At 44.0% G+C, this 121,896-nt stretch overlaps 1 protein-coding gene across 4 annotated transcripts; it reads left to right on the top strand.

Moving 5' to 3' along the window:
- The first annotated feature begins 263 nt into the window (after positions 1 to 263).
- PTPN11 (protein tyrosine phosphatase non-receptor type 11) lies at positions 264 to 65,477 on the top strand. 4 transcript variants are annotated; one of them, XM_045534789.1, is made up of 16 exons: positions 264 to 489; positions 18,430 to 18,552; positions 22,840 to 23,034; positions 24,767 to 24,959; positions 25,257 to 25,373; positions 25,985 to 26,098; positions 40,912 to 41,008; positions 43,529 to 43,608; positions 43,732 to 43,890; positions 47,965 to 48,096; positions 52,162 to 52,328; positions 53,281 to 53,348; positions 53,961 to 54,112; positions 58,568 to 58,680; positions 60,674 to 60,775; positions 61,476 to 65,477. In XM_045534789.1, exons 1-15 carry the CDS (start codon positions 476 to 478, stop codon positions 60,741 to 60,743), a joined length of 1,794 nt encoding a protein of 597 aa, XP_045390745.1. In that variant the 5' UTR covers positions 264 to 475; the 3' UTR covers positions 60,744 to 60,775; positions 61,476 to 65,477. The 4 variants fall into 4 exon arrangements, with proteins under 4 accessions (XP_045390745.1, XP_045390747.1, XP_045390748.1 ...); XM_045534791.1 differs by having other exon boundaries at positions 274 to 489; positions 22,843 to 23,034; XM_045534792.1 differs by having other exon boundaries at positions 274 to 489; positions 52,174 to 52,328.
- Positions 65,478 to 121,896: the final 56,419 nt, after the last annotated feature.

Here is a 121,896-nt window from a genome sequence, read left to right as displayed (position 1 = left end):
CGACTTGGCAGCCACACGGGGATGGAAACTGACACGGCGGGGGCGGACGCGACCGTTCCGAGCAGCGCGGACGACGCCGAGCGCGCAGCGCACACCCTGCGGTCGAGGTGTCGAGGAGGAAGCGACGCTGCTTTGGGGACTGCGCGGTGGCGCCTCGGTGGAGCCCCCGGCCTGCCATTACCAGCCGCCGTCCTCGGCTGACGGGAAGCAGGAAGTGGCGGCGGGCGTCGCGAGGGGTGATGTCACGGTGGCGACGGCGGCGGAGGGCGGGGGCGGAGGAGGAACGAGCCGGGCCGGGGGGCGGCTGCACAGTCTCCGGGATCCCCAGGCCTGGAGGGGGGTCTGCGCGCGGCCGGCTGGCTCTGCCCCGCGTCCGGTCCCGAGCGGGCCTCCCTCGGGCCAGCCCCATGTGACCGATCCCCGCGGAGCCTGAGCAAGGAGCGGGTCCGCCGCGGAGCCGGAGGGCGGGAGGAACATGACATCGCGGAGGTGAGGCGCCCCGAGGGGCCCGGCCCGGGCCTCGGCCCGGCCCCCGCCGCCTTCGGGCAGCCCCGTCCGGGAGGGGGCGCCCCGTCTGGGCCTCGCGCTGCCGCCCCGGATGGGGGGGGCAGGTTCCCTCCCGATCCCGTCGCCCTCCCGGGACCGGGGGCCGGGCCGGCCCCGCCGCGCCCCCACCCGCCGGGTCCCCATTCATTTCCTGCCTCCCCGAGTTCCGGCTCCCGCACCCCCGGGGATGCCCGTGAGGACGGGGGCAGGTAGAGCCGCCGGGGGGACCGCGGACGCCAGCGGCCGGCTCAGCGCCGCATTCCTGACCCATTGCCTCATGAGAATTGCCTCATGGTGATTCCGAAATAACCCGGCTGACTTGGGGAGGCTCCTTGGGACACGCGAGGGGAGTTGCGCGCGCCAGGCCCCCAGTGGTCTTGCCTGTCGGGGTCACTCTGCCACTTGTGCGCATTCGGGGACTTCACTCGGGACCTCTGACCCTTTTACATGCCCCCTTGCGTCTTCTTTTCCTCCCACCCCTCACGTACCAGAAATGGAAAAACTGACTGTATCTGCAGCCACTAGAAGTATTTCCTTCCTCTGCGATCTTCGCATTGGGAGATGGGAGGGAAGGGAGCTGCATCTACTTATTTAATCTTTCACCACAACCTTAAAAGTCAGGTAACTTTAATGGTACCCGTTTTACGGATGTGGAAACTGAGGCTCAGAAGTAACGTGCTAGTAAATGACAGGATTTGAAACTATGGGTCGGAAGGAGGATTAGTGAGTTAGATCCTTCGAAAGTTCAGGATAATACTCTACTGATAGCTAACATTTGCTTAGTTCTTACTCCAAGCCAAACGCGTTACTAATCCTCACCACAGCCCTATCAGGTCGCTACTATAATCCCCTTTCTAAAGATGAGTAAACTGAGTTTCAGAAGTTAAGCAGTTTGCCTAACGTCACAGCTAATAGGTGGTGGAGCCAGAATCCCTTCTATTAATCACCATTTTGCTATTATTATTTTATAACTATTGCTAATTATTTGTAAGCCCTCATTTTGTTGTTAAACAGCAGCTTGACCAATTGTTTCCAGAAAATGATATGCTATTTTGTATCCTTACTCTTCATATACCACTCACACATAAGACCCATTGTCTATTATTTTCCTTGAGTGTCTTAAACATTCGAAAAACGGTTCAAGCTGTTGGGGCTATTTGTATGAAAGACTCTTCAAACTACTAGGAGCGTCTCCTCAAAACACACCTGCGTGTTATTCATTCATGGATCTGGAACAAAAAATGGGAGAAAAAAGAAAACTGAAAACTCTTATGAAGTGAGAGACTTGGGCAGGTCTGTTGGCAAGTGTTTACAGATCTGGGTAATATGTAACTGCATTTCAGCAGAACACTGTATGGCCTCCAATGTTCTAATTCTTTAGGGAGCTTTTAAATAAAACAGTTGTCTATTCTTTAATCTGTCAAATAGTCATTGGGCCTTTTGTTCCTTGTGTCTGCTCTTCCAGACAATAAGGATCTGCTGCTTTAGGACACAAAAAGACAAGCAAGGGGCTGGGGGTTGGGGAGGGTCTGGGTTGCAATAGACCCTGCATTGTCCAGCTTGCTAGTTTAGAAGCAGAGGAGTGTGGGCATAGCCACAGCAGCAAGTGGTCAATATGACGGTTTGAAATGGAGTCATGCCCTCTCCCCTTCAGCACTGGTATTGTGTGCCACCTAAAAACTCAGGTTATGAACATAACACACGTAATTGGGAATTATTTCTCATTAGGTTGTAAGTCTGTTTTATTTTTAACCAGCTTTATTGAGGTATAAATGACATACAATAGATTGCATATATTTAAATGTACCATTTGATAAGTTTTGACATAAGTATATACTCAGGAAACCATCACCACAGTCAAGATAGTGAACATATCTCTTACTCCTCCTGTTTCCTTGAGTTCTTTATAAACCCTCCTTTGGTCTTAGGCAACCACTATTCTGCTTTCTGTCACTATGTGTTAGTTTGCATTTCCTAGACTTTTATATAAATGGAATTTTACAGTATATAGTTTTTTTGGGGGGGGGTCTGGCTTCTTATGTCGAGATTCATCCTTGTTTTAGTGTGTGTCAAATAGTTCATTATTTTTTGCTGCTTAGTAGTATGCGATTGTATGGATATACTGCAGTTTGCTTATCCATTCCCCTGTTGATGGACATTTAATTATTTCCAGAGTTTGGCTATCACGAATAAAGATGCTCTGAATGCTCGTGTACAGTGTTAGTGTGGACATATAGTTTCATTTCTTTTCAGTAAAGATCTGCAAGTGAAATGGCTGGATTATATATGAAGTATATATTTCACTTTTTCAGAAACTGTCAAACTGTTTTCCAAAGTAGTTATACCATTTACATTCCTACCAGCAGTAGATGAGAGTTTGAGTTCCTCCACATCCTTGCCAGCACTTGGTATGGTTAGTCTTTTTAATTTTAGTCATTGTAGTGGGTGTGTCATGGCATCACAGTGTGGTTTTAACTAACTTTCTTTGTCTTTCCTTCTTCCTTTCCTTTCCTTGCCTTGTCTTTCCTTGCCTTTTCTTTTCTTTCTTTTCTTCCTGTCTTTCCGATAGGGTCTTGCTTTGCTTTGTCACCCAGGCTGGAGTATAGTGGCCAGATCAAGGCTCACTGTAACCTCGAAGTCCTGGGCTCAAGTAATCCTCCTGAGTAGCTGGGACTATACGGGTGCACCACCACGACAGGCTAATTTTTAAGAATTTTTTGTAAAGACTGGGTCTCGCTATGTTGCCCAGGCTGGTCTTGAACTCCCGGCCTCAAGCGATCCTCCTGCCTTAGTCTTCCAAAGTGCTGGGATTACAGGCATGAGCCACTGCACCTGACCTGTATTTTTTCCTGGTGACTAATAATGTTAATCATCTTTTCTCTTTTTATTTAAATTTTAATCTTAATTTTTTCCTTCCCCACCCCCCTCCATCTTTTCGTTTTTCATTTGCCATCTATATGTCTTCTTTGGTGATGTGTCTGTTTGTTCAAATCTTTTGCCTATTTTTAAATTTAGTTTGTTTTCTTATTGAGATCTAAAAGTTCTTTGTATTATATTATCCGATTTGCAAATATTTTCTAGTCTGTGGCTTTTTTCATTTTTTTAAACAGTATTTTGTGAAGAGCAGAGGTTTTAAATTTTGATGAAGTCCAATTTATCAATTTTTTTTTTTTTTGGATCATGCTTTTGGTGTCATTTCTTACCCCAAGGCCTCAGATATTTCTCTTTTGTTTTCTACACTGTGGTCCCCAGTGCTGGGCCATGGACCAGTAAGGGTCAGTGGCCTGTTAGGAACCAGGGCACACAGCAGGAGGTGAGCAGCAGGCGGGAGCAAAGCTTCATCTGTATTTACAGCTGCTTCCCATCACTTGCATCACGGTATCAGTTCCGCCTCCTGTCAGATCAGCTGTAGCATTAGATTCTCATAAGAGCACGAACCCTACTGCAAACTGTGCATGTGAGGTATCTAGGTTCCTCACTCCTTATGAGAATCTAACGCCTGATGATCTGAGCTGGAGAGTGGCTGCAAATACAGATTATCATTAGCAGAGAGATATTTGACAGCACAATAAATGTAATATGCTTGAATCATCCTGAAACCATTGCCCCACCCCAGTCCATAGAAATTGTCTTCCATGAAACTGGTCCCTGGTGCCAAAAATGTTGGGGACTGCTGTTCTACAAGTTTAATAGTTTTAGGTTTATGATCCAGTTTGAATTAATTTTTGTATATGGTATAAGGTGTGGGTAAAGGTTCTCTTTCTTGTTTCAGCCCATTTGTTGAAAAGACTGTCTCCATTGAATCTGTGCCTTTGAAAATGAGTTGCCCTTTATGTGTGGATCTATTTCTGGACTCTGTTCTGTTCCATTGGTCTATTTGTCTATCCTGATGCCAATGGTCTAGATGATGATGATGATGATTTTTTGAGACAGGGTCTCGATCTGTCACCTGAGCTAGAGTACAGTGGCATCATCATAGCTTACTGCAACCTCAAACTCCTGGGCTCCAGCAATTCTCCCGCCTCAGCTTCGTGACTAGCTGGGACTATAGGTGCATACCACCACGCCCAACTAATTTTCTATTTTTTGTAGAGATGGGGTCTCGCTCTTGCTGAGGTTGGTCTTGAACTCCTGACCTCAAGTGATCCTCCTGCCTCAGCCTCCCAGAGTGCTAGGATTATAGGCATGAGCCACCCCGCCCAGCCCTGAATTTAGATTTTGAGGTGTCTTATCTGACCGACTCTGCCCTTGTGCAGCTGTCAAAACTGCCTGCATTTTCCAAGTCTTCCTTCAGCATGTGGTCCATCCTTTACATTTGCTTTTGTTCCTCTGAAAGATACACATGATAACTTGAGCTGAGGGGGGCAGAAAATTGAGCTTGTTCTCATACTGGAGGCTTTTGGTTTATCTATAGCCGGTCAAGTACATTTTGTCCCAGGCTCTCCCTGGTGGCCATGTTTGTTTATCTCCTGTGGGAGTAAATAAACTTGCCTTGCTGAAAAATAACAGTTCTGTGTCTTTCCAGTTGAAACTGGGATGTCTTTATTGACGTTAGGTCCTGATGCAAGGCCAAGTTTGTCTAGAGTTGCTCAAGTGCAGGGGCCGCTGCTAAGATTGCTGACCCTTCTTGTGCACGGTCAATGTGGAGACTGTTATGAGTGGCACATGACCCTGGAAAAGCAGAGCCAACTCATGTTTGTAATTGTTCCTAGCAGGCCGTGGTGTACTTTGTTAGGCAGCTCCAGAACAATAGGGACACTGAGCTTATTCCCCTTTCTTTTGGGAAACCCAGCCAGCACTTGCCATCCAATGCTGACGTTTTTAAGGAAAAGAAAGATGAATACTGATGTTGGCAGGTTCTGTGGGAATTGTGCACTGCAACCAAGGGTTTGAGGCCCCTGAGATGGATCCAAATGCCCTAAAATGCAGCCCAGTTCATTCCTATGAATTCTGGAGGGTTATGTGCATTTAGCAGAGATGTATATGCTGTGGTCCTTGGCAACGTTGAAATGTGAAAAATACTGTCCATGTTTGCAAGAAGCATTGAATTTAGAGAGGGAATATGTATATATGCTTGTATACTGATATACACACATATGCACTATGTGTTTCTATATACATAATGTATGTATCTGTGTATACATACATATATATGCACACATACAACAATGTCTATTTTAAAGATAATGTTTGGAACTGGGGACCATTATCATAAGTGAAGTATCTCAGGAATGGAAAAGCAAACACAATATGTTCTCCCTAATAAGTGGGAGCTCATAGATGGGTACACGCGGGCACAATGTGATATAAAGGACATGAGAAACCAAGAAGAGGGAAGGGTGGGCGGGTGGTGTGGGACAAAAACTTTACCTATTGTGTACAGTGAACACTGCTGGTGATGGGCACACCAAAAGCCCTGACTTAAGCATTACACAAGATATCCATGTAACAAAAACACGTGTACCCCCTTAATTAATATTTTGAAATAAAAAAATTAAAAAAATAGAGATAATGGACTGTAGATCCAAGTCTTTATCATCCCATTGGCTCACTCTAATGACACACCTATCCATTCATTGAAGAACTATTTACGGTGGGATGACTGTGTGCCAGGTACTGTGCTAGGCATCGCGTGTTGCAGGTTTGGCAAAGAGCACGTGGGAAAGTGCTGAGGTCGGGGAGTTCTCGGAGTGATTGAGTAGCAGGAGCTGTGACACTGGGGAGGTGAGAGGTGAGTAGCGATCAGACCACGTGGGGATTCGTATTTTTATTTTTTATTTTATTTTATTTTTTTTGAGACAGAGTCCACCCTCTCTTGCCTGGGCTAGAGTGCCGTGGCGTCAGGCTAGCTCCCAGCAACCTCAAACTCCTGGGCTTAAGCGATCCTCCTGCCTCAGCCTCCCGGGTAGCGGGGACTACAGGCATGCGCCACCATGCCTGGCTAATTTTTTCTATATATTTTTAGTTGTTTGGCTAATTTCTTTCTATTTTTAGTAGAGACGGGGTCTCGCTCTTGCTCAGGCTGGTCTCGAACTCCTGAGCTCAAGCAATCCTCCTGCCTCGGCCTCCCAGAGTGTTAGGATGACAGGCGTGAGCCACCGCGCCCCGCTGCACACAGGGATTCTTAATGTCATGAGTATCACGTGGACCACTGGGAGGAATGTGGACTGTATTTTAAGAGCAATGCAGAACCATAGAAGGATACGACCAGGGGAGTGGCATGAGCTGATCTATTTAAAAATATCCCTCTGGCTGCTGCGAAGGATGGATTGTAGGAGGTAAGAGTGGATTCTGGGAGATCAGACAAGTGACAAGAGAGGCTTTGAACTAGGTTAGAAGCAATTTGTGGAAAGTCTTTTTTGGAGGCAGTTTTCACTTACTGCCTTTTCGTCAGAGCAGAGATGCTGACCAATGAAACTCCACGAGAAGATGGTGATTTATAAAGACATAGCTTTCCACTACTGTTAAAAAGCTGCTCTAGCAACTTTTTTTTTTTACATTTACAAGGATGTTTATAGTAGTATTGTTGAGATGGCAAAATATTGGAAACAGCCCGAATGTCCATTGATAGGAGGACTAGTTAAATGAAATATGGCATAGCGTATATTAGAACACTTTGCAGGAATTTAATAACTTTCTCATAGCCTCTTAGAATGCTTGTCCCTATTGACTGCCTGTCTTCATGATTTAACTCTTTTCCTATAGAATATTAAAATTTAATTAGAAAAGAGAAATATTATTATAATCTGCAGAAAGTACCAAAATATAAACTTGCTCCCCAAGGACAAATATAATAATTTTTCTGGAGCAGCAGATAAGAAAGATATACCCAGTATCACTTTATATGTACACAAGAAACTGAAATTAGACTTTGGATCCCTGCTTTAAACTGCCTTCTTAGTATAGCAGCCTTGAGATTAAGTTCCTGAAATTATTGGCCTGTTTCTCCGTGTCACGGGGGGAGGGGGATGCATAGATAAAACAAAATATTCAGCATCATTGTATTTTCTTTTTGTTTCATCAGCATTTTTTTAAAAACTCAATTAATTGACATAAGTGAGTTCCTAGCCTCAGAGAGCAAAGCTTTTGCAGAATCTGCATTCACTAATGAGGGATTTAGATTTCGGGTGTGATTTCCTGTCAAATAGTTTGGGTTTATAAAATCTTGCAAGCAGGAATTAATTATGCCTTTCATCTTTTCAAACCTGCTCAACACAGGGTTCATGTGCAGTAGGTTCTGAAGCCTGTTTTAGACATTGATTTGAGGCTCTTTTGCACAAGTGCTTGTGTGTGTGTGTAAGTCTTTCTGTACTCACCTGGGCTCTATTACCACCGGAGATACCTAATAAGTACAGATAATGCCAGAAGATGGCAGGTTACAAGGGATTGTCAGGGGCTGGCAGGTTTTGCAGGTGTGAGAATAAGCCAGAGGAAGATATTCACTTCTTTCCTCTCCATGTGACTCTCTACCCCTTTTCCCTCAGTATCTTTTTAAAAAAAATTTTTTTTAAGACGGAGTCTTGCTGTGTCACCCCAGCTAGAGTGCAGTGACATCATCATAGCTCATAGCAACCTTAAACTCCTGGGCTCAAGCGATCCTCCTCTCTCAGCTTCCTGAGTAGCTGGGACTACAGGTGTGCGCCACCATGCCTGGCTAATTTTTACATTTTTATTTTTTATTTTTGTAGAGACAGAGTCTCATTATGTTGCCCAGGCTGGTCTCAGACTGCTGGGCTCAAGCGATCTTCCGGCCTCGGCCTCTCAAAGTGCTGGGATTACAGGCGTGAGCCACCGCACCTGGCCGGAACCACTGTATTAATTGTCTTGTTTGTAAACTCAAATGGGGTCATACTGATTTTCCTTTCCCCTCCTTTCGGGTAATGTAGATACATTCATATTACAGTTTTTTTTTTGGTTTGTAGACTCTCCCCTTATTGTGTCAAATTGACACTAGGTAGGAGATGGGGGAGGTTGAGATGTGTGGTGTCTTTTTTTTTTTTTTTCCTCAGTAACTAATATTACAAGTGCTTCTAACCCTTGAGGCCAGCCCCATGGATAACATTTTCCTTTAATTCCACTATTCCTCTTTAACTTCTCTTACTAAGATCTCAGGGGCTGAATCAACTCTCACTGTTCCTTACTAGTGATGAGTGTGTTGTACATCCCAAAATAGTCAGTGATTGAATACAAATATTAAACATATAATTGGGAAAAAAGTTTTAGTAATTACAAATGTTTTTTGAAAAAAAATAGCTAGGGAGGGAGCATTTAAAATATATCAAAGCTCAAGTAGATGGGTCACGGAATCGAAATTTCGATTTCTAACTGTATGCTGTTAGAAATAATGTAGAGACAGCTCCAGGGCTGGGAAGAAGTTAATGTATGAAAAGGCAGTGTGACTGAAATGACATACGTGTCAAAATGGCCTATGTGAAACTCACATAATTATGCTTGAGAAGGATCTATCTTGCATAATGTCTACCAGTAATAATAATGATAATAACAGTGAAAACTAATGTTTATTAAGACCTTACTTTGCCCAGCCTCTGTGCTAAATGCTGGTTACTAAGTTTCCCCTGAAAATATCATTGTAATCTGTTTGCTCTTAATAACAGGATAGCATAATTATAAGCTGTAAATGAAATAATACAGTTTCTTTAATAAAAGGGTAAAGAGATGACCACCTGCCTTATCTTCTGTTGCTGATTTGGTTGATGGATGTAGGTGGTGTTTACGTAGTTTCACCTTTGCCGTGGAAGCTACTTTTATAGTCTTCCGCATGCTCAGCATTAGCAGGATATTCTAAGTGTTATTTCTATAAAACATGCAAAGGTGAGAACACGTGGTTACAACAGGAGATCATCTGAATTCAGAGTCCCACTCTAGACATTTTAAAAATAGGCTGGGTGAGGTGGCTCTCACCTGTGATCATGTAATCAATCCGAGCACTCTGGGAGGCCAAGGCAGGAGAATCGCTTGAGATCAGGAGTTCGAGACCGGCTTGGGCAAGAGTGAGATCCTGTCTCTACTAAAAATAGAAAAAATTAGCCAGATCACAAGAATGGGAAAACACCACATAAACTCACCATCAAATTGCCATTAATTGATCAACACTTATGTACACATATAGTAACATTCATCGGGTATTGGGCAGGTGGGAGGAGAAGGAGGGGATGGGAATACTCACATCAAATGGGTGTGGTGCACACCGTCTGGGGCCTGGACACGTTTGAAGCCCTGACTCAGGCAGGGCACAGGCAATATATATAACCTAAACATTTGTACCCCTGTAATATGCTGAAGAAAAAATTAGCCGGGCATCCTGGCACACGCCTGTAGTCCCAGCTACTCAGGAGGCTGAGGCAGGAGGATCGCTTGAGCCCAGGAGTTTGAGGCTGCAGTGAGCGATGATGATGCCCCTTCATTCTACCCAGGGTGACAGAGTGAGACTGTTTCAAAAAAAAAAAAAAAGGAAATTGAAGCCCTCCTCCTTTCTTCTCCCTTAAAAAAAAAAAAACCTGTATTTGCTACCATGGTTACCAACCATGCACGCTTACAAGTGATGAGCACAGAATAGACTGGGTAAAGTGTTGTCAGGGTTCCAGCGTGGCAACGGAGGCGAAGAGAAATACCCAAAGAGTTCTTCTCCCCACTAGTGTTAACTTAGTTTAAAATATCAAAATTTGGTGTTTCCAAATGCATAGGGAGGCTTCGGGCAGCTTTTTGGCTTATGCATGGATGCCCTACACATTCAGTTTCCAAATGCCTATTAAAATTACTACTGTAGCATACAGATGGGGAAAAATATCCTCTTTAGCACCACAAATAGGGTAGGAAGACACTGTGCATTAAAAACAATACCCGTCTTTTTTTTTTTTTTGTCGAATAAGGAGCTAGTAGGGCCAGTTGGCAGAGGGCCTTTGCCAGCTGCCTTCTGCCTCTTCCTCTTGTGTACATGGAAGTAGGAGTCATCTTTGACAGCCTCTTGGTGACACCACCCAGGTCAGAGAGGTGAAACTGTGGGTATAGAAGAGAGCAGCGATGGGGCTCACCCCAAGGCTGTTCTTCCTTCTGACACCATAAATATTTATTTAGGAACTACTTTGTGTTAACCCTTTGCTAGGGGCTGGGAGTATGGTGATGAAGAAATGGACATGTTCCTACTTTTGAGGCTGAGGCAGGAGGATTGCTTGAGCCCAGGAATTTGAGGCTGCAGTGAGCTATGATTGGGCCACTGCATTCCAGCATAGGCGACAGAGTGAGACTCTGTTTCTAAAAAAAAAAAAAAAAGAAATAAGACATGTCCTTTGCCCTCATGGAACTGACAGTCTAGCCTTTAACCTGGCTGAATATGTATCACCCAGGGGAAGCATGGGGTGTATTGAGAAGGTAGGCTGGGGGACCTGACTGTGGGACCCCTCCAGAGGGAAAAGCACATGCAAAGGCCACATGTGGCACATTTGAGGAATTTGGAGAGGTCATCAGAAAACCAGAGGCAACTAGGGCTGTCCCTTGCAGGGCTCTGTTAAAATCTGTGACTTTATTGTGCTTTCTTCTGGCTGACAATTAAATTTCTAGTTCTACTGGTGAAACTCTGAGGGCTGATTCTGTGCTAAGCATTTTACATGTATTAATTAATTTCCATCACACAACAGTGTTATGAATTAAGTTAGTTTCTAAGCATGGCAAGAAACCCAGAAACCTTAATGGAAAAATCTGATAAATTTAACCACGCCAAGATGAACTTCTGTAGGAAAAAAAAAGAAACCGCAGACTACATAGGCAAAAAAAAAAAAGCTAAGACAGATATTTGCCACACATATAATAAAAGAAAATTTTCTGGCTATATCAAGAGCTCCTATAAATCAATAAGAAAAAAATCCAATAGGAAATAAGCAATGACAAACTGACAACTCATAGAAAAGGAAAAACAAGTGGTCTAAAAATATGAAGAAGTATTCAATCTCACAAAGAAATGCAAACTAAAATGGTACCATTTTCCGTTAATCAGGCAGGCAAAGATGAAAAAGTTTGGTAATATATGTAGTATTGACAAAACTGGGGGAGAACAGGGGATTTCACACTCAATCATGGCCGCTTAAACTGGTACCTTTTTTTGAGGGCAGTTGGTAATATTTGGTAATATTGGTCAAAATAAAAAAAATTATCTACAGTCACGAGCTGCATAATGATGGTTCAGGTGATGACGGACTATGTATACAATGGTGGTCCCATAAGAGTATAATGGAGCTGCACTATATAGGCATACCAGTTTTTATCTTTTTGTTTGTTTGTTTGTTTTGAGACAGGGTCTCAGTCTGTCATCCGGGCTAGAGTACAGTGGCGTCAGCCTAGCTCACAGCAACCTCAAACTCCTGGGCTCAAGCGAGCCTCCTGCCTCAGCCTCCCAAGTAGCTGGGACTATAGGCGTGAACCATTGCACCCAGCCTGTACTTTTAAAATAAATTAATTAAAGAGATTTTAGGAAATTTATGTTTGTATTCTCAAAGAGATCCAAAAACAAATTGACCCTAAAAAATTAGAGCAGCCTGAAATAGCAGGCTGAGATAAAGAAAGATTAAATAGGAATAGAAAACAGGATAACCAAATACTGTACAAGGATCTTGATGGAAACTGTTAATAGTACGCACGAGGCTGCCATCACAGTGATGAGTTCAGGCCAAACTCGAGAAATTCTTTTAGAACCTATTTTTAAGAAAGAAGAGATGCCTGTGGTGACAGTCAGGGAACAGATCGGCAGGTGGACTGTGGACACCCAGGCTGGATAACCTGTGTTTAAAATGAAGCAACTGGCCGGGCGCGGTGGCTCACGCCTGTAATCCTAGCACTCTGGGAGGCTGAGGTGGAAGGATCGCTTGAACCAATGAGTCGGAGACCAGCCTGAGCAAGAGTGAGACCTCATCTCTACCAACAGTAGAAAAATTAGCTGGGGGTGGTGGCGCATGCCAGTAGTCCCAGCTACTCAAGAGGCTGAGGCAGGAGAATTGGTTAAGCCCAGGAGTTTGAGGTTGCAGTGAGCTGTGATGACACCATTGTACTCTACACAGGGCAACAGAGCAAAACTCCGTTTCCAAAATAAAATCAGCAACTGCTGAGCCTGTAGTAGTTCATTTAATGAAGACTAATAGTGGAGTGGGAGGGGTAGGAAAGTGGGAGAGAGCAACAGAAAATTCTTCGCTTTCCATAGAGCGGAGACAAAAGTTATTTTACCTCCAATCACCTGATAATTGTAGGCTTAAGGATATTTTTGAAATACTACAATATAGCAATCAGTATAATTTAAAAATAATTAGAATCCTATTAGAATTAGAAACAGAGTGTCTACACTCAAAGCACTGAAGTAGCCAAATGGCAAAAGACAGAGAGAAAACAAAAATGTTGAAAGTTGAAAACAATCTGCAGATATGAGACCAAACATAAGATGTCAGTGATCATGGATCAAGTCTCCTGATGAATGTATGTGTCAGATGGAATTTTAAAAAAATTCAGCTGTGTTCTGCTTAGAAAAGACAAATTGGCACAGAATGACAAAGGATAAATCAAACAAACATGAGCACAAAGGATTCAGGTGGTACCAATAATATCAGGCTAAGTAGCATTCAAGATAAACAGTATTAAATACAGATTTATTTAATGCTAGAGCAATTTCATAGAGATGAAAGGTACAATCTCTCCACGGTAGATTATTGTCAAGAATCTTTAGGTATTGAATAAGGTAACAACAAGCAAATAAGCTACAATAGTTCTAAGGCTCTTTAGCATGCATTAACTCATTAATTCTTACTTCCTCTGAGGTAGGCACTATTTTTATCCATATTTTACATACAGAGAAACCAAGGCAGAGATTGATTAATTAACTTGTCTAACAAATGTGGCATTTTGGGCTTTGAAAAAATGGTTTGGCTCCGTAGGCTGCTTCAGTAACCATGAGATGCTTCAAATCAGGTTTTTAAAATGTGTTTTTCAGAACCATTTTCCTGATATATCTCCTCTTAGACAGGTTTTAGTCTTGCAGATTTAAAGACACGAATAAATGCTAGAAGAGCAAAATATGCATCCAGATTTAATAATATGACTGTTTTTCTGAGCCTTGGAATCTCATTGCTTTTATAAATGAAGGTTTTTTTTTTTTTTCAGGCTGAGAATAGCACTGAACTTGGGGAGGAACTGTGGACTGCAAATTGTCCGCCTCTGAATGAAGTTGAACTTGAGTTTCTTGGTTCCCAGAGAATGCTGGGTTTGTTGAAAGATCCTCATACTGGATATTAGAACTGTCTTTAGTCCTTGAGGTTTTACCATTAGTGACTGCTTCTTAAAGACAGTTGAATTGAAGATGATGTTAAAATTATGCCAGATTTATCAATTTTTTTTTTAATTACCCTTACACTTTTGAGTCATAGAAAGACTTTCCTTAGCATTGGTCGCCCACCTTTTTGGCACCAGGGACCATTTTCATGGAAGACAATTTTTCCAGGGACTGGGGAGGGAGGGGGTGGTTTCGGGATGATTCAAGCATATTGCATTTATTGTGTGCTTTATTTCTATTATTATTACATTGTAATATGTAATGAAATAATTATACAACTCACCATAGGTTGGGGACCCCTGCTCTAAGGTTAACAAGAAATTCACCTACTTTTTTCCTAGTATTGTATAGTTTTATCTTTTACATTTAGATTTTTCATCCATATGGAATTTATTCGTACATATGGTGTGAAATATGGATCTAACCACTTGGTTATGGTATATTATTTTCTTAATGTGGTGTTGGTTTCTGTTTCTAATATTTTGTTTAGAATTTCTTTATCAATATTCATGAATGCTGTTGGTCTCTATTTTTTTTTCTTTGTACTGTCTTTATCAGCTATAGGTATCAGTATTCTATTTGCTTCATAAGAGGAAGTAGGAAGTTTTCCTTTGGTTTCAATACTCTGGAATAATTTAGAGCATTGGGACTATCTGGTCTTTGAAAGGTTGGTAGAATTCCATTGTGAAATCATCTGAGCCTGGTGCTTTTCTGTGGGGTAGTTTCTGAACTATTTTTTTCTTTTTTCTTTTTTTTAAATAGAAATTGTTCTGCATGAGTTTTCTTACTCTAATGGAGTCAGTTTTGGTAGTTTTCATTTTCTTAGAAAATGATCTATTTTATCTAGGTTTTCTAATTTATTTGCACTTTTTAATCTGTCCTCCTGGAATCATACCATAAAGAGGGCTCCGATATATGTGGATTTTGTGTTTCTGGAGGTGGTTTTAGAGCAATTAGGCCTGTTACTCCCCTGTTCTCTCTGCTGTTTTCTCAGAATGCCCTTGCTTGGCACAAGGCTTGCAGTCGGAAGGTAAGAGATCACCCACTGACTTTTGCTATATTTTCTTTTGTTACTTGCAGCTGATCTGGAAATTCGGGTATTCTCTTATGTTGAGGGTATGGTTTTTGTATAGTTTTATTTATTGGTTTTTTTTTTCCATTTAAAAAAATTTTTAAACCTTTTTCATTCTTCTAGTTTGATATGTCTGAATATTGTTTTGTCTTTTAACTCTGTATTGTTTTTGAAGGCTGTGTGGGGAGCTGTGGATTTAGGTAGTTACCATTGTTCTTGGCTACCTGGAAGTCCACACACTGTTCTAGACACTGTAAATATTAACTCATTTCATCCTCTCAGCAGCCCTATGACACAGGTACTGTTACTACCCCCTTTTATAGGTGACTTTACAGAGAGGTTAAATAACTAGCCCAGCATCACATGGAGCTGGGATTCGAACCAAAGCAATCTGGCACCAGAGTCTATGCACCTACCTGTGAGGCTTTGCCACCATGTTGCATTGATCCCCAGCGGGTCAATGGTGGGAGTGTGTGTGTGTCTTTTTAAAAAATAAAAAAACCCACATAAACCCAATATTCTGAAAGATTTGGTCTCCAAATCTGTATTATGTAATAGCTTTTTCATTTTTTTCCTTTTGGTAGAAAGCACATTGCCACTCAGCTTCAGACTAACGCACCCAATTTATGTAATTATTCTGCAGCCAAAAGCAAAAGAGACTTGACATTTTAATTAGCTTACGTAGGTAGACAAAGTGAGGGTTAATGTTGGAGTTACAGTCTGCTTTTTGGAAGATTATAAATAGCTGGAAGCCCTTTGTCACTAGTTTTTGATTCCCTAGAGCTTTGGGCATCTAGGTGAGAACCACAGATCAAAGAAACCGCAGACGAGGGTTTTCTTTTTTTCAATTGGATAGTTTAAGTAACCATACTGAATGCAAAAGTATCGGATGCTTGAGTAACAGGTATCAAATAAAGTGGGGTTGATGTTTTCCTGGGTGAAATCCTGTCTTGATCGTCTGACAAGCTCTCAGAGAGAGTAAAAAGCAAACTAACATTTTATTCTTTCGATCTGAGCCTTGTGATTTTTCTTTAAGACAATCAGTTAACCAGAGTGATGTTTTAGATTTCCCCCAAAGCACTAATAAGATATGATAGGAAAAATTGAAAATAAATTTCAGTTAATGTAAACTACAGGGATGTTGAAGTCAGACTGCATCTGGATTCTTACATTATTTATTGTCAAAACAATCTTATATTTATTGTATGGTTGGCAATAATAATATCTGACATTTAGTGCTTAGTGTGTACCGGATACTTGGGGGACTAGTAGGCACCTGAGATTTGAGACCTACCAACTCTAACATTTGATTTTCCTCTACCCACTTTTTCTGCATCTTGTACATGGTACCTTCAACCTCCTAGTTGCCCAAAACCTAGGAGTTACTCTTGTTCCCTTCTTTCCCATTCTGTATGTAACCCATTAGCAAGTCCTGTTGGCTGCGCTTACACTCTTCCTGGTCGATTACTATCACTGTTACTTATCACTACTCCTGCTGCTGCCTTGGTCCTTGGCATTGTCATTTCTTGCCTGGCTTTTTGTGGTGGCTTTCTTAATTTTTTTACTTTTTATTTTATTTTTTTTTTGAGACAAGGTCTCTGTTGCCCATGCTGAAGTTGGGTGGCGAGATTACAGCTCACTGCAGCCTTGAACTCCCGGGCTCAAGCGACCATGCCCCGCAAATGTTTAAATTTTTAGTAGAGACATTGTTTCACTATGTTGCCAGGCTGGTCTCAAACTCCTGGCCTCAAGTGAGCCTCCCACCTTAGCCTCCCAGAGTGCTGGGATTCTAGGCATGAGTCACTGTGCCTGGCCCCTCACCCTGCTTTTATTCCTCTTTGGAGCACTTATCATCATCTGGCATTTTATTTACTTACCTGTTATTTCTTTATTTTCTATTTCCTCCCATTGTCAAGAAAGCTTCATGAGGGCAGGGACTTTTGTTAACTATGTCCTCAGCACCTAGATGCCTTGCCTGTGATAGGTACTCAGTGTTCGTAGAATGAATGAATTTTGTAAGCCCTTCTCTTTTATCATCTCAATTTATTCTTTTCTTAAAGAGCTTTATTGAGATATAATTGACATACCATACAATTTACCTATTTAAAGTATACAATTCAGTGGTTTCTAATATAATCATGCATTGCAACGATCACAATTACAGCACATTTTCATTACCTCGAAAAGAAACCCCTACCCATTAGCTATACTCCTCTAATCTATTTTCCTGCCTCCCCCCTGCACTAAGCAAGCACTAATCTACTTTCTCTATAGATTTGCCTATTTTGGACATTTCATATCAATGGAATCATATAGCACGAGTCCTCTTGTGTCTGGCTGCTTTCACTTAGCATTGTGTTTTCAAGATTCATCATCATTGTAGCATGTATCCATAGTGTATTTCATTTCTTTTTATGGCTGAATAATAATTCATTATTCTTAAAATGATCCTAAGAACTATCATCTCCGTTTTGCAGATGAGGAGTGTGAGGTGGAGAGAGATTAGATAACTTGCCCAGGTCACAGCTAGTAAGTGGTAGAGCGCCCACGCACACCTGGTCCTATCTGATCAGGAACTCCTAACCTTAGTGCCGCGTGGCTCTCCTGGTCCGTAATGCACGGTTTATGATAGCTCTTCACCCTTCCTTCACCCATTCTCCTTCACTGTTGCGAAACACTTAATTGGGTCAATATTTGTTGAGAAGTCTCTTAAAAGTTCACTTGATTATCAGTACCGGGACGCTACATTTAATATTGACTTATGTTCCTGGGAGCATTTAAAAGCATTGAATTGGCCTATAAAGATCCAGGATAATTAGTCTTTAGAAATTACTCTCTTACCACGAATCTGGATGTCTTATGTTGGAATCCATGAAGGAAATCTTGCTGGGAACCAGAGAGGACTCTTGTGAAGCAGATGACATCCATCATGGACTTTGTCACTGGTGTCTTTTATATCTATATAGCTGCCTTTTTAGGTATATTAAAAATTAGAGTTTGCACTGCTACTTCCAATTCCAGTCTAACACCACCGGGTATATCTGGCTTTCTCCCTTCCCAGATTCGTGTCTCCCTCTCCCACAGTGAGAAACCTGGCTTGTTATCCTCAGTATGTTTACTTATTTATTAGGTAGTTTATTAATTTATTTACTTATTTTTGCTCAGTCTCATTCCATGTGCTTAGTGTTCTGGCCACGTGGTTTGCTTTTTTGGGCCTGGTCCCATTGGTGCCCTGTTAATACCCCCACCTCTGACCAGGTCCCCCCACCTACTGTGTCGGCAGATCCCAGGTCGTACCAAGGGAAAGGAGGGAGGGGGCAACGACCAAGGAGAAGAGGGTAAAGGGACAGGGAAGGTCTCGATTTGTATTTTTAGTAGCGACTGTACTCGTAAGGCCTCTTAGCCGTGTTGGTGTGGAAAGTAGCACTGACAGAGTCCTTTGTTTTTTATTATTCTCTCTCTCTCTCTCTCTCTCTCTTCTAAGATGGTTTCACCCAAATATCACTGGTGTGGAGGCAGAAAACCTACTGTTGACAAGAGGAGTTGATGGCAGTTTCTTGGCAAGGCCCAGTAAAAGTAACCCTGGAGACTTCACACTTTCCGTTAGGTAAGTTGGAATTAAAACAGAGAATCGTGGGCGTCTTTTCCAGGTAGGACATGGTCAAACCACACTTGGACAACTTGCTACCCTCGTGGAGAGTTTGCAGGCCTGCCTGCGGCCCTGGGGTGAGGCCCTGCTGGAGCACTGGCCTGCTCAGGGGGTTCGGGGAGTGGCCTCCTCAGAGTGACAGGCTCCGACGTTCAGCAGAAGGGGCGTAACAAGGGGCATTTCTTGTCCCCGAGAGACCCCGCTGAGGGTGAGTCGGGGCGGGCCCTGAGAGTTCCTAAGCCCTGTCATGCTCCATGCTGGTTCCACCCCTCTTGAACCTGGTCCCTGCATTTTTCCTTTCCCTTCTCTTCATTTCTTAACAAGAAAAGTACTTTTTAAGGGTTCCTTCAGATCACTTTCCTTTGTCAAGAAATAAAACATGACTGAGGAAGTTGTGGTCCCTTCTGTCTCCCTGCCCAGTCCTACTCCCCAGAGGAAGCGACTGTCAAGAGGTTGGCATGTATTCTTCCTGAACATGTTTTGATACTTACACTGCATATGAACAGTATAAAGTTGGTTTGTGTGTTTTTAATATTCACCTAAATGGATTTAGAATGTTGGCATCATTTTGCAACTGTCTTTTTAAAATGTCTGCGTTCTATGCTGGTACACGGAGATCTAATTATTAATTTTAATGGCTATAAAATAGTATGAGCATATTAATTGATCCAGTCTCCTAGCGATGGGCATTGGGTTGTTTTCAGTGTGTACTAAATTTTTATGAACAGTATAGTGAGCATCCTGTTATATGTCTCTTTGGGCAGGTGTGGGAGAGTTTTTCTAGAAATTGACTTTCTTTTATTCTCTTTACAGTAGCTCATTCTAGGAGCTAGAATGGAACTGCTTTATGAATTTGCTTTTATGACTACTACTTTTGTTTATTTAGTTGGTTTTGATTTTTGTCTTACTCTTTAGAACCTGTAAATTTACTATTTTTAAATAAAGAGATAAGTAAAACATGTTCCTGTGGACTTATTGAGGATCTCTTTGAGACCTGGGAAGTTCTTTTTGTCATAGATTAGTTTCTTGAGGAGTCCCTGTCACTGGCTTTTACTTCCGTTTCACTAGAAGGAGTGAGTGGAAGCCTTCATAAGTCTTCTGGGCTTGTCTCAGTACAGACTTCTAACCTAACGTCTGGTGACATTTGAGCTGTAAGAGTTTGGATAGAGATGATGCAATAATGATGATGATGATGATGATGATGATGGTGATAGCAAATATTAGCAAGGACTTGTCATACGCCAAGCAATTGTGCTGAACACTCTACACATATTATTTTATTTAATTTTCACAACAACCTATGAATAAGGTGAATAGATATTAGGTGCCTTCTGGTGTGAAATAATGAGATAGCTCCAACATCAGAGGGCACACAATATCTATTCACACCATGTTTTGGAGGTATCCAATTTAATCACTTGATTAAAGTGTTGCCAGAGTTTTCCATTATAAAGGTACCTTTTTCTTTTTGTGATTAATAAATGATCTGTGAGATGATAGTTTGTGATGTATGAATATCTTCTCCCTTAACACATTTTCATGTAATATTTTCAGCATTTGTTGATGAATTTTGTTTGAATAAATTATTATATTGGCAATTGAAAAATTGCTATTTTTTTCTAATTAATATTCTTTCTACATAGGAGGCATTCTTCTGTAAAGAGATGCTCTAGTCCCTCATTTTTATTTTTGGGTATTACTATGGACTTAAGAATGCTTTTTATTTTCTTTTTATCCAGTATATTTTAGTTCATTGGCATCATTATTATTATTATTATTATTATTTTGATCTTCAAACTGCCCCACATTTGGCCAGTGTGGCTCTTACATCTTTTTGACATTTTTGCAGTAATCTTTGAATACATCCTTGCTTTCTGGCTCTATGAGATGTTTCAGGCCACTGTTATAGTTTTCCTTTTCCAGGCCTGGAATCACCCATTTTTCTCAGGAAGCCTTGATTCTTTTAATGGGGGGAATGGTAGTTAGAAACCAAGATTTAGGTGCTAGGTGTTTCTATGCTGCTGGGGGGTATCATTGGTTTTAGGTTCCTCAGTGAACAGAGCTGGGAAATAAATATTTATATGTTTGAAACCAAGTATTCTTACTGATATTAATAGTTTCTGTTCAATCGACCTTTCTCAGCTTTTCCCATTCCATATTTGTATTTTCATTATCCTATAAGGAAAACCTTGGTTCCCAAAAGCATCAGTATGTGACCTCATTTGCCCAATCTTATAATACAAAAATAGTTTCAGAATTACTATACGACTTTCATTGATTACAAACCTATTAAATAAAGTTAAAGATTTCTTTGGAATCTTGTTATTCCTACACTATATCCCACTAAAGTTATAGAGTCAGTACTATGTTTAAAAGTTACTGGAATTAATTGTCTGTATGTTTATGAACTTACCAAGTAGATTCATTTCTTTCTATTTGTATTCAGATTTTCTTTGGTCCTTGTTGATTTAATTTTATTTTTTGAGTTTGTGAAATATTTGTAAGATTTGAAAGTCAAAACTGTATAAAAATGTATATTCTGAAACATCTCATTCTTATTCCTACCCCTTGCACATGTATCTCCATCCATCCTCGTAGGTAACCATTTCTGTTAATTTCTGGTTTATGCTTCTATGTTCCTATTTGTAAAAACAAGCAAATATATTTTTTCTTACTATTTTCCTTTTATTTTTACATATAAAGTACAATACTAATTATATTTCTCCTTTTTTTTTACTTACAGAAAACCTTAAGTGATTTTCTCATCTTTTTTCTTGTTGTTATTAGATAGAGTCTCACTCTGTTGCCCAGGCTGGAGTACTGTGGCATGATCATAGCCCACTATAACCTTAAACTCCTGGGCTCAAGCAATCCTCCTGCCTCAGCCTCTCAAGTAGTTGGGATTACAGGCATGCACCACCACACACAGCTAATAAATTTTTTTTTTTTTTTTGGTAGAGAGGGGGTCTCTCTTGTTGTCCAGGGTGGTCTTGAACTCCTGGGCTCAAGGGATTCTCCCGCCTCAGCATCTCAAAGTGCTGGGATTACAGGTATGAGCCACTGCACCCAGCCAATTACATGTCTTTAAAATGATTTTTAAAGATACAATTTTGTATATAGTATCTTAAGTGTACAGTGAGATGAGGTTTTTTGTTCATGTGTGTGTGTGTGTTTGTGTATGTGTGTGTGATGGGGTCTTGCTATATTGTGCAGGCTGGAGTGCAGTGGCTATTCACAGGCACAATCATAGCGCCTTACAGCCTCCAACTGCTGGCCTCCATAGATCCTCCTGCCCAGCTTCTTTTACAATTTTTATATATTTTTTAGAGATGGGGTCTTGCTGTGTTGCCCAGGCTGGCCTCAAACTCCTATGCTCAAGTGATCTTCCATCTCAGCCTTCCCAGTAGCTGGAACCAGAGAGAGGTGCTGGCTAGTGAGATCACTTTTGATGACATGATGACATGTATTTATTCATGTCACTAACACCCCAATCAAAATATAGAACATTTCCATCACCCCAGAAAATTCCACTGTGCCCCTTTCCTTCCAGTCTTCCTCACTCCAAAAGGCAACTACTCCTCTCATTTCTATCCCTCTAGACTAGTTTTGCTTACAATTTTGCATACATGAAGTCATAAAGTTTATATTCTTTTGTGTCTGGCTGCTTTCTCTCAATGTAATGTTTTTGAGGTTCATCCATTTTGTTAGATGTATCAGTGTTTTTTTTTTTTTTTTTTCAATTTTTGCTGCATGGTATTCCATTGTATGAGTATGCCACTATTTCTTTATACATTTTTGTGATTAAAAAATGGAAACTTTTTTTTATTATGAATAATGCTGCAACGAATATTCTCGTCGCCATATGATTTCATTTCTTTTGGGCAAAATACTTAGGGTAGATTTACTGGATTATAAGGCAAGTGTATGTTTAATTTTGACTTTAATTATATATGACCTTGATCAGTTAATGATGAGAACAATTATTGTCACTTAATATATGCAATTTGGTAGGTCATTCAAAATAGAAGATATACAAGGTAAAGAAACTAATAAACAAAGCCCTTTGTGTTGACTTGGTTGACTGTGTGTTATTTCACCCATTGTTTTTGTTACAGGGAAGGGGAAAATTCATTCCTTGGGTTTGTTTGAACATTTAGGTGAAAGCTGATATGGAATATGAGATCCATTTTTACTAGTATAACTCTTTATTTGTCGCTCCACCCCCTTTCCAATGGACTATTTTAGAAGAAATGGAGCCGTCACCCACATCAAGATTCAGAACACTGGTGATTATTATGACCTGTACGGAGGGGAGAAGTTTGCCACCTTGGCTGAGTTGGTCCAGTATTACATGGAACATCATGGGCAGTTAAAAGAGAAGAATGGAGATGTTATTGAGCTTAAATATCCTCTGAACTGTGCAGATCCTACCTCTGAAAGGTCAGTGACAGTTTAGTGACCACAAAGTCTGCATATCTCCTGTGCCACACGTATTATACAAGTGCATTATGGAGGTCTGTCTGTGACTGTATGATTCCAAAGGCCTGTATCTGGTTTTCCAGCTGTGATCTTTAAAGTATTATAGGATTAAAGTAAGAATAATAGCATCAAATTATTCTCAAAGGATCTTTTTCTTGCAAAAGCTTCCATCAGTGTTACTTACCCTCATCCTACAGGGGTCTCTATGCTATTCCTGTGTATACTTGGTCCCTGTGTTAATTTTTAAGACTTATTGAATTTCAGCTGATAATCTTTGTGAGTTACTGAAGGGAAACAAATGATAACAGAGACACCAAAATAGCAGCAGTTCTCTCTGGTGGCTCCGGACCAGTTATTCAGCAGTGCCACCAACAGGTGTCAGTTTAAGCTCAACAGTGGAAAAGCAGAGCCCTCAGAGGGTCAGCTTTCTCATCAGTTCTTTTAATGTTAGAGGCACAGTTATGTGAGAATGACCTTGCTTAGAGGGAATTGTATTGTTTTAGAGATCTTTCCCCGTGTTGGAACTTAGCTGATGGAAGTGTGGTTTTGGCTTATTTGTATTTATTCTATTGGTTTCCTACATTCCCAGTCTCCTCTCTGATTTGGTATGAATTCAGGGTCTCTTAATTAGTTTGTATATTTTGTATCTTCAGGAAGGTTTTTAGCTTACACCTTTATGTCAGTGCTATCATGTGCCGATAATTTGTTTCTCCAGCGACCACTGTAGCTTCAAGCAAAAGGAAAAGCTGTCAGCCAATTCTGTGCAGTTTATTTCTAAATTTTTTCTTTTTCAGTTGAATGTGGATAAAAAATAACTTGAAAATATATTCTTTTGGTGATGAATCATTAGCATTACCTGCCGTGATAGTGCTTGCTCTCTTACCAAGATCCTGAGAGAAAAAGCCACATTATTAATGTTAAGGTGTTTTCCATAGTAACTTAGAGTAGTATTGTCTCAAAGTCTGCCCTTGGATGGCCTTGGGCTGCCTACATCAGGACTGTCTGGTGTGCTGGTTAAAATGCAGAGTCCTAGGCCTCATTCAGACTTAAGCATATTGGTATCTCTGGTTGTGAGGTGTGTGGGGAATTCATATTTTTAGCAAACACCTCCACCCCTACTCCAAGTCTTATGTGCATTAAAGGTTGAGATGATAACCCAGTAAATAGTTCAAAGACATTGGAGGTTGTTGAAGTATAGGTTATAAATATGGAAAAATTGGGAATGCATGAATTAATTATAATGAAGATCTTTTTTAATATAGGGTTTATATGCCAAAGCAATGACAAGCATTCAAAATGATTTTCTGTCTTATCACAATTTTTTTATTCTAACTTCTTTAAATGGCTGTGATTAAATAGTTGGTCCTTTTAGGATTGGGAAATGGAAAAACAGCAAGTTACATTTTTAAAAGATGGGACATTTAAAAGAAAGTAAGGAAGATTGAGGATATTTGTCTCCAAATGACTGTGAGCTCATTTAGGAAAGTTAGCAGTCATTCTTAATAATCTTTGTCATTTTTCCTGCTTGCTTGGGCTGCAAATTCTGTCATACATGAAATTGATCAGTCCCTCGGAGGAATATGCTTGTTTTTTAATTGTGTTTAGGAGGGCTGATTATAGATAGTAGTTTTGTGAAAGAATGTTGTGAACCCATGGGAGAACTCAATGCATTTTCCTTTTTAAAACAATGTAGGTGGTTCCATGGACACCTTTCTGGGAAAGAAGCGGAGAAATTACTGACTGAAAAAGGAAAGCATGGTAGCTTTCTTGTCCGAGAGAGCCAGAGCCACCCTGGAGATTTCGTTCTGTCTGTGCGCACCGGTGATGACAAAGGGGAGAGCAATGACGGCAAATCTAAAGTGACCCATGTCATGATTCGCTGTCAGGTAAAGCTCCAGTTGAACGATGGGTCTAGTGAAATGTCATCTTTCTGCTGGGAGAAGACAGACACGTTACATCCAAAGTTAGATCTTCTTTGCTCATGTAGTCAAGGTCTTCTATGCTTTTAGTACATTTATACACAGCTCCCCCCTATTTCTATTATTCATTTGTTGATGGACACTTAGGTTGTTTCCATATCCTGGCTATTGTGAATAGTGCTGCAGTGAATGTGGGAATGTGGGAAAAACAGTAATTTAACATAAAAGCACTAAATAATAAACATCATCTTTTTGTCTGGAAAGGAACTGAAATATGATGTTGGTGGAGGAGAACGGTTTGATTCTTTGACAGATCTCGTGGAACATTACAAGAAGAATCCTATGGTAGAAACATTGGGCACAGTACTGCAGCTCAAACAGGTGAACATGTCGGAAAGCTAGAGCTCCTGCTTATAGAGTTTAAAAAAATCCTCATATAGAATTTTGCAAACATACAGAAGGAGACAGATTAGTGTCATCAGCCTGCACGGACCCATCCCCCAGCTTCCATTATGATCAACTCATCAAATCTGTATTTGTGTATTATTCCACTCACCGGCCACCTCCTATAGTATTTGGAAACAAATCCCAGATATGATATTGTTCCCATATGTATCTGTAAAAGGCCTTGTAGAATTTTTAAAGCAAGTTTTCGCCAAGGATCCACCTTTGGTTACCTTTAGGTGACCACACTTACTTTGGAGTTGTTGCTATTTCAAAGTTTACCCTTATGATAGCGACAGATGATATCATCTCTCTAAATAATGTTGTGGTCTATTTATGAAAAAAAAATAGATGTGAATTTATATCAGCAGAGTAAAGTGTATGTGGGGATTGCAGAAAGAACAGAAAAGAAAGTGAAACTGTTGCAAAGATTTTTATTGTGAAATACTGGGTTCTTGCCTTTGTGAATATCGACATAGAAGTCTTTTTTTTTTTTTTTGCATTAACACCTTTCTCTTTATTTTACATCAACTGCTGGACTTGATTAGCCCCTCAACACAACTCGTATTAATGCTGCTGAAATAGAGAGCAGGGTTCGAGAACTAAGCAAATTAGCTGAGACCACAGATAAAGTCAAACAAGGCTTTTGGGAAGAATTTGAGGTAAGTTATTAAAAGATTGTTTTTACATGAGTCATTAAATCCTATTTTTAATGGAGGGGAAGTTGGTCTTGTGTTTGGAATTGAATCCGAAAGACCTGAGTCTGGCGTCCTTTCTTAATTTGTCCACTGATTGACATGGAACGAGCTGCTGAGGGGCCTTCTTTGAAATAGAAGAGCCTTGTGTGCAGAGAGGAGGGAGTTGGCAGTTAATATGCACTGGAGGAGCCAACAGCTCCATTTGGCTCTTTCGGTTTGGACTTCTAGCAAAATCTCAGAGAAACAAAAGGATCTAATTCCTTTGGAAGATTTCCAGCATGCACTGGGGTCTTTAGAATCTATAGCCTTAGTGCCATGAATAAGTAAAAGAGAAACATCTCATGGTGGCTTTAATTTGAGAGTTCAAGTTGATAACTCTGGGAAGTTAAGTGAACTGATTTCTTTCCTGAAACCAACTTGAGTAGGACAATGTCCCTGGTGGGAAGGTGCTGTGTTCCTGTTGCACTCTTACATGTCACTTACCCATTGGTACTGTAATCGTTTTCTTTCTCTCCTCATCCATTTGATAGAAAACTTCTTCAAAACAAGGATTCAGGAATATTTACCTTTGTAGTTATCTCCAGCATGTAGCAGCACGGTGCCTAGTACACAGCAGAAACTCCATAAATGTTTGTTGAATGAGTATTTAGTTCATGTTTACATTTCTCTCTCTCTCTCTCTCTCTCTTTTTTAAGAGACAAGATCTTGCTCTGTTGCCCAGGCTGGAGGGCAGTGGTGCAATCATAGCTCACTGTAACCTCAAACTCCCGGGCTCAAGTGATCCCCGTCTCAGCCTCCTGAGTAGTTAGGACTATAGGCATGAGCCACCATGCCCGGCTAATTTAAAAATTTTTTTGTAGAGAGGAGGGTCTCGCTATGTTGCCCAGTCTGGTCTTGAACTCCTGGCCTCAAGTAATCCTCCTGTCTGGGCCTTTCAAAGCGCTGGGATTATAGGTGTGAACTATTGCAATTGGCCTAATGTTTACATCATTTTATTATTACTGTTCTGTTTTTATGGGAATGATTTTCCATAATTTTTGTAGGGCTAGAATTTATAAATATCTGTGGAATGGATGGATGAATACATGAATGAATGGGCAAATAAAGTCCTATAGCCACGGTATCTCACGACTTAGTGAGACAGATATTTCCATTTTATAGATGAGATGCTAAAAAAAACAAAGTCCATTCAAAGAAGTCTACCTTCTCTACCTGTCTTTCGTTTATTTTAGCCATAGTATAAAAAGTTATGGTTTATCATCACATTAAAAAATATAAGGAAATATTTCCATATTCCCACTTTTTCTTAGATAACCAGTAGCATAACTTTACATACTTTTTTCTAACCTTGCTTTTTTCAGCATCCTGGATATTACTCCGTAGTAGTATCTAGAGATAGTCCTCATTCATTTTTTTACATAGTACTCCATTGTGTGGTTGTACCATAGTTTATTCAACCTATTGATGGGCATTTGGGTAGTTTCCAAATATGTTACAAAGAGGATTACAATGAATAGCCTTGTGTATACATCTTTTTTTTGTTTTTGCCAACTACTGTTAATATTTATATTTTTTATATTCCATGTTAAGAAAAATGATGGTTACTTATCCTTAACTTTTATTATATATTATACGTGATTTTGGATAGTATACTTAATATCTGCAAAATACTTTTTAATTAAAATTTTGGTTAAATATAAAAAATAGTGAGCTATATCATAATCTAGACCCATAATAATCTTACTCTTCCTTTAAAAATGATAGCTGAGCAAGACCCTGTCTCTAATATGATAAAATAAAATAAAATAAAAATGATAGCTGAGGTGATCATTTGCATAAATGATTTTTCCTTTAAAGGGAATATGAACTTGAAAAATTATAGCAATGAAGTGATATTTACAAATTATAGCATTTGACTGGGTGCAGTGGCTCACACCTGTAATCCTAGCACTCTGGGAGGCCGAGGCGGGAGGATCACTTGAGGTCAGGAGTTCAAGACCAGCCTGAGCAAGAGCGAGAACCTGTCTCTACTAAAAACAGAAAAAAAAAATTAGCCAGTCAACTAAAAATAGAAACAAAAAATTATCCGGGTGTGGTGGCACATGCCTGTAGTCCCAGGTACTCGGGTGGCTGAGGCAGGAGGATCGCTTGAGCCCAGGAGTTTGAGGTTGCTGTGAGCTAGACTGATGCCACTGCACTCTAGCCTGGGCAACAGAGTGAGAATCTGTCTCACAAAAAAAAAAAAAAAAAAAAAAAAAAAAAATCGTAGCATTGTTTAAAATTAAAAATTAATTTTTTTAAAACAAAGAAAATGGCAGTTATTTGGTTACCATAGTGGATTCTTTAACAGTAGGTTCACTTAGAACAATGCTCAGGGAAACAAAGTTTCCTAAAGAACTTGTGTGTGGCAGTGGCGTTTTTTTTTTTTTAGTAATCCCATTGGCAGGTCAAGATACGAGTTTAGAAGGAACTCCTAGGTGTACTTTTCTGGCCATGGAAAAAGATGGTAGATTCTAAATGCTGACCTGATGATTTCACACTGTGACATCTCACATTCCAGTCATCTTTTATATATTATTAACAACAGAAAGGGGAAAAATTGAGTTGGCTTTAGGAGGAAATGGAAAATAATGAGATCACATCTGTACTCTATAAGTTCTCCGTAGAGGTCAGACTGAGGTTGTAAAATTGTGGTGCATTAAATCAGGGGCATTAACGTTTCATTGAAACTGAAGCTATATCTAAACAGCTGATGGCCTACTTTCTAGATCCTTACAGACCCGCTTCTCAAATTCAGTCAGTTTTAAAAAATTGCCCTTTAAGGTTGGAATCAGGGAAATAAGGCTGAGAACAGAACAAGCCATTATAGAAAAAGTTATTAATAGATACTTGGAAGCTGATACTCATTATAATCTTAAATCCTCTGAAGCTGAAGTTTGATCCACAACAGCAAGGGATTATTATTTTAGTGATTGTATCTTGGTTATTTGTTTCCCAGAAGGTGATAAATTTGTAATCACTTTCTTCCTACAGTGTGCTCTGATGGTCTTTAAAACAAACTAGAGCTCTAAATTGCAATGCCATTGGTAATTTAACTCTGACAGCCATGTTTTGTTTATATGCCTGGTTCCTGGTGTTCTATAAAACTCTACATTGTCATTTCAGGTATGTTTACTCAGAAGATGTTTATAAATTATTTTGCTTTGGATGTACCTTAAAATATAAAGTCTCTTGTGAACAATTCTTTGGTTCTTTTTTCTCCTTGGCTACTAAAATAAATTCAGGTTGATGATTTTCTTCTAGGACATGTATGATCAAGACATTGCAAATCCAAGTCTCTGATTCTTCCTACAGATTGCATATTTATTTAATTTTTATTTATTTCAAAAAAAATTTTTTTTTAGAGATGGGGTCTTGCTATGTTGCCCAGGTTGGAGTGCAATGGCTAGTCACAGGCACGATCATAGCACACTGAAGTCTCGAACTTCTAGGCTCAAATGATCCTCCCAAGTAGCTGGAACTCTAGGCATGTGCCACTGTGCCCGGCTCAGGTCACCCATTTCTGATCTGTGTGAATATCTTGTATCTTCTGCCTATCTCTGCTTATGAATGTAAAGTGGTGGATAATATTTTTGGATTTGTTGAAGTAAAGTTCTGCTCACATGAGACTGACAGTACATGACAAGGCAGGTTATAATTCTGTAATTCTGTGCCTGTAATGTGCACATTACTTGAAACTTGAATCGGTCTCCGGCATCATCACAGCAAGGTGCACATTGCACGGCCTCATTTACAAGGTATCTGCCCCCTCTCTGTGCCTGCGCCTCCCTTCTGAGTCCTCTTGGCCTTAGCTGCCAGGGGCACTATGGGCACTATGGGACATTGCAGCTGATTGCGGGGTACTGCAGGACCCAAGCTGCAATGGATCCCTTGGGCCTTCCTCTTTCCCTCCGTCCTCCTCCTCCAACTCGCTGCCCTCTCTGTATCCAGTATCCTTGCTCTCCACACACCTGTTTCATTCTTCTTTTCCTTCAGCAGATTTTTTCTGCTTCTTGACTTGCAAACCTTAGTTCTAGCCCCTTTCATGTACTGAAACTAGCAACTTTCAGTCGTTGAACCAAAGTCTCAGAGATTCTCATCGGCTCAGATGCTGTCCATGTCTGGTCCAAAGAGGAGTGTCGAGGACATGATGCCATAGAACAAATGTGTCTGCCACGGACCACCCTGTTTGGGGATAAATCATTCTCAGAGATGAGATTTGTAGTTAATTGGGCAGATGTCCCAAAAATATCTACCAAAAACTATAGACACTGGTGGTGGCAGTGACTTATTCCTTCACTCATTTGGCAAATATTCATTGAGCCCTGACTCTATGCCTGGTTCTGTTCTAGGTTCTGGGGATGTAGCAGTGAACAATCATTCTTTATTCTTATGGAGCTTATTGGGAGAGACAGGAAATAAACAAAGAAAGAGTTAAATATTCGATAGATGAGATGGTGGTAAGTGCTATGGAGAAGATAAAGAGGTACGCGATAAAAAGGAGGTTACATAGCTCTCTCTGATAAGGTGGCATTTGAGCAAAGCCCTGAGGGAAAGAAGGGAGCAAGCCATGCATGTAACCTCAGGAAGAACATCCCAGGCAAAGGGAATAGCAAGTGCAAAGGCCCCGAAGTTGGGGTGTGCTTAATGTGTTGCTGTGTGTGGGCACCCAGCACGGTGGGAGCAGATGGAAAAGGTACAAGAGGGAAGTGAAGGTGGGGCAGTGGTGGACGGGTCTCATCCTGAAAGGCATTGTAGGTCACTAGAAGGCCTTTGGCTTTTACTTGGAGGATGATAGAACATCTGGGGAGAGTTTTGAGCACAAGAGAGAGGAGATCACTCTGGCTGCTCTGTGGAGGACAGTGCACAATGGGTGGGTGGAGGCAGGGGGACCAGGAAGGAGGCAGTTGTAATCATCTGAGCAGAGACATGATGATGCTTGGCCCAGGGCAGCAGTGGTGGAGGTGGTTGGGTTCTAGAGCTGTTCTGGAGGTAGAATTGCCAGTATATGAAGGTGGAGCTGACAGATCATATGGTAGGATGGAACAGAGTCAAGGGTAAGATGAATGCACGTGGCTTGAGTGGTAGGATGGAGTTGCCATTTATTTGGGTGGGGGAGATTGGAAGGAACAGGTTTTAGGGGAGGTGATCACCTTTCATTTTGGACATGCTGAAGTTTCAACTGCGCATGAGACATCCACTTGGAAGATGAATCTTCAGTGAATTCAGTGGTGTTACAATTGTGATTGTGCCAGAATGTTCTTCCTTCCTTCTTCACCTGGCTAACATCTCTTCAGCCTTCAGTCCCCAGCCTTAGGGCCATTTTCAAGGGAAACCTTCCTTGATCCCTGTATCCATGCCTGGACTGGTTCTTCCTCTTATATGTGAGCATAGCAGAGAATCCTTTCCTTTATACTACTCTCTGTCCTTGAAATTTATCAGTTATTTGTGTGGTTATTGCTTTAATGTCCTATGGATCCACAGAAGAGAACACAAGAAGATCTGTTGGAATAAAGCGAGGTTTTGCTCAGATGAAACTGATAGGGAACAGATAAAGAGGCACATTTTGATCCTGCTGTTTTATGTCTGCTATGTGCATATTTTCTAGGAAAATAACCTAGATCAGCCCACGGCCCCCCCGAAGACGGGTGGCCCGATTCTGTTCACTGTAGCCCCAGAATGCAGCAGAGAGCCTGGCACACAGTAGGCACAAAATAAGTATTTGTGGTATGTTGAATCTGTTTTCAGTATTAAGAGATCTGTTTATATTCAACAAACAGCTTTCTGACACTTAAAAAGTATGGAGGAATGTTCTGGGCTTTGCGTGGTATTCCGCTGTACTGTCATCCAGTTTGTTTTCCTATGGAGCCCCCGTTCAAGGCTTGCTGCGTGCACATTGAGAGTCTCATGCTCTGCTGACGGAGCTAGTGGGGCGGATGTAGGATGCACATTTTTAGGCTTTGAGATCCCTGTACCCACATGCCCGAGAAGATCTAATTCAGATTTGCAGTGCTCAATTTCAGAAGGATTTTAGTTTTTTAACCTTCTGTTTCTGATTTAAAAAATACTGCAATACCAAACAAAAAAACAAACCAAAAAACCCAAAACCCCAAACAAACAAACAACAAAAACCCCATAGAACACCTTATTAACTGGGATTATTTTTTCTTAGTGCTTTAAAACTGGTTTCCCTTAGTAATTTCTTTCCTTTTTTGTTTTTAAGCCCAGCCTCCTTCTGTCATGCCAGCCTCTCCCCTCTGTCGTGGGCTGAAGCTGTTTGCAGGTTGCACTAACATTGCAGTCATTTCACTGACAGCGACAGAGACGTGCCAGCTTCTACCAGCAGCTCTGCTAACGGATGTTTCCCCAGGAGAAGCTAGTGTGTCTTCAAACCTACAGTCCTGTTTGATTTCTTTAAAGTGATTACATCCTGCTTAGGGGAGCTATAAATTCGACTTGGAGATGGTTAGCTTTTATGGAAACAAGACTGTAACTGCACCCCAGAGCCGTGTCTAGAATAATAATTCTTGCCGGTGATCTCTAGTGGAAATCTTCCCCTTGGTGACTAAGCAACACCACGGTGAACAACAGCCCCCAACCTCACGCTTAAAAATGCTCCCGGATGGCAGGCTTGCGCCGTCAGCAGGACTTTCCATCTATGTCTGTGCTCCCTGGTGCTTCATATTAAATAGAAGAGCTGCTGCCTTCCTGTGGGCAGAACATTTCAGTGGTTAGAGGTTTATTCCACAAGCTAAATGCTCCACTCTGTAGAAATTCCTTTGTTTCCTTTGGAATATTTCTTTCTCTTTTGTTTCCTCATACCCCCCCAAACCCTCCCCCTGCCCAGCATGTTTTTCTCTTTGTTTTTTTTTCTTTTTTTAAAAAATAAAATTATTTATTTATTTATTTATTTATTTTTTAAGAGACAGGGTCTCTCTCTGTTGCCTAGGCTGGAGTGTAGTGGTGTGATCATAGCTCCCTGTAACCTTGAACTCCTGGGTTCAAGTGATCCTCCGCCTCGGCCTCCTGAGTAGCTGGGACTACAAGTGAGTGCTACCACGCCTGGCTAGTTTGTTAATTTTTAAAAATTTTTTGAAGAGACAGTTTTACTGTGTTGCCCAGGCTGGTCTTGAACTCCTGGCCTCAAGCAATCCTTTTGCCTTGGCCTCCCAAAGCTCTGGGATTATAGGCGTGAGCCACTGCACCTGGTCTTATCTTGTTTTATACTTACTCTGTCTTGGGGAGTGCATCCATTTTCATCCTGTTCTTACTACCCATAAGTTGATGTTGGTTTTGAGCTCTGGTTCAGTCTTTTGGATTGTGTATTTCACATTTCTTCTTGACTGATATATCTTTTCAAACTCAAGCATGCCAAACAAGACATCTTATTTTCTCCTTCAAACCAAAAGTCCCCTTTTTCTTTCCTGTCCCTGCTGGCTGTACATTTAGTCTCTGGCCCTGTAGGTTGGGATCCTCACGGTGTCCCTTAACTCACTGTTCTCCTCTTTGCCCCATGTCTTGCCATTTGCCAAGTCCTGTTGGTTTTTCTTTTCTAATGTCTTTCTGGTCTTAGGGGAAGGAAGGAAACTAGCCTTTATTGTCTCTGTTGTGCTGCATTTTGGGCCAGGGAAGGCAGCTTATTGCATCCCCAGATCTTGAGAGGTAGGTAGAGTCATCCTTGGTCACTCTGAGAGATCAGGGGACCTGCCCGGGACTGCCCAGGTGAGCAGCGGCGAAGACAGGATTCTAGCCTGATGCCAGAGGTTGGGGCTGTTCTCACCTGTAAGAGCATGACGCTAGCTTCATGGGCCTCTGCCCTCCTGTCACCTTGCACGCTGGTCTGCTCTGAGCATCTCTCATGTCCCTCTTCTGCTCAGAAACCTCAGTGGCTCCCTGTTTTCTACTAGAGGCATGGCATTTTTATTTTAAAGACAAACTGGCTCCCAGAAGAAGTGAGAAGGTTGTCCTCAGGGACGTGCCTGGCAAGTGGTTGGCTGAGGTTTGAACTTGGGGATTTCTGACTCTAAGTCGACCATGCCATGCTTCCTCTCACCCAGCCACCGCGATTCTTCTGCCCAGTTCTAAAGGCCCCACCATCCTTCTCACTCCCCCATCTCTCCCCATTTCCCACCACTTCCCAGTCCCCTTCTCCCTCCAAGAGACTCTCTGGCCTCTTGGTTGTGTTTGCATTTGCCCCCCAACTTACCAGGCCACCCTCCTTTCCTACCTGTACCCATCCAAGTCCTTCACCTGTTTCCATCCTCAGAAACCTTCTCCAATTAGTTTTGCTGGGTCTCCTTAAAGTCCATACCACATAATTAATTGCACACTTAATTATAGATTTTGTCTTGTACTTTGTTGCCATTTCGTATGTCAGAGCCTGTTCTCCTCCAAGGACCATGCCTTTTTAATTCGTTTTCTACTTAGACCCCACCTTGTTGGAGGCAGGTGGCTTACGACGTGAGCACCTGGGACGGGACCAAGGCTTGGATGGGTTTTGTCCATCATGGGGCTTTGTAAGTACTTGCCGGGCAGTTGGGACACTTTTGGTGATGAGAGTCTCCAAGGGCCCTTCATTCCTGGCTGGCGCTGTGGACTTGCGCAGGAAGAGCTGCCCGAAACCCACCACAGGGAAATGGTGACAGGCCTTGCAGCACGGAGTCAGAAAGTGGGGAGCTCTCACCCGCCTTTGGCGCCGGGTGACGCTGCAAAGCTTGCAGGGAAGAAGACGGAATGAGAAATTGCAGCGTTTCTCCGCAGAGGGGACAGATGCCAAAAGAAAACAGAAGCTCATTCAGCCCGGGTGGAAGGCCTGGTTTTGGAGCCTGCCCAGGTGGTCACTGCTGTCTTAATAATTATTCACGGCGTCAAAACCAGAGAGCCCATCTGTCCGACAGCCTTTTTCGGTTGCTTTCCTTCCCAACAGGAGGCCACAGCCATGAGTGGGCTGGGGGGAGAGTCAGTAGGAGCTTGTACGGTTTTATTTATTATTAATTTGTCTATAAAACCTTCCATTGAAATTTTCAAACAGACCCCAAAATAGAGAAAATAGTGCAATAAATCCCCTTTCCCCCAAAGCCCAGCTTTAACACGTACCAGCATTTTGTTAATCTTCCTCTCTCTCTATCTCCTCCCTGCCCCATCCCTTCAATGCACCCTGTAGCTTTCTTTTTTAAAGTAGAGCAGCCGGACAGCTTGGTCTGGCCTTATAATGGTCAGTGTTGTTATTTTTTGTTCCCCCGAGCGATTTGTTCCTGTCAACTCAGAGCAGTATAGGCAGAATGGTCGTTGGGGCATTGTCATGGTGCGTGGGGACGCCTGGCTCTCTCCTGGGTACTGTCCCTCCACTCTCATTCATGAAATTCTAGTGTCGAGCCAGGCCCAGTGGTTTTCAGTCGGAGGCCTGTGGGGGTCTATTCTGGTCATCACAGTGACCAGGGCTGCTGCTCCTGGCACTTAGGTTGGCAGGGGTCTGGGGTGGGGAGCAGGCTGTTCAGTGGCCATACATGTCAGGGACGATTCTGCATGGTGAAGGCCTGTCCCCTCCGCAGTTGGCGGTGCTGCTGGGCACTCCTGATCGCACAACGCAGGTCAGGGCGTTGACTTCCTCTCGGTGCTTTTTAAGGCTTGATAGTCTTATGCAGTGTCCTTGGCTGTACATTTGTTCTGACTCATGCAAGCAGGTGACTGTCATTAGCTTCTGGTCCTTTTTGAGGGTTCATAGTTCAGTGCAAACCCTCTGGTCCATATTATTTGAGACAGTGGGGTGTCTTGCAGCCTGTGCCCCAGCTTTACGTCGTCCTTTTTGCTGCCTGTCCCACACCTTATCCTTAGCATCCCTGCCAAGGCCCAGTGGAGAGTGAGGATGGAGACACTGTGACATTCATCTTGACAGGTCATTAGCAGCTCTTTGTGCCCCACGGACTGCTGGTGAGAGGGAGGTCGTGGAGGATAAACCCTGACGGATTGCATTGTCCTCCAGGGCAGGGCTTATTGGATGCTCTCGTTGCTGGGAGCCGGAAGCCTGGTGCTGGGAGGAAGCGCCCCTTAGCAGATGCCGGTTGGGGAGCCTCTGCGGGCAGAGCGCGGAAAGTCACCAGTTCTGAGTTGTTTGTGTTTTCAGTCTCACTCTAGATGGGTGGCAGCCTTCCACTGTGGGCATGAAACTTGTTCAGGCAGCTTGAGCCAGATGAGGGTGGGCTAGTGGACATGGGGAAGGAGGAGGGACTCTCGCCTTAGCCATTATCAATTGTTGACAGCTGCCAGCCACAGGCCGTTAGCACCCACCTGTGCCCGGGATGCAGGCGCTGGGCCTGCCCTCTGCGGAAGTCTCGTGTCCCAATTGCTGGAGTTGACTGTGGACAGTGCAAGCCCCGAGTCTGTCTGCAGAATAAGGGACTAAGGGACGCCTCTGCAGACCAGATGGATGGCCCAGCCAAAATGCCATGGGCAGTGATGACAGTGTCCCTGGCCTGGAACTCTGAATTTGGTCTGGGTGAATGTGTTGTACGATGATTCTCGGTGTTACCCCACCACGATAGGGAAGATTGAATGAGCAAGTGAGAAAGGTTTTCTCATTTTAATCCTTGCCCAGTTTTTTGGTGAGGCCTAGGAGAAGGTCTCCCTATGGTACTAATATGTCTTTAACGCCTGCCTGTAACACTTGCTGGTGTCCCTTACAAAGCCTCAGGCACACCCCCAGTATCAGTAGAATTTGATAATAATTCACTTTTATTACATTCCCTTTCGTGGTTGCCCTTTCTATACAGCAAGTGATACTGGTTTTCACGTTTGCGAGTGATATGAAGTTTCTTTTTGAAATACATTTTGTGAAGGGGAAAAAGAGGTCGATTTAAGGAAACAGGTGACATAAGTGGTGTGCAGAGATGGCAAAGCACCTTGAAGGTGCTCATCGAATGACTAAAGATTGGGAATGCTACTCTGGGATTTTGCCCACAATGATTTTCGTCTCTGTTGAAGTCTAGGTTCGCAGTGTCAGAATGGGATTTTAAGTCTGGTGCCTGCAGTGCCCGGACTGTGGCCGGTGACAATCTGTGGTTTGTCTGTCTCCTCTCTCTGTCCCTTCATTTGTTCATTCAGCACATACATGCTGAGTGCCTACTGTGTGCTAGGCGCTGTGCTGGTTGCTGATGTAGCAAGGTGGTCCCTGCTCTCTAGTAGGGCAGCCAGACTTATAAAAGCATGGCTGGGATTCAGTGTGACGAGTGTACTCAGTCCTGCCTGGCACAAGGGAGGAGTGGGTCAGAGAGAGCTTCCCAGAGGAGGAAATATTTGAGGTGGGTCCTAAAGGGTAAATAAAACTGAACTATTGATCAGTGCAGAAGGCAGGGAGAGGGAATTCTAGGCAGAGGGATTAGCGCATACAGGGGTATCAAGGCCAGAAGAAAGTGGGGGAGTCCAAGACACATATATTTTAGTATGGCTGGGAATAGACAGTGCTTCTCAAACTTAAATGTGCATTTGAATCACTTAGAAATCTTGTTAAAATGCAGATTTTGATTGAGTAGATCTGGGGCAGGACCTGGACCTATGTTTCTTTCTTTCTTTTTCTTTTCTTTTTTTTTTTATTTCAATAGATTTAGGGGGTACAAGTTGAATTCTGTTGCATGGATGTGTTGTATAATGGTGAAGTCTGGGCTTTTAGTGTCCCCATCACACAAATGGTGTACCTTGTACCCAATAGGTAATTTCGTATCCCTCACCCCCTCCCCGCTTCCCCCAGTCTATGTTTCTACCCAGCTCTCAGGTGATGCTGATACTGCTGGTCCATAGACCACGCATGGAGCAGCCAGTGTCAAGTTCATGTTCATGTAGCAGTAATACTCTATTAATAATAGCAGTCGCCGGCAGCTGTGTACATGCTGTGTTGTATTTCAGGCGCTGTGTGGTGACGTCCATGCATCTCATTTAACCCTCACCCCAGCCCTATTGGGTGGGTAGTTAGGATTGTCCCCATTGCACACTCAAGGAAACTGAGGCACAGATAGATAAAGTAACTTGGTGAAGCAGAAGGGGCTGAGGTTAGAGGCAGGCCCCAATTAGCTCAGAGACAGAAGGCCTCCTGCGTCATGCTGAAAAGCTTGGACTTGATCTTGAAGGCAGAGGGAGAAGTTGAAGAGTGATTAAACAGAGAAGAACTGGAGGAAATTCACCTTTTAGAGCAATTGCTCTGGCCGTGTCTCTCCCCCTCCCCTCAGTGAAGTGTCACGTGAAGTTTGGTCCCTAGGTGAAGTCCTGAATGCTTTCCTGCCAAGTTTGTTTTAAATCAAGCTGCTAATTAGTCTCAATCCCCCTCTCCCCATTGTAGCTTTTTGTTGATGTTGTTTCACTTCACTTGGTTGATTTTTAAGTGATTGATTCAGTTCAGTGTTTGAACTTCTTTTTGAACCTCACCTTAATGACCTGTCTAAAAAATCAAGATTGAACCTTTTTTTTTAACAGCAATATTGCTCAGTAAGACTGGCTCACGTTTCAAGGAAAGGCCTGCTCAGAGAAGGCAAATGGCTTTAACTACTTAATCTGAGCTCACTTAAAAAATCGGAATGACCGTTTCATTGTCAGATATTGTATTTTATTTCTGCATTCGTTGTATTTTATTTCTGTCCAGGTTGCAGCTAGCTAAACACATCTGTTCTGAGCTGTGTGTCAAGGCTGAATGTTGCATTTTGAACCTGAGAGTCAAATATCAATTTAAAATCCTGACTTTTATACCTGCCTGTGAAATTCACATAAATGAAATGAAAATAAAACTGGGCTGCCGGGTTGTGAAATATTGACTCCGTTCCTCCTGTAGAAATCTTTAGGGGTAGCCGTTCTGGCATTTTATATATGATTTTTTTCCCCTTAGTTTGCCTTTTACTTTCTTGATTTGCCCATTTATGATTTCCCGTTGAAAACTAGGCTCGTTGGAAACTAATGATCCCTCAAGGAGGCACTTTTCGTAATTTTGAAAATGAAATCTTATGGCTAGCGCGGTGGCTCACACCTGTAATCCCAGCACTTTGGGAGGCTGAGGTGGGAGGGTGGCTTGAGCCCAGGAGTTCGAGGCTGCAGTGAGCTGTGATTGGGCCACTGCACTCTAACCTGAGCAACAAAACGAAAACCTGTCTCTTAAAAGCAGAAAAAGAAAATGAAACCTACCCCTTGCATGTGCCTCAGCTTGGCGTGGCCACCTACCTGGCTGATTCTGTAGCCGGTCCTTCTCTGTACTTGCCCAAGTCCCCCTTCCGCTGGGGCCAGCTGCACGGCGGCTGCCTGGTTTAGTCTTTCTTTCCCTGTCACACTCCCCGCCTCCTTTCCTTGCAGAGATGTCCTTCCTGACCACGTGCTCAAGGAGCCCGAGCATTGTCATCCTCCCTCTGGCTCTGTCCTCCTTGGATTTGTTGGATCTTGCCAGGTTTTTCTGGGGAGACAACCGGGGAGCGCGTGTCTGTGTAGGCGTGGGCTTGCTGCCTGCGGCACTAACTTGGGTTTCTGGCATAGGAGGATTCCGGAACTTTGCTAACAGCGTTTGCGTGCCCACCATCCAGTGGCACCAAAACCATTGCCGTTGTTCTCTGAAATACATATTCAAGAATCGATGTATGGCTTGACCGGAATGAGTCAGTGATAAAAGCAGGCAGATAAATGCAGATCGCATCTTTTCTCTGTATACTGTACACCAATTCTCATTGGCACTCATTCTTAATAATTCTTATTTTAAATGGTTTTTCTTCTTATAAATATTCTATTTATTCATTATAGAAAATTTAGGGGGAAAAGCAGTAACAAAAAGAAGAAAGGGACTTCATAATCACACTATCCTGATAAAAATATCACCATTACCCCTTTTTGCTGTATGTCCTCTCATTTCTTTTTTTTGTTTTTACTTTTTTTTTTTGAGATGGGGTCTTGCTATGTTGCCCAGGCTGGTCTCAAACACCTGGGCTCAAGCAGTCCTCCTGCCTCAAGTCTCTCAAGTAGCTGTGACTACAGGTGTGTCACTGCACCTGGCTCCTTCTGCCATTTCTTCTGTACGTAGGAAAATGTAAACATATGGCTTATATCACATACTGTTTTAGAAGTTTGACTTTCTCTTTTTAACTCTGATCATCTTTCCAAGGCATTAAATATCCTAGTACATCTTTTAAATGATCGTAGAATATTCTTTTTTTTAATTTATTTTTTATTTTTTTATTTTTGAGAGACAAAATCTTGCTCTGTTGCCCAGGCTGGAGTGCAGTGGCATGATCATGGCTCACTGCAACCTCAAACTCCTGGGCTCAAGCAATCCTTCCGCCTCAGCCTCCTGAGTAGCTAGGACTATAGGAACGCACCCCCACACCTGGCAAATTAAAAAATTTTTTTTGTGGAGATGGGTCTCGCTATGTTGCCCAGGCTGGTCTTGAACTCCTGGACTCAAGCTATCCTCCTGCCTTGACCTCCCAAAGTGCTGGGATTACAGGTGTGAGCCACTGTGCCCGGCCATTCTTTTGTATGAATGAATGCTAGTTTTATTTAGGCGGCCCTTTCCTGTTGGACATTCATGTTGTTTCCGATGTTTTGCCACTGCTGTTGCGGTGAGATGAACATTCTTGTAGCTATTGCGTACAACTCTGAACATTTCCTAGAATGCATTCCTTAAAGCAGGAATGCTGAACCAGGCCTTTTTTTTTTTTTCTTTCTTTCTTTTTTTGACCCTTTGACACATGGTAATGTTTACTTTTCTTTCTTTTCAGACACTACAACAACAGGAGTGTAAACTGCTCTACAGCCGAAAAGAAGGTCAAAGACAAGAAAATAAAAACAAAAATAGATATAAAAACATCCTGCCCTGTGAGTATCAACATTCTGCTCAGTAATAGTCACTCTTGGAGAATTTGGTTCCCAGGCCCTCTGTACCTTTTCCTGGGGGCCCTGTGCTCTTGTTGGCAGATCTGAGGCCTTAGCCTCTTTAATCGCAAGCAGTTTCCAAAATAATCAACTGTGGTAGGGCGTGGTGGCCTCATTCGCTGAGTTCTTGCAATGCTGATTATTGAGTAAAGTTGCCACTAGGAGGCTTTTCTGTGGTCGTTTCCTTCTGTTAATTTCCTATCTGTCCAAGAGTGATCATCTCAAGGGTTGCCATCTCCCAGTGTCAGGCCCCAGGGGTCCCAAGTTTGTGTCTTTGCTCCTCCCTACTGGGCCTGTGAGTCTTGGGTAAGGCACGCCTCCTCTGTGGGACTTAGTTTCCCTCGTGTGAGAAACATGCAAGCTCCTCCTGAAGGCTCTTACCACTGTTCTGCTGGCTGATCTCTGGGCTCTAGTTACTGGAGATAAGGGTACACACCTACGCTTTGCTCAGAAGAGGACCTCGCAAATATTTAGAAAGCTCTACCTTCTTTAACACCCGAATCCCACCAGGCAGAGCCCAAGTTGAAGCATGAAAGGCCTGGAAGGATGCAGGCCTTGGATGAGGATCTCAGAAATGGTGCTAAACAAGTCTCAGCTTACCTCTCCCAAGGAGCTAACTCTGCGAAACTCTGTGTCTTTATCTCACTTAATGCATATCATGTGCACACGAAGCAGGCATTCTCAGCATCCGGGTTTCACAGACCATTTTAGCAAGGTCATAAGTGGGGTGTGGGGAAGAACTGGCACTAGAGCCCCCAGAATCACAGCTCTTAGCACTGCACTCTAGTGCAGGGGTCTGTATGGTGGGCTGTGCAAGACAGTGCTCTGGAAGGAAGGGAAGGAACATTTAGAACTTCTCCTTATTTATATCCTTTAACTAAAAACAAGGAAAAGGAAAATGTAAGTCTGACTGATGGCAGTGCATGCATAATGTATTCATCCAACTTAAAAACGAGGCTCATTTGTGTATGTATTGTATATATATTTCAGCATTTAAAAAGTTTTTGTTATTGAGATCCAGGATCAAATTTGGAGAGCATTGCTCTATGTCTCATCAGGTCAGAGCCACTTCATCAGATACTGTAAACTCATCCTGTGTGTGTGTATGTATGAAGCATAGCCTTTCTCTCTCTGCATACATATGGACATGTACATGCTGTATATCTGTATCACATCCATATGGATATTTGTGATGTACGTAGCTGAGGATGGGAGAAAGTGGAGGCATTTATAATACTGAGAAAAGGCAGTGAGGAATTTGCAGAGAAGCAGTTTGAGCCACAATGTGGTCCTAACGACCTTGGAGAAGCCTCGTCCTTTCTGTGTTGCAGGAAAAGAGGAAGGGAACAGCAGTATGCAGTATCTAGCATATCACCTTTTTCCCCCTTACAGGTCTCAATTAGATGTTTCCTCTAACATCTCATTTCTTTAAAGAAGGGAAGGCAAAAGAACATTGTTCTATGAAGACATGCAACTATATTACTGATTTCCATTGTCAAATATGTTGCTTAGGTAGAGCACTCAGATTTTTATAGCAATGAGGTACTTTTGTACAGAATTTGGACAGTTGATATTATCAGAACCTTGTCTTCTAGATATTGTACTTCATTATGCTTCATTAAAAAGAAACCTCTTTATGATGGAAATTTTCAAATATATTCAAGAGTAGACAGAACCCACATGTACCCATCACCCAGCTTCAATAATTATCAACTTATCCCCAATCTTGTTTCATCTCTACTCTGATCCACTTCTCCACTCTCCCCAAATTATGTTATTTTATTTTTTTGAGACTCTTGCTCTGTCTCCTGGGCTAGAATGCAGGGACATCATCATAGCTCACTGCAACTTCAAACTCCTGGGCTCAAGCGATCCTCCTGCCTCAGCCTCTTGAGTAGCTGGGACTACAGGTACATGCCACCACGCTCAGCTAGCTTTCCTATTTTTTGTAGAGACAGGGTCTAGCTATGTTGCCCAGGCTGGTCTCAAACTCTTGGCTTCAAGCGATCCTCCTGCCTCAGCCTCCCAAAGTGCTGGGATTACAGGTGTGCACCACTGCACCTGGGTCCCCCCCTCCCAAATTATTTTGAAGCACATCTCAGATATTATGTGATATGTCTACACTTTAATCTTCTTTTTTTTAAAAAAAATACACCAAAAGTTTTTGGTTTGAAATAATTTTGGACTCATAAGAAGTTACAAAAATAGTATAGAGGATTCCCATGTACTTTCTCCTAGCTTCCTCTAGTGATAACATCCTATATACCTATAGTACATTTTCAAAGCCAGGAAATTGTAAAGAAAGTGAGGCATCATGTGGTATTGTGCTATTTGGGGTGTAATTTTTTATGTGGTTTTATTAAATGAACAAAACTTGGACTAGGTTGAAAGTTAACTGATTTGAACTGATCTGTCCTGAAGCAATCTGAGTACTTATGTGACTGTGGTCTCTTTTCCTTCTAGTCGATCATACCAGGGTTGTCCTACATGACGGCGATCCCAACGAGCCTGTGTCAGATTACATCAATGCAAATATTATCATGGTAAACTTTGCTTTTCACAGTTTTCTGTCCATACATTGCTAGCCTGTTTTTGTATTTTAAATCCTTCCTTGTGTCCTGAAAGCAATTTCAGCTGTTTGAAGGATTTTCCTCCTAAATTTCTAGCCCGAATTTGAAACCAAGTGCAACAATTCAAAGCCCAAAAAGAGTTACATTGCCACACAAGGCTGTCTGCAAAACACGGTGAATGACTTTTGGCGGATGGTCTTCCAAGAGAACTCCCGAGTGATTGTCATGACAACAAAAGAAGTGGAGAGAGGAAAGGTATATTCCACAATCTTCTTTTCTGATAATCTATTTTTAAAGTATTGGACATGTCAGGTTGGCCATGTTAAGAATTGAGTAGATAAATTAAGCTTAATTTAACTGACCCTTTGGAAAAAAGGGAGTAGGAGAAATTTGGTTATGATGTACCTTTGTAGTTTTCTTTATGTTTCTTCTGCTTGGGGTTTGTTGAGCTTCTTAGATCTGTGGATTTGTAGTTTTCTTCAAATTTGGATAATGTTCCACCTTTGTTTCTTCAATATGTACCCCGTCCGACCCTGTCCCAGGACACCAGTGACATATGTATTAATGGCAGGTTGAAGTTGTCCCACAGCCCACTGATGCGTTGTTCATTTCATTTCGTTCTCTTTTTTCCCTTCTGAGTTTCATTTTGGGTAGCTTCTTTTTCTACGTCTTTAAGTTAGTCTTTTTTTCTGGAGTGTATAATTTGCTCTTAGTTCTATGAAGTATATTTTTCACAGCAAACATTGGCAAACGTTGTATTTTTTTTTATCTCTAGAAGTGTTATTTGGGTCTTTTTAATATCTTCTGTATCTCTCCTTTTAACATTTGGAACATTTTCTGTACTCTTTGAACATATGGGGTATATTTATAACAACTAGTTTAATGTTCTTGTCCACTAATTCTGTTACATGTGTCATTTCGTTTTTCCAGTTTTTTAGTTAATTAAGATGGGAGGGTAACTCCGATCCTTGTTACTACATTGTACCCAGAAGCAGAAGTTGAAAAGGGAGTCGAAACCTTCAGGGGCTTAGAGTACTAATTAATGAACACTGATTTCACCGGTCATGTAAACTATTCTTAGCATGACTTTCAAGCATTTAAAAAATTAATTTGAATTATCCAAACAACATATTCATGTAAATATTCAAACATATTAGAGTTTAACCTTAACTCTACTTCGCCTGAACTCTAACCCTAAGTTGCCTTGGTTCCCCTCCCGCACGCACACATTTTAGTTCTCCCTCCTCCAGCATAAAAACCCTGTTCTCAGGGTGATGTGTATTCTTCTACACTGTTTTCTTGGCTTTTTTTTTTTTTTTTAAAGTAAACTTGAGTTTTAATAAAATAAGAGTTCTATTATTTAAAAAATGTCATTTGTTTATATGAATCATCCATTTAAACACAAACTTTAGTATCCAATAAAAGACATCAAGCATGATAGAGTCTGTATGTTTCTATACAAGGACCAGATGTATGTCTGATTATATCAAAGTACAGATTAGTACTGCTACAATCAAAATAAACTATAGTCCGTGATGACCCAATTAACTACAGAGAGCAGAGGTTAGCAAACAAGTGTAGTAATAGAGACATTGAACTTTTTTTTTTTTTTAATAGAGGGGTCTCATTGTGTTGCCCAGGCTAGAGTATGTTTTCTTGGCATTTATATGTGTATATATACTTATTGAAATATATAGCACTATTTCCTGACTGAAAAAGTACTTTTATACAGTAACTTTATTTTGCATCTTGGTTGTTTTTTTTCTCCACTAAATATATGCTCTGACCTCCTCTGTGAGTACATATTGGCCTGTTGCAATTGTGTAGTATTCTGTGTTGTGGATGTACCATGATTTATTTAACCACTATGCCGTAGATGGGCCCTTAAGTGTCCCAGTTTTTGCTCTTACAAGCAGTGTTGAAGTGAACAATCTTGTTCTTGCCTTCATTTGCATGTGGCAAGTGTTTCTCGGGGTTAGATAGATGTCAAGAAGAATTGCTAGGTCACAGGATGTGCGTGCTGTCCGTTTTGATTAACTCTGCCCACCTGCCTGCCAGACTGGTTGTCCCAACGTTCCCTCCCACCAGCTGCCTGGTGCCCATCTTGCCACATTTCACAGCACTTTTTTTTTTTTTTTTTAATTTTAACATCCCACATCTACAGAAAAGCAGACAAATCTCACTGAGTGACAGCCCTCTGTGTTATCCCAAAGTGAGTCCACCATGGCAGGTTTTTTAATATTGAAAAGTTCTGTGTTTTTATTTGTGTTCTGGTCAAAATTCTTTTTTTGGACATCATTTAATTGGTTTATATAAGAATTGCATGGAATGTAGCAGTCCTACCTATAAATTAAACCTCAGACAGATGGGGAGTTTTGGATTTTAGCCCTCCTAATGTAATTTTCATATCTGCTGTGAAGGGCAGTATGATTTTTATAAGATTTTCATTGTTGTACTCCTAGTTGGTACACTTTTGAATACCTTTGAGGCCAGATCTGGTCATTGTGAAGCAAAGGTTTCCTTTAGCAGCTGCCTGCGGTAACATTAGATGTTCTTGAATTAATGAACCAATTAAAACATCTTTGTAGTTTCTGCTTCAGGCTGGTGTTACCTGCCCAAATGTGGATAGGAAGACTGAAGCCTTTTGTTCGGCTTATTGCCTGGTTGTAACTGTAGAAGGTCACCTGTTCTCAGAGGACTTGGGGACTGTGAAGAGAGGTGTCTTGTGTTGCTTCAGACGAATCAGTGTCAGTCCTTTTCAGAAGAGCTGCCAGAAGCTCCTACGGCAGATAGGCGTTGGGCCGAATGGCTTATTCCACCCCTTCCTGCCTCATCCCAGTCCCCGCCTGCTTCCCCATTCTTCCTCTTCACTTGGGGATGACATTAGGGGCTTTTATTCTCTCCACAGGCCTTTCTGACAACCTACTCTTGGTTGTCCAGTACACAGAAGAGAAACCAGACTGTGGACTCCATCTGACTCCCAGGCTTTATTTTAAAAGATAACATATTAGTTCTCACATTTTAGAATTTATTTGCCAAGGTTCACCTGAGAGTTTGGAAAACTGGGGGGGAGGGCTGCAGCAGTTTGCAGATGTTTAAAGTCAGCTAAAATGTCCTTTTTAGAGTCATGATTTAATTCTGTGTTCTCTGGTGAGTTCTCTGTAGTGACTCGGAACACTCCGCAGCACTGATTGGCCAGTGACAGCACTGAGTGCAGCTTATGTTAGAAGTGTTTGTTGGGGTAACTAAAAATTGTATCAGATCTGTCAGAGAGGTGTTTGGATATACAAGATACTGGAGGGAAAGCTGAATTCAGAATAATAATAAATGAAAGACCACGTCCTTCTGAACTTTCCTCCTACCACGTTTTTTTTCTTTCAATTACTCATGACTATGGTGATGTGTGCAACTGCTCTCTTATTTCCAGTTTTATAACTGTAAATTTCTCTGTCTTCTTAACATACAAGCTCAATTTCTCTTGTTGATATTTGTGTTTTGGTGAAAACCAAGAAAGGGAGTGGTGTGGGTGACTGCTCCTAGAAAACAACAAAACCCCAAAGCCTTCTCTGCCCAGGACACAGCACCACATAGATGCAAACTCATCTCTTACTGAGCGAAATAGCTTCCTTTCTGGCAGCAGGAATGATTTTCTTGGTGCCTTATTTTTCAATCCGCCTGCTCTCGAAGCCAGCAGCTATTGCAGACTTGGCGTCCCCAGGCATCCAGTTAAGGGAAAGTGACGTGTAGAGTAGGTATCAGATGGGTCTGGATATAGAAAAAGCAGCTGGTTTAAAACCCCATGGGCTGCCTTTCTGCGATAGAGTTATTCACACTTAGGTTAGATAAGGCGCAGAGCCCTCCTACACTGCTGCGGAGGGGAAGCAGACAGTCTGGCTCACTGGGCAGCCCATCCTCCTCTGGAGTCTGTGCTTGCCTTTCCTATGGAGTGACTGGCAGAGCTCTAGAATTCAAAACTCGGTGGTTGCTAGCAGCACTCCCAGATTGGTCGGTTCCCGTCTCTTTGCATCTTTGATTCTTTAGAGTTAAATAAACAAACACTGACTGTTTTGACACGTGGTTGGATCAGACAACTCCTCACGAGCTGCCTTTCTCATCCCACTTCTACCAGGTTCTCCGAGCACCTGCTTTTCTTATTTTGAGAACTCTGCTTTCCTTTTCTTTGAAAAACCTAACAGATGCTAAGATGCTCGACAGGCCGTTTTCCATGTTAGCGATCATTAAGCGAGACTTGAACATTTGTTTGCTGCTGGTTTAGGTTTTAGTTCAGAATTCACAGAGACTAACTGTCTTTTCTCGGATCCCTTCCAGAGTAAATGTGTCAAATACTGGCCAGATGAGTATGCCCTGAAAGAATATGGGGTCATGCGCGTTAGGAACGTCAAAGAAAGTGCCGCGCATGACTATACGTTAAGAGAACTCAAACTTTCCAAGGTTGGACAAGTAAGTATATTGTCGTATTTTAGAGACTTTGGTAACTGTTTATGGTATGCAGTGATTCAGAGTCTTGCAGTCACTCGTGTTTATGTGTATTCATGCATTTGTCCCCTCATTGATTCAGTAGCCATTTATTTATTGGCTGCCTTCTATGCGCCAGGTGCGGTTTAGGCACTAGACATCGTGAACAAGGCAGGCGTGGTCTCTGCCCTCACCAAGCCTAGGGAGATGAAAGATTTACAAGTAAACAACCAACAAAGCTTTTTGATTGCGCTTGGTCTATAAAGGCCACAGGGTGGTGTGTTTGAGAGTGCCTAGGTACTCGAGATGGAGTAAATAGGGACGGTCTCTCTGAGCGGGTGACACTTGAGCTGAGACCTGAATGTGGAGGACATCCAGGTTGAGAGAAGAGTATTGCAGTAAGTGCAAAGGTCCTGAGGCCAATTTGTGATCAAATTCCATGCATCGGATCTTCTTAATTGCACGTAGTTCAGGATTGGTTCTGGAGCGACTAACTTCACAAAACAAAATAGGATTAGATGTGGATTTTTTTTTTTCTTTTTTACCACGTCTCACTTTGTCACCTTGGTTAGAGTGCAGTGGCATCATCATAGTTCAAACTCCTGACCTCAAGTGATCTTCCTACCTCGGCCTGCCAGAGTGCTGGGATTACAGGCGTGAGCCACTGTGCCTGGCCTGGATTCATTTTAATTTTATGTTTAGAGGGGCTTACTTATTCAAATTCTTTTGGGAACACAAGGATGAAGGAAACTGCCTTTGTCCTCATAGAATTACAGTCACATAGCCGCAAGAAGCCGTGTATACAAATAATTATGTTCCAGAGCAGACACAGCTTGTAGTACACGCCTAAAGTGCCTGGTACTGCAAAGGGGCTCCCTTCTGGCTGGGGCACCCGGGAGGCCTTCTCAGAAACTGGGCCTTCAAGGGCCAGGTTTCTACAGGAGCAGATGGTGGGGAGAGGGCCTCCCGGGTGGAGATGCTGTTTGAGCTGTGGTACGAAGTTCAAATTGTAGGAAAATGGGATTTAGAGGGAACAAAGGTTAAGTGGGGAATTGAGGGAATAAATGGGTAGAGAGAGATTGGGGCCAAGTTGGGAAGAGTCTGTCTTTTTTTTTTTTTTCCTAAAGATCTCCCTTCAAAGAATGAAGGGAAGTGTCAACTATCAGGTTAAGAAATCTGAACTTTATTTGTCAATCTGCACGGAACCTGCGACGGCTCTTCTGCCACGTGAGCACGTGCAGAGCTGCGTACCAGGAAGGTGATTGGGATGGGGTGATCCGAGTGGCCCCAAGCCCTGTCAGGAGGCCTCTGCAGTGGTCTAGGTTGATGGCCTCCTCTCCACGTATCCAGAGACTTCAGCAGTTGTTGTTTTTTGTTGTACTTCTTATTCCTTCGTTTGGAAGGGAACATTATGTGTAAAATGTCAGCATAAATGGGAAGAGAAGCAGTGGACATGAGAGGCGCCTGGAAGTAAAGTCTGCAGGGTGTGGGGATAGTTTGGCTCTTGGGGCTACTTTAGAGGGGGAGGGAGGTTTTTAAGGCATAGGGAACAATGTGTCTGAGTCAGGACAGGAGGTTGGGGTTTATCCTAAATGCAGTAGGCAGCCGTAGTTGGCTACAGAGATCGGCGGGGACAGGAGTGGGTCCAGGGACTAGGACCGGTTAGGAGGCGTCGCTAAAGACGAGAGGGCTTGAACTAGGCCAGTGGCAGGGGTGCTGGAAGGAAGGGGTCACCGTGGAGGTCACCGTGGAGGTGGACATGCAGAGGTTTGACGAAGGAGTGCGTGAAGGGCCAGGGTGGCGTTCAGGATGACCGATGGCGTTCTAGCTTGAGAAGTGGGGTGGATGGCAGTGGATTTGAGGACAGACGGAGGACCAGGAGTCTCCTTGTGGACACATAAAGCCTGTGATGTCTTTGAGACAACGACGTAGAGCTGTCAGGCAGGCAGGGGTGGAGGGCGGACGAGGAGGGGAGATGGCACGGAGGGTCGCGGATGGATCGATTTCGGTCAGTGGAGGGCCATTTCTTCTGTGGCAACAGGTGGCCGCAGATGCCGGTAGGTGAGCTGAGCGGGCTGGATTTCTGTCTTCTCCGGGGTGCGAGGCAAGGCCTTCAGCTGGCGGTTGCAGGAGATAAGAAGACAGACTGAGGAAAGAGAAGTGTCAAGTAGTAAGTGTGCCGCAGGGCGACAATCCAGACGTTTCTGGGCAGTGCCGAGTGCCCAGCTGAGTGGTGAACGTGAATATTTAGTGACACCAATCACCTGAGTTTTCTCCGAGGACACTCTGCTCCTCGGGCACAAAACAGAAAGTAGGCGGTTTGTCTGGGCCGGGGCTTTGCCCGGTGGTACAGTGGAGGGAGGGAAGGTCGCAGTGGAGGCGTGTGGCGGAGAGCAGTTGTCACCACAGGACGTGGCCCTCTGGCTGGATAAGAGGGAGCAGGGACCGGAGGAGGCGGGTGGAAAGTGGGGCGAGGGCTCGGTGTCTGGGGGGCTCCGTGAGGGGGTCAGGGGACCGGAGCGAGCTGGAAGGTGTGCGGTGGTGGCCCGGGGTGGGACGTTCGGGTTTCTGATGTTGGCGGGTGTGGGGTGGGCTGGAGGCCCAGCCTGTCGCAGAGACTGTGAGAGGAGCTGGAACAACGTAGCTGTCGTGTAGAAATACCAGCGAGATGTAGAGGACACTGGACGAAGACTCAGCCAGGCCTTTCTTCGGCTTTAGTGGTAAACTGCCCGTCTTCCCATTATCAGGGGTTTCTGAGGAGCAGTTAGATTTTTCTTCAGATGCAGTGATAAACCGTCCGTCTGGCTACCAGATATTTCGCGTAGCAGGTATGGGCGACGTCAGCGTATGGCTTTGTGTTTTGGACCTTGACGTGGGTGTGACAGGGGACCCATCATTTCCCCTGAATTGCTGAGAAAATATTATCTGCTTTTTGCATAGCATTTACATTATTTCCAAAGTGCTGTCACGTGATCTCATTTAAGCCTCCCGACCCCCCCAGGAGGAGTTGGGGCGGGGATCCCACCAGCCGTTTCCCAAGAGGAGAGGTACGGATGTGCACTGAGGCTGGGCCGGGTCTCTCACTCCCTGACTGTCCTTCCTGGGACCTGTGTAGCCACCTGATTTTTAGGTCACTCGGTAACATCAAGGCAATTTTTTTTCATGACATCGGGAAATTAAATGCATGGGATTCAAGGTGGTGGACACTGGTCTAGTTACTCTCTCTCTCTCGCTTTAAAATGTCTTTTTAAATCCCTTTTAATAATGTCACTTAGCTTGGATTGTCTCCAGATATGGGAAGAAGGTGTTGCAATGCATAGTGGTGCTATAATTACCTAATCTGGATAGATCCAGAAACATGATACTTTTTGGTCTTCTGTGGTCTTGGTGCCATTGTTGATCTTTATGATCATTATCCTCAAAATAGCCACCACGTGCTGAGTCTCTGAGCGTGTGCTGGGCTGCGGCTGTGCGTGTTTCAGTGAGCTCACCGCATCCCTACAATGGTATTGTGAGACGGAGATCGTTGTTCCCACTTGGAAACGAAGAAATCGAGGCTTAGAGATGTCCAGGTGCCACAGTGTGAATGCCTGGGAGTTAAGCCTACATCCAGCCATCTGATTGCAAAGCCTGTCTTCTCTACTTTGTATTAAACAAAAGTTAAAAATATAATGATACTATAATAAAAGTGTGTGTGTGTGTGTGTGTGTGGTGCGGAGGGTTAGGTATAAAAGGATGACAAACAGGAGCAAATGTGTGTTTCGTCCTCTGCTGGGAGGAGAGACCCGAGTCCCTGGAGGCCTCAGTCACCTCCAGAGCTGAGCGCCACATAGATGAGGAGGGACCGGGGCGTTACCTGCTGCTGATGATTCAAAGAGATGGTGCAGGCTGGAGTCACCTGGAGGGACGAACTGTGATACTAGACATCTTGATTCTCATGATGGAGGCTCTGCCTCTCAGCTCCATTGGCTCACGCAGGGTATAGGTAAACTTGGAACGGGGTGGTCCCTCAACCCCTTGATTTATTTAATTCTTTTCTGGTTTTTCTTGGCTCTACTCCAGGGGAATACGGAGAGAACCGTCTGGCAGTACCACTTTCGGACGTGGCCGGACCACGGAGTGCCCAGCGACCCCGGGGGCGTGCTGGACTTCTTGGAGGAGGTCCACCACAAGCAGGAGAGCATCACGGACGCAGGGCCAGTCGTGGTGCACTGCAGGTGACAGCCCCTGCCGCCTCTCTAGGCCACAGCCTGTCCCCGTCTCCCAGCACCCACGGCTTGCTTTACCTACCCACCCCCAGCTCTTTAACTGTAGGGGAAATTTAGTATCTATTTGAGGTATGAACAAACTATATTAAGGGACAGTTTGACCCCAAAGTATATTTCTCATAGACCCTATAGGACTGCCAGGTGTCCGGTGGTGGGGGTGGGGTGGACACAGACCTTATTCTCAAAGATCCCTTAGTCTAGTCATTTTGCTTGGTTTTCTTTTTTAATATAGTAATTTAGGATTCATCTGTTTGACTGTGATTCTGTTCTCTTCTACTGTGTAAATAAGATCTATTTTTTTCTCCTGCCACTGCACTTGTTTGCTTCCCAAGATTCTGCCTGCTTCCCACCAAGGCCTTTGATGGAAGCCGTGGGCTCTACACCAGAGCATGTGGACTGTTGATGCTCAAGTTTGGGCTTCATGGTCACGCTGGGGAAAGTTTGGTTCCCTAAATCTCATTCATTTGTTGGGCGAGTGGATATATGTGAAACTTTTTATTTGTCCCATGTTTTAAAAAGCTACCATTTATTGAGCACTTGCTTTGTACCTGCCTCTGAGCAAAGTGTTTTTTGTACGTTATTCACATTTGATCCTCACAATACCTCCCTATGAGGTATGTGCTGCTGTCCCCATTTCACAGATGAGGAAACTGAGGGTCAGAGAGGTTAAGGGACTCGCATCAGGCACATTGTAGTGGGGAAGCTGGGCTCCGAGAGCAGGCTGGGCTGACTCCAAAGCCCTGTGCCCTTTGCCAACATATTTTCATACATAAATAGACGATCTTATAAATAACTCCCAACAGCAGATGTTGTTTCTGTTAATATTAATAGTGTGGTTTTCAGTAGGAAACCCCCATGAATGACTCTGTTGTCCCCGTCTTTTTTGTCCTTCTGCCTACAGTGCTGGAATTGGCCGGACAGGGACATTCATTGTGATTGATATCCTTATTGACATCATCAGAGAGAAAGGTAGGTCATTGGAAGGGCAAGAAGCTGCAGTTCCTGTTTTGAGTTTCTGGAAGGAAAGAGCTACTGACATAGCTGAGGGAAGAGAAGAATTTTTCATAAAAATCTAGGCTGAAGACTTTTAATATGTCTGCCTGAGAACAGAGGTGATGCAATTTGAGCTTTTGATACAAAATGAGGTCTAGGAGGTGTGGACCCCATGGCTCTGGCCTTTTGTGTCACATGTAGTGACAATCTCTACCTAGCCTCCTAGCCTCGTTTGCGGTATGGGGTGCTGTTAGAACGTGGGGATCCCGACCTCCCACACTTCATCATGTGATCTGGGATCATTGGTGTTGGTCGGAAGTTCGGTGCTGTAGCCGTTGGAACATGTTCAGCTGAAACAGCAAAGACTAAATCAGCTTTATCTCCAGGTCTCCCAAAAGTTGTGCTTTGCGCCAGGCATAGTAGCACACACCTGTATTCCCATCTACTTGGGAGGCTGAAGCGGGAGGATCCCTTGAGCCCAGGAGTTCAGGTCCAGCCAGGGCACCGTAGAGAGACCCTGCTTCTAAAACGAAACAAAGTAGTTTTGCATTAAATAACTTCCTCTTGGCTGTGGTGTTTGCTTTGTAGGTGTTGACTGCGACATTGACGTTCCCAAAACCATCCAGATGGTGCGGTCTCAGAGGTCAGGGATGGTCCAGACAGAAGCACAGTACCGATTTATCTACATGGCCGTCCAGCATTACATTGAAACACTACAGCGCAGGATTGAAGAAGAGCAGGTATCAGCCTGGAGGGGCTGGCACTCGGATTTTCCTTTTCTTTCTAGGCCTCTTGGATATGGTTTCCTTTTGAGCAGGAGGACGGGCTCAGATACACAACCGTTTTTATTTGGGAAGGGGAAACAAGTTCCCAACTAAAAGAGCCCCTCTGGAAACTGGTAATTATTCCGTCCTTCATAGCTATGAATTTTCAGTCCAGAGGAGCTTAGGGTGGGGCACCATGCCATTGTCCTGGCCAGCCAGGTGGAGGAACTGCCGCGCAGAAAGGTTATGACGTTCCCAGGCTCCCATGGCAAGCTTAGAACTCAAGGCCTTGAGGTTTCTAGCCTGTTCCAGCTTTCATCCAGGCCATGTTTATCCTGCTTCCATCTCTTAAAACGAATGCCTCGCTCTTAATAGCACACGGCAGTTTGAACCGCTAATTTGGTCGAGTTGGAAACAGTGAAATTTCAGTTTTAATAAGCTGTGCATAATGAAGAAGAATGTGGAATTGGAGCCTTTCCATTTGAAGCTATTCATAACAGACACAAAGCTGGGTTAATTAGGAATATGCTGAGACGAGGGAAATGAGGAGAACTGCTCTTTTGAGGGCTGTGCGCATCTCCCCCACCCCGCAACCCCACTGCTGTGCTGAAGGCGGGGGGTCGTGTCTAAACATCAGTGACATTTGCCTGCCTTACCCTGTTCATTGCCTTCCAGAGAACTCAGCTTTTCAAAGTGGGAACTAAGCTCTTTTCAAAATGGGACCTGCCACCTATTTGAAAGATTTTTTAGCCTAGCAGAATAGCAGCACATTATGAAAGTTTGGTTAGCCGAAGTAAGGCACCTGCTACTGAGTTCAGGAGGATCTCAGCTCACACAATGCTTTTGTTTCATTGTACAAAAACATCTTCGGAGACAGAATGTGTATAGAAATGCAAGGTCAAGTAATGAATAAGATACCAGTTTTGAATATTAGTGCTTGAAATCTGAATTTGTATTATTTTAGGTGCTATGAAGTATTTAGATGGTTACTATAGGTTATTTTATGTGTGTATCTGCCATTATACTCAGTTTGGTCCAGGAATAGTGCAGCAAACAGTTGCCCGAAGGGAAGGACGCCTAATAAATACAAAGTGAACATAGCACAGTTGCGATAAGTTAGAAAATGTTCCGGGATATCTTGAAGCACATGATGTAGCCCTGCTTGGAAAAGCTAGGGGAGAAAAGCCCTCTTTATTTCATTTAGAAATTTTGGTTTTATCCTTATTTTAGAGAATTTAAGGACCCTCCTTCTGTAGCTTTTATAGCACTTTACGTCTTCTCATTGCTGTAGGGCCTCTCTGACCTTAACTCTGAGGTTGTAGGTTGGATTTAGGAACTACTTAAAAAAAAATCTTTATTGCTGCCTTTTTGGGGTGGGGGAGGCAGGGGACGAAAGCAAAATATGCTCCTTAATAATTTAAGTGTTGCAGATATAGAAAACTGAAGGTCCTGGTAATCCAACCCCAAGAATGTTTGCATTCATTCATTCCTTCATTCATTCAGCCAGGACTTCTGGTGCTGATAGGTCAGTGCTGTGCTAGGAAGCATATTAGCTACTGTTTTAAAAATGTGTAGGCTTAGATTATTTATTTTTACAAATGATATCCTGTAACGTGTAGTTTTCTGCATTGTATGGTTTGAATCACTCTGGGAACTGGCTACCTGATGGCTCGTGGTAAAGTAAGAAGTACTTTCATTTAGTAGAAGGTTTAAGTTACAGACTTAAAAATATTAAGCATCAATCTCTACATAAAAACAAAAAAACCTGAAACCCACCTGATTTTTAAGTTAGGCCAAAGAACAAAACTCATTCAGGATAATTGATCATTTTGTAATACAGTCATGTCCAAAATTATGAAGCATTGAGGACCTTTGGGAGTAAAAGAATTTGCTACAGAGAGATCAGCACACACACAAAAAAATAAATGACGGGTGAAGAGCCGTGGGAAAGGAAGAAGAGAAACACAGAATCAGATGTGGGAATCCAGAGGAAAGTGCAAACAAAGCAAGATTAAGAAAATTCTCAAGTGTTTATAAGCAGTTCTCACAGTCTGCGGCTACTTGGAGGTAGACCTTTCTGTGAATTTCCATTTACAGTATTAAAAAAAATTTTGTATTTGCAGAAGCAGTGCATGGAATTTCCTTTACCCAGCTTTCCTGACTGTTAACATTTTAACACATTTAACTTATTCATTCATTCTCTTGGTTTAAAAAAATTATATATATATATATATATATATATATATATATATATATATATGTAAATTTTTTTTTTTTGAGATGGAGTCTCACTCTGTTGCCGGGGCTAGAGTACAGTGACATCCTTATAGCTCACTGCAACCTCAAACTCCTGGGCTCAAGTGATCCTCTTGCCTCAGCCTCCCTAGTAGCTGGGATTATAGGTGCATGCCACCATGGCTGCCTAATTTTTTCTATTTTTAGTAGAGACGGGGTCTCGTTCTTGCTCAAGCTGGTCTCGAACTCCTGAGCTTAAGCGATCCTCCTGCTTCAGCCTCCCAGAGTGCTAGGGTTACAGGCATGAGCCCCTGTGCCCAGCCATATCTCTGTAAATTTTTAAAATGAAATGTTTGTTAGTTGCAAACATTTATGCCCCTCTGCCTCCAAATGTTTGGAAAATGTGTACTTTCTAAAAATAAGGACATTCTCTTATATAACCAGTAGTACAATGATCAAAATCAGGAAATTAACACTGATATAATACTACTGTCTAACCTTCAGACTGTATTCCGATTTTGCCAGTTTGTCCTACCAATATCCTTTATGTGGTCCAGGGTCACACAGTTCGTTTAGTTGTCATGTATCTTTAGTCTCTAATCTGGGACAGTTTCTCAGTCATTCTTCTCACTCATGACCTAGACCTTTTTGAAGGGTTCAGGCCAATTATTCGGTAGAATGCCTCTCAGTTTGGACTTGTCTGATGTTTTCTCTTGATTAGATTCAGGTCATGTATTTTTGACAGGACTGTCACAAGAAGTAATGTTGTGTTCTTAGTACATCATAGCAGGAGCACAATGATAATTTGATTCATTACTGGTGGTGGGAACTTTGATCACTTGAATAAGGTGATGTCTGTCAGGTTTCTCTACTGTAAGTTACTACTTTTCCCCTTGTAAGTTATAATAATATCTTGTAGGTAGATACTACAGACTGTGTTACTAACCTGTTTCCCGTAATACCTTTTCTGTTTTCATCACTGCCTTTCCCTTCCAGCTTTATTAAATATATTTGACAAGTAAAAGTTGTATATATCCAGAGTGTTCAACATGATATTTTGATACACATACATATCTGAAATGATTCCACAATGAAGTTAATTAACACATCCATCATCTCACGTAGTTACTTTTGTGTGTGTGTGTGGTGAGAATACTTAAGATCTGTAAAGCTCCTTGACTTATGATGGGGCTACGTCCTGATGGGCCCTGGGTGTGAGCCACCGCACCCAGCCAGGACATTATCAAAAATAGCATGTCACAGGCCATCCTTGTACAGCTCTTTGGCTTATGTGCAAGGATTTCTCAAGGAGTAGGTGTTCAGGGTTACCTTTTTATTTTTTACTAGGTACTAACTAGTTAATGCTACTGCCACTAATTGTGCACTAAAGGGATGGTGCCAATCTACCCTCTCACCAGCAGAGCATGAAAGTTCCCATGTGTCCATCAGTATTTGATAAGGCCACCCTTTCTGCTGCTTGCCCGTCCTGAGTAATGCTAGAATGAGGCCAGCTGGCTGTTTCCAGGCGCATGAGGAGTAGGAGAGGGTGATTAGCCATCTAACTAGAAGTCTTCCCAAATACAGTTCACTCCACATCTGAGCTGAGGTTACATTCCTGCTAATTTTCTTTGCCTCTGCGCACCACCCTCAGCCCCCCTGCAGGATATCGGTAGATCCAACAACGAAGTTTGGAAAGGTGCTGGGGTCTTTTACAGGGATTAGGGGAGATATGACAAAGTGTGTTATTGCTTCTGATAAGAGCACTATTGCCTTTCGTTCCTGTGTGCCATTTCTACTTAGACTGAATTTATTTCTGGACTTCTTTTCCCAGCTGTTTACCTGAAAATCATTACATGTGTTGCACACAAAACTATGAAATGATTCCATGCTAACGTGGCAAGGATGGTGTGAATTTTCTCTTAGCTCAGAAATAGGTGCATTTGATTCAATGCAGTAAGTCGATAGCGCATGACTTTCTGTGCTTTTGAATTATATGGTTCAAAAGCACTTTTCACCCAGCTGGTGTATTTACACTGAGGAGGTGAATTTCCTAAAAATGTGGTCAACAGATCAGTATCCTCTAGGGTGTAACCTGTTTCTCTCTCTCTCTTTCTGTCTCAGTGAAATACCTTTTTTGTTTCTTTATTCCTTTAAAAAAATCATAGTCCCTCATATGTACGCTCTTCCAACTTTCAGAAAAGCAAGAGGAAAGGGCACGAGTACACAAATATTAAGTATTCTCTAGCGGACCAGACCAGTGGCGATCAGAGTCCCCTCCCGCCTTGTACCCCAACGCCACCCTGTGCAGAGTAAGTAGTGATGAAGAAAATTCTTTTTACCTGAACATAGTGCTATAAAAAAGGCTTTAAAAACAAAAAACAAGTCTTTGTAGCATGTGCCTTTCACTGGTGCAAATGACTGTCGCCCAGCGATTCGTGTCTCAGTGATTGGCAGTTTCTATGGATTGTGTTGATGGTGTCTGAAGTAAAATGTAATTGTCCTAAACTGAAGGCTGATTGCTGTGCTAGCTATAGGATTATGTGTGTATCAAGCAGTGGTTCTCCAAGAAGAATCTAATGTTTCTATTGATGGGATGGGAATTACTGCAAGAGAAGGTCATATCTCTTATGATGTGTTAAGACTCTTTGCTAAAAAAAGTAAATAAATTGGCCATTAGTGTGTCAAAACAACTATGATCTGCTGATTTTCCACCAGTCAACAGAAATCGCTTTTGGTGTTTAAACCAGGGGTCAGCAAACTACGGGCCAAATCTGGGCCATGGCCTGATTTTTGTTTTTGTTTTTTGGTATAAGGTCTTGCTTTGTTGCCTGGGCTAGAGTGCAGTGATGTCATCAGAGCTCACTGCCCGCTCAAACTCCTGGGCTCAAGTGATCCTCCTGCCTCAGCCTCCCAAGTAGCTGGGATTACAGGCATATGCCACCGTGCCCAGCTAATTTTTAAAATTTTTTTATAGAGATGGGGTCTCACTATGTTATTCAGGCTGGCATGTCCTGTTATTGTATATAGTCCATGAATGGTTCTTAAAGGGTTGTGAAACAAAAACAAAACCCAACAACAAAACAAAACCCAAAGAATAACATATGACAGAGACCATGTATGGCATGCAGAGCCTAAAATACTTTCTGGTCTTTCCCGGAGAAACTTTGCTGACTCCTTGTTTATGCTAAAACATGATAGGAGAACATTTCTTAAACTGGTGATATGAATAGCAATTGTAAGTTTTTATTTTCCTATATATTCTAAAGTCACTCTCTAGTATAACATTTACTTTTTATTTTCCCTTAAGAATCTTATCTCTGTTTGCTTCTGATGTAGGTTTTTAAACCCCTGCTGACTTTAATATTCTATGTAAATGTTTTAGGTAGCATACATGAGGCTTGTATTATTTGCTTTCTATTTAACACTGAAAAGAAATTATATAGCAGAAGTATTCTCTCCTCCGAGTTGCCTCTTCTTTCTACCTGCTTTTTTCTTTCCCGGTGGACTGACTGGGGAAGTTGGTATTTTAAATTGCTCTCTGCAATAATTTGCAGTGGAATCAGAATGTCAGGGCTCTGAGTCCTTGCCAGAAAGCTTTCACTTCATGTTGGCAGACAGAGTCAGCTGTCATGATTCGCTTAGTACCAATGGCATACCTGTGGCTAATGGGCTCTTGGCCTCTCATTCCTGATGTCCACCCTGTAGGGTACAGACGCAGGACACCCTCTTACCGGAGCCCCTCTCCAGCTGGCACCCACAGCTGCTGGGCTCCTGCCCTCCTAGATGGCTCTCATCACCCCTTCCTGCTCAGCAGAAAGGAGTCTGGGTGCTTTGATGCTGCGGCTCTTTCCTGGGGCCCTAAACCAGCCGTTCCCCTTCATGCAACCTGAGCCGGGGCTGAGTGGATCTCTAATCACTGCCTGACTGCTTGCGGCTTTTGCCCATTCATATTCCTCTGCTGGAAGCTAATATCATTTCTTTCTGTAATGTGTGTGTCCCACCTTCCTTCATGGTGTAACTCATATGCCTCATCCTACAAGCCTCCTTAGAACAACCCACTTTCCTTCAGACCCAGAGAGCACAGGGACTCAAGGCTCTTAGTTGACTTTGAACTTTTCAATTATATTGCTGTACGTGTATGTCTCCTATCCCTGTTAAGAATGTCCGCTCCTGGGCTCAGGAACTGTGACTGCACCATAGCCGGTTCCCAAAGAATGTAGAGTGTGCTTTATAAATATCGAGTACGTTTAAACAGCACGGTCTACATTTTTATAAACGTCTTGCATTTTCTTTTCTCTGCAGAATGAGAGAAGATAATGCTAGAGTCTATGAAAACGTGGGCCTGATGCAGCAGCAGAAAAGTTTCAGATGAGAAGATCTGCCAAAGCTTCTGCACAGAAATAGGTATTTCAATGCCAGTGCTCTATTGGTTAATTGTTTATATAATTTGCAGCATCTTTAAGCAGGCAAATAATCTGTGAATGTTTCAGCAGAGTGTACCATAATTGAGTTTTACAAACCAGCCTCCTTTTTCTTGCTCTGTGCTTCCTTTTCCAAGGTGGATTTAGTCTATAGTTCATTAAGCATTGAAACCAAACAGAATTAATTCTGCAAGGGGCAATGCTAGTACTTATTCCAGAGAAATGGTTGATATTGGTACAGGTATAACTCTTCCTACAATTTTTGTTAGAGTTGGTTAACCCATGCCATGCTGGGGATGATCTGTAGGGATCTGGAAGCTTCTAGACAAAGCACTGGATGGTTGGGAGTTAGGAAGCCTGAGTTCTGGTTTCACTTGACTTCTGACCGGCTGTGTGACACAGGGTACCAGACCTCCCTGGCCTTTGACGTCCCTTCCAGCTCTGCTGGGAATTTATATCTCTTGTGTGTCTCTTCCCTGTCAATTACCTTTTCAGATTGTGACCCAAGTATGTGATGTATGTTTTAATAAGTTAGAAACTCAAAGTGTCAGTATTTCATGTTGAAATTCCCACTTCAATGGGTAGTATATTTAAAAGCTTTAAATCTGCTTTAGAATTGTTTAATGCTTTGTCAAGCCTTTAGATGTATGCTCCTTAAAGATTCTAACTTATTTTTTCCCTAGATGTGGACTTTCACCCTCTCCCTAAAAAGATCAAGAATGGATGCAAGAAAGTTTATGTGAAGAATGAATTTGAAAGGCTTGCATTGTGATTGGCTACCTTTTAATAAGCAAAATTTGAAACCATGTAAAGACCTGTATTTTTACTCAACAATACCCGATTTCCAATTACTCATTTCCTCAGATAAGAAGAAATCATCTCTACAATGTAGACAATGTTATATATTTTATAGAATTTTGTTTTAAATTGAGGAAGCAGTTAAATCGTGCTCTATGTTTTGCCAATTATGGGGATTCAAATTCTAGGTATGGGCAGTTTTTTTTTCTTTTTATAACCTTAACCAATTTAATTTTTTTCTTTTTGTGGGGGATGATAGGGCACTTGTAAGAAGAAATGATTTGGGAAAATTAAGTAACAACATCCCAGAGAAGTGAGAACAATCTCATTTAGTATAGCTTATCCAGTAACGGAGAATTCATTTTGACGGCTTCTTTTTTTGGCTCAATGAGACTTAAGCCAGGGCCTGAGACTGTCAGACGCTGTCTACCTTTGCATTGTCATTAAAGAATCATGGGGAAAAAAAGTCATAAAATTTTTATGAATTAGTATAGAGAAGTATGTTTTCTTAGCAGATGACCAATTACCATTCAGCTGTTGACTGAGAAGGTTGTGATGGAAAAATGTTTGCCATATTTTCTTTGCATTTGAGTAATTGTCTTGTATTTAGAAAAAAGGCATCTGTGGATGAACAGTGTTTTTGGTTGTCAAATGTTGCTGACAAATCACCCCAAAATTTTAAAATGACCCCACTCCACCCCCAGCTGTTCTTTCTCAGCTGGGCTCAGCTGAGCTGTTCTTCTGCTGGCCTTGCCGGCGGTCACCCATGTGGCCAGCAGGTTGGCAGAAACACTGGGATGGCTGGGCTTCTTTCTCTGCATGCAGCCCTCAGGGTCTCTCCTCCTCTATGTGGTCTCTCTAGCAGGGTATCTAGACCCCCTGTGTGCAGCTCAGAGCTGCCAAGAGCTTGAAAGCAGAAGCAGCCAGGCCTTCTTAAGACTTGAGTCCGGAACTGTTGCAGCGTCCCTTCTACTGCCCTCTAGTGATGAAACGAGTCACGAGCCCAGCCCAGATTCAAGAAGAGGGCGTGGCGTGCGGTGGAGGTGCAGTTCATTGCGGGGCTGCCAGTCTAACAGACTGTCACAGCCAGTGCCATGGAAAACCAACTATATTAGCAAAAGTAGAAACTGCTAGTGACCTTGGGAAGCTGAAGCTGCTTACAATAGCTGGTATAAGCTGCAAGTCAGACTGAGGAATAAAGAAAGGGCCTTCTAGAAGCTTCATGAACCAGTTCTGCCAGCTCTGAGCATATTTTCTGAACCAACACTTGGGAAAACTGATCTTGTAAGGATGGATGTGTGTAGGGGGACAGAGGTTTTGAGAGTGGAACCACCCCATCATTGGGGCACCCCCAGACTATGGGGAATGTGACACTTTTTTGATGCCACTGGTTTCTAGTAGGACCACAGTGAGAAGGAACAGTCCTGACTGGCCTCCAGCTGGATTGAATGAGCTCATTTTTGTTTTAGCCAAGCAGTAAGACTTGCTAATGTTCTACCTTAAGTGCCTTCTCCAAAGACATCCCTCTTTGCCTTGTGTATTGAATCATCGCTCAATGAGTATATTTCAATGAAAATATCCTGGGTTGACTTTTGTAACGATAATAAAATGCTACGGCCACTTTGCCGTGACGTTGCGATCTCCTCAGATTCTTCTGGCTCCTGAAAGGAAGGCCTAGATCCAGCCCTGGCAGTAGCTCCTTTCCGAGGTCTTTGAGTTCCTTGAAACCCTGAGGTCGTTTGGGAGCTCAGTGGCTGTCATGTTCACAGACAGAATGTCCACTGACACCCCCACGCCTGCCCCAAGATCCGCTGGACTTAGAATTGCTTCAGAACACAGTTGTGGCCTGGAGGGTACCTTCTTAGGGGAATGCCATGACTACTGTCTTCCTGGCAAGCCTATCAAGAAACAGATTCCAGTTCAGTATTTGCAGAAAGGATCTTGAATCCTGTTCTTTTTATTGCATTATCACATTGAACCGTTCTCCATTTTGCTTCAATTTTGTGATGATGTCTTGACTTGACTTTGGGGACAAAGTCTTTCACCAGCATACAAGGGTTCGATTGTACAGATATATCTGCTGCTTTAACCTGTAGCTGAAGATCAGTTGTTCTTGCACGTGGGATGGAAGTACCTGATCTTGGCCAGCTTTGTTTGTTCTAGGACATTGATTTCATTTAGATTTCCCTCCATGAGGTCAGCAAGCTGTCATGTTGTTACGTAAACTTAATGCCAAGACAAGATTCATATAATAGTCCCTAGGTTGCTAAGGTTTGTTGTGTGTTTGATAAAAGGTGATTGCAGGTTCGCAGATGAGTTTACTTTACTTGGAATGGAATCAGGCAGAAGGGCTGGGCTGGTGGGGGGAGCTCGAGGTTCAGGTTTTAAAAAATAGTGGACAGGAAAGTTCCAAAGAGGTGGTGTCTGAGGAAGTCAAGGGGCCCAGGGCCAGAGCAGTCAGTAACGGGTGAATCAGGTTACCTGGAGAATAGGTGTGAAGGATACACATATGCAGTCTACTTTTTGTTTGCTGGTAGACGTTAAATATGCACAATGTTCCATAGCTGGCTGAGTGTTTTTAAATTATAAGCATAGGATTTTATATTTGGGGTGCAAGAATTATCTGGCATGCAGTATTGGGGTTAAAACCATAAAAGCCAAATGTCAGAGTCTTAATAGCTTTTTTTTAAAAAAAAAATAAAAAGACACCTCGTGTCCAGTGTGTGGCCCTTCTGAAACTTACGGTCATCTCTGCCATTGAAATGAATGACTTTTCAAATGTGGCTAAGTGGGGATGAGAAAACATGGGTAGGACTTTCTTGGTGTCTGCGTTCTTTACGGGGCCCGGGTGCTTTGGAACAGCCAAGAAAATGGTCAAGATTATTTTTAGGGGATGCTTTTACTGGGGATTTTAAGAACTAATATAATATCTTGGGTTATTTCTAGTTCAGGGGAATGTGGAAAGGTATGCAATTGTGAAGTGTTTTGTTGTAGATTAGTATCCCTAAGGGAAACTTAGACTGTAGACATAAACATAAACCCAGTGCAGTTTTTGTTTTCTGTATGTTGTTGGGGGAGTAAAATTTTATATATAGCAAGCACATGGCCTCCCCGATTGCAAGATGCCTTTCTTAGAATCCGTATTAGCCCTTGATTTTGTTGAAATCTCTTTCCTTCTTCCTCTTGGAAAATAAGTTCCAAAATATACTTTATTGTATCTTCCGTCACTAAAAAGTTTATTCCTTTTTCACTATGGGCAGTTCACACAAGGCAAACAGATTAAACAGTTGGTTTTAGTGTATTGTATAACTTTGCTGTATATCAAACTAATTTTTACCAGTTTTCATCCTAAACCTCAAATCATGTAATTAATAATTTGCCTGTTTATTTATGACCTAATTGTGATTCTTTTATTAATAAAAGCTAATGGAAAAGGATTCTTTATTAAGCAGATGACTAGACCTACAATTAATTTTCCTGCAGTATATGAAGAAGTATTGTACCAGAGTATTAAAAGATATGTAATATTTTATTGATAAATCTATCCTTTAAAAGGAATACGTTTTAGGATGTCATCATTTTGATGTGAATCATGTAAATGTTGATAATATGCTGTTTATTATACATTTAGTGTTTCAAGAGATTCACGTAATTGCCTCTTTGCCCACATATATTATGTAGTCTATTTGCAATTGTTTTTAAAAAATGACATTAAAAGAATAGTTTATGTAGAGAAACATTAGTGGATGTTAATTGTCTCCCCACCTGTATTTATGGGTGTTAGTTCAACTGCTTTGCTAGTTGCAAAGCCGTATTATCAGAAGAAAAGTGTATTTGTAAACTGTATGGGAACTAAAAATTAGGAATAAAACCATTTTCTTATATTATGGCATTTGTCATTTGCTTCATCAGAAAGGTCCAGAAAAAAATGGGATTATAGATCACTCGACCTCTCACACTGGCAAAATGCTGACATTTAGCAGCTCTTATCTAGAAGGTGACTTGGAATATAGAGTAAATGAATCAGTTCCTCAAGAATTCACTGAGTGCCTGTTCTATGAATAGCTTTCGGAGACAAGAAATTCTGTTTGGAAGAACTTGTGAGTAAATGAAGAGTGAAAAGTATGTCTGTGCAAAATATACAGGGAATGCTGGGCATGTTGGTGTGCACCTATAGTCCCAGCATCCCAGCTACTCAGGAGGCCAAGGTGGGAGGATCGCCTGAGCCCAGGAGTTCAAGATCAGCCTGGACAACATAGCAAGACCCCATCCCTCTCTGTCTCTCTGTTTCTTTCTCTCTCTGTCTCTGTCTCTCTCTCACACACAATGTATATGTATATGCAGGAAATAATTAGATAACACACAGAACTGAATGTAAATAGCATTGGGTGGGGATATGAAGTGAAGGATTGGTAAGGGAGGCTTGCAGGAGTGAATTATGTGCTATAGGACATCAGCTCTTCCTTTAGAGTAGGTTTAGGCCACATATAAACAAGGCCACTTTCTTCTGACAATACTGAGCATTGGCATGGGCATAAAGAAATCATTTTGTAAGTAATAAAACAGGTAGTTTTTAGTTTCCTACTGTAATTATATGGGATGATTTGGGTTACTTATTTACACTGTAGAATACTGTGGCCCTGCTCTCAATCTCAACGGAGCTGTTTAATGCGTACAGTAGATTACTGTCCAGCTGGTTTAGTTGGTTAGCCGTTACCTGTCCTTTCAAAAATACAGAGCACCTGCGAAATGGAGGTGGAGGAGGAGCAGTGGCCAGAACAAGCTGACACGGTGGCATCTTCCAGGGGGGGCGAGGCCTCGCCCAAGTCAGAAGGCGGTTCCCAAAGCTGCCCAAGACCAAGACAATAGACAGAAATTAGACAACTAATTCCAAATGGGATTCAGAGTCATGAAGAAGGGCTGAGGCTGTGGATCGCAGGAGGATCTCTGCTGGCGTTTCAAACCATGGTGCTGTTTGGTGTTTACCCTCCGGGTTTAGAAGAGATGCTGTCCACACTGCCAGCCTGGAGACGCCTCCTCGTTCCATGGGATCCTTCCTGACGTCCTGGATTGCGTGTTAAAGGACAGTCATGAGGCCGGGCGCGGTGGCTCACACCTGTAATCCTAGCACTCTGGGAGGCCCAGGCGGGAGGATTACTTGAGAGTTTGAGGTTGCTGTGAGCTAGGCTGACGCCACAGCACTCTAGCCCAGGCAACAGAGTGAGACTCTCTCAAAAAAAAAAAAAAAAAAAAGCTTCTGATATTCTTAGACATCACACCTACCAAAACCGAGTTTGTGAAATCCCAAGCATATGTTAAACCCATCTAACCATGGGAAGAGAAGGAAAAAAATAATTTAAAGGAAGCAAACTCTAAAATTAAAGTCTGTTCAGGAGGTGACAGCTGTCTGGGTCTTGATGGATTTCTAGACTTGTAAAAAGTAGTTTTCTTTTTTCATCTTCATTCATCCATGTTTGTTGCTTTGTACATTACCATTTTTTCTTATTTGAAAATCAATTTCCTTCTTTCTAAAGGGTTGATTCCCCCAAGTGTTGCTTTGTATGGCAGTTTTAGAAAATATCTAACAAAGGTTTGAGTTATGGACAGAAAAAACACTCTCATGCCTCAGCTACACAAATTATCCTCTAGTGGTGCCCTACTATGCATTGAATTATTGTGTTTAATACCTTTTCCACATAGGAAAATGGACTAAACTCTTTGTTTGGGACCATATGATTCCTATCTTTAGATTTAAGAATAAACCATCAGGTTTCTGCTTAGGGTGAGTGAAAATAGGCCTTTTGGTTGAAGACATTAAATACCTTTGAGTTTTAGGCATCAGGTGGACGTGGAACATTCTCTTCCAGGCATGTTGATTTAGTAGGAACATCAGAGTTTTGGGACCCCACAGGCTTGGGTTTCTTTCCTGGTTTTGCCATTTACTAGCTTGGACCAGTCAGTTAAGGCTTTCGATCCTCCCATCCTCTTTAGCAAAATGGAGATACTGGTGCCTGCCTTCTTGTGAAGGGTTGTTGAGAAGTCTAATGATAATGAATGGCCTGGCACATAGTAGGTGCTTAGTAAGTAGCTGTACTCTTCCTATTGGACTTGGGAATGTTCTTGCAGGCCTTTGAGGTAGCCTGTTCCTGGGTTATATGAATTTACCAGTTGATGGCACATAGCAGGGAGAATCAGTGAACACAATTCATGGGTTGCATTAGAGCTTATGCAGCCCTTCTAAGGGGTAATTGTCGAGCAAAAAACCTTTTACTTTCATCACAGTCTGTGAGTGTTGGGAAACCTCAATTAGCCTTCCTCCCTGGTGTGGAATGAAAACTTAATTCAAACACATTCAGGAAGTGCAAACATATTTTTATTTGCTAATGGCTTTTAATCTTGGGGACAGAGATAGATTGATCAGTACCCCTGCCTTGGATAATGTGGGGACTATCTCAGTTTTGGAAGAGGGTGATATGGAAGAGCTGAGTAGGGGAAGACCGAGAGTGAAGACCTGGTTATGAGTCCGTGTGCCTTTGATGAGTAACCTAAGCTCTCAGGGCCTCAGGCTCCTCACTGAAGAACGGGGCTGACAATCATAACATACTGTCTGAGCAGCTGTCCACACACAAGAACGATTGTTTGTTTGTAGGAGCCAACAATGGGAGACCTTCCCCCCCGCAATGTCCCTCTACAGAAAAATGGCTATAGGGTCAATGGTGGGATTTTCCATACGCTTCAGTTCGATGGAGCCGTGGAAAGGAGTGGATCTCGTCAACGTGGTTGAATCACACACAGCGTTGAGAGGCACAAACCAGTTGTAGGAGAATATGAACAGAACACGGCCATTTATTTTGCCTGTTCGACAGTGGGCAAAAACAAATGCTACAAGGTTTGGAGAAAATTTCATTTGTAGTAAAATTGCAAAGGAAAGTACAGGGACGATAAACTCCACTTTCCAGGTAGTTGTTGCTTTGGCATGAGGAAGGGAGGATGATGAGACCAGAGAGGGCACATGGCATTCCATCCAGTGGCTTCAAAAACGTTCATTTAGGCAAAGTTTTTTCATGCTATTAATTTTCATATCTTATTATATGTTTCATATATTCTTTTGAACATTTGACATATTTCAGGATGAAACACTAAAGAGATTAACCGAGGTAATAAATGTGACAGAAGTAAATAGAAAGGAAACTGCTGAAATCAGTTTGTATAACAGCCAGTAATCACTGTTTATTGACTGATTACTTAGGCGGTGTCTTCAAAAAGCTCATGGAAAATATGTGTTATACAAAAACTGTGCGTGGATTTCAAAATTTTTCACACCAAAATAGACTCGTACTAACCTATCTGAACAGGATCTAGTTTGAGGCACTAAGAAGGGGAAGGTGACATCAGTTTGAAAAAGGCCCCTGTCAGAGCAACATGAATTCTGCTCAAATTGAAGCAAGAACAAGCATCAAATTTGGTGACTCTTAGGTGGAAGAATGGTGAAATCACTGATGCTGTATGAAAAGATTATGGGGACAATGCCCGGTCCCCCTGCCCCAAATCAGCAGTTTACAAATGGATCACTCATTTTAAGAAGGGACTAGATGACATGGAAGATGAAGCCCACAGTGCTGGACCATCTGCATCAATTTTCGAGGAAAAATTAATCTCTTTTGTGCCCTAATTGAAGAGGACTCACGATTAACAGCAGATCCTCCTGCCTCAGCCTCCCAGAGTGCTGGGATTACAGGCGTGAGCCCCTGCGCCCGGCCTATTTTTTTCTGTATCTCTGTATCTACCTATCTTCTTATTTTTTCCTGAGTACTCAGTGCGGACATCATGACATTTCACCCCCTCGGTACTGCAGTGTGCATCTGCTAAGAACGTGGGCATCCTTTTTCATAACCTCAACAGAATGTTCACAGTTAGGAAATTTAACATCAATACAATATTATTGTATGACATATAGCCAATATTTTAATTTTCCCAGTCGTCTCAATAATGTATATTACAGCATTTTTATTTAAAAAGTAGGATCCAATCAAGGATCATACGTGGCATTTATTAGTCATTTTTATTCCATCTCCTGGAATCTAGAACAGTCCCTTTTCTCTTTTTGTCATTCATGATTCGGGTATTTGAAGAGCACGGGCCAGTTGTTCTGTACAAAGTCCCTCAGTTCGGGTTTGTTTGATTGCTTCCTGGTGATTGCTCTCAAGTTCAACATTTCCGGTAAAAAACACTATGTGGGTGACTTTGTGTCCTTAACCCATCCCATCAGCAAGTATGTGATGTCATTTGTCCCATTATTGATGATGTTAACCTTGATTACTTGGTTAAGGTGATATTGTCTGCTTTCTCCCCTGTAAAGGGATCTTTTCCATTCATAATTAACATCTGCCGTCTTATAACCCAAGGGAAATGCCATGCAGGAGAAGAAATCATTGAAGAGTGGAAACAGGAAAAGAGAAACAGGTAGACAAGGCTCCGTCTGGCAGGTTCCTACAAGCTTACGGGCGACTGAATGCAACCAGTGAGACAGCTCATGCTCTCTGCTTCGTGGCCATATGTATGCAAAGCAGCGCTCGGGGACTGTAGATTGTTGATTGTGTTAACCGTCCAGGATTGGTGGTTCGGGCCGGCTGCCAGGGTGCGGCAAATCTTGCCTGGGCGGTCACATTAGTTTTCACATCGTGTAGCTGCAGAGGTGGGGGACACGTCCAGCCTCCCTCCCTCGATGTGGCTCTGCCAGGGGCAGCAGCAGGGACACGTGCTGTTCCAGACCACCACGTCTCTCACCTGGTGATGACAATAGTCCCCAGAGGGTCACCCCGATATCCGCTCTGCTCGTCTCCTTACCCCAGCACGTTTTGCTCAAAGCAGCCCCAGTGAACTTTTCAAAACTCAAAGCAGAGTTTTAACCCCCTCCTTCCTGGAACCTTTCTGATTGCCCTTCTTTCTTTCTTTTTTTTTCTTGCTGTCACCCACCCAGGCTGGAGTGGAATGGAACAATGGAATGATCACAGCTCACTGCAGCCTGGAACTCCTGAGCTCCAGTGATCCTCCTGCCTCAGCCTCTAAGTAGCTGGAACTACAGGCATGCACCACCATGCCCAGCTAGGTTTTTTTTTTTTTTCATTTTTGTAGAGATAGGGGTCTCACTATATTGCCCAGGCTGGTCTCAAACTCCTGGCCTTAAGTGGTCCTCCTGCCTCAGCCTCCTGAGTCACTAGGATTACAGGTGTGAGCCACTGTGCCTGGCTTATCCCATTGCCCTGAGAATAAAGATCTAAATCCTTACTGTGGCCTACCCTAGGTGCTCTGGCCCTTGCCTTTCCCTCAGACCTCATTTTCTTTCGCTCTTGCCTGTCACTGCTCTCGGAGCCCCAGCCACAGGGGCTTTCTTTCTGTTTCACAAAAATGCTTCTGCCTCAGGGCCCTTGCACATACTTCACCATCCTACCTGAGACACTCCTCTTTCATTCTCCCACTAAAATGACTGTGTTGTAGGCTCATTAGAGAGTTTTCCAACTTCAGGTATGGCGGGATCCAGAGGCTCCAATAAAGTTGGTGGGAATTTATCTCTTGACTCAGCGTTGGCTTTATTTAGGCCATTTCTGTCCTCATGGTGGCAAGATGGCTGCCAATATTTCCAGGCAGCTTATATCCTCCCTTCTCTGCAGCTCCTCTGAGAAGAGAGCACCACTTGCCTGAGAGTTGGCATACAGCTTATGGGATTGGCTTCAACTGGATCACCACAGGTCACATGCCCATTCCCGAGCCAATCCTTATGGCCAGGAGGGTGGAATATACTCATTGGTCAGGCCCGGGCCATGTGACTACCCCTTGGAAGGAGGTGTGGATTGGCCTTTCCCAAGCTGCCCGAGGCTAACCACAGCGCTGATGGCAATATACCAGCGTTCGCCACCCCTGGGAGGGTTGCCAAAAACTTCACTTTCATGGCTTTTTTTTTAAAGGCATTTTGGAGAAGAAAATATTTGAGGCTTCGGCAAATCGTTTTGTTAATGGCCACTCACTGCTTCTCAGATTTTTACAGAATTTCATAAAAGCCTTCTATTACATTTCGGGGATTTTCATGTTCGCTGCCTAAAGATATGAACCCATTTAACAGAGAGGTGGGATAGACTCTGGTAGTCCTTATGCTCACAGAATCTGCAGCCCGGCTGAGAGTGATGTCTGTACCAATTGTGCCCTTGGGCACAGCCTCCTCCGTCGTCTGGATCTCTGTTTGCCCCTGTCATTGGAGGGGGAGGCCACAGTGGAATACAAGGTATGGTGTCAAAGAAGATACAAGGATGGAGCTTTAAATCTCCTTGAATGCCGTGGTTAGAAAATTCTTCCTTTTTTCGGTTCTCTGCCAGTCTCTCTGATTATCTTATGAAGAAAAATCCAGCTTTGTGCTAATATGGCTCATTGCCGTGGGGTGAATGTGTGTGTCCCCCTCCAATTCCTACGCTGAAGTCCTAATCCCCATGGCATGGCATTAGGAGGCAGGGCCTCTGGGAGGTGATTGGGTTTAGCTGAGGTCATGAGGGTGGGGCTTCACGATGGGATTAGGACCCTTGGTAAGGGAAGGGGACACCAGAGCTTCATTTCTTGCCTCTGAGGACACAGCAAGAAGGTAGCTGTCTGCAAGCCAGGAAGGGAGTCCTCACCAGAACCCCACCATGCCAGCACCCTGATCTTGGACTTCCCAGCCTCCCACACTGTGAGAAATAAATGTCTGTCATTTAAGCCCCTCGGTCTGTGGTATCATAGTTGTTAGAGCAGCCCAAGCTGACCAAGACGATGGCTTCCATGCCTGGCATTTGCTCCTCTCTTTTTCTAACCAAGAAGATTGAATGACAGTATTTTTAATTTTGTGTTTATGTTTCCCCTTTCCCTTATCTCTGCGTAGCCAGGGATAACTGGTTTTCCATTTGTAACACGTCGCACTGCTAGTTCCGGGTACTTTCCTAAAGGTTTTACACGTGTAACTCGTTTAATGCTCGGAAGGGGTAAGATGCTGTCACCATTCCCGCTTTGTGGAGGAGACGACCAAGCCACAGAGAGGTTAAAGCGCTTGCCCCAGGTCACACAGCTAGTAAGTACCGGAGCTGGGATTTGAACTCTGGAATTCCTCAGAGACCATTCTATTACTGCTTGGCTGATGAATGATATAATGTTTCTTTTTAAAATGTATTTACAAAAAAGGGGGGAGGGAGGCTGGCTGAGAGCCCATTTAAAGAAAAACCTTCAATAAATAATAAAGTGTGTATGACAGGGAAATGACAAAATGGTGACCGTAATTTTGAATAACTGGGACGTGGGGAACACTGGACACTCCAGAACTCTGCAATTCTGTAGATGACAAATGGAGGAGGCCAGATGGCAGCTCCTGAGCATGTGCTGAGCAGCACCTCCGGGGAGTCGAACAATTGCTTATCTAAAGGGAGAGATGTCTTCCTTTCAGAGCTGCAGAGCCCGGTACCTTCCTTTAAGGGCACCGGCCGTGCTGGACTCCTTGCATTTGACCTTGCTCCAGGCTGAGGTCCAGGTCCTTGTGTCGTGGTGCCCATGCCTCGTGAAGGGCTATCATCGGGCAGGTGGTTTAAATGACTGTGGCGTGAGTGTGGGTGGAGTTGACCTCCAGCCAAAGTAATTAGTGGGCGTTTTGCACAGGACGGTCGCTCACGTTCCGCAGGGGGCAGAGATGGAGGGAACAGTCTTAACGCTGCATCCGAGACAGCTGTGGCAGCTCACCTGGCCTCCTGTGTCATCCCAGCTCCCTCTGCTTTGTCAGCAGACCCAAATTCTAACCCTTACCTTAACTCCTGCCCTAACCCTGACCCCTGACCTAACACTTGGCCTGATTTTAACCTTCACCCTTACTCTGATCCGTATCCTAGCCCTAATCCCGTCCCTGGCCCCTCACCCTGAGCTTTGCCACCGTCTTAACCCTTATTCTGCTCTCACCTTAACCCTAACCCTTACCCTAACCCTCTCTTTCGCCTCTTAACCACCCGCCCATCTACTCATTTATTCGGTTACTCGTTCAACACCTGCTCTCTCCGGGTCCCAGCAGGGAGGAGAAGGCACAGTTTAGCTGGGTAATTGAGGAGAGTTTAATAAAAGGATGATTTATAATGAGGTGGGTGGGGTCAAGGGGGAGAAAGGGTACACCAAAGGGGCAAAGGGAGGGAAGGCAGTTGGGGGAGCCCAGGGACAGGTGGCGCTCTAGGGCAGGGCGGCTGACAGGTGCTGCTGTCAGGGAGGTAGGCAGAGCAAGGAGGGGGCAGAAAGGGAACGTCCCCAACGCTTCCTTCCTTCCTCCTCTTACCTTCCTGGCCCCTAAAGGCCTCACTATTGGTTGGCCCTACCTGGAAGCCAGAGTGCAGAAGTCTGCAGGTGTCAGCCCCCAACCCGGGGCATAGACAGGGCAGAGGATGGCTCTGAGCGGGGAGCGGAGGGGACGGGGTACGAGCACACCTACTGGGTGCCAGGCACTGCTCTGAGCACAGGGAAACAAAAGGGAACGAGACACACTAAAGTCCCCACCCTCATGAAGCTTGCATTCTCCTGGGAGCAGACAGCAAGTTAGCAAATGACAAAGCAATTTCACATGGTGACAAATGCCATGAAAATAAAGCAAGCTAATGGGCAGAGCAGGGTCTGCTCACTTTTAGGGCTGGGTAGTAAATATTTTGGCTTTGTAAGCCCTATGGTCTCTGTCACAACTACTCAACTCTGTCACAGTAGCACAAAGTAGCCATAGACGATCCACAAATGGGTGGGCATGGCTGTGTTCCAATAAAACTTTATTTACAAAAAGAAGCAGTGGGCCAGATTTGGCTCGTTGATCCCTTGGCTGGGGAATGACTTGGTGGAGGAAGTGGAGGGGAGGCGGGTAGGTGGCCTGGGCCAGGGGGTCCCATTCAACAACTCTCAGGTCATATCTGGTCCACAGATGCATTTTGTCTAATCCCAGACAGAGTTTTTTGTTTTTGTTTTCTAAATGGAGGTGAAATTCACATATAACATAAAATGAAAAAGTTTAAAGAGTCCATTTCAATGGCATTTAGTACATTTATATTGTTGTGCGACCGCTGCCCCATTTAGTTCTAAAACATTTTCATCACCTGAAAAGAAAACCCCGTATTTATTATGCAATCACTTCCCATTTCCCCCTCCCAGACAGGAGTTTTAAAATATGCAAATGAGTTAACATTGAGAGGAAAAGGAGATTTTTTCATTTAAACTCAGATTTCAGCTTCCTCTTGAAAAGTAGGGATGTCTGGCAACGCCAGGTCTGCAACTACCCTGGCAACAAATGGCAGCTACTCCCTTGATGTGGGGCCCAAGTGTTCCTTTTGCCAGAGTCCTCACCATCCCCTATTGTCTCCCTGATACAGAGATCGGGTGTCACTAGTTGCCATGTATCAGCACATTTCTGCTGTTACAGTAGAGCAAGGAGGAAAGCGAACTATTTCTTTTAAGCAGTGCTGTTTCAAAAGGGGAAGAACAACAGGTGGATTGAGAGGGCTGTGTGTTTGAAGTAGATGAAGAATGAACATTTTTCTCTGGAAATAATGCTCTTGTTACAGGTTTAATGTGTAAAGTGTGCCTGTGACAAAGGAATACAACTTAGGACATTACTAGGAGACAAATCTCTTTGATTTCACTCTATATTACACCTGGCTTCTGGAAAGCAGCCCTCATTCTCTATACTCACTGTAGCTCATTCTCATAGAGCCTCGGAGAGGGCCAGTGGGTTGCTCAAAGACACACAGCACGTTTGTCAATGCAGAGCTGGGGCTGGAACGCAGGCTTCCTGCTTCCTCATTGTATACTTGTTCCACTTTGTCATCATCTGTGAATCTGTCTTCAATTGCTACCTCTCCCTGGGGACAAACCCGCGTCCTCACGGTCCCTGGGAGAAAGTGCAGTGCTCTTCTTTAATCTCCCCGGCTGCATTTCATCTTTTCCAAGTGTTAATGGTGTTTCCCATCATGCAATGCTCCAAGCCAGTGCTGGGTTATCTTCCTGGCTCTCTGCCACCTCAGAGAGATCAAAAAATGATGATTCTGTTATCTTTCACTGAATACAAATTTTCATTATAGCCACCTCTGCTAAAGGCAGCTTGGCCAGACCTGAACCGACTGTCTCTCCTTGCTTTGACTCCACATCCAACTTTCCCATTTATCGGGGATGACACCCTGTATCCAGGCTCTCAAACCTTGGATTGATAGATCTTGGAACCTTTTCTCTTTTACTTCCTCTACCCAAGTAGTTATGATCACTACTCATTATTATTAGGCATGCCCCCTGTTCTCCAGATAAACAATACATGGCATTTTAAAAAGAGATAGTCGTGAAATGATAGATACCCAAACAATGGAAGACTACGTACCACTATTAATTGCGTAACACGAGGAGCTGTAATTGTTTGGGTCTTAGGGGTAATAATTGATCACCTCTTTCCCCAACTTCTGGGTTCAGAAGTAAGACAGAGGACTCAGACAGCTGGAGGTCAAATTATTAGCTTCATTACTGATAAATCTGACTGGAGAAAGTGACCATCTCAGGTTGGGTTCCCTTGAAGGAGACGCTTTTGTGAAATATGGGACACATGTTTATTAGAGATCAACACCTGTGTGAGGAAGGAGGACAAGGTAGGGTTGGGCAGAGGGAGAAGTCCAGTTGCAACGTCAAAGCCCCAGTCAACCCCAGGGATGTCTGGAGCAAATATTATCTATCCAGTCACAGGGAGGGGGCAAGGGGCAAGTAGAAATCCTGTTCCTTTCCTTCCATGGGAGCAACATGGAAGTGTAAACATCATCCTTCTTTTATCTCATTGGTCAGAATGTAGTCACATGGCCACATCTAGCTGCAAGGGAGGCTGGGAAGTGTAGTTTTAAGCCACATTACCATAGAATGGATATCTGTGGGACAACTAGCATTTTGATTAAAGATGGGACAAAAGGGACAGATAGAAAGGGTGATGTTAAGGGCAAATAGTAACTTATTATTTATATATAACTTACTGTATAAGTTTAATTTATCGAACAGTTAAGTGACAGCCCTTGTTGCCATGTTTAATCCTCCCTTTAACTCCATAAGGCACTAGCCCCCTTCTACTGACAAGGAGCTCAGAAAGAGCACAGACTCCCCCGAGATCACACGGCTTGCAGTGGCAGAGCTGGGACTGGAGACCTGGCTGGCCAACTGCAAACCCCACCCTCTTCTGATGCTGGACAACCCTGAGTTGAACCCTGGTCCCGAGTAACTGTGTGACCTTGGCCAAGTCTCTTCACTCTTCATCTGTAAAATGAGGATGATGATGCCTGCCTGTCACCATGCCTGTGGGGCCACATGCAACCACATACTGTGTATGAAGGGCCTGGGCATAGTTGCTCCTTCTTCCTTTTGGGCAAGTGACTATTCCTCATTGGGCCTCAGTTTCCCTACATGCAGAACGAAGGGGTGTGATTAGATCGGTGGTTCCCACATTTGGCTGTGCAGTAGGGTCACCTAAGCAGCTTGTTCGGATCCAAATCCTTGGAAACACTGCCTGGTACAGAGTGGAGAATCACATCTCGAATGAATGAGTGAACAAATGAATGTTCTTAAGTGCTTGAGAGCCTTTGAAAACACTCCATTCTTTAAAACATTTCCAGTCTTATTCACAAATATCTGCACTCTGAATGAAGGCAAGGGTGATCAGATTTCAGTGGAACTTGAATTAATGAGGTGGTCAGGGACCCAGGCAGTGCGGTGTGCAGAAGAGGCCCTGGCTTCTGGGTCGGCCAGAAGGTCTGAGTTCTTTGCTCATATTTGCATGGACAAATCCAGGTCTCAGGTGTGTACCTGCAAAATGGGAATAATTTACCTGGCTTATTTCACAGCTTCGTTTCGAGGTTCAAGAGAACTGTAAAAGTGCTTTGGAGACCACAGAGTGCTCTAGCAGTGAATTGGTTATGAATGAATGGGTTCATTCATTACGAATTGCCTGTCGACTATGTACTAGGCACAGTGCGAGGTGCTGCAAATTTGGCTGTGAAAAAGGCAGACATGGTCCCCACCTCGTTGAAGTTTATAACCTCGTGGAGGAGACAGATGAAAAAATAAGTAAAGGAACAAAAGAATGTGTAATTGCATCGTGTGAAGGAAAAAATGGCAGTGGGTGTGGGCAGGGGGAGAAGAGCGTGTGTGTTAGTGACAGAGAATCTTGAGAGGGTTGGGGGGTCTGAGGCACCTGTTTTAGGAGGTCAGAGACAGTCTCTCTGGGGAGGGGACATTTAGGAAGAAACCTGAAGCACGGGAAGGAAGCAGCCAGCCAAACAACGGGCAGAAGAGCTTTCCTGGCAGAGAAAACAGCACAAGCAAAGGTCCTGGGGTAGCTGTGCATGTTCTAGGAGTTAAGGGTGTGGCTGCAGGCGGTGAGGGAGGAGCCTAGCAGCCTGGAAAGATGCTGGAAAAGTAGAAAGAGGCAGATTCTGCCGGGAGGTGTAAGTCTCAGCGTGAGGACTTTTGTTGTGTTTCGAGTGGAACTCGAAGCTGTGGATTGAAGGTCACCACCCAATTTCCTTAAAAAGAGCAAAGAACTCTGATAAGTGAATGGGGTTGTTATTAGCAGTATCAACACCCACAATAAAAATAATGGATGTTGGTCTCTGTTGTACAAAACATCTGTCCTTTCCTGATTACCCTGAAAGCTTATCTTTCTCTCAGGTTGCCTCCTGTTCTCAAGACATCCTGCTGGGGAGGGACTCCACTCTTCCCAGGGTTTTGGAATACCTGGGGATGCTGTTGTTGCAAGTATTCTTGATCTACAGCCACCGCATCTGAGGGCTTCATTTCCTGCGATTTGAGGGGAATGACTCAGATTTTTGCATATTTTAAGTGAGGACTGGATGCAGAAGCAAACATAATGTGCAAAGACCCACCCCCCCTGTGGACCATTGTCAGCGTTCAGTCCCCTCTGCCCCCTCTTCTTAGCGTCCTCATAGTCTCCCTTCCTCCCTCCCGCTGCCCCACAGAGAAGGGTCTGGCCCAGCTGGAGCAAGTTCAGCCAGCTGAGAGAATGATGTTTGCATAATTTGAAGAATAATTTTGCATAATAGAGGCTCTCATTTCAATGATGTAAATCAGTCCTCAGTTCTCTCTTCAGATTATTATTCATCCATTCAGTGAGATCACTTTTAGGGGATGAGGTAGAAATATTTACAAAAGACAGAGAATCAAGTGTGGAGGCTTTGAGGATTTCTAGCAAAAATTAAAAAAAAATTTTTTTTTTTGCTTTGTTTGAGGACAGAGGCCGGTGCTGAATGTGTAACATTTTTATGGGGCCCAGCGTATCTTAATGCACAATTTGCCCTGGGTCTGGGGGTCGGGGGAAGAGGGGTCAGAGGATAGGGACTATGAGTTAGGTCTCAGGGTAGGGATGGGTGCATCAGAAAGCAGTGGGTCTCTGCATATCTCCTGTGAGACGCACATGAGGATGCCCTCCCACCTGCCTCTTCCTCCCTCTCCACATCCTCTTATCTTTCACGGGTGCAGAGCTGGTGTGGATTCGCCTCCTCTTCTAATGGAAAGAGCAATAGACTTGCGTGGGGCAGACCAGCTAGAGTTCTTTGGTTGCAAGCAACAGAAACCAGCTCAGGCTCAGTTGAGTCAAAGGTGTTAGCCAGAAGTTTTAGGATGTGATTGCAGGGCAGGGGCATATAATGGGCCCAGTGTGGGTTCCATGCCCTCTTCTTGGCTTGGGGTGGTGGGGGCACCTTGCAGCCCCACCCTCGACATGGAATGATCCTCACCAGATGCCACTGCCATGCTCTTGGACTTCGCAGCCTCCAGAACTGTGTGCCAAATAAACTTCTTTTCTTTATAAATTAAAAAACAAACAAACAAAACGGACATCTGGGCTTTATGTTGGGAAGCAGATGGGGAGTTGTGGCTACGGGACACGGAGGAACGTGCAAACCCCTTTTAACAGCTCAGCTCTGGCCAGTTATTGCCACGCAGGGCTCCTATTGCCAGGGCCTCTGATTTTTGAAGAGAAGCTTTTGAAATTATGAAATTTCAAGATTAAAACACCCTGGCAACTAGTTAAAAAAAAAAAACATTTAAAAGTGCCCAATAAATCCCATTCACAAACCAGATTTGGCCTGAAGCTGCTCTAAACAGAAACTAATTTTGCGTTTTTGTCTCAAATCCAAATTCCCAAGAAGGAGAGACTCTGTTGGACCTATTTTGGTTTGGTTGTCCCTTCCAGATCCAATCAGTCATGGCTGGGAGAGCCATGTCCCTGCTGCCCACTCAGCTCAGGACGGGGACAGTCCCTCTAAGAGCTGAGCAAGTTCCCTTGGAGAGTAGTGAACGATTTGTGGGTCGAATTACAGTCGCTTACCGCTCTGTGATCATGAAGCTTGCATTCGTCTCCTACAGCTGCTGTAACAAATGGCCACAAACCTAGTGACTTAAAAGGCACAAATTTACTATCTCACAGTTCTGGAGGTCAGAAGCTCACCCGAAACGGGCTAAAGTCAGTAGGCTACAATCAAGGTGTAAGGAGGGCTACGTTCCTTTCCGAGGCTCCAGGGGAAAATCCATTTCCTTGCCTGTTCCAGCTTCTTAGAGGCTGCCTGCATTCCTTGGCTCACGGCCCCTTCCTCCACCTTTGAAGCCGGCAAAGCGAATCTTTCTCACATTGCGTCACTCTGACTCTGTCTCTCCTGCCTCCTTCCTCAACCTTAAAGGACGCTTGTCATCACAGTGAGCCTCCCTGACCATTCCAAGACCATCTCTTGAAGGCTAACGGACTTAATTCTATCTGCAACCATAATTACCCCCTGCCATGTAAAGTGACATCGTCACAGGTTCCAAGGATTAGGATGTGGACATCTTTGGGGGCAGGGGGAGGTGGCGCCTACCACAAGGCAGTTTCTGAACTTTGTGGGCCGTCTGTAAAATGCAGATAACCCTGCCTTCGTCGTGGGTTGTTAAGGGGTTCAGATGACAGAACCTATGCAATCTGCCTGGCACAGTCCTTGGTACCCAGCAGGTGCCCTTGTCAGTCCCTGTCCTTCCCCTCCTTGGGCCGCTGGCTTCAGGGTGGGTGAGCCTCAGGTCTTCGCTGTTAACGGTGACGATGTGTCAGTCCCACCTACCTTAAAGGGTGGTTCCTTCCTTCATTCATTCCCTCACTCATTCATGCAACAAATATTTATTGAGGGCCTACTATGTGTCAGGCACTGTGCTAGGTGCTGGGGCAGAGCAACAGATGAGGCAGACATGAGGTTTATTTTCAGGAGGGGGAGGAAGTCGTAATAAACAAATAATCACAATTTGGTATAGTAATAAGTACAAGAAGACAAAGTAAGGTAAGGGAACAAAGGATGATGGAGGTGGTGGTGGTGGCAGGGGTGCAGGAGGATGCTATTTTGAATAGAGAGGTCAGAAAAAGCATGTGTGAGTGACATGAGAAATGACGGCGTGTTTGTTGATTGACTGGACGATGCGATGCCGATTTCTAGCTTGATTACGGCAGAAGTGGATAAGCTGATTGCTGGTAATCAGCGTGAATTCCATGAGATTCCTTCCACAAACATTTTAAGCTTTTCTGGCTTTCTTTTTCTGTGCTGAATTTTACTGTCTTTTAAAGAAGTGACTCAAAGGACAGATTCATTTGTCCTTTTAGAACTGGATGGACATTCCCCTAAATTAGTGCATATTCCTCCTGGAGGGCTCTCAGGCAGCAAGAAAGAGAGACCCTGACAGCCCTTGTCCCCGGCTCTGTCTGTGACCTCCCCCCCTCCGCTTGGCCGCTGGGAGCCTCAGCAGCCACATTAATGCTGGAAAAGCACTTTGGGTTCCCCGCTGAAAGATACCAGGCGAGGCAAGGCATAATTATCTTGTTTTTCCCACATCTTCAGTGTCCAGAAAGGCTGTCAGAAGCAGCCTGAACCTTGTCCATGAAGAACAAGAGGCTGCAGCTAATGGAGGGCAGGGAGGGGCAGGCAGCGGCAGAGAGAGGCTGAGGCTGGAGAGGGGCAAGGACAACAGGCGGTGGGTTCTCCCGGCCTCTGCTTGAGGATGGGTCATATGCTGGCATGTCCCCTCCCATGCCTGTGACCCGCCATGTTTCCATGCTGCTGGTGACATCTCTTAAGGTTCATATCTGATCAGACCCTTTTCCCTTTTCCATGCCAGAACACGGCTTGGGGACCCCAGTGGCCTCTGGAGGTGTTGTGGGGTGGCCTGCAGGAGATGGACACTGGATGGAGCAGGTGACAGTAATAGTAAGAGCTCTGATTTACTGTGCACTGGCTCACTGACTCCTCACCAGAACCCTGAAGGGAACAATTATCCCCATTTTACAGATGAGGAAACTGAGGCTCACAGAGTGTAAGTGATATGCCCAAGGATGTGGATGAGTTGGGATTTGAACTCAGTTCTATCTGGATTCAGTGTATTCTGTTGATTCTACTTTCAAAATATACCCAGAACCTGTCCATTTTTTCTCACCCCCACTGCTCCCACCTGGTCCGGCCACCGTCACCACTGGACTATTGCAGTAGCCTCTTCCTGCGTCTCCCTGATTATGTCCTCCCTGCCACCTTCCACTGGTCTCAACCCAGCAGCCTGAGGGCTCAGTCCCTCCTCTACTCAAAGGTCTTCTGTAGCTCCCCTCTTACCCGAAGTAAAAAGCCAAAAATCTCATCTTGGTTACAGGTCCCAGATGTTCCCTCTCTGTCCTCCTGCCATCTATCTCCTTGTACTTGTCCTTCCTTAGTCAGACCAGGTACACTCCTACCGCCGGGCCTTTGCACAAGCTGTTCCCTCTGCCTAGAATACTCTTCCTCAAGTATCCACATAGGCTTGTTTCCTTTTAAGCCTTTGCTCAGAAGTCATCTCATTGATCTGTCTCTGAAAACTGTTTTTACAATTGCAATTCTTTCTTCTTTCTTTCTTTTTCTCCCTAGTGCCTCTGTCTAACATACTGTGTGACTTATTTTGTTCGTGGTGGTGCACCCTTCCCCATTAGAACATCAATGCCAGGGAGGCAAGGCATTCTGGCTGTCTTACCCTCTCAGCACCAAGAACGTCGCCTGACACCAAGCAGGTGCTCAATGGGCATTTGTTGAATGAATGACTCCAAAGCCCTTGTTCAGTCCACCACACATACTGCTGTCTTCTTGGACTGGTCTGTTGTCTATAAGAGTTCTACATCCTGGCCAACACATGCTATTATCAGACATTTCAATTCTCTCCAATTTATTGGTGTAAAATGGTATCTCATTGTGGCTGTAACATGCATTTCTTGATATGTCTGGGCACTCAGGTATCGAAGTGGCTGAGGGACAGTGGGCCTGTGTCTCCCTCTACCTGGAAGTCCAGAGCTCTACAGCAGAACGTCTCCCGGCGTGTTTTGAGAACGTGGGAAATGGGTCTTTGTTTTAGGTTATAATAAGACAGGCAACTCATGTAAAACAAAAGCTAGCATCTGCTCTGCACACCAGGTTTAATATTTAGGGCTAATTTAAAACCAAGGAAAAGGCAGAGTTATTAATAAACATTTGGGGGCAAGTGTGAAGAGAGAGTATGAAAATCTCCGATTGAAAAAGCTACTGTAAGTTAGCATCCCAAATGAGACCTTACTTAGCATTCTGTCCTGCTCATTTGCAAATTAAGAGATGTATTGTTTTAAAAATAATTAAGTTTAACTTTGCATGTTTGGGAGATGCACTGGCTTAGAAATCTTTATTTATTTGTAATGCTCTGAATACAGATTAATCTCCATCACTAAGCTAAGTGTTGGCTGCTTTATGCACTTGCAAATGTTCACTACAAACTGCACTCAAAGCTGGTGTCCCGAGAGTAGTGATATCTGAAGTCCTCAGGGGCTATTTTGGGGTTCTCTATAGACCTGCAGAATTCCTGTCATTTAGAGCAAGGATCTTAGCAACCACGGAGCCCAGCGTTCATTTTACAGGTAAGGAAATAGAGGCCCAGAGAGGTGAAGGGACTTGTCTAAGGTCACACAGCAAGCAAGGCAGTGGAAGAACTTGGATTAGAACCCAGGCTTCTTCTAGCCTTATAAATTGTATTTTCCATCAAACCTGTGTGTCCCCTGTTTCAGTCACATTTTTTAACACATCCATGTGCCACCCATCCTATTGTTTGCTTAACATTTGTTTCCCTTAAATCAATTCGCTTTTTAAAATGTAAAGGCATTTATTTAAAAGGAAAACACATCACGAATATAATGGAAAACCCTATTGCTCACTAAAATAGAAAGTAAATGAAAATTAACACATGGCAAACAAAACAGCGTTCTTAGGTTCTAGCAAAACATCTGATTGGTAAGACATCAACTCTTGTAAAACAGATGTTGGCATCCGCCCTGCACACGAGGTTTAACGGTGAGAGATATCTAGGGATACTCAAAGCTCTGGACCTAGACCTGCTCTGTGTTTGTTAAAAGGAGAAAAAAGTAAACGAGAGAGAGGTGTTCAGAACCCTGCAGCACCAACCTGAGGCTTTCTCCTCCTACTCACAAGGACTGGAAGAGAGTGGAAAAAGTATGAATTTTTCCCGAAGTGGTTGTGTAGCATCCCAAGAACCACCAGAAGTCCTTGCTTTTGATGAATCCGGACCGCGAGAACCAGTGAGAATGCGCACCTACTCCACACTTGCCTTTGGAAAGACTTGGTCTTCCATGAGCGGACAGTTCTGAAGACTTACCCAAGAGGGCAACCTGAGGGCACGGAGATGTGGGAGTCCTTGTCATGACTCAGAGCATGAGGATAGAGCAAGCCTTCTTCTCAGTGGATGTGTGTGCGGTGCCCCATGGGTTGGGGTTTGTGGAAGGGGCACGAAGGAAGAGGAGGGGTGAAGAAGGAGGGAGGAGAAGAAATAGGGAGGGTGGCTAAGTTGGTTCTAGCCCCCACTTAAGAGGGTGCAGCTGAGACTGCTTTTGTCTCCCAGTGTTAGTTCTCCCATCATCCCATAGTCATGGACGCCCTAATGTTTTAGTTGGGAATTAGCCACCCAAAGGAAAGAATATATTTTCTAGCCTTTTTGTGGCGAGGTGAGGCCCCGTAGTAGAGGATATGGTTGTGAAAGTGTCAGCTAGCAGCTTTCAGGAACCTTCCTAAAAAGATAGCTGTTTGGGCCCTTTGCTTCTATTTCTTCATCTCATCCTCTTTCCGTTGCCTGGAATTTGGATGCGATGGCTGGAATTAGGCAGCTACAGTTGATTATGAGGTGATCATGAGAATGGAGTCTACATACAGCAGAGCAACAAGATAGAAGGAGCCTGGTCCTCTGAGCCTCTGCATTTTATTTTATTTTTTGGTCAAAGAGAAAATTCCAGCTTGTTAAAGTTCCTGCTATGCTGGGTCTCTACTGTTCACAGTCCAACTTCATTCTCATATGAAAGGACAAGTGAACCTTGGATTAGGAATTAGAAGACCTGGGTTCTAGCCCCATTTTCCTGACTCATATTCCATGCAAATTTGGGGATGGAAAAAGATGAATGGCACCTGCTTTGCTATCCCTGGCATCTCTGGCCATTTTGAGCATCCAGCGAGTTTTGCCCCTTGGGAACTCTCAGTTCTGCTCACAGTCCTGTGTGTTTCTAGTCCAAGGCCGTGGTGGGGGCAGGGTGCCCAGGGAAGGTGCAGGGTTGGAGCTGGTGTCTGCTTGAGTTTGTGGCGATCGAGGTGCAAATGGAGCCCAGAGGTGTGAGAGCATTCTGTGTTAGAGGGATAACAGTGTTTGCTAACTGCTAAGGAGCATCACACAGGGAGTAAGTCTGTCCTTAAACCGCCTTATCTTCTTCCTTCTGAACCATACCAAGCACATATCCATAAAAGAGCAAGTAGCCCTTCCTCTCTTCCCCCCATAACATCCTCAGCAGCTGCACAGTTGTTATGTATTTTAAATAAAGCATTTAAAACCACTCAGAATGTAGCAACAATCACCATGGATACTCATCACTGAAATCCTTTGTTGCCATGGCAACATTCCACCCTTCACCCCACCCCCACCCCCCACCCTCATCTTGCCTGTTTACCCTGAAACTGACACATTGGTTATGGTGAATGATAGGAAAAAATTAGAGAGGAACTTCGAAGGGCAGAGAAGCATGAAATATCTTGCCAGAAAATAGGTATTTTTCCATTATTGTAATAAGTATGTTTTACTCTCCTATTTTATCAAGGATAGATGACTATTATTACAGGGGGGAAAGAGGAAGATCGATGATGAATTAAAGTGAAAATGATCCCTTTTATCATATCCTGTAGGTGATTTTTAATAGCCGTTCTTGCTGCATTGAAAGTGTGGCCGGTAGCAATGCAGGAGTATTAAACTGTTGGTGCCATTTGACCCACTTCCCGCAGTTTTCAAAAACACTCCAAGAAAACCCTTTAGGAGGAAAAAACAATCTGTCGAAAGGTATTCATAGCACTCTTTATGGAATGGCAAGAAGTAAGAAATAGTCATGTGCCTGCTGTTGGGGACTGGTTATGCAGAGAGACCAGAGTGTGACTTGGTGCCACTCTTTGAAGCACTGACGAATGACAAGTAGGACATGGCTGTACATTTACTCGTTCAGAGAAATAATGTTAAGGAAATTGAGCAAAATATAGGTGATCCCAAAGACTATAGGCATGTGCTCTGAAAATCTTCCTATGCACCTTAAGCAAGATTGGGGAGAATTTGGAGATTCTGAGCTCCTTTTGGGTCGTTGACCTTTTTGAGAAACTGAGAATGCCTTGGACTCTCTCCCCAGAAAAGTTCCTAGACATACAACATTTTGCATATAATTCTAGGGGATTCATGGCTTCCCTATGCCCATTCAAGGACTACGCCTTGCCCAAAAGGTCCATCGGCTCCAGGTTTAAATGTTCATTTGGTTGGTTATGACGTTATTGAATTCCATTACAAAACTGAAACCCAAACTAAAAGACGATCAGAGATCTTGGATACATAACTTGTTTGCTGTCTGTTCCCTTCACTAGAGTGTAAACTCCATGAAGGCAAGGGTTTTGGTTGGTTTTGTTTACTGTCTATACCCCCAGGATCTAAAACAGTGTCTGTTCTCATGGTAACTACTAAATATTTCCGGGAGATAAGAATTACTTAATAGCAGGCCAAAAACATAGACTTGTTACCAGAATTACAACTTTGTATGTGAAGAGCCACCTGTGTTTGTCATGGCCATGCTCATCAACTAGTGGGTGCTTGTTGCTAATTAGTAATAATAACAACAGCAATAAAAATAACAGCAGCAATAGTTTTAAAACATTTCTTGAGCACTTACTACTGTTCAGATTATTGCATTGAGAATATCACAAGCATTGTCTCATTCAATCTTTCCAATAAGTTTTTGAGGTCAGGGTAGACATTGTTATTTCCATTCCATAGTGAAGAAAACTGAAGCTTAGAAAGCTAATATAACTTCTCAGCACCAGATTTCTGACTCCAGAGTCAATGAGTTGATATCTAAGCTATTGTAAAGGAACATCTTGGGTCATTTCTGACATTCTGTTCTCATTTCATTTTTTAAAAGTTATAACCAAAATAGCCATTTTCACTGGGAGTCCAGCAATATGTCAGAATTATCAGAGTCAAGTGAGGCACTTAGGTGCTCAGGTAAACTTTTCCTCCAATTTTAGCTCGTTATTGAAGTAAAACATTCATACAAAGAAACACGTAGATCGTTAAGTGTATAGTTTGATGAATTGTCACAAATGGAACATACCAATGTAACCAGCATCCAGGCCAAGAGACAGAATGTCACCCATCCCCCCCAAGTCGCTGTGTGTCCCCTTCAAGTAAGTCACTCTCCTTCAGCAAGGGTAACTTCAACTTTGACTCCTAACAACATATGCTAATTGTACCCCTTTTTGTACTGTATGTAAACGGAGTCATGCAGTGTGCACAGTTGTGTCTGACTTCTGCTCAACACTGTATCTGTGTGATTCGTCCACATTGTTGCATGTAGTTGTAAAACACTTATTTGTATTGCTGCGTAGTATTCCATTTTGTAAATATACCATAATTTATTCATCTGGACTACTGTTGAGCATTTTGGTTGTTTCTAGCTTTGTTTTGTTATTAGGAATACTACCAAGAACATTCTAGCATGTGTCTTCTAGTGAGCAAATGGATGCATTTCTCTTTGGAATACACCTGGGAACAGAATTGCTGGGTTATAGTGTATGTATGCATGTTTAGTTCCAGTAGATAGAACAGTTTTCCCACGTACTTGTACTGATTTTCACTCCCTGTTCAGGGAATTCTGCATATGTCTCTCCATCTCTAAGTTGGCCACGTCATTCCATGACTCAGCATTCCCTGTAAAGCCGCTCGTGGAAATAATCACCCCTTATCTGACCCCTAAGTTCACTTTTTCTCTTGTTTGTGAACCATTTCCTCTCTGCTCCTGTCTTTCCACCAGATGCATTGAAAACATTGGATGCTAATATTTGTTGAATACATGAGTGACGGATTCAGTTTTTTTCCTGGAACAAATCCCAAACATTTGCTCTCCCATTTTTATTTTGGGCCATGCTTTAAGAGGAGAATTCTGAGCAGTTTTAAAATACTCAGTTAAAAGCACATCTCCAGTGGGAAATGACCAAAGACTCAGTTTACGCCAGAAGAAGATCTGCCCTTCGCGTTGCAGGGGAAAAGGTAATTGCTGGCATTTGCCTCTGGAATCGGGTTGGGATGCCAGGTGGAGTTGCCAGCAGGCTGCGAAGGTGGGCTGTGAGGTTATTTCCCAGAGATTCAATGTTTCAAACTCATCATTTGTCACAGGGCCCTGGCAAGCCTTGATCCTGGCTTCAAAGAATGTGGGTGTAGAAGGAAAAACACAGAAATCACACTGAGTACCTGGCATGGGACAGGCCCTGGGCTAGGTGAAGTCTCCTACAGCAGCTCATTTAATTTTTTAACTGAGTTCCACGATAATGCCAGCATCCTCTGCTCTGATCCTGCCACTCTCCGGGAATAGCATCTTCATTTACCCAGTTGCTAAAGCCAGAAATGTGGGAGCTACCTTGATGATTTTTCTCCCTCGTCCCCACAACCGACCCGTCGCCAGGCCCTGCAGTACTTGCCCACTTCTCTCCGCCCCCACTGCCACCATCCCGGGCCAAGCTACGGCCATCTCCTGCCCGAACTGTTCCAGCAGGCTCCAGGCTAGACTTCTGCCCCCTCCTGTTGCTCACAGTCTGTTCTCCACCCAGACACCAGAGTGAGCTTTGAAAATCACCCTGCTTAGCACCCTTCAGTGGCTCCCTGTCGCCGATGTGGTGGTGCCCTGTTCACATCCCCTAGGCATGCAGACCCCATGTTTCCAACAGCAGCACCTTTGGCTCTTAGCCTAGGGGCCTTATCTGGCCATTAAAGGGCCAGCTGGAAGGGCCAGGAGGGAACACCACCCCATCCGCACCCCCACCCCCAGCATCCCTCAACCAATGACTGCACAGAGTTAGTGGATAAATATCCCAGATCCCCCACCCATTGGTTGGGATTTCATTGACTGCTCTACATGGTCTTCCTGGACTCTCCACTGGGTTTGGGTCCCTGTTGTCCCCATGGTAACGTGCTCAATGACACATCCTGTATATGCTTCCTTCCTTTCCCTTCCCCTCTCCTCTGCTAGTGTGTCCTGAGGTCACCTCTCAAATAATCTACTTGCACTCATATCTTTGACTCAGGGTCGGCTTCTAGGGGAACTGCATTGCGGACATTTGCAAATCTATGGAGCCAGAGAGCACGTTAGTGGTTGCCAAGGGCTGAGAGGAGAGGGAAGTGAAGAGAGACTACTTGGTGGGTGACGGGTTTCCGTTTGGAGTGGCGAAAACGTTTCGGAACTAGATAGTGGCGATGGTTGCATAACAACATGAATGTGCTAAATGCCACTGAATTGAATGCTTTAAAATGGCTAATTTTATACTGTGTAAATTTCAGCTAAAAAAAAAGTGCCTGTAAACAGAAAAATGATGCTTCATAAGGATTATTTTAGCTAATGCCAAAGACTTTTGCAGCTGGTGCATTGTTCTGCCTCATGTGGGGCTGCCGCGTTGTCCGGTTCCAGGGCACCATTCACATAGATTCTATAGGAGTGCTGTCCCCTGGAGTTGTGTGATGTGACAGCTCTGCCGCCGTGGTCAGAAACTGATCTGACACGCGGAAATGTCACTACCGTCACAAGCACATGGCTTTCTTTCCTCTCCAAAAGGCTCGGGAACCGCAGAACGTGGCCCTGATGATCCTGACTCCAATTAGGAGCTTGCACTTGGCTGGTGAGACTCCCCAGACAGCCCTGCGGTTGGCTCCTCATAGACTCTCTAGACCGGCTGGTTCAAGGGCCAGAGTGAGCAGTGCTTGGTAATTGCACTGAGCCGGGGATGCTCGCTTCCCAATTACTGAGCATTTGAAGTTATTTGATGTGGGAAAAACCTCCGCACTGCAGGACTGCCTCCACGCTGAAGCCAGAACATCTGCGAGAGCACAGGCTCAGGGCTCGAGAGAGAGAGAGAGAGAGAGAGAGAGAGAGAGAGAGAGAGAGAGAGAGATGCCCACCCAGAGGGTCCTCCATTCCTTTTGGTATTAGCGATTTTCCCCCTGGCCTGGGCACAGCTGGGCCAGGACGGGCACTTAAAAATAATCACACTTATTGAAGTATAATTTACGTACAATAATGCTAAAAATAATCTACTTTATGGAGGTGTGATTTACATGCAACAATGCACCCATGTTAAGTCAACAGTTTAATGAGTTTGGACAGATGGATACACCCATGTAAATACCACTGCAATGAAGATATAGAACATTCCATCACCCCAGAAACTTCCTCATTCCCCTTTGTCACCCATCACCACTCCCTCAACCCCGGACAACCAGTGAATTGCTATCATTGCAGATTCCTAGAGTTTCATATGTGGATTCATATAGTATATAATCTTTTGTGTCTGGCTTCTTTTGCTCAGCACAATGTTCCTGAGATTCATTCATGTTATTTTTGTGTTTCAGTAGTTCTTTCCATTTTAATGGCTAAATAGTATTCCATTGTATGGATAGACCACAATTTGATTATTTGTGCACATATTGCTAGACATTTGGGTCACTTACAGTTGTTGGCTATTATGAATAAAGTTGGTGTGTGTGGGTCTTTGTGCGGGCATATGTTTTCCTGTCTCTTGGATAAAAATCTAGAAGTAGAATTCCTGGGCCGTATGTTAAGCATATGTTGAGCACCATAAGAAATTGTCAAACTCTTTTCCAAAGTTGTTGGACCATTTTGCATTCTCACCGGCAACGTATGAGAGTTCCAGTTGGACCACATGCTCTCAAATTCCTGATATGGTCAATCTTATTAATTTCAGCCATTCTGGTAGGTGTGCAGTGCTATCTTGTTGAGGTTTTAATCTGCATCTCTGGACTGATTAATGAGGTTGAACACTTTTTCATGTACTTATTAGCCACTTATATATCTTCTTTTGTGAACTATCTGTTCAAATATTTTGCCCACATTTTAATTGGGTTATTTGCTTATTATCGATTTATAAGATTATAGATTCCAAAGGCAGGGAATAGAGTTATTCGAGGTTCTCAGGGTGCAGGCATGAGGGGAGAATGTTTTGGAACTACAGGGGGCTTCTTAGCCTCCTCTTCTTTCTGGGACCTGGCCATGATAACAGAGGGGGCCTTTGGAAATGTAACATAAATTGGAGAAAGAGACAGAAATTACTTTAGCATAAAACATTCAGGAGTCGTCTAACCTCAAACTCCAGTAATGAAGCTTCTGAATCTGAATCCTCTGGGGGACTTGTTAAAACACAGATTCCCAGAGGGTCCCACCCTGAGAGTTTGAGTTTCTGCATTAGTAAGGTCTGGGGTGGGTGCTGAGAATCTGCATTTTCTTTCTATTCTTTCTTTTTTTTTGTTTTTGGTTTTTAGAGGTATCACTCTGTCACCCAGGCACGATCATAGCTCACTGCAGCCTTGAATTCCTGGGCTCAAGGGATCCTCCTGCCCCAGCCTCTTGAGTACCTGGGATTGCAGGCAGGTACCACCATGCCTGGCTAATTTAAAAAAATATATTTTTTTAGACATGGGTCTTGCTATGTTGCACAAGCTGGTCTTGAACTCCTGGCCTCAAGCAATCCTCTAGCCTTGGCCTCCCAAAGTGCTGGGATGACAGGCATTTCTAACAAGCATGTGCATTTCTAACAGGCTTCCAGGTGATGCTGATGCTGCCAGACCATCGACCACACTTTGAGTAACACCTTACAGGTGCTGGAGCCTGACGTTAGACCCCAGTGAGGGCCTTTTACTCCTCTCTTCTCCATTTCGTAGGCTCTGAAGCTCCCCCCTCCCTCCTCTGCACACCCGTCCACCCCACCCTGCAGAGCAATGGGACATAATCGAGTGACTGACAACCCACATTGTCTACCTGGAGAGTATCAAAGGAGTCCAAGGAACCAAAGAAGAAAGGGAAAAAACAATCGAGCAGGAGAAATAAATACCTCCGAAGGGGCACACACACGGGGTGCCCTAAACATCTAGAACAGAGGTCAGAAACTGGTTGCATCTGGTCTGGATTTGTGTTTCTGTTTTGAAGGGAGAAGATGTCTCCACTGTGTTTGCAATTCTTTGGAATTAGTTATCAACATTTTAAATTTGGAAATTTTATCTAGAAAATCTGGATTTGTACTTGAAAAAGTCAGGAAAGCTGGCCACACTGGTCCCTGCCATAACCTCCCCCACAGCGACAGCTCTTTCTGTGTCTGAGCACTGAGACCCCTTCCTGCCACCTAGGGCTGGCCACGGCTCTCGCTGCCGCTTAGCTAGTCTCTGTGCACCTCGCTCTCCTGTTGGTTCCATTAATTCTGCTCACATTGTGCAAATAGATAATTCATTATCTCTCTTCAGTTTGTCCTTGGCGTGTGCTATCTGCTTCCTTCCACGACCTCGACTGCTCCAACACTAGATCTTCAAGCGTTGAGGGTATGATACTGGCATACACGAGCACTTTCATCTCAAAGATCATTCCACAATCCCCCATCTCTACCTCATCTTTCAGCCTCAGTCTTCCCCTCTAAAAAAATGAGAATGAAAATAGCTACCGTTTGGAAAGTAGGATTAAATAGGTTGATATGTGGAATGTACAGATGTGAGATTCTTTCCAACATCAAATTTTGGGGGATACAAATAGCCCCCCCAGAAATGTCTCAACAGGTTGCCCTAAACCTATTTTTAACCTTTATTTTTTGCTTTCAAGACCAGAATCACGTGAAGTTCTTTGCTGTTTATGATCACCGTTGCCATAAGGATCAACTCTGTTAATACGATGGCCCTGTTTTGGGTAATAGTGGTAATACCCGAATACAACCTGATGATATAACAATATCTGCTGTTTACTGAGGGCTTACTGTATACCAGGTGCTTCCCAAGAATTATCTTATTGAAACCGCACAACTCTAGAAGGTGGCTGCGGTTATTAACCCCACTGTCCAGATGGGCAACAGGTGCTGGTATTAAACTGAAGCTCCAAGAGAGCTGCTTTCCCAGGGTCAGGTGGCAGAGCCGGGATCTGAACCCAGGTTAGACTCCAGACCTTGATCTGAGCTCCCCACACTGTAGGTGCCTAATCGACTATTGCCTACGTATCCAATTTATCCTGTTATACGTCAGACACCCGTAATGAACCTTGCAGTGGAACTGTCTCAAGAACCCCTATGTCGGACGCAGACCATATTAGTTTTCTCTTGCTGCCAACCCCAGGTGTCTTCAGCAGAGAAACAGATACATGTCAGGGACACCTGCTGTCACCTTCCACAGTATCAATTTCCCGTCTTCTCCATGTGTCCCAGGCTAAGCCAATCAGTGCTTCCCAATCCCACTAGTCACACTGATTGGTTCAGGAACGGGCATTAGATTAAAATTGGCCAATTAGAGTAAACCTCAGGAATGTTGTGGGAGTTACCAGAAAAGAAACCTGCTTTCTTCTGAAGGCTGGGCTTGATTCTGAGAGGATGTGGCCTGGGGCAGCTGGCAGCCGTCTTGCCCCCATGAGGTGACAACGCAGCAGACAGCAGAGCTGAGCTAGAGATGGAGAGAAATCAGGTCCTGACAACGTCATTCGCGCCCTGAATCACACTGTGCCTGAAGGTAGTCAACCTCTGCACTGTTCAATTATAGGATCCAATGCATTCTTTTCTTTTTCTTCCCAGTTTCAAGTTTATTGTGTTTTTGTTCACTTTCAGTTGAAAGGATCTTAACCGATACAGCAGATCAAAGCCTTCTTGGGTAAAGCATTTGCCACTTGATCCTTGTGGTATGATCCTGGCCATATTATTGTCAAATCTCAGACATAATATTATTTCATCTGTAAATATTTCATATCTTTACAAGACAAGAATTATTTTAAAAAATATAATCAGAATAACATTAAAAATTGACAATTAACATAGGATCATTGTTATGGTTGGCAGCTGCAAACAAACTTTTCTAAGAATTTCCTATGAAAGGTGCAATTATGCTTATTAAATTATTATGATTTTTTATTTCAGAGTATTACAGGGGTACAAATGTTTAGGTTACATATATTGCCTTTGCACCACCCGAGTCAGAGCTTCAAGCGTGTCCATCCCCCAGACGGTGCACACCGCACCCATTAGGTGTGAATATACCCATCCCCTCCTCCTGCTCTCATCTGCCCGACATCCTATGAATGTGCACGTAAGTGTTGATCAATTAGTACCAATTTGATGGTGAGTACATGTAGTGCTTGTTTTTCCATTCTTGTGATTACTTCACTTGGTAGAATGGGCTCCAGCTCTATCCAGGATAATACAAGAGATGCTAGATCACCGTTGTTTTTCGTGGCTGAGTAGAACTCCATGGTATACATATACCTATGCTCATTAAATTATGCTTCTTAAAAATGGCCAGTGAATTTGGTGTTTGATCTATAAATACATTTTGGGAAACGACACCCAGAGAGACACCAGCAACCTATTAGGAGTGTGCGTATATAGGTGTGTGTGCACGTACACACACCTTCTTATGTGTGTGTTTATCGAGCCAAAAGACAACACAACCCTAATTGGAAATTTAGCAGGAAAGGCATTTTGCTTTTGCAAGCAGCTGGTAAGAGGGAATTTACAAACTACAAAGAGTAAAATATAAATAAAGAAGCTTAAAAAAAGGAAATTGAAAGGAAGGAACACCTACGGTTGCCGGTTGCCAGTAACGAGGGACAGATGAAATAAGAAACATTTTCAGTTTTAGTCAAACCTTTAGAATTTTTCAAAATACTTAAATGAGAAAAAACAAGGAGGTGGCGTGAGTGTGGGAGAGGGCACTGCCAATTTAGATGAAGCTAAGAATTTAAATTCTTGTTAAGCAATCCCAACAAATTGGCATTCGAAGTGTGCTATTAATAAAAATGTTCTTTTCAAAAAGATGCTTTGGTATAAAGCACTTTCCCCCCTTTATACTTTCCCTTGCCATGCTAAAGCCCTTGGGGTGTAAAGACTGGGTTCAAATTTTAGTTCTGTTGTTATTAGCTGTGTGACCTTGGGCAGTTTACTAGATTTTTCTGAGCCCCAGTTTTCTTACCTGTAAAATGGGGATAATAACCCCTGGAAACTGGAGAAAACTCAGCATTTAGTTAGGCCTTAGGCCAACCTCAAAGGCCTATGGGGGGGAGGCAGGAAGATAATGTAAAATTGAGTAGAAACCCACCAATTAGAGGAAACATCGCTTTAAAGGGCCTACTGTTTGTTAATTTCTGCCTCGGGGAAGGTGGGCTCAGCCTGGCCCAGACTTTGTTTTTACTGGAGTTACTGAAAATCTCCATATTTATGGGATCTCTAGGGTTTTAAGCCTTGGCAATTAATTCACATTTTTCTAAAACACAGACCAAACCACACGGAATGTATTCTGCAGGCCACACTTGGCCACATCCCCCGGTTTACATCACTTGCCTTAAAGAGGAAGAGAATGAGATGATTTCAGCTCTGGAAAGATGTTCTCTTCCATTTCAGCCCTGGGGATGGTTGTCGTGCCGGATGCCAGCAGACGACACTAGCTGACTGACGACACTAGCTGACATTGCCCAGTGCCTACTGTGTGCCAGACATTGTCCTAAGCACCTTACACACACCGATCCGTTTAACGCTCCCAACAGCAACTCTTTGTTGTCTGGGATACAAAAGGGATACATCAACTGGCCGAACGTCCAGTTTAGGCACCGACTGAGCCACTCGGTAAAACCCTGCACTTTGGGGCCAGCAGTTCCTTCAGCGATTAGTCACGCAGAGACTTTAGTTGGTGACTCCAGAGGCCAACCCCACCCCCCCTCGATTTTCCTCTGGCGACCCTTAGAAGAGAGAAACCGTGTCCCTAATTATAGGGACGGCAAATGCAAATGCCCCAGGGGGCAAAGACCCCCTTGTATTTGGGGAACAGCACGACGAAGGGACGATGGCGCGGGAGGGCGGCAGGGGTGGGCGAGGGGCTCCGCCGGCGCCAGAGAGACCCAACTGCAGAGACAACTTTTTCTGGCGGTGGCGGCGGCGGAGGATGAGGAGGGGGCGTTGTCCCTGACCCTCGATCCTGGCTCATCAACCCGAGATGAGCTTCCCCTGGCGGGGAGATGAGGCTCGAGGCCGTTCCCACACCTGAGGGCAGAGCAGGGGGCTGCGGATGGAGGGTCACGCGCGGTGGCTTTGCCGCGGCGGCGGCGGCGGCGGCGGTCGCGGAGGCCACACGGCTGGAGGCGGCGGAGGGACCGGCGGCGCGGGACGCTGCGGGCGGGTAAGGTGCGCGGGGCGCGGCTGCGGGCCAGGGGGCGGGTCCTGCGGGCGGGTCCTGCGGGGCGGGCGGGGGACGCGGGGCGCGCTCGGGTTGTGGGGGCCGCTCGCACCCGCTGCTCCCGAGACGGGAACAGGTGGCCGCGGTCCCTCTGCCTGGGGCTGGCCGCGGGTGACGCCGAACCGCGGGCGCTGGACGTGCGCCTGCTGCCCGGGCCGGCCGGGCCCCCCAGCCAGGCTTTGGCCGAGGGGCGTTGGGAGGGGTGGGGACGGGGAGGCTCAGAAAGGGCTGCAAGGCGGCCGCTAGGGAGACGGTGGCCAGGTTTTCACCCCGTCGTCACCGCCCACCCACGGGCTTTGCAGAGCTCGGCAGAGGGAGGCTTCGGGGCCACAGCGCTGACAGTGGCCTTTGTATCCCACCTCCTCGTCCAGAGGTTGCGGACTCGGAGGGACACAGGGACCAGTCAGGTGAATAATGATCCCAGCTGCGATGGCGCCGTCCGAAGGGCTTTGCACATGCTCGCAGGCCCCCGGCCCCCAGCCTGCTGCTTGTTACGACTCTGATTTTACACGTAGGGAAACAGCCAGGCAGGGTGAACGTCGCTCGCTCAAAATCACATGGGTAGGAAGTGCCAAGTCAGGATGGGACCCCGGGCCGGTGGCCCCACAGTCCTGGCTCCTAACCGCGGCGCTGAGCGCATGGGCTGTGGGGTCACTTGGAGACCCACCGGGGAGACGGCAGAATCGTAGGCCCCGTGTGGCCAGAATGTTCGATTTCTTGAGAAGCCACCGTTGGGGCTTTTAAGTGGCCATCACCCTTAGATTTTGACAATTAATTTAAACTTAAAAACGCTTATTATAATGAAAAGTTTCAAACATACAGAAAGTAGAGAAACTAGTATAATAAAAATTTTCTTTTTGAGGCAGGGTCTTGCTATGTTGTCCTGGCTGGAATGCAGTGGTGTCATCATAGCTCGCTGCAACCTCAAACTCCTGGGCTCAAGTGATCCTCCTGCTTCAGCCTCCTTAGTAGCTGGGACTACAGGCATGTGTCACTGTGCCTGGCTAATTTTTTAAATTTTTTTTGTGGAAACAGGGTCTTGCTGTGTTGTTCAGGCTGGACTCAAACTCCTGGGCTCAAGTGATCCTCCCACTTCAGCCTCTCAAAGTGCTGGGATTACAGGTGTGAGCCACCACAACCGGCCCAGAATTTTCTTGAAGAAGGCATGCCTACACGATAAAACTGACAGTGTTCATGCTGGTCTCACCCTTGTCAGGGCCTTGAGCCCTGAGTCTTATAAGTCTTACAGGATTGCTTTGAAGATGAAATGAGGCAATATAATTAAGAACATTTTGATGTATTTTTATTAGTCAGGACTCTTTCAGTTAAAAGAGATAACCTAAACCAGCATAGGCAAAAAAGGGACTTGGAAAAGACTAAGGAGGAGTTCAGGCATGGCTGGATCCAGGGACTCAGTGTTATCGGAACTTGGTTTCTCTATCAGGAAGCAGGAGAGGCAGTGGGGGCTGGCTCACCTGGACTAAGTACCTTGAGATTGGGAGAATGGCAGTGTTTACAAAAAAAAAAAGTGTGAATAAGTGCTTGGCAGGAAAGATAAGATGGCCCTTAAAGTAGTTGGATAACCATATTTATTATAACTTTTTTTGTTTTTGTCTGATTGTCTATACTAGACTTTAAGTTTCTTGAGAGCTGTGGCTCTGTCTTCCCCAGTTTTGCATCCCAGAATACTGCATGTCACATAATGATGCTCAAGGAAGTACTGAATCAAATGTAATTAACTCAAATAAAGTAGAGATTTAGTCTCTCAGACGCTGCCTCAGGCAAGAAATCTCTTTCCTCCTCTGAGTTATAATGGAGGTCGCTGTTCCCAAGCTTGTAGTATAAAGAACATCATAGACTCTGATGTTGGACACCTTTGTTTCCCTCACTGCCACCCCTCAATTCAAAGTCATTTTGTCCCTTTGCAGGTGCCAAGCAGCCAGGAAAATGGGCCCAGCATGAGACAAGTTCAAACTGTGCAGCTTTTTCTTATGCACAGGTCACAGGGTTCCTCTCAGCATGACCCGGGCAGTAGTGGCTGTCTAAGATTGCTACCTCAGAGTCAGGGAGGAAAAGAGAAGCTTTCAAAGAGTATGAGTCAATCAAAGGGTGCTATAGAGTTCCCATTTTGTTAGGGGGCAAGAATCTTTTGAGAGGCAAAACTATAATTCCAGCAACTAATAATGAGTCTTAAAAAAGCAACAAAACAAAACTAAAAAGCCTCTCCAAACCAACCTAAGACAAAACAAAACAAAACAAAAAATAGAATGCAGAGAAATCTGGGAAGGCCTGCAGCGGATTAGAAATCTTTTGGAAGTAGAATGGCTGGAACTAAATTTCTGTCCTTTTAGTTCAACCTGAATGGGAAAGGGCAAGGAAAACATGCCTTGAGCGGGACTCAGAACTATTTCCCCTATGAATTTCATCATTAGGGATTCAGGGGTTCAATAATCTCCTATTGCAAAAATGCAAACATAGCAGCCACTCACATTTTAGTCTGAACTAGCAACTTTCTGCCAGCTGGGAGTTGCAAACTCAACTGCTTACAGGGTCCGGTTATGAAATGTCAACAACTGAAGAAGGCCAAGCCAGAAAATACAAGAGTGGTGGGGATATAGTGAGTTGGGGAACACATGGTCCATCTCTAGGGAGCAGCGGTAACTCAGCTCGGAGTGATCATTACAGGTGTGAGCCACTGTGCCTTATGAGCTCATTTAAAAGATGAGTTGTATTGTATCAAAGTAATACAAGTACATAGTTTAAAAGCCCGATTATAATATATTTATAACAAAGTATTAGTTTCTGCTCCTCTCCTCCTGCTACATCCTAGGGACAACTACTTTGAACTCCCTAAGTTGTTTCTTATGGCATTTCCCCGTCTTCGTATTTCTAATCTTGATTTTGACATATATTTCTAGTTATTTCATTCACTCTCTCACTGACTCACTAATTCATTAGTTAAAACACATATGTAAAAAGTCTCTGGGCCAAGGTCTCTGCTGGGTGCTATGGGATGAACAAAAACAGATACGGTCTATATCTTTCTCTGTCAGTTTCTCTGTCTTCCAAATCATGGTTGTTTATATTGTGCATAACAGTTTTGTATCCTCTTTTTTTCTCCCCAGCGCTCCCATCACTGCCTCAGCTCCACCTCAGATCATCAGGCATTAGATTCTCATAAGGAGTTTGCAACTTAGATCCCTCGCATGTGCAGTTTATAGCAGGGTTTGTGTTCCTATGAGAATCTAATGGCTGAGCTTAGGAGGCGGAGCTTATGCGGTGATGCGGGCGATGGGGAGCGGCTGTGAACACAGATGAAGCTTCGCTTGCTCGCCTACTGCTCACGCATGCTGTGCAGCCTTGTTCCTAACAGGCCACTGACCCATGGCCCAGGTAGTTGGAGACCAAAGCTTTAGAGAATCAGCACACCTTGAATCCTGACTTTGGGATTCAACAAAGCCCAAGAATCCTCTAGGTTAAGTAGAACTCAAACTTTCAATGTGCCCAGGGTGTTTGCTGATATGCAGATTCTTAGGTCCCCCTAAGGATTCAGTGGGTCCCAGGGGGTGGGGGTGGGGAGCAGGGACCTAGCATTTTTAACAAGTGCTCCGAGGTAAGTCTGATGCTGGTAGTCTGATCCATACTATTGCTTTTCAAATGTGAAAAAAAAAATCCATGAAATTCTTCCCCAGTGAAGTCTGGTGTGTTATATAAGGGTTGAGCTGCTTTGGGCGACGTAGCGGGGTGAAGGGCTCAGAGCTCCGTCCTCCACGCCTGCAGTAACAGCTACTGTTTATTTATTAGCTGCGGAGGGCATTGGGGACACAGTAATGAACAAGATAAACCCAATTCCCGCCCCCGTGGGGCTTTTATACCTGCGGGGAGACAGGCAATAAACAAAGTTACCTAATAAGTGAGGGAGACACTGGCAGGTTGTGCTAAGTGCTCTGAAGGCAAATGCAGCCTTGGGGAGGGGGCGGAGAGCCTGGAGGGGGAATGTCAGGTTCTCTGAAAAGGAATTTGAGCAAAGACCTGCATGCAATGAGGGAGGAGGCGTGGGACACTTTGCGGAGAAAACGTTCCGGGGAGGAGGCATGGCAAACGCAAAGGCTAGGAGGCTGGACTGAGCTAAGCGTGTTGCAAGATCAAGTAGGGGAATGAGGCCGGTGAGCCTGGGGGGAGTGGTCAGCTGGGTAGGTAGCGGCCGGGTCATGTGCAGCCTTGCCCATGACTTTGCACAGACCCTCTGCATAGTAAGGTGTTTGCATTTCATTTTAGGAGTCATGGAAGCCATCCCCTCACTTAATCTTCCCAATAATCCTACGAGGAAGGTCCGACTATTTATACCCATTTTACAGTTAGGGAAATTGAGGCTTAGAGAGATGAAGGCACTTGCAAGTTGTAACTGGGAATATGAACATTTGAACCTCAGGGTGACTTCAGAGTCCTAGTGCTTACCACTCACTACACAGGACCAGCTCCCAGATAGCTCAAGATTCTAGCCTCAAATTCCACCCCAGTAGCTCTCTCATGGAGCCGCAGTAGCACGGGCTTCCTCTCACTAGCTATGCTTGCTTTCCTCCTCTGGGCTAACCAAATTGTTGGTGACTTTAGCTCCTCTTAACTCTCATCCCCAGGATCTGTCTTCAGTTTTGCTCCTGCAACAAATGAAAATAACCCCTACTCTCTTGGTTCCAACCACTGTGGCCTCCTTGCTGTTCCTTGAACACCTGCAAAAACATGCCTCAGGGCCTTTGCACTTGCTGTTCCCGCAGTCTGGCATGCTCTTCCCTTGGAGAGTCACCTGGCTCTCTCATTTCCTCCAGGTCTCAACACACATGTCACCTTTTCAGAGAGCCCTCCCCTGACATTCCTATTTAAAATGACACCTTCTCTCACTTTCTATCCTTTTCTGGATTTAAAAAAAAAATTATAGCAGTTAGTACTTCATAAATCCATTTGTTCATTCATTTCTTGGCTGCCCTATTTGCTCCATGAGGGCAAAGAGCTTGGCTGTATCCCCAGTAAGGGGAACACAGAAGGTGCTTAATAAACATCTGTGGAATGAAAAATAATGCATACAGTGGGGCCAGCCTCTGTACTACTTGCTTCACAAACTTCTAACTCATTTCATTTACATAACACTCAGTCCTTCAGCTACTACCATCACCCAGTTTAAAGATGGGAAAATCTCAGAGAGGTTAAGAGAGTTGCACAAGGTCACAGAGCCAGCGAGTGGGACAGCTGGAGTAGAGCTTCAGTGTGGACAATCCCACTGAGTTCTCTCGGCCGCCACCTGCGTTGTGCGCGTGCCTGTCCCTTGGCGATGAACCTGCTGAACGAGGGTTCTGGTCTTGACCCGACCGTCTCTCACCAAGCGACCTTGGGCAAGTCCTTTCTCACTGGTGCGACAGTCCCATCAAGCTGTAGGATACTGAAAAGCCCATTTTGTCTCTGTACCCCTCAAGGGTAGGGCAGCGTCTCCTCATTCCACGTGTCCCCCCGTCGGGTGGACCCCAGGGCTCAGTGTCGTGACTCCGATTTGGCTGAGGCTCAGGGCTGCCTTGTTTTAGAGCTGAAACAGGGCGCCGCAGGCCTGCTGCATGGATTTGGACAGCAGATACATATTTTCCAATCTAAAGTGTGTTTCAAATAATTTTCTCTAATGCTCACATTTAAAAATCTCACACAAAAATCCAACTTCTCTTAGAAATATGAAAATAATCCCAGGTAGCCACTTAGGTGGCATTGGGGAGTCCCTTTATAGGGACACACGCCTCCTTGTTTGTCCTGGTCCCCTGAGGCCACTTCTCTCATTTAGTGGTTCCTGTAGGCATTTGAGTTGGAGACCTCCGGTGAGTTTTATTTTATTTGAGCTGAACCTCAGTACCAGTTAGGCCCAGGCTGTGATGTGCTGAACTTTTTACTCTCAGAACAGCACCCTGTAAATAAATCCTGGGCATTGTGCCACGTTGGGCTGTTTTTACAGACGCTGTGGGAATTGTGTGGCTGAATTTCTGTGCTTTGCATTGTCTTCGGTGATTTGTGCTCAGAAATCAAATCATTGCTTGGATCCTGCCCGGCTGCGGGAGCAGATAACTCACCTGGTTGTGAGAACGCAGGTCTGCGATGGACGGTCATTTGTTTCTTTTTGTCTGTGGTTTTCGGTGTGTGCCTGCTGCATTCTGAAGGCTTCATCCAGGAGCCTGAGCCGGGTTGTCCAGTTAAAAACTTGTTGGCACATAGCACAACGGTCATTACAACCTCCCCGGGCCCTGCGGATGGTGGCGGGGAGGGTTGGTTCTAGGACCCCCTCGGATACCAAAATTTGAGTATTCTCAAGTCCCCGATACAAAATGGTACAGTATTTGCCATTAAATTTCCTCTTTCTATTGTTTATTACTGGTGTAGCATATGGATAGAAGGATGACACTTACGTCAACCCAAGCTTTTCCCATGATTTAATGTATCTGTGTAACTGCCCAGGAAAAAGTGTGGAACTGTACACACCAAACTGACCACAGCGGTTACTTCTTGGGGGCAAGGGGAGGATCTGGGATTCTCAGGGGGCACCTAAGCCTTATCTGTCATATTTTAATTGTTATAAAAAGGGAATGTTTTAACGTATTATTTGTGTAATTAAAAATCTATTACAAGAAAAAGTAACTGACCCATGCCAAAGCCCGGCTGGGAGTCCGTGTGTGATTGATAAGTTTGGGGAACCCAGAGATTCCCACTTGTGTCAGGAAGGTGCCTGGAACAGGTTTGCAATTAAAACCGTGACAATCTGATCAATTGGGTTGTCCTTTGGAGAGAGACCGTGCTGACTGAGATGCTATAGAAGTGAGTGAAGGGAGGACAGATTGGTCAGTGTGTGTGTCCAGAACTGTCCAGAAAAGAGAACCCCTAGACCTACACACAACAGAAGACAGCCTGTGCATCAGGCAAGTCCCTAGAGTGGAGGGGCCCAGTATTACGATGGTACAAGTGACCGTGACTCCAGGACTACCAATAACGTCTGTCTGTCTTAGGCTGGGTTCGCCCGGAAACAGACCCTGAGACAAGGATTTGAGTGCACGAGTTTATGTGGCAGGTGACTCCACAGAGCACTAGTAGGGGAGTGAAGTGAGATGCGGACAGGCTGTGTGTCAGTACAGGGTGCAGTAATGAGTGGATTCTGCTGCAGGCACCTGGGCTCAATCCTGCCGAGGGCTTCTGGGAGGCTGCGTCGAACATACTGCAACGTCGTGCATGGTGTGCAAAGTAGTGTGGGGGAGGAAGTATTTATTCTGTGCTCACACCAGTCATCAGCTGAGGGCTGCTCCTAAGGGTGTTATCTCATTGACGCTTCTGGCCTGCTCTACACATGGGCTTTGCATGCTTTGGTAGCCAGAAAACAGAAGTTGTCAATTCAGCATGGACGGAGTGGTGAGAGTATCAATTCAGTGGGCTATGACATCCTATGTAGATTTGGAACAGGGAGAAAATGTGCTCAGTGAAGAAGGGGAGTATATGTCCCCTGAGTGCTTCTAGTTCTCAAGGGAATCAGTAAAGCAGCACTCTGGTTTATACATTGCACTCTTATGAGTTTGACTAGTGTGAGTCTAGGAGACTGCCCCTTTTTGGGACTACTTGGCAAAATTGAATTTCTTAGACTATAAAACCCTGAACCAAGTTTGGAAACTTAAAGGTGAAAAATTGCACCAGGCAGGGACCATGAATAAGTGAAGTGGAGGGAGGCAGAGGGGATAATGTACATGAAGGACTCAGCACAGTGCCTGGCATATTATAAGCGCTCAATATGAGTTACCTATAATGCAGCAGCAGCAACAGTAGCAATAGCAACTATTTCTGGGGACAGCTTTGAGGAGGGCATGGAATCCCAGTGTAACATTGAAAAGATGCCAAAGAAATTCGGAAACTAACCAGGAAAAGGTTAAAAAAAAAAAAAAAAAAGACTCTCCTTGCCTAATACTGGCCTCTTGTACAGACTTTGTAATTAGGATGACAGTCATTTTCTATTAATTGCAGCAACTGTGGTTTTTTAGGTGTGAGGTTAATTAGTAATATGGGTGTGTAACATCTTCCCCTTCAGATATTTTAGATGCCGGTAATTAACCTCTCTGTTCCGGGGTGCAGCCATTAATCATTTGTCTTCTTGGCGTTCCGCTGGCAGCATCTTTCCACACTGCCTGCTGCATTGGCTCTGACACATTAGCAGGACCGACGTGGACGAACGTAAGAGCAAGCTGCAGCGTCTGTGTGGCAAGACCACGTTGGCTCTCTACTCACGTGGCCAAGGTGGCAGCTGGTTTGTCCATCGGGCACCGTGAGGCCCCGTGCTGGGTACTCATGAGTCTTATGAGGGCCTGTGGGAATGTTTGTACTCTAAAAAGAAGTTGTAGGCTCTGAAATATGAAAAGAAAATCATAAAATTGAAATTAATATGTGTTTCATTTCATGCTTGCACACTGTAACATTGCATCAGCTAGTCAATGGCAACTCAGCTCCACTTACAGTTCTCCAGATATTTTAAGTGGTTACATTTTAATGCTTTTATAATTTGAAGTCAAGCTGTCTGGGGTTTTTGCTGTCTGAAGATGTGAATCAAAAAAAACAAATAAGCTGTCCGGGGTTTACATGTGGCCCTGGGCACAGGCTACTGATAACAATCTGAATTTATAAGAATTTGATTTATTCAGGAAGGTCCCAAATAAATGAATTAGTGATAGCTTGGGATAGTGTAGCCTTTTACAACTTGTTCACCTGATGTTTTTCGATGTTCTTTGGAACTTAAGAATTTTAATTGCAAAAGTAAACATATGCTTGTTGGAATAGAATAAACGCAACCATAGATAAAACAAATATTAATATTAGCGGCATCCCATCACCCTTCCCCCTCCTTCTGATCTTTTTAAAAAATTTAAATGCAGCGTTTCCTAACCTTTCCTAAGGGTCGGAGAGACTTGGCACATAGCTGTCCCGCTCCTGCCCCCTGCATAATGGTTACCGGGCACATTCTGTCTGCCACTCACTATCCCAGTGACTTTAGATAAATGGCTTCAACCCCTCGAGCCTCAGCCTTCTGGTGTGCACCACGGCATGGCAACAGCATCTGCCTCCTGGGTTGCTATGAGAACTGAGTTAATATGCACAGAGGATTCGGCCTCGTGCTTGGTGTAGCATATATGCTCAATCAGGGCACTATTTCCTAGCTCTGAACCGTCAGCCTGGCGAAAAGAGATTGTATAATGCATATTTCTGAACCGCAGTGGTGCAATTTCCCAATGTTTGCTGATTTAGGGCACTCCCTGGGGGTATAATTAGAATCCGGTTTTGGATAAAGTTGATCCACTCAGTCATCTGTTCTCCTCTCCTTAATTTAAATACATGGTATACTGCAAGTCGTCTCCCCAGGTGAGTTGAATAATTAATGCCAGCTCTGATAACCCTGCCTGGCTTAAAACTGGTTCATTATTACTGATAACAACCACTGCCATTTACCGAGTGTTCGCTGTGTGCCAGACCCCGTCCTAAGTCCTTTGTATCATAGATCCTAGAGTTAAGCACTCAGGATTTCGAGACAGAGATCTGAGTTCCAGTCCTACTCTCGCCTCCTCCAAGCTGTGTCTGCAGGTAAGTCACTTCCCCTCTCTCTGAGCTACTGTTTACTTATCTGTAAAATGGGATGCTATTAGCTGCTCCCTCACTAAGGTTATGCTGAAGCTGAAACACACAATTAATTCAAAACTCTTAGCCTGAAGTTGGCAGACTATAAGCACTTGATAAATGTGAATATTTTTATTATCATTGTGTTCTTCAATACTTTCAGCAGCCCTTTGGGGTAGATGTGAAAAATGCTTGGCTCGTTTCGTAAGACATACCTCTGAAAAATAGGAATCTTCAATATTTAATTCTATTTCCCTTTATAATTTTTTTCACAGTATATTTGGGAGTGGGGATGTAAAATTGCCCCTATCAACAAGAAAGTAGATACGTACATTATATACATGCCACTGGAAATGAGTGAGCTGGGGGGGGGTCTTGAATGGACATGGCTGAATCCCTCCAAAAACATGCCAAGAAAATAAAAGCAAGTTGCACAAAAATGCGTAGAGAATATTGTTTAGGAGGTTAAAAAATATGCAGAGTAATTATATATAAAGTTAGGGATACCCATTATACAAATTAGTAAAAGTATAAAGACATGCATGAGACTGGAATAATACCTAATTCAGAATAGATGGGGTTCAGGAGCCCACAAGATATGGTCTCAGATATATTGGGGATGTTGATTTCTTAATCTGCTCCTAGGGGCATTTGTTATCCTTTATGCCTTTCAAAATATGTCTCAAGTAAGTAATAGTCATCTTAAAAATTGCATCTCAGCCTTGGAGAGAGGGTTTTGTTGGCTTCTTTAACCAGGTCCTTTAACCTTCCAGAACCCACACTTTCTCTCCACCCACCTCCATTCCTTCCTAGTACCCACTAACAAAGTCCTCAGCCCACACGGCTCTAATGGAACTTGCTGGTTGCCAGGTTCTCAATTTGCATGTTAAAGGAGCCCTTGCTTTATCTACCTGCGTTTTCATAACAGTTCACCTCCCCGGCTTATCCTCCAAACATTCCCAGACACTTGATGATTCTTTTTGGGGGAGGGGGTAAGAGGAGAGGGTTGTTCACCCAGACATGGGGGCAACCTCAGTAGGGCCGAGGCTGACACAAGTCGGGATATGTACTGGGGCTCTCTCACCCCAATCTCAACATATTTATAAACGTGCAGTTTTATTAAAATGAGTAGCGTAGGAGAAAAGAAGGATCTTTTCTTTCCATCTTAGGTTCGTGTCTGAGGCGCCTGTAACGAAAGACAGATTCATGAGAGAAAAGTACACAAATTAAATTTTATGTCACGTGGGAGCCTTTGGAAAATAAAGACCCAAAGACACAGGGAAATCTGCATTTCTCATGCTAGGTTCGATGAGAAAGTGGACAGTCATGGAGAAGTGGGATTGGACACAGGTGATGTGAGCTAGTGGGAATGAACTGGGGGGAACTTAACAAGGCCTGTTTGCTCAGATCCCTGTGTCATCAGAGATAAGGATGTCCCTTTCCTGTAGGTATAAGGAGGGTACCTCTCGAACGAGGGTCTTACGATTGCTCCAGGGGAGAAGGACCAGGCAAGGGAAAGTGACCTTTCTACTTCTGCTGTTTTCTCAAATGCCAAGGTGCCATATTTTGCGTAGCGTGTCCTGAGCAAAAGCACTCTTGAAGGGAAAAGGGAATGTATTAACAATATAACACCCCTCCACGTCTCCCCAGCATGCTGCCTGGTTGAGTGTGTGTTTGTTTGTGTGCATGTGTGTGTGTGTGTATGTGTGTGTGTGTGTGGTTGCGGAAGACAGGAGGGGACACATTTGTCAGGCAACCAGCTCTGCTTTTCTTCCTGCGACAGCTGGCCCTTTTATCTGAAACCCCAAGGTAGGTGAAGTTCTAAATAAAGACATTTTCCAGGTGACTGAAACATACACCACTGAGGACATCAATATTTATGTGCAGAATGTGAGGTACAGAGAGGTGAGGTGATTTTCACAGGAGCACACAGTTGGCCAGGTACCAGAGCTGATACCCAAAACCTAGATCTATCTGAAGTCAAGGATTGTGTTCTTGACGATTTGCTAGTGTGTTGAGAAAACTTTTCTATTTTACTGAGGGTGACATTAATGGCAATCGTTCCAAGAACCACTCCCCCTTTTAAAAATTGTTTCGCTTTCTAAAAGAGGATACAGAAACAATTTAACTAAAGTCAGTTATCTACTGTGAACACCTGGTTACGCTCAGGTGTGTTTGAGGGGAAGGTAGGGAAGGAAACTAACACATACTCACCAATTACCACATGCCAGGCATTGGTAGACATCTTACATATTCTATTTACATTCCCTACTCTCAATTGTTATTCCCATTTTACAGATGGAGAAACTGTCTCAGTATATTAGTTTTCTGTTACTGTATAACAAATTAACCCAAAATGTAGCAGAGAGCTGTTTGCCCTTGCACTAAATAGCCCCAGGCTGCAAGCCTTTTTATTTGCTTTTAGAGTTTCCCCGTCTTTTTCTGTGTCTGCCGAGTTCTCGTGCATCACATCTAAGCACCATTCTTCTTCCTCTAAGTTGGCGTTTTGAATCTCTTGTAGAATTGGGAAACCTGGTAACTCCTCGTGTGAATTATGTGTAAACCAAGAGTCAACGGGCTCTGAGTGAATATTTGGGGTTTTCCCCTTTGGCAGGTGGGTTTTGTAACATTTTGGAATGCTCTGAGAATTTCCTTCCTCTCTTCTTGATGCTTCATGGGCTCTCAGATCATTGAGGTTGTTGGGTAACTTCTAGAGGAAATAATGATAAAGCCGTGTTTAATTTATCCTTTGTATAACTCTGTAACTTTCCAAGGTCATTTATCTGCAATGTATCACTTGAGTCTCATTAAAAACCCCATTAAAAAGTGGGGGCAAGTGATATAATCTTCTAGATAAGTGAGGTGTTGAGCAACCACTTATCCGTGTATCTTCCTTCTCTTAGTGCCTGCTTGGTGCTGGCCCCTTCTGTCCCACGAGCTTCCTGTTTTTCTGCTCTGTCCCACAGCGGGTAGCCCCACGTGAGCTTGTGATTGTGAAGTTAATATTTTAATTTGCATGTACTCTTGTGAAAAGGGCATAGGTTTGTGTTAGACTTGGGTTCAGATTCTAGCTTGGCTATTTACCAGCTGTGGTTTAGGGTTAGGGTTAGGGCAGCAACTTCGCTTCTTTGGACCTTGGTTTCCTCATCTGTAAAATGGGGGTAAAAACAGTACCTACTTCATAGGACCATTAGAGGAGGATCAGATAAGACAACACAACACATAAAAAGGAGCGCAGCGGGTGGCAGCGGGTGGCAGAGGGTCCATGCTCAAAGGCACCTTACACTTCTAAACACGGCTGTCTTTGTAGATGCCACTTCCCTGTGTACCAAGATGCTAGATTGCTGTGTGACTTAGGGAAGTTGCTTGGCCTCTCGGGGCTACTTTCATTTGTAAAATGAGTGGGTTCACTTGCATAACCTGTGAGGTTCCTTCCAGCTCTAACAATTCACCACCCTCGGATTGCTTATGCAGCACACCCATATTATTTATTTAAAAAAATCTATTCATTACATCCTCCTTGCCTTTGCCTCCTGTAATAATTTTAGGTAATAGTTGTGCAGAATTAATAGAAGCCAGAGGAACTGTTCAGGATTTTTTTTTAAATGCAGGGATTGAGCAATATACTTATGCACATAATTACCCTTGTTTTCCCCCTTGCAATGTAAGAGGGCATATTAAAAATTGAGCAGTGAGTTCTTTCTCCTCCTGTTGGCTTAAAGAACTGGCTAATGCAGTTTTCTGTTAATTTGAAGACACACTAAATAGCGGAGCTAAAAGAAAGAGAAGCACTCGGTTGTAAAAAGTGCTTTTTAATCACCAACCTGAATTTGAGTGTCTGAAGGGCTGGCAGCAAGTTCTGCAGCTCCGGAGGGAATACTTGTTCTGTCTTCACTACAGAGTTGATAAATAAAGGATTTCCTGAGTGTGGCTCTCGGTGAAATTCTCGAACACCAATGAACCAGATTTTTCATAGCTTCTCTCTCCAATTTCTCTTCCCCTCCAAATGCCTAGCTGGGATTTTAGCCTAGTCTCTCGTCTATTAAACACACTGTTCCTTGCTCAGCATGTAGTTGATTTTTTATAGGTAACCAGAAAGACGGTTTGCTTTGAAGTCACTCTCCTGCTCTAAAACCTTTAGTGATTCCCTGTGGCCTCTGGCATTGAATACAGACTTCTCAGCCTGTTACCTGGTCTTAACTCTTGGGATGCCAAAGTGGATGACGTGCTGTCCCCCACATATGCCCCGAGACCTTAAAATTGGCCTGCCTGTGTTCATTCATTCAGTTTCCTCCGTCTTTCATCCCTTTGCTTCTTCCTCCTCTTTTTCTATCAGCATCAAACCCAAACTTCCAAGACCCACAGACAAAGCGTTTCTCTTTTGTGAAGACTTTCAATTCCCCCTCTTGCCTCTGAATCCCCGTTATATTTCATCTCAGGGACTCTGCGTCTACCCACCAGGTTAAGAGCACGGGCTTCGTAGTTAGACAGACCTAGGACTGAATCTGAGCTCCAACACTTGCTGTGTGAGTTTAGGATTAATGAGGCCACTTCCCTTTCTGAGCTTCATTTGTAACATCTGTAAAGTGGGGATACTAACAGTCTGTTATACTTCATTGCCTTGCTGTGGGAAGTAAATGGAACGATGCATAGGAAACAGCACACTGCCTGGGTCCCGTGTATTTCCAGAAATGGATGCCATAATAATGTGTTTTGTATCTGTTTGTTTGTGTTTCTCTGTAGCACGTCCCGTAATCACCCCCTTCAATCCAGCGCTCTAACTCTGTGTGCATCACCCTGTGGTAAATTTCACCATTGACCTGAATTCTCTGTTCTTTCCGGGCCTTTGCTTGGTCATGTGACTTTGCGGTGACTTGTTTTGGTCAACATGTTCCATCTTCAGTTAGAGAGATTTAAGCCCCAAATGGTAAGTATCGCATTCAAAATTTATAACACTCAATATGTATAAAAGAAAATTAAATACATATACTTTCAAATGATGTGTGCTGTATGTTTGTAGCACTTATGCTTCCAAGATTATTAAAGCCTAAAGATGCATGAAACTTTTGGGACACCCTGCATTTCCCCACCCCTTGTCTTTGGTTCAGCCATATGTCTTGCTTTGGCACAAAGAGTGAGAAGGAAGTGATGATACTACTGAAAGAGGGTGAGAGCTTCGTGGAGCAGAGGTGCCCAGTGAGCCTAGCTTTGATCAGCTCAACTCCACATGCATGAGGGAAATGATCCTTCGTCGACACCTGCGATTTGGGGTGGCTTGGTACATAGCTATACATACTGAATACGTATTGTTAAGTAGTGTCCTGCCCATGGTAGATTCTTAGTAAATATTTATTGAGTTAAATTAGCAAATTCATGCATTGTGCTTTGGGGAACATTTCTGTTCTCAAGGATAATTATTTGTTTCATTAATTAAGGACTTCTGCCTTCAATCGAGATGTTAACTCATTAGGGTATTTGGGGAAACTGGCTTCTCAGATGCTGGGACTTAAGATCTGGGAAATGCAAACCTTCTTGTGAAAAGCCAGCGGTTGACAAATCCCGAGGGCTTGAGCCTCTATATTAAACACACAGTAAGCTTTGAAAAAAAGTGAAGCAGAAACACAATTCTTTTTATTTTGGGGGGTACTAAGTCTTTGAACTCTGGAGTGTATTTTACATGTATAGCACATTTCAATTGGGAAGCTAAATTTCCATCAGAAATATTTGATCTGGGTTTGGATTTTGTAATATTTACAACTGGCGAAGTAGATTCACATAACTAAGTCCTAAGCATACTTAATTTTTTCACAATAACTGAATCAAATCTGAGTTAAAAATTAAAATTAATTAAAATTACATAAAATAAAAAATTTATTTCTTTAGTCACACTAGCAACATTGCAAGCACTCAATAAATAGCCACATGTGGTTTGTAGCTTCCTTATGAGACGATGCCAGATCTGAATGTTTCATCAACACCATCTTCCCCGAAACCTCATAGGCTGTGTCTTGTCCAGTGGCCCCACTGTACAATCGATCTGTAAGATAGAAGTTCAAGGGTTATCCTTGACCCCAACCTCTCCCCATCCCAACATCCCGTGTGAATCCACGGCTCACGTATCCACCCTCCTCTCTCCCTCTGCCTTCCTAGTCGAGGCTCCTGTTGTCCCCCTCTGGGTGACTACACCAGACTCCCCACTGCAGTCCCCATCTCCTGCCCTCCTCCTCGCCCTTCCCTGCCTGCAGACAGATTGCTCTTTCCAGCAAGCAGATCTGATCGTCCGCTCCTCCTGTGGCTGGAATCCTTCCCATGGCTCCCCGTGACCATGGATAAAGTCTAAGCTCCGCGATGTGACTCCCAGGCCTTGCCTCCTGCTCTACCCCCACACTCTCTGTTCCAGTGGCATCTTACTGCTGTTCCTTGAATTTCCCCTGTGCTCTCAGGACCTTTGCACGTGATAGCCTGTCTTTCTGGAATCCTATTCCTTCTCCCCTATGCCTCCTTCTGAGCCTGCAGTTGGCCTCCACTGAGAAGCCCTCCCGGGTCCCCTCCAGTCTGCATTAGGTGCTCCTCCCTGGGGCTCCCACATCTCCACACTTCCCCTCCCCTGTCCCCTTCTGGCTTTGGTGACAGAGCTTGTGTGAGAATCGACCTGGACTGTTTGTTCACTGCTGCGTCCCCAGCGCGTAGAGTCCGCGCCTGGTACAATACACTGAATCAGTTACAGACCTGCCCCCGCCAACTGCCACCGTGAGTCCTGTTGTTCAGAAGCACGTCCAAGCCCACTTTCTGGAAAGTCAGCCCCAGTACAAGTCTGACACATAGTGGCCAATGGTCTGTGGTGACAGAATAGCTAACACATCTCCCAAAGTGTCCCTTGAGCTACTGGAATAATTGTTCCACGTTTGCACCCTTGTTTGAATTCCACCAATGGCTTCCCATTGCATTTAGAATAAAGCTCAGGCTCTCCCGACAGCTCACCAAGAACTGAATGATCTCAGCCTTCCCACCTCTCTCATCCCACCTTCCTTTAATCCCCTTCGTCAGTTCCAGCCTCTGGCTCGCCTGGCTCCAGCCACTCCACCCTGATCTTCTCTGTTTCTACCTCGGGGCCTTTGCATTTGCTGTTCCCTCTGGCCCTTCCCTCTCCTCCTTCTGGTTCTCAGTTCAAATGGCTCTTCCTCCGAGAAGCCCTCTGTGATCTCTCTAAAATAGCGGCTCGCCTAGTCCCTCTGCAGCCCATTATCTTATTTTATTATCTTCCTAGCTGTTAAACTCATCTGAAGTTATTTTATGGATTTACTTTCTTGGTTGCAATTTATTTCTCCCCACTTGAATGTCAATTCTTTGAGGACAAGGATTTTGTCATCTCATTCTTTGCTGTTTCCCCAGTGCCTAAAACAGTGCCTTGAACATAGTAGGTGCCCAGTAAAACACTGTGTAATGAACGAGCTGTTAGTGAATTAAGCTTTTTAGTAAGCAGAATACTTTCAAGAACCAGTGATAGGCAGACTTCAAGCATTTCTTTCTTTCTTACTTTTTAGCTTGTTAACCAGTTTTCTTGATCCATTGCAATTATATCTTTTCATTTTTATAGGAGAGAGCTGGTTCGTGGCCCTGTAGTTTTATGAATTTAGACAAATGAATGCGGTCATGTAACTACCACCATGATCAGATGCAGACACCCAAGCGTTCTTTTCACTTCCCTAGGAAGGTGCAAGAATTCCGCCTTGGGAAAGGCATCGCTGCCACCCATGCAGGAATGCGTTAGCCCTGCCCGTATCCTTATCGTCCTGCCCAGAGCATCTTGGGTCATTGTTATTTCTGACTTCACTACTTAATTCTAGCAATAGAAAGACTCTTATGTAACTAGCATTGTTCCAGGAAGGAAAACAGAAGGGAAAAATAATTAGAGTCCCCTCAATGAAATTAGCCTGCAGTAGGATAACTGTCCCTCCCACTCCTTAATTTAAATGGATGTGCTTACGGCTAGTGGCTGAAGCATTTGTCAAACACAGGTGCATCCGCCAGAGCCGCGGTGGTCACGCCCACTCTTCCCCTGCTCTGCAGTGTGGCATTAGTGGAACCGTAATGGAATTCAGACTATAAAGACTCCAGTGAAGAAGTAAAGTGGAAACAAAACAGCCTCTTGCCAACCCACGCTCTGCTTGGAATAAGGAGCAGCGTCTATTGAATAATTCAGCCCCGCCTGTCAAAATATTGTTTTTGGGGGGTGGGCTATTCATTTGGAAATACTCCAGGAGGCCTTTAATTACAGGCTTTGCTGCATTTTCCGTGCTGAAACAAGTCCTCGTGCTGCTTGCTTTATTTTCCACATATTGTCTCTGGCTTTTCAGAGTCTCCGTTGGTGTAATTGAGGTTCCGTGTACCGTTGCCTGGCTCCCGGGAACGCACGCCCCTTTAACAGGCCTGGGCACCAGGGTGGGCAGCTTGGCCTTCTTTCCTTCCCAGGAAGCTGTTAGCACCTTGCATTTGTGCTGTTAAACTTTTCGCCTGTGCTTGGGGTTCTCGTCCTTCCCTGCGGTTCCCTGAGGAGTATCTGGGCCCTAGGAGAGAGTTTTACTTTTTAATTAAAAAAAAAATTTTTTTTTTTTTTTGAGACAGAGTCTCACTCTGTCACCATGGCTAGAGTGCAGTGGCATCACCCTAGCTCACAGCAACCTCAAACTCCTGGGCTCAAGCGATCCTCCTGCCTCAGCCTCCCGAGTAGCTGGGACTACAGGTTCTCACCACCAGGACTGGTTAATATTTTCTATTTTTAGTAGAGATGGGGTCTCGCTCTTGCTCAGGCTGGTCTCGAACTCCTGAGCTCAAGTGATCCTCCTGCCTCATCCTCCCAGAGTGCTGGGATTACAGGCGTGAGCCACCGCACCCGGCCCTTACACTACGTTATATTGGGCGACTTATGTATTGATCTGTGCATTCCCTATAATTATATCCCAGCACCCTGCATAGGGTCTGGTACATAGTAGGGACTGCAAAAATATCTAAGGTGCAACATGATTAAAGATGAAAATTTGCATTTCTGTGCATTTTTTTTTTCTGGTAGAGGCTTTGTTGCTTTGCGGGGAGCCTTGCAGACTGGGGCGTAAGGAGGGACGTGTCCTGTGGAGGTGGGCTGGCCTCCTGCCCCCAGCCATCTGGTAGACCCTGGCCCCACCTCCCTGGGGCCTCCAGCCGCACGCTCGGTGCCAGCCCTTTCTCTCAGCCTCCTGGCACTTGGCCCCAGCTCCCGGCTCTGACCATTGGAGAGGTGGTCTCCATGGCAACAGTTTCAGGGACATTGAGCTGGAGTGAAGTGGGGGAAGGGTGTCGTGCCAGCCAGCCCCGGCCAGGGACCCACTCAAGCCAGGGTGCCGCTCCTGTGGCTCTGACAGAGATCGCGGCTGCAGAGTGTGGCAGGTCCAGGGGTGACTGGAGAGGGGCTGGGGCTCGTCTTTCGGTGACTTCTTTCTGTAGCTGGCCTCCTCCTCTTGCCAGAGCCTCCACTCCACAACCCCGTGCAAGGATCCCAGTGCCTCCCAAGAACCATAAGCCATTGTCAATAGAAAGCTCTGGAATTTCAAGCTGGCTCTCCCATTTACCGGTGGTTTGACCTGCAGAATAAGTTCCTTAACCTTCCTGTCCTTGGTTTCATCATCTATAAAATGGATATTTTGTTTTCGTTTTTGTTTTTAAATATGAAGGGAGAATCTGTGAAGCCCTTAGAATGATGCCTGGCAGCTAGTAAGTGCTCAATAAACGTTCCTCTATATTATCTGTTGTTTCAGATGGGGAAACTGAGGCCCAGATCCTGTCCTCAGGACCCTCCGTGGCATCAGCCCTACTCTCCATTCCTACGGGAGCAACTTCTTTCCTGGTCTTCCTTCTCCTTTCCCCCAATCAAAAGTTACCCATCTGTTGTCTTGTGACATCAAGGCCCTGCTGAACAACTGGCTTGTTTATCTCTGATAAATGGACCCAATTCCCGAATGTTTAAGGCTGAGTTAGAGATTTTTCGAGAGGTATTTGCATCTTAGAAGAGGATTCCCAGAGACAATAACACTTTCATTCCAAGACAAAAATCTTGGGAAGGAAAAAGTTTTCAGGCACCAGGGGCAGTGGGAGGATTTGAAAATAACAGAGGGGTCACTGAAGCTCAGAGAAGTTAAGCAATGTGCTCAGGGCCGCACAGCAGGTGAGTGGTGCAGCTGGGATTTGAACCTAGGTCTGCTTTTCAATTGATCTCATGTAACATTCTCTTTTCCTTTCTCACCTGGTCTCTTAATTATCCACCCAGAGTGATGGATCGCAGTGATCACCTGTCAGATGCCCTAAAACCAATGACCAAATGCCCATCCAATAGCTGAAATTTGGGGGGCTGCAGCTTCCCGGCAGAGACAAAGGAGGCTTCAGTCTTTCCCAGCTCAGCCGGGAGAACAGACTTTATGGAAAACATTCCTTCTTCCGTGGGTAGGTTTGAGAGGCATTTGTAATGCAGATCTTGACTCTGGGCAAGGACCCAGCTCTCACCTCTGGCTGAGCCATTTCCTAAAAACACAAGATGACAGTTTTTCCCTCCTGAGCCCTGAGGTCTGAGGCTGAGGAGCTGAGTCCCCGGCAGCCAGAGCCCCTTCTCTCTCGCTGTCTCCAGCACATCTCTTCTCCCTGTTTGTCCCCTGCTTTCCTTAGGGAGCTGGCGGTGTCAGGAAGAGAAGAGAAAGGGGTAAAGAATAATAATCAAGACTCTGGGGTCAGAGTTAGCAAATGAGCATCTTCCCCTTCCCCTGCGTGAGACTAAGACTTGCAAATCCACGCTGCTGAGGTCTTGGCGTCGGTTGTAATTAATCTCAGGCACCTAGGGGTGGCCCAGCATCCCAAATGGCCACTCTTGTCCTTTAGCCAGTCTCAGTAGGGCGAGCTTGGACAAAGGCTGGTAGGATTCATAGTTGCTGTGGGCACAGCTGAACTCATTCACTCACTCACCTGTTCATTCATTCCCCAGATAGTCACTGGGTGCCTTTTATGGGCTCAGGATCAGAGAGGCAGAATGAACAGCCTCCGCTCTCCAGGGCTCCCAGAACAGTTAATTCTCTTCAAGTGGCAAGCGCTGAAACATAGCAGCAGAAGGAACAAAGTTTAATTGCAATGCAGAGGAGGAGTCCTTATCTCTGCCTCCGAGACTTCCTGGAGGAGGCTGCCTTCGAGTTGTCTTTTTTTACCTGTTAAAAATTATAAAATCATCCGTGTTCATTGTCATAAGTTCAAACAAGGCAGAAGCATGTAAAGCGAGTAAGTGAAAGTCTTCTCATTCCTCGACGTCCGCCCCACCTCCAGAGGTCACCCGTGTGAATGGGGTGGTGTTTATCCTTTTGGAGTATTTTCTGCACTTATGTATGCACAGATCCAAGTCTTAGCACGATTTGTGGTTTTCCCCATGCCAACCCGCATGCAGAATCTATAATAGCATGTCTTTGAGTTCTTGGAGAAGAATCCATCCACAGGCGCACAAGCCCTGTTGAGCAATGTGGCGTTATGGAAGGCTTCTTAGAGGAGGCAGAGGAAGGGGTCACACTGAGACGTACCCCACAAAGAGCATCATGCCCCACCCTTGGCCTTGTCACTGCAGGGGGTTCCCCTCAGTCTCACCTGCTTCTCCTCCCTGAATTTCCAATCGCTATTGTGCAGAATAATTCCACAATGCGCCAGATCCTACTCCAGTTGCGTGCCCGGATCAACACAGGCTGCCCCCAACAAAGGACTCTCACCCTTAGAAGGCAGTTTTGGGACCACATCTTGCTGGTGGGGCATGCCTTGGGCTCCCACTCTCTCCAAGTCACTTGCTGAAATGTTTCCTGCTTGCGAGTACACTGTTCATCTCAAGAGGAATTCCTGGGGATTAGATATTCTCTGTCTCGTAACCTAGAGACTCTCACATACAGTTGTGTTTTTTAAAAATCATATTTATCTGTTACCAAAGTGGGATCATACTACCCATATTGTTCTACAATTTGCTTTTAAGAACAGCTTAATTGAGATATAATTCATATGCCATACCATTTGCCCATTTAAAACATACAATCCAATGCTTTCACTCTATTTACAGGGTTGTATAACTATCGCCACATCTAATTTTAGAACATTTTTGTCTCTCCTAAAAGAAACCCATTAGCAGTAACTATACATTTTCCCTCATCTTCCCTCAGCCCCTGGCAACCTCTAATTTACTTTCTATTTCTTTAGATTTACCCATTCTGCACATTTCATGCAAATGGAATAGTATTTGTCCTTTTGTGACTGGCTTCTTCCACTTAGCATAATGTTTCCAAGTTTCATGTGTGCTGTAGCCCGGATCGGTGCTTCGTTCCCTTTTATGTCTGAATAACAGTCCATTATATGAATATACCACATCTTATTTATCTGTTCATCAGTTGATGGACATTTGAGTTGTTCCTGTTTTTTTTTTTTGCCTATTATAAATAACGCTGCTAACAACATTTGTGAGCATTTGTGTTCCAGTTTTTGTGTAGACATATGCTTTCAATTCTCTTGGGGTCTATACCCAGGAGTGGAATTGCGAGGCCTTATGGTAATTCTATGTTTAACATTTTGAGAAACTGTCAAATTGTTTTTCAAAGCAGCTGCACCATTTTAGCATTTCCAACAGCAGCGTGTGAAGGTTCCAATTGCTTTATATCCTTGCCAACTCTTGTTATTATCTGTGTTTTTGATTATAGACATCCTAGTGGGCATGAAGTCCAATTTGCTTTTTTCACTTATTAATGATCATGGACATATTTCTAGATCAGCAGGTAGAGATCTACCTAATTCTTTCTAGTGGCATAATATTCTATAGGATAAATACACCCTAGTGATTTTATCCATTCCCTTTCTGACTTAGTAAGAATTACTTTTTCTAAGTTACCAAAACAATCCAACCCAAAGTGGCATAAACTAAAAAAGCTTACACCAACTGAAAAGTCTAGAGCTTGTGTAGGCTTCAGGTATGGCTTGATCCAGGTGTCAAGTGAAGTCACCGATATCCCTTTTTCCACTTCCAGACTTTGCTTTCTTTGTGTGGGCTTCATTCACAGGTCAGCTGCCCCTGTGATGGTGAGATGGCTGCCAGCAGCTCCTGCTTCACCGCAAAGTTCAAATCTTGCTAAAAATAGTGTTTCCCAATAGCTCCTGCAGAGTTCCTGAGATTCACTCCAATTGGTTTAGCTGAAGTCACATGCTCATCCCTAAGCCAACTGCTGCCCAGTAAAGCATAACGTTTTTTCATGGTGCTCTACGCTTGGAGCTGGGAGTAGAGCCCCACCCCAATCACAGGGTCTGAGTAGGGAATGCGCCAAGTGAAAATCAGGGGGCAACTGCTGGAAGGAGAGGTGTGGATGCTGAGGGCGTAAGTTACAAACACTCATTAGCTTGCTGAGTTTTCGCTGGGCTTCCAGGACACCACATGCTCCTGATGTTCCTTCCGCCTCTAAATGGTGTAGTATCCGAGGACTCAGTCCTTGGACCTCTTCTCCACCTACATTTGGCTTAAAGTACCATCTCGGTTGTGTATGACTTTAAAATTCATTGTCTCCGCCTGGCGGGTCCCCTGAACTCCAGACCTGCACAGCCATCTGCCCGCTCAGCTGCTCCACTAGGACATTTAATAGGGACCTCAAACTCGACATGTTCAAAACCAGACTCCTGATACCTACCCTCTCTCCAAACAAAAACCCTGCTCCTTCCGCGGTCTTCTCAACACCACTGAATGGCAACTCCATTTTTCCAGTTGCTCGGGCCCCAAACCTGGAGTCATCCTTTCTTCCTCTCTTTCTGTCATACTCCATGTCCAGTCCATCAGCCAGTCCTGTCTGTTCCATATTTAAACCGCATCTAGAATCTGAGCAGACCCATCTCTATGAAGCAAATCAGAAACAATGAAAATAACTAGTCAAAACCCAGAAAGGGACTTGGAGACACTTATCCATTGGCTCTTGATAAAAAAAGGATATTAAAATACTCATTAATAAATGCTTCTCAGCAGGTCCCAGGTTCACAGGGCTCATATAGGATATCTGCCTGTGATGGGATCATTACTTTCTTTCCCCAAGAAATTTACCTGTTTTTTTTTTCTTTTGTGCCGAGTTTAATTTTGCCATAATGAGGAAAAGCTCACTTCCCTGAACTTCATCTCTCTCTTTTGAACAATTAGCTACTGGTGTTTGCTTTTCTTTTTCTTAAAAACCACGTTTTGCTTATTTGACTATATTTTGACACAATAGGGGAATGCACTTTGTATTTGACTTTTACTTGGGTCAATAGTAATAATAATAATAATAATAGATGTTATTTATCAAGCACTTATGTGCCAGTCACTGTGCTAAGAGCTTTACATTCACATCAAATCTTTGCCTTATTATAACAATCTATGAAGTAGATATCATGACTATCCCCTATAGTATAAATAAGCAAACTGAGGCTCAGAGATGTATTGCAACTTGCCCAAGATCACACAGCTGGGAAGATGTAGAGAAAAATTCAGACTAGGTCCATCTGATTGATGATCTATTACCACTCCCTTCAGTGTGAAGTCAGTATGTTTTGGTTTTGCCCTCATAGAGGGACGGATCCTCCCGTCCATCCATCCATCCACCCATTCAATCATTTCATACATATTTGCTGAGCCCCAGTATGTGCTAGGCGGGGTCCTAGTGATATTGAGGTGCTTTGCCCAGATCTTATTGTCTCCTTGAAACTCAAAATGATTGATTCCCACTTTTGGGTTCTCTGAGATTGGAATTGTTCAAGTGCTTTATGGAGGGAGAGGTCTCAGAAGAAGCGGAGTGAGAAAAGCAGGAGAGGGCAGGAAGAAGCTAAGCACAGGTGTGGCCTCAGGTGGAGATCAGCTCAGCCTGATGCCGCGGAGAACTGTGGAGCATAAATTGTGTCATGAAGTTGGTGCCATCCTGAGACGAGGGGGCTCCTGCACCACGGTGTCAATCAGTTACTGGCTGTGGGCTGTCCCAAGGGTGAGTAAGGGTAGAGCCTCCTGGGAAGGGTGGTTCCCATCTGGCCAAGAACAATTCTTTGGAGAAGGGTGCAACTGTGAGCCCTTAGCAGCCAACACTCACCGCAGCTGGGGACAAGGAGATGCTGGGCAGGGCACCAACAGCCACCCACCACTCATCCTTTCCTTATCTCGTGTTGTTCAGGTCAATTTTGCATTTCATTTGCTCAACAGTTGTCCATGGCTCCCTCTGGGCCAGGCACTGTTCTAGGCACTGAGGATATTGGGAGTAAGACATACACAGTCTCTGCCACCATGCACTCTCAGTCTAGGGGGTGGGAAGACAGACATTCAACAGGTGATTATAATATAGTGGGTTAAGTCTCTGGAGTGGGAGGTGGTGGCTAAGCTGACACCTAAGGTGACAGGCTGACGAGGGGGATGCATCACCCACAGTTTGCATCTGTCTGGAGAGTTTTTACAGGTGCTCAATGGGTAACCCAGATGGCAGCTGTCCCCTTGTCCTGTGGCTTCTGCTTATGTTGTCTCTGCTTTAATCCTGTGGCAGCCTTGGACACAAAATTCCATACCTCTTCAGGGTGCCCAAGAGAAGCCTGTCACACAAAAGCCTCATTGGGCAATGTGACTTTGCTGAAGCCGTCACAGTGAGATGGAGGCAGGGCTTGCCTTGGGCAGAACTGCATCGACAACTGAAAAAAAATCCTCATTGGCCGTTTCTG

The sequence above is a fragment of the Lemur catta genome, chromosome 21 (assembly GCF_020740605.2).
Source record: "Lemur catta isolate mLemCat1 chromosome 21, mLemCat1.pri, whole genome shotgun sequence".
NCBI lineage: Eukaryota > Metazoa > Chordata > Mammalia > Primates > Lemuridae > Lemur > Lemur catta.
This window is presented reverse-complemented; position numbering and strand designations above follow the sequence as displayed.

Excerpts from the sequence above, each read along its gene's own strand:
- PTPN11 (XM_045534789.1), top strand. Across the intron at positions 43,891-47,964 it reads AAGAAGTGGAGAGAGGAAAG|AGTAAATGTGTCAAATACTG; the intron begins GTATATTCCACA and ends GATCCCTTCCAG. Across the intron at positions 58,681-60,673 it reads CCAACGCCACCCTGTGCAGA|AATGAGAGAAGATAATGCTA; the intron begins GTAAGTAGTGAT and ends TTTTCTCTGCAG.